We start from the raw sequence: 127,026 nt of genomic DNA on the forward strand, positions 1-127,026 counted from the left end.
TGCTTGGTTTTGATTACTGGAAATGACTATAAAATAAGCATTGATATATTTTTATTTTGCATCTGCTGTCTTTTAAGCCTGTACACGGTTTTGATATTTATTTCCAGCACATTAAAAAAAGAGATAATCTATGTTTAACTGTATGCCTTGAAATAGTGAAATTTGTTTTCTCTTGTATGTGTACATGTAGTAAGACTTTCAAATGCTTGCAAATAATTTAAGTACACTGAAACTTGATTCACCTCTCTTTCACTTCAATGTCCCTTGTGATTTCAGAACAACAAACTCATTTAAATTTTACAGTTTAGGAAGGAATCTCAGTCATCCGCCATTTGAGCTGGTGTCTCTGGTGAGAACTGAGTAACTGTGCCAAAATAACACACCATGAAAGACATTTCAGACTATGTTACTCAAGAAGCTGTCACAATAGGCTGGTGCAGGGGACTCTCTCCTGATTTACATCCATTTCCCCAGTCAAATTACTCTTGGAAGGCTGCACAAAGATGGAGCTTGTCACGTTGTGAAGGGGGACATACCAAATAGAATTCTTAGTTCTCAGTTTAGCATAAATTTGAAATAACAAACCCAATCAGGGCTTGGTAATGTTGTTTAACTTCCCCATTTATAGAGCAATGACACTGAGCCAACCCGACCTAAGCATTGGAAAGTATCAAGGGACATTGCTCAATGGAATCAGCCAGGGGTTCTTAAGTTTTTGAATATGATCCCATGCTATAATCATATGGGATCTTGCAGATAAGTCGGGGCCAAGGCCACCTGATTTCAGATACATTTTAAGCAAGAGCAACAGGACTATTGTGGCAGAGTAGAGAAAGAGCCCTCTTAAAAGCTACAGCGTTTAAAGTGTAAGGCTTCATTATACCTGACTCAAGGAGAGTCTGATATGTTATTCTTGTACAGCTGTCAGCAGTGTTAGAGTGCATGAATAAGCTATAGGCTACAAGAGTTTTCTGGTTACCACCAGACAGCTAGACAGACTGTTAGCATAAGATGCTTTGTTTCTCAACAAAGCTGGTGCCTAAGTGAGAAAGATTTCTCACTTAGTTAGGCACCAGATACTCTGACCATTTCTCTTTATAGACAAATCAATTAAAATAATATAGCATAACAACAGTTTATTGATATGGGAAAGAAAATAATGAGCTAGAAAGGAATATCGTATAAGTTATAAATGTGAAAAAGCAAAACAAAATAGTCTTAGCCACACAAAAAAACTGTTGCGCGTTTTATCAGAAACACAAACCACATCGTCTAGATACCAAGCTTTCATACTGTGAACTATCAGGAGACTAGGTCTCAAGTATAATGGAGTTCATTCTTCCCTGACTGAAAGAGACAGAAATGCCAACCAGGACAGATGAATGACTGATGACTCATTTCCATATAGATGGTTGAAAATGCTCACACTGATCTGCCGTCATTGCTGTCCATGATTAAAATGTGTGTATGATCTTGTGTGGAAGAGTCAAAGGATTAAAAGAAATTAAAACGAAAGTGTGCAGGGGATATTTTATTTATCTACTTATCTGTTCATTTTATACTTTGTGTTGGTGTTTTTTTTCCACAAAAGTACATGGTTGTCTACCCCTTTTCAGATTTATGATTGGTATGTTACATTTCACCGTTATGAAAAAGGGAGAAAAGTGCTTCCGTGAACATAGAGTTGGATTTAAACCACTCCAGCAGAGCAACACTTGCAGGTTCATCCTTTTATATGTTGTTTTGCAAAACCTCACATTTACATTTCTGACCACACATATATAAAACATTCATTTAATATACACAGATATTCAAGAAATGAGAACTTCTGTTTGATGGAGAACAGAGGAGAGCCTTATTTCTTGAAATTTAGTGTCATACAAAGTCATACAAATTTTGTGTTCCTAAAAATGCTCTGCTGAGTCCTCATTAAATGTTGCAAAAGCTAAATCCAATGAGCCTGCTCACTAGGTTGTAGCCTTTTCATTTTTTCCAAACCTCACAAAATGTTACCACAGCTCTAATAGCCTACATAAGCCAGTTAATTAACTATATCTCTGTCTTTTCACACTGTTTGAGTAAAGTCAATGCTCCCACTCTTTGGAGCTACATGTTTAAGGAGCATGTCGACTCTTCTCTCTTATGTTGTCATGGCACCCACAGTTCCCAGCAGTACTTACAATAGGTTAATTACACACTAGCCCCATAGTCTCTTCAAGCTGAAAATGTTTTTAGCTGCTGTAGGTGCCTCTGTTTAGGTGCCACTCCCCAGTATGTATCTGTGCATATATGAAATGCATACATAATGGGAATCTACAGACTTAATTGGGAGACGATTGTTTAACACCAGTTGCAGTTCCCCCAGTCACCCGTTAGACTGACTTCTGGAGAAACACCACCATTTGGATTTTTCAAAACAAGATCACAATGATAGCCAAATAATGTCTTGCAAGCCTATCAGTTCTCTCCAACAACAAGCACAGTGAATGGTAATCTAACATCAGTCTTCCTCCTCTAGCTGCTAAATTTATTTCAGTCTCCCATCTCTCAGTAGAGCTAAAGAGACATGTAACAAGTCTTGTGTCTGTCCCGAATGGAGTGAGTTGCTGTTGCGGGGAGAGAGAGAGGTTCACTGAGAGAAAAATGTCTGAGCTGTTTGTTAATTGGTAGGAATATTTAGCAGGCTTCTGCGCAAACATATGACATCCCCACCTGTTCGTTTGCCAGCCTCTCTGTCTTGTGTTAGAACATGGAACTGACAGTGCTGTCGAAGCGTTTGGCATCTTGCTTGACAGCAGATAACAACTTGAAACAGTTTCCTTGTCAAAATCTGCATTACAGTACAACACCCTACCAACAAATCTGTTTTCTTTGAAAATATATTTTCTTACCACAAATTTGCAAAAATGTAACAGAAGCCAACTTGTTTTCTTTTTGGCAATTTATTGATTTCTCCTCTTCAAGTGTATGTTAAGAAAAAATGGTTCTTGAGAGCAGGGATGAAATACTTTAACAGAAATACATTGTTACCACCCCTCGGTTTTGATTGCATGTTAGACATTTCTACACGTCACACTGACACCTGAGTGAGATTGCTGGAACAGCATCGTCTCCAGTGCTGAATGGTTGCCTGGCTTTCAATTTTAACAGCATACCTCATCCGCTCCCGCTCCTCCCTGCTACTCTCGCTGGTGGGCGCATCTAGGTTCTGGGGGAAACGTTTTCCTTGGATGCCGGGGTGGATAATGGTGTGCCAGAGGGCAGCTGTCTGGGGTGGTCCCGTCCTTTTGGGCAGGGGGGTTCCTCCACTGTGTGGAGATGTGGTCTTTGGTCATGTGGGGCTTGTGGTGTGCTCGAGGCCCTGGCCCGTCGCCTCTGGTTCCCTGGCTACTTCGCTCCATGGCTGTTGGGGTTCTACCTGGGGCCTTCCTCCTGCTGTCCGCGTGGCTCTTCCTTGCCTTGTGGGGGTTACTGGTTGCCCGGGTCCGATGGCTTTTCCTGTCTGCTCCCAATCTCTGTAGTGGGGTGTGATTGTGGCCCCCTTACCCCATACACAATTCATGTAAAGCATATAATTGACACAGGTGCACACAGATGCACACATGCACAAGCGCCACTTCACCTGTTCCTTAACCAGCACAAACAAAAAAGTACATAACCACAGATACTTAAACCCTTGACCTAAAAAGTTGCACAAGAACTTATTCATTCATTGCTAAATATAACACATTATCACACAGTGGCCTCAGCTGTGTGGTACAGATTGTGACATATGGTATACACCATCTGAATCCTGCACACTCTAAACTACTTAGAGACATTGCCAAATATAGGCAGTAGAATATGGGCTCGCAATGTATTCTCAACCCCATGAGACTCTTGAATACCAACAACCTTTTTTTCCTTTCCCATAAGAGCACAGAATGTGAAGCATTATAAACTTTCCAAGGCACATACAAGATTTTTTTTCTTCTTCTTTGCTGAAAAGATTGGACTCCGCTCCTTAACGACCATGCCATCTGGAGGCAGGGAAGTGTTGTAGCCACTGACATCGATCATCTTTTTATGCTTTAGTTACACAGGTGGTAGAAGAAGAAAAAAAAGAACACCATCTGTATGCAGGTGTGACGCTTTGAAAATAAAAAGCATCCTCAAGTAAAAAAAGTCATAAAAACATTTGTCCTGACTCTTCAAAAAGCTTTCTTTAAATAGGAGCTTTTAATGTGAGACAAACCTATGAGGGTAGAGAACTTGTGCCGCATGCATTCCCAACTTGTTTTTTTTTAGTACGTTTCACCTACAGTTTACATTGAAAACCGACATGTAACAGAAACAATACCCCTTTGATATTTTTTCTTTATGGTCAGTATCTAAAGTGAATAATGCCTTATGTGTTGTAGCATGAGATTTTTCTCTTCATAGAAGCAAAATTCACATAACCACAGAGCGCTTCTATATTGCAGACATCAAATCAATGCTGCCATCAAGTGGTCACCTATTGCTATTACAAATATTTATTATTTTTGTCACGTGGTCTTGGCCACAAGATAAGATAGTCCTTTATTAGTCCCACAGTAGGGAAATTCACAATGTTATTGTATCAAGGACAGTGAGATAGAAAAATATAATTACGTAATTGGCATATACATAATTTTATGTTTGTGAATGTGCAGAGATTGTGTTGTACTAGTTATGGAAATATATATAAAATAAGAAACCATATACAATACTGAATGAATCACTTTAGCAGCCAGTATATACACAAACAGAATAAATAAGGATTGATCATCATGCATCATTACCATCATCACTTTTTTTATTATTAATACAAAATACGACAAGGTAACTTCTTTTTTGTTTTTTTTATCAATTTTTTGGCACTCCAAGAGAAACCTATGATGTACAATGAAAACATGTGAAGTGGAAGTGAAATTTATTTATATAGCACTTTTCAGCAACAAGGCGATCCAAAGTGCTTTACAACACAGAAACAACAATCAGGTACAGAAATACAGAAATAAAAACATCAAAAAATCAAACACAGAAATACAGATACAGAACATCAATCAGGTAATTTTAGCTAACAGTAAGATTGGTATAACTATAACAGAGCAAAAGTAAATTTAGCTAATAGTAGGATTGGTATAACTATAACAGGTCATTTGAGTAAACTAACAAAAGCTAACAAACATGGATAAACTTTCCTCTAAGAGGAGATGTACCAGTGAGTTGTACGTGCCTTAAAACACCCAGATTTGAAGTAATGTCATTTTTGGTTGCAGAGGGAGAAAAAGAAGCAAATGAATATATAACTGCATCTGGTAGTTGTGAGTAACAATGTGACTGCTAAATGGCCATCAGAGTAGTTACGTCTGGCCACTAGATGTCGCTGCTTACTATTAACTGAACAGACCACAGAGAGTACACCTGCATCTTTAGTAACACCTCAGTGCAATAAAACTGCAGAATGTGGAACCAGAGTTAAAATTACTACAGTTCTGCTCTTTGTTGTTTATAAGTGCATCCTCCATGATGCAATCATTAAACCTGCGCAAGATGCACAGCTTCATACAGTAGTTCATTTCATGATTAACTGCATTTAAACAAAACTTACATAGAAGTGTATTCTCTTGAGTAATTTCTCATTTTTGATCTTTAAAAATCAGTTGTTGTACTCGAATGTGCTTTGGTCACTGAGATTTGTTTATCGACCTGTATTTATCATTGAAACATTTTTAGAATATGCATTGGTTAAGTCATGACATGCATCTACATAACATATAAGAACAACATAGGCCTTCTGGTATACACCTGTTTGGAGGTTATGTTGGCATCCTTGGATTGTTTCTCAGCATAGAGTTTTGTCATATTCACCTGAAGACCTTTGCTAACAGTGACCATCAAACACAATTTGCTTAAAAGTACCAACAAATAATTTAATATAAAACGTATATATATATATATATGTATACATATATGTAACGTTAAAAAGTATGAATGATGATGTGCAATTAAGAATACTGAGGATTTTATACAATAAGACACATCTGAAGGTCATACACATATCTTGTAGTTGTGGAGAACTGTCATTGAACCACAGAGAATAAAAGAAAGGTCTGGAAATTAGTCTATCTGGAGACCACAATACTTCCACTTGCTTCATTTTGTTTCCAACTGGCCAATACCTGGATACTAAAGCCTCGAGCCAGAGGGAAAAATGCTGAGCTCCTTGTAGTCCTCTTTTAGACAATGTAGTATGCTTTGAAGGTGAAGCCTCTCAGACTCAGAGAGGTCACACAGTTTCTGGAGGCAAATTTGATGCCACACAGAGGCCAGCTCAGAGTTTTTTTTTCATCTTCCCCTGCTAGGATTTTCATTTAGGTGTATCAATAGGCTATTACATGTGTATTTATGCTCTGATAAATTCCACTGTTTGCTTTTTTCACTTAAAATTAAGAAGAAAAGTTTTGCTTTTGATAATGCTTCACTTTTGTGGACTAACGCCATCACTATCAATATTTAACTCAAGATCCCAACCATTCTGCATTTTCTGAACACTTTCAACCCTTAAAGATTCAGCATAACACACCCATGCCTTGGCCTTGTTTGTTGTATGTTTCATTTAAACCAATATCTAGAAGTGAAAAATAGGCCTTTGTCAGAAGTCATCAAAATGTGTCCTGGGCTTGCTCAGTCATTTCGGCAGGCAATTTCAGTTGTCTAACATCAATTTTGTGATACCATAACAATACTTTCTATGAGAGTTATACAAATTATCGAGTGCATAAACATTCCTTGAAATTCATTACTTAGGTGTAAAGCTCTTTTTGTGAATATATAGAAACAAAGGAACCATGAATACAATTCATGTTTTCAGTACTGTCAAATCTTTCTGCAACATTTTATAATGCAACTTTTAATTGGACTTTCACAATCTGTATGTCAAAGTTATTAAGGAGAACATATTTTCTGTTCAAAATTAAAGTTGATACGATTCAAGTAAACTTCAGTGTTTTAAGTAGCAATAAGATTTAAATTGAAACAATCATATAAGTCGTTTCTTCATACTTTTAAATATGGCAAACGGTAGCGTTCTGTAAAGTAATGCCTCTAAAAGTGGCAGAATGGAAATATGATTCAATAAAGTTTTTGTATACGATTAGACATTCTAAAAAAATTCCTTTGAGAAGCCAAAAATTCCTTAGAGGGAAGAAGAGGGCTTGCTAGATAGTGGAGGAACATGGTTCATGTGTTTATGACACGTGTTCAAGACCAACATATGACAACCAGCTTTTTATTTTCAGTAAATAAAACAACAACACTTGATTAAAACACCTTTGTCACTTCCTAGTTTTATTCAGTATAGAACATTAGTTGGTCAGGTATAAAAAAGGCTCATAATTAAGGCTAAAATACATTATTTGGACCACATGACCCTTGCTCTCATGAATGCCATTTTGGTGTTAGACATGGCTTCATTTTAAAACAATATGTGAAGAAAGTTTGTCATTTTCTAGTTGAGTATAACTTCACTTCGTTAGGGGTTAAAAAATTATTATGGTTCGGACCAAAGGACATTCTTTTGACAATGTACCTTTCATGGACGTAATTTTTACAATTCACATTGAGATGCTCACACGACCACGGGAGATTGTATATTATTCTAAAGTAATTATAGGTAATTTTGGCCAGCATGAAAAAATATCCCATGGGGACATATTTGAGTGGGGGACAGTCTCAATTAGTAAACCAATATATACAATATAATATATACAATATAAACAAACTGGCCCTGTTTGGTTCTTATATTTTTCACTTGAACAGATTCCCAGTCAGCAGTCAGAAAATTTCCTCAGACATTGCTGGTAATGTGTGCTGTGCTTTAAGACACTATGGAATATTTTCCATTGTGGCCTACACAGCACATCAGCAGTAAAATAGCTCAGTTACAGCCCTGCTCTTATTGTTTACACCAAAGTTTAACCACAAATGTGCGTGATGTTGGATGCTTTGAAGCCAGGCCTGTTTACATTGCATAATTATGTCAATACTGACAGTTAAAAGGATTTCAGTTGTCTCCATTCTCTCATAGAAGACTCATCAGAGATTCACAGATGGTCTGTTTGGTGGTGGAAATGTGTCCCATCACCATGGGTGATATAAACTACAATTTTTTTTGTTTTAGCATGCTCTAAAACAAAACATAAATTGAGCTTGTGCAAGAGAAGACAAAATAAGCTCTTTTCGGGTTGCACAACCTTGTGTGGTAAGTAAAGGCCCTATTTTGACTCGAAGTGTTGAGAAATGTCCCCAACAGGTGGAGTCAAATTTAGGCAGTTCGGGGAGTATGTGGCTTTGTCTATGCTTCTTTTTTCCTTTGAATTCAAATGCAGCATGTGTGTACATATTTACATGTTTGCATGTACAGTATGTGGAATCAATTCACTGTAAGATGGACAGAGCCACCGTGACGTTACCCATTGCTTTGTGTATTATCGCGTTTAAGCTTTGGGTTCAGCATTTGGCCTTCATGGTCTCGGATTTCTGGAACCAAAAATTACCATATTTATAATGAGGTGAAGACAAAAGAATGTATCCTTGACAAACATTATTCACCATCTTCAACATCTCAGAGGTGGAATTGAACACAGTTTTAATGGTACAATGTTTTCTCAATAACCCTCCTTACTGCAGCTGTAACAATATATCGGTTTCAAGCTTCATGTAAGACACACTACAGTTAGGAAGTTCTGTTTGTGAAAATATCAAAGTACCTAGAAAAATATAAAATATTTGGATCACCGATATTGATCTACTGTAGGTAAATGTCAATTGGGTTGAACATCACTACAGCAAATAGTAGCTGTTGCACTTCCATAGGAGTACAGGCAACCATGTGAACTCTGGTGAAAACTCAATGATTCGAAGATTAAGTAGGTTTTAAAAGGAAAAATAGAATAATAAATAGAATTTAATTAGATAAAGACTGAAAAAAAATTATATTTCCAGCATCATGGGAAAGAACTGTGAATCAGGAATCTCATTAATTCTTCATGTGCATTTTCAGGATCTTTTTCTCTTTTTTTTCTTTACTTTTGTTTAAGAGTCATTGTTAAAGAGTCTTTGAGTTAATGGTTGAAATGAGTAAAAATGGAAAAATAAGAAGAACTCTACTTGTTCTTCCGACCGCTCAATTTACAATTTCCAGAGCTATTGAGAGTGTCCGTTATTTCAATTCGTACACTATCCCAGATCTCAACCCATCTTAACATGCAGTACATTCAAATAGTATCTGATGAAAAATGTTTTATTATATTCTTAAATTAGTTACTTAATACTTAATAAGTTTTTCAGGATCATTTTAAACAAAAAACACACTTCCTCTTCATGCCTGTTGCTCTGAAATGACACATGGAACAGGTGAGGTGATCACTAATGATATTTAGATGTTTATGGTTGCCAGCCAGATGATATCCAATTAGGAACCCGACAATGACTCCAGTCCAGAAGGAAAACACTGGTGTCACAGGTCATGTTTTTGGCCCAAGGCAAGGGTGGAGTGAATTAGACCCGTGAAAATAATATCATGGGTCAGTTCATGACATTTCTCTGGACGCCAAGGGAAGAAAGTTTTTTTTTAATATATTCAACATTTTATTGTATTATCCTTCTTAAATACACTGCATTTTCTCTTAATTTTTCCCCACAACAAATGTCGCTGTCCTACCCTCTCACCCCCCAGCCAGTCGAGGCAGTTCACCCGTCAGTTACTCTTGAAGTCTCTTCCTGTTGAAAGGAGAGTGATCCTCTCCACTATCACCCACGAGGAGTGAGGCCAAGGTAAGGTATTGATTGATTGATTGATTGATTGATTGAGAGTAAAGAAAGGGAAGATATTTTATACAAAGTAAAGACAAATGAGAGATGGCACATAGAAAAAGAGCCAACTATAAAAGAATGAAATGTTAAACTGAACCTCTAACCTTCTTATTGGCTGATGACCACTCCTGCTCCTGAGCTACAGCCACCCGACCATATCCTTTTACTCATCTCTTGTTAATTGTTTTGAAAGCACTAAATCTAATCTAAATCAGTACTATTCTCAACAGATATTGACCATCCCGGCAGCACAATTTCATACCCACCCATTATAACCATTATAACGACCCACAAAAAAAAGGGCATATTTTGTCACATGAATGTCATGAAGCAAACGGTACCAACCACAGCACCGTTATACATATATATTTTTTTCATTTTGTGAGCACAGTTTTATGATTCAATTTGAGCACAATGGAGCATGGCATAGAATATAAATCAACCTACTTTTTTTCAGGAAAAAGAATCAGATGAAATAAGCTTTTGCATTCTTGTTTTAAAGGATTTGATTAAAGAAAAGAAACTGCTTTCATGCACAATGCTACTAATTTGCCATGCTCTGACATGTCAGTTCTGCTGAGCCTCAATCTCCTCACACATGGCCAAAGTTTCTTTTTTTTCCAAAATGTGGACAAAAATAGGAAAAAAAAAGCCTGGTTCTTTTCTAATGTGCAAAATGTCCACTTTACATCCTGGGTGGTAGAAATGAAGAAGGATGTCTTGCAATTCACCACTCCAGTTTCCTTTCAAATGTGATCCCATTTACTCAGTGAGAAGAGCTCTGATGGTTAGATGTTGGGCAATAGTTCCAGCTTTTTGACAGTTATGTGGTGATTGTGGTTCCTCTCCCTCTGCTCTCTTTCTCTGTCTATAGCTGCCTCTCACTGTGGCCTCGCTGACTTGAAAGTTCCTGCAGATTAAGGAGCAGAAGAAGAAGAAAACACACAGTACTAAATGTGAATGCATTTTTTTACTTTACTCTAGTGCTATTTTTGTATTTTTGATTATGCCACTATGCAGTCAATGTATCATATGAAAACATGAGTTCAGATGAATGAAAATCTTGGCAGCAGTTGAATCTCAAATCGACAGATTATCATCTGTGACAGATACTTTTTAACAGTAAGTGAATAAGTTAGTTTCACATACTTCTGTCTGTGTGTTGGCCTGTGTGTTTAAGTGAACCAGTTCCAGATTAATTGACCATTGACTATGTGAATTATGGAAATCCTACAATTCTGCATTTCATATAAAAAAAATATACATCATACATTTTAACACAGAAATCCTACAATCTATAAACCACTCGAACTGGCACTTCCAATATGTGAAACCTTGTGTTCCGGTATCAGTAATGTATGTCATGATGTGACCTCACACAGCTTCCTTGCGATTAATAAAAAAAAATCATTATACTTTGTGTTTGTTCTGCTGCAGTTATGGTGGCACAACATCTAAAAGTTGCAGTGGTGTTCCACAATGGTAGTATTGTGAGTGCCACAATTTAAATTCCTTGATCTGTGCCCATCTGTGTTTCTGGTGTCTCACAGGCAGACTGTCTCTGTCATTTGTTCCAGTACATCCCTGTTAAGTCTCTGCAACTCTCTGGGAACACGGACCACAGTAACTCCTCGGGGGATTGAAGTTCTTAATGCTGCTTTGAGTATAGTTTAGTTTGTTAGGAGCCAAAGAGCATAAGAGAGAAGAAGATTTGCATAGACAGAAACAGACCCAGAAACACAGGGGAGGGGAGTATTGAATGGTAAGGAAAGGGGAAACCGTGAGGTAGAAAAATAAATTCAATGGAAACACATTTACAAAATGATCCAATGAGTCTTCTGAACAAACAACGTTTTAGAAAAATATGCGGAGGAAATGGTTGATTTACCAATAGGGATCCCTTTGTTCTTCTGTCACAAATGCACCTCCTTCATGCATATTGTATTGAATTAACATTCTGTGGTGTGTACGGTATTGTTCTGTATAGTTCAACCATATTGCTATGTCACAACTAATACGTTTAATCAACTAGTTATGCAAAGAAGACATATTCCCTAGAAATAACCTTATGGACGTGGGCGGATTGCTCTTAAATGTAAGTACAAACAGTGAGTCTTTTTTAATCCGACCCATTCATAACATGGGTCCACAGTGAAAACAGTTTTACAAAAGATTAACAATCAGCTCAAAAAAATTGTACAATTACTTTTTTTAGTTCACGACAGAAACAGTTTACTTTTCGTATATAGGGTGATGCTCTGCATCCTGCATCATTTTTGTACTTCCTGTTCACTTTAGAGCAACAAGCTTGCTCTGTTTTAAGTGAAACCAAAATCCTTTACTGCATCTAATCAAATTATTTTTATGACTGAATCTTACTAACCTTGGGGGAAAATGTCATGTTTGTTAAAGACATGTTAAAGAGGAGGGGCTATAGCGTTGTCTTAAACAGTGTTTCAGTCATCAACTGTTTGATTATCCCCTACTTTCCTCATATCTATTTTTATTTTTTTCACATGATTAAGTATTTTTGCAAAAGAAAATTCATGAGGCTCCACCTTGCATTTCATTGGTACATGTTAAACAATTTGATTGGACAGCTGCACTTCTGACAGTTCATTCAGTGCCTGCCACTCTTCCTACAGAAAATTTCCCCTAAACAGCCATAAGGTGGATTTACACAGCAGGGTTCATTAAATGTGATACCAGAGAGACTCTGATGAGATCATAAAGTCACCTCATTGGATTTGTTTTATTGGCTTCTGAACCATGATTTTTGCATCTGTTTTTTACATGTAAACAAAGGCCACCAGCAAAGCATGTAAGCCCGTGGTGACATGTTGCTTTGTCAGTGCAGGATGAACAAGGGCAACAACACTAAAAATCAGGTTTTTCAGATCTTTTTTACGAGATCTGAGTGTTACTATGTTTCATTTAAGTCTATTTGTAACTGAGTTTTTCTTTGTATGTGACAGGGATTTCTTGTTTCAGTGTAAGTTAACAAATAATGATCAAATATGGGAAGTTGCATTATGTGATATATTGTTTTTGGGATGGTATAGAAATTGTAAGTTAAAAAGATGTAGTGTTTCCAACATATATATTCATTCTATTCCAGACCATATGAATCCAAGGTTTTTCATGCTTTGTCTCATTATCTTCATTATAATTGTTAATCAAAAGCCATTTTGTATTTCAAACATCTATCACATTCCAAATTAATGTTGTGTGCTCAGGGACTGTCCAGAGAGTTATAAGGAACAGAATATGTGATGGTATGGGGTTGTTTCAGGGCCCCTGGGAAAGGTTATTTGCACTTCAGCATTAACACAGAAAAGTTTCCTGAGATTTTAGAGCAACATATTCTGCCTAGCGGAGCTTTTAGATCCAAGGACTCAGGTCAGCTAGTCCAGTCCAGATTTCAGACTAAACATGGAGAAGCAGCCTTTAGCTGTTATGCTGCAAACAAGTGGAACAAACTTATGAGGTTTGGTTCAATAGTTTGTGTTTCATTCAGCAACAAACAGATTAACTGTACTAATTGCACCTAAAACCTCTTTGGTAGAGGTAAAAACAAAACAATTGTCAAAAATACTGCATGATAAAGCTGTGGCGAAGAGCAGAATTGTACATGTGCAAAAAGTACATGTGAGCCTGTACACTTTTTTATGTTGCTAACATGTAATGAACTTTAGATGTAATGCAACTTCAGCTTTATCTGTGTCAATCATCTAAGTTTCAGTTAAAAGAATTTAAAAAAAAAAACAATGTAAAATAAAAAATTGATCATGCAAATTGATCAAGAAATACAAATTATTATAAAACTTAGGCTACTTTGACTAATTGAATTAAGGCTGCATGGTGGTGTTGTGGTCCGGTTTCCAGTATAAATCACAGCTGGGGCTTTTCTGTGTGGAATTTGCATGTGTGGCGGCGCATCCAGCTACCAAGTGAGGTGGGTTCAAATTAAAACCAACAACGCCGCCCTGGGAGTATCCCTTATTTAAAAGGCGATTAGAAACTAATGGAGCATCGCGTTAGTTCTGGCAGACCACATAGTCAACGCGCCCTTTGCCTATTGGCTGACAACGACCCAACCCTTATGGCTCCGCAACCAGCTGTGCTCAATTGGGTAATCAGCTGATGCTCGCAATTGGATGCTGGCATTTGGGGCACTTCATTTAAACTAGGTTTGCTGTCACTGCTTTTTTTTGCTCTCTGCTTACAGCCTTCCACAGCAGCTCCCCGCGTAGGGGCAAAAAGTTTGCTTCTGCTTACAAGACGTAGCTCCGATTAGCATACGCGCCGATGCGAGTATTTTTATTGTGCTGCTTACCCTGTCGTCCGGCATGGATCCCCGCTGCCGGCGGAGTCACAGAGGCCGCGGTCAGAGTCAAGGTATGCCGCGGCGGGCTCCTGTACGTGGCAGGGCTTGCCACGGTTAGACACGCGGCTTATTTTACACCGATTCACATGATTTTGCGTGACTATTGGTCCGTGGATCCTCGCGGTGATGCTCTAAGGTGGAGCGCGCGCCTCAGGCGCTACACGCTGTGATTGGTATGTCTGCATTACAGTCTGATGGGTGCGGCGCCACCTGTCGTGTCGGGGTGTGAGTGCTTGTGCCTGTGGATACAGTGGGAGGTGATGTGAGTCAGAGGATTAACAACTATTGCCTTTCCTCGGTCAATGTTGGAAACATTGTTTGGACTAGTTCCTCCTCTCAGTTGCTAGCTACAGCATTGCTCGTTTATCCACCAGCAAACAAGTCTATTTTATTTTTATTTTTTCCCACTGTATTGAATGCAAAGCTGCCAGGTAAAGTGAAGTGAGTGCTTTTTATAATAAAATCAGAGATTCATTGACAAGTTTTCAGGGTTTCACTGTGAACTCAGTGGAGGGAGAATCAATTCTGTGCATGGAGAATGCCAAGTCAGAGCTGTTCTGCTGCTGAATGACCACGGTGTCATGAACTGACTCCCATGCTCAATGGATGAATACAAAGCATTTTGTGAATGAAGCCCAACAGTGGCTGTGGTCGAATTGATCTCATCATGTAGATCCACTGTGATTATTATTGCTCATGTATGTTCTGCTTGTATTAAAGCTGCAGTAGGCAAGTTTTCAAAATTCCGAGTCTAAAGTCGGAAAATTCGAACTGATACAACTTTCAGGTCCCTCCCCCAACCTCTAACAAGCTCCGAATCGCCCCCCAAACCCCTCCCCCTCTGTGGACGAGTTTGTGCACGCGAGTTCACACCAGCGCGAGCGCACACAAGCTGTGGCAGACTCACGCTCAGCAGCGTGTGCACAAGCTGTGATTGACAGGTAGGATTCCTCCACCCTAACTTGATTGGTTAAAAACAGCCGGGAGCGCTCGATTTTTGTAAGCATGATTACAGGCTTCAGAGGGAGCTACAGATTTCGATATTTTTCCGAAACAGCCTATTTAATATTCTACTTCCAGAATCCCATGACAGTTCAAGCTAATATAAAAAAAAAAAAAAAAAAAAAGTTGCCGACCGCCGTTTTAAGTCGGCTCATCGTTGATAGGCCCTGAAAAGGTTTTGATCCTAAAGAGAGAACGTCAGGATGCTACCCTGTTTGATATAGAAATGCACTTCGTCGTATAACAACCTCCAGAGACCTACAGTGAAACTTTCACTTACTAGCTGCATTTTTTGCTTAACAAAAGCAACAGTAAGAGGCTGATTAGCTAGGCTATCGTTAAACAATGGAGCCTAAGTGTACTTGGCTGACTGAACTACCTTTGAATATTTATTCAACTGGTAAATGAGCTCTGGGAATTATACATTTTAAACAGTGGAGGTCTCTACAGACGCTCATATAGAGCGATTTAAAGAGACTTGTCCAGTAATACACAGCTATTGCCTCTAACGGGAATCCTTTATTTAAACGCTCTATAACTGACAATAAGAGAGCTAGTCTTATGCTCTAAGCCAGTCCTCTAAGCTACAAATAACACCATATCATAAGGATACATACTGCTCTCCTGAGCACTGCTGTGTGAGCTGCGATGCTCGTATACTAAGAGAATCATACGTACTGGCCAACTTGGCTTTATGCTTCCCGTCCAAACAATCCCTGCCATCCTCACTCGTTTCTTGGGGCCATTTAGGGGACAATTTCAAGCACAATGCGTCCAACAGTTTTGTGTTTAAAGGCTTGAACATAAACACAAGATGGCACTTGAGATCAGTGATGCACTCGATGATTTAAAGGATCTGACATCTGTAGCAGTTCTACAGTAGCCTAGCAAGCCAGACCCGTACAGCAAAAAGCTGTACAGGGGTCTAGTGACGCTGAATAGCAGTGTGGGCGGGATAAACGGCTGTCTGTCAAGTTTAACACCACGCAATAGGATGGCGCAACAACCAATCAGAGCGATGAAGAAGTTTTATGTAGTCAACGCGACGGAATGTATATCGTGGTTTGTAGTCTATGGCCTGAAAAGCTGAATACTCTTAAGCCCCATACACACACGTCGCTGCTATTTACTCGCTACTCGCTCACTCGCCTACTCGCCACTCGCTTGGGTGCTTTTGCTGACTTGGTGTGTAGAAGTTGGATGGCCACTGTTTGGAGAACACTGGGGGAACGTCACCTGTCAATAATCTGTATTCTGCATTTTAATTGGCTACTCGCTTTTACTCGCTTTTACTCGCTTACTCGCGTCGCTCGAAGTTGAAATATGTTCATCTCGGAATCCGCCCACATCGCATCGCTTGTACTCGCTTGTACTCTCCTCGCCTCCTCGCCTCCTCGCCTCGCGTGAACACATAGACATTCTATTGACTTCACTCGCTGAGCGAGTAAATAGCAGCGACGTGTGTGTATGGGGCTTAAAGCTATAAACTCTGTAAATATATAACTTTAGCAACATTTGAAACATTTTCAGGCGAGAAAGTAGTCATTTAGACCCCCAAGGTGTTGCAAATCTGACAAAATACCAGCTATTTACAATTTTGTTCCCACGAATTTGTCGCTACTAAAGCTAGCCGCAGTGAGCAACGCACTTCCGGTTTGCCGTTCGGCCCGCCGTCTTCGGTACATCATGCTCGCAATTGACTGGGGATTGCTCTCAGATGTAAGTTACTTCGTTTCCCTATAAATCTAAAGAGAGCTAGCTAATGGAAGGCAATATAGCTGTTATATAAGCCTGTTCGCCGGGCGCAGCATTGTTTACCTCTCTCTGGGACTTATTTTTTTATTTTTATTTTTTTTACCTCTCTCTGGAACTACACACTGAAACGTCGCACCTCTGTCGTCACTAGGTAGCCCGGCCTCTGAACCCGCTCCTCACGATTTGATTGGCTCGATTAAGTTTTGATTTGGAACCTCGCAAGACGACCACAAGTGACTAGACTAGCCCCGGAGCAAATTCCATTTGCGGCCGCTAGGGGCGTCTAGATTTCTAGGCTAGTTCTACAGCATATGTGTGATGCTTTGTGGACAAGCGTCCGGCCACTTCCTGTAACACCAGCCTGTTTGTGATTGGCTCTTGCACAGCAAATGGCATGCTAATTTGCACGACATCAAAACATTTCAACCATCGTCCCCACGGGTGATGTCACAACTAATCCCTTCAGGAGGAGCGTGTCCTTTTTCCTTCTGTTGAGAAGCAGCCTGTAAAAGCTCATTTCAGCTGTGAACTGATAAAAGAGCAAACTGTCCAGTTAAGTACTGGTGCAGGATGAACCTCTGAGAAACATATGTTGCAGGAAACACTGGAGGCTTTTCTTTCTTCCCTTTAGTTTCTTGCTTGCAAATACTGAGTGTTGCTTTCTGGCTATTCGTATACGACTTATGCATGTGATGTGCTCGTGTTAGGAAGCACTTGCCTCTTCTCATTTTGTGTCATTTTGGAGGCTGCTGGTCTTCTTGGGAGTTTGAAAATAAACAGAATCCTGTTTCTCTGCTTATTGTGCAGCTGTGCCTCTGTTTAAATAAAACAAGAGCCACTGGTAGGGCTTAACTTTGCATGAAAGATGCTGATTAAGATCGAAAATAAATTTGGGATGAAGTCAAATCATTAAAACCGCTCCCGGAATTGATGGCACGAACAGCAATGACAGAGGTCATTTGTGTTAGGCTTTATGGCTTTTAATTGTGTGGATAGCAAATATGCAAGCTCACGGTGACTTTAACTTCCTAGGTGGTCAGGTGAAGTGTGTTAAGGCTCTGCTGCTTGGATGTTGCTTTGCTTGGCTCTCGTTTTGCTGTCTTGGATCGGATCTTGCTCTGCTCTGCTTGGATGTTGCTCTGCTCTGCTTGAATGTGCTCTGCTTGCTTGGATCCTGTTCTGCTTGCTTGGATCTTGCTCTGCTCTGCTTGGATCTTGCTGCTTTGCTTGGATCTTGCTCTGCTTTGCCCTGCCGCAAAGCGCTGTCGCTGCTGTGGAGACCGAATATATTTTTATGGTGTACCTAAGTGGTTGAGTTCAATGCCTGCCCCAAATAAATACTCGCATCATATTTCAGTCTGTGTAATGTGGGCCTACGGCAGTTCCACCTTTTAACAACAAGCCTAGTCGCGGTTTAATAATTATTTTGTAATACTACTACTACTAATCATAATGGTGACACACGTTGGTAGCTAATAAATCGTTGGGGGGGGTAGGATACCCTGGTTCCAACTTATCAATTGGCTGGCTGCGTTCCGGTATGGTCTGTTGGGGGGTTTGTTGCCTTTACAGCAAATGGAAGGCACTCCACCTGAGGATGCTGCTGTTCCCTGTCTTGGCTTCCATGGAGCTCATGGAAAAGTCGGGAACTTCCTCCGAACAGAGCCATACCGCCAAACATAAATTGTATGCATTCAGAATAAGCTTCTGAAATTCATATCTGTTTCTCGTCTCATTTTGACGAGAGTGGTTCTGACAGAAATGGAGCATCGCGTTAGTTCTGGCAGACCACGTAGTCAACGCGCCCTTTGCCTATTGGCTGACGCCGACCCAACCCTTATGGCTCCGCAACCAGCTGTGCTCAATTGGGTAATCAGCTGATGCTCGCAATTGGATGCTGGCATTTGGGGCACTTCATTTAAACTAGGTTTGCTGTCACTGCTTTTTTTTGCTCTCTGCTTGCACCCACCACCTCCCCTGCTCCACCGACTTCTCATTGCAAACAATGTCATACTGTTGTTCATTGTTGCTTGCTCTGTTCTAGGGGGTTTGTTGCCTTTACAGCAAATGGAAGGCACTCCACCTGAGGATGCTGCTGTTCCCTGTCTTGGCTTCCATGGAGCTCATGGAAAAGTCGGGAACTTCCTCCGAACAGAGCCATACCGCCAAACATAAATTGTATGCATTCAGAATAAGCTTCTGAAATTCATATCTGTTTCTCGTCTCATTTTGACGAGAGTGGTTCTGACAGAAGTACAATTACCACCTCAAAATTTAAAAAGGCACTCAGGTTTGTTTAACTTATAACAGGAGACATTTTCCATCCAAAAATTAATTTTATTTCCCAGATGCTTTTAAAAAGACAAGTTAAAAACGAGTAATCAAAATCAAAACTGCTAAAAATATAGAACCAAGCCTTACCAGTGGGAGGTTAAGGGATAGAAGGCATCTCAAAGCACCCCACAGCACACATGCATCACACCCACAAGCACACAAGATCCGATTTATTGGTCATGCATACACACGAAATGTGTCCTCTGCTTTTAACCCATCCAGGTTGGCACCTGTTGACACACACATGCACAGGGTCACACACTCAGAGACAGATGCCAACCTGGAGCGGTGGGCAGCCATTCACAGCACCCAGGGAGCATGGGGGTATGGTGCCTTGCTCAAAGGCACCTCAGACAAGGAGGTGGACTGACACCCCTCCAGCTGGAAGTTCCACCAATCTTTTTTGAGTGGTGAGAGTGGGAATCAAACCTGCTAACCTTCCGGTTATTGGACGAGTGACTCTAACCACTGAGCCACAGCCAACACAGCTGTGCAACCCAAAATCCGAGGTGTAAAACATACAGCACACTGGAAGGAGATGTCGCCACCAGAAAAGCCCCGACACCACCACTGAAAGCTCAGCCTCTTAAACAAGAAAACACTTTGTAAAAGAATGAGGATAACAGGGGGCCCTTCACGCTGCTGGTCAACACTAAATACTGCGGTGAACAGCTAAGGAAAGGCCTCGCACCAACAATGAAACACAAGCAAATTAAAAGAAATGTAAACAAAATAACACATCAACTACTTTAAGCGAAATTACATAAAAACCCAGACAACCTAGACAACTGAGTTCCAGGGAAGATTACATTTCTCTTTCCAAAGGATTAAAAATCAAATCATTCCCCGCCCTCACACAATGCAAGTATGCTCACGCCACAGTGCCTGTCACTGCTGCGGTAACAGTGTCCGACCCGTCAGCCGTGTAACCAGGAAGTTTTGCACTCTGTCCAAGTGTACCCGCACAGAGTCAGATTGTGGTGACAAGCTAAAATTATGAAGTCAGAAGGTGGTCATATAACAGGGATTAATGCACGAAGGGATGAATGAATACGGTAGGCCAAAACAGCAGCATTCCTGTAGCCTAGATCACAGCTGCAGCAGCGCAAGCAATGGTCCCGTCCCAGCTGCCAAGGACCTCAAAACAGGCCCAGGAACCCTGGTATGAATAAAACCGCAGGTCAGAAAATGATCAGATTTGGACATTTTCAATTATATACCAATCAGGCAGTGACCCCCAACACCAACACAGGAGGCAGCATGACGCTCATCCAACTACCTGCGATATAAACCTGAGGCAAAGCACCTGCTTAATACCAATACGTTAGAGATTGATGACAGGTAAGGAGCAAACCTACCGGGAATGATCCAGAAGAGAACAGGCGGAAGATCTACCGCAAGCTGATATGAGGGTAATTAAATGCCCACAATACACAAATATTACAGAGCGATTGAAATAACAAAACATCATGAACACTCATACCTGCAAGAGTAATGGAAGTCAGAGAACAGGGCGTGCCCTCAACACCGGAGGAGAGCTCAAAGCATGACAGATACGTAAACTGCCATCTAGCGTTTATATACTGCAAGCAGAGACCTGATTGGTCAGAAATTGCAGCAATCCCATTATATTTCCAGCCACACATGCATGAGCTCTTTATGGGTAAAGTCCAGAAACGTGCATGTGAGATTAATGGGTGATTCTAAAGTGACTGTAAGTGTCCATCCATCCATTTTCTATATCCTCTTAATCGGTCGATCGGGTCGCGGGGGGGCTGGAGCCTATCCCAGCGGTCATTGGGTGAGAGGCGGGTAAGTGTGAGCGTGCATGGTTATTCTTGTTTTACCCTGTGATGGACTGGCAACCTGTGGTGCACTCTGCCTCTCACCTGATGGCAGCTGGAATAGGCCCCTGCCCCCTTGTGACCTAGTATAAATTTGGTATGGAAATGGTTGAATGGATGGAAGAATGGATGGAAAGTGAGTGAATGACTTATGAAATGATGACAGAGAAAAAAACTCACTTTTTTCTCACATATGCACCAACTCATTTGCATCATTGGCAGTTTGCACACATGTTAATCCATAAACGTCAATGCACATCACATTTTATTTGTGCAGAGCAGCAGGTCAGATATCAAACATCAGGTGATACGGTTAAACCTGCAGCTCCTGCCCCGGATCCACCTCTCTCCTCTCAGTCCTGCATGCCTGGAGGCAGAAAGGGCGGCTCAGAGCCGACTTGTGCCGTTCCAGAGATTCACACCGGCAATTTGAGCTGTCAGCGTGCTCATGAATCACCTGGATAAGGCGGCATTACTCTAGAAGATTTATTAGAAACACATAGGTGAAGGTTTCATTCTAAAGCAAGTCGAGCAGTGCCTGAGGGGTTGAGGTGCTAGGTGGATAAAATGTGGGAAAAAGAAAGATGTTAGAAAACTGTCTACTAAGATTATGAGGCCACAGCGTACAGCTGGTTGAACGGCAAGATTCAGTTGAGTTGATAAGGGTATCCTGACATAGTTTCTTAAAAGCCTCTGAAAACGTAATTCTCATCTTTAATTAGCCAATTTAAAGCTAAAGTACCACAGAAATACTACTAATCTCTTTTTTCTATAAATTAGGGTATTACCCTAGAGAGTGATTAGTGTTGCATTCCTTTGTAATAAATGTTATGACCTTAAAAATGTGGTTTAATATTTGATAATTGTCCTGTGCTATCTTACTTATGAAATATATAATTACACAAATATTTATCAATGTGCAGTTTTGTTCACCTAATGGAAAAATAAAACTGCCAAAAAGTAAACATAGAGGATGGAAATTGATAGACAATTATTTTTTTATTGCATTAGACTGTGCATATTTGATACATATAAAAAACAAATTGGCACAATTGTTTTAAGTAATCTTTTCCAGTAGAAATATAATCCTTATATGCTTTGCTCAAATGAACTATGGTCGTGTTTTTTTCACTGCTTTATCACATTTTTAAAGGTGATTAGTCCAGTGATGCCAAGAATTTTGGTTCCTTCCTTCCTACTTCTCCTTTGGCCTACATCATCTGTGGCTGTTGTTTCTCTTTATAAATGCCAGCTGGCTACAAGAAAAGCTGTGAGGAAAAAACTGAGACACAGCCATAATCTAATCTGATTTTAAACTGAAAAGAGAGAGAAAGCGATAAAACAATGGCTCACCAACCAGCTGCAGCATTGCACAAAAATGAAAATCTCTTTAACAGAAGTCAGAGTGACAGCTTTGAACCTCAGAACTAGTCTGAGCAGTTCCTGATCACTCCCAAAGGAATTCTTGTTAAGGGAGAGTGTTAATGAGTTTAATTCAGTTCTGTCTGTCAAATGTCCTTTCCAGTGAAAAATCCCGTTGCAACTACCTGTCAACCATCTGACAGCACAACCTTTCACAGTCCTTTCTCTGTCTCACACCTTTAATTAACTTACCTCATAGTTCCAAAATATAACTTGTTACATTTGTGGCTGCCACCAACAGTCGCTTAGTTGAATAAGCCTCAAAATGGATTTGGTGTCTTGAGCTGGGATCTGTTTTAGTTTGCAGTCTCTGCTTTGTAGATGTTATTCTCATTATCTACATTTAGGAATAACATCTGTTTTGTTGCCACACAGTTGTGTCTCTATGCTTGTGAATGGTATGTAGCCTACTGTGATACCAAGACAGCTTTACACATGTCAACATGCAAATCTCTTTGCTCTTATTAGTAGCACTCAATGTATTTGTGCACATATTACTGTTGTATTAAGAACTATCAATTGTCAACAGAAATTGCATCAAACTAGAATAATTAAACAGGTAATGTGTAAACTGAGAAGATAATTAGCTGTCAAATTATAAACAAGCGAATAATGCCAGGAACACACATAGGAACACATAAACACTCATATACATAAACAGTAACTCCAATAGCCTTTGGTCAATGTACATAGCCGTATGACATGTAATAGAGATACAGAGAGACAGGCCTGTCTGCTCTCTCTGTCTGGTAACACTGGCCCCTCATTATTTAGCAGGAGGCTGTAGGATCTGACCCCTGTGGCTCAATTCAATTGAATTAGACACATGTTGGACCCTGAAGACCAGAGGGACGTAATTTCCTGACGGCTTCATGGCCCTGGCAAATTTTAGGCATGACACAAAGAAATATTAAGAAGCAGATACTAAAGAAACAGTAAATAAATTTAAAAAAAAGCTAAATTAAATTCAGTAAAATAAGTTAAACAAAAAACAAACAGAGGAAAAAATAAGAATGTGAGAGATGGAAGGAAAGTATTAAATGTAAAGGTGACATCATGTGCTGAACCTAGAAATGTTTTACTGGTGCACCAGTGACACCAGTGACCGTGTCATGGTATCTAACCTCAGGCCTTTTCTTCCCCAGTCAGTCCTCAGCTCACCAACCTGACAGAAGCAACAAGTATTCTATTCCTCTTTCACAACACGCTGTTGGTTTGTGGACAACAAGGAAAACTCTGGATCATGTTTATTCAACTCAGCATTTTACATGGTAAGGGCTGCATAACTCTGCAGAGTCAGCCGTGTTTCCTCGAACTGCTGGAAAATGGCAAATATAATTAGAAGGTAATATAACTTCAACCAAATTGTTAGTCAGAGGAAATGGTGTTGATATATGTGATTGGCAAGTGACAAAATATTGATACTGAGTTAATTCAGTGAAAGAGTTGCTGACAACACATTTGTTTTACCAAAATATCTAGTTGCCGTTCAGAATCCATTTGTGCTTTTCAATTTTAATGGTTATACTCAGGCATTCTTGCATGTTATATTTAAGCTTAGATAGATGGGTGGATGGATCAACAATTTATACAATGAACAATGGATATAGCACTCGTAACTTTTATTAAAGGTCGACAAAAGAAGTTCCTGATAGCTGTAGTATCATGCAAGTGACAATGAATATTTGAGCAAATCTTTGAAATGTTTGGGGGAATGATGGGGGGAATAATTACCAATTTAACACATTCCCATGAGAAAAACAAAAAAAAACTAGATTATGTAATGGGGTTTGGCAAGATAAATGGAATCTATGTATAGAGTGCTTTTCTAGTAGTTGACTACTCAAGAGAAGAAACAAATTTACACGAGATCCAGGGAAACCATGAGTTGAACCGCTGATCTTCCAACTGGCAAACAACTGCTTTTCCCCAGAGTTACAAGCACCCTACAGGCTATGTATGGATTACATAAAGAGTGTAATAGTCATGGTGATCTCTAATCAGAGGGCAAGTTGCAGTCATTCTTCCATGACAAGCAATCATTGACCATGTTTTTCTTCTAAAAGCAGAAACAGTTCATTTATCAGTCATTTTAGTTAAATATTAAGAACTTATTTTGGAAAAATGTCTCCAACTCCCATTGTCATCTATCTCAAAATAGAAGGCAAAGACCACCTTAAGTAAAAACATATCCTCCCTACCCAGCTGAGTCCATCTGGAGTTGTGTCTGACTTAGAACATTTACAGCTGGGCATTTGTAGACAGAGTAGACACCTATTAGCAGATACCTGGTGCAATAGCAGTCAAAGCTTAGTTGCAATAGTAACACCCACGGCTTGGTAGGAATTTCTCACTGCAACAATCTATTGCAATTTTTTCTCTTAGTACCTTAGTTCATGTAAGTCTGGTTGAAAGACTTGATGTCTGACACTGTTAGTTTGAGAAGCAACATTTTTAGCTAATTTTACTTCTCATTTAAGGACGGTAATATTACTTTTGTAACAAAGACAAACCTTGTATCAGAAGATATACATAATTGCATATTTCTCTTTGACAGTTTTAGTTTGGCGTAAAGAAAATACTTAATGTTAAGTAAAAACAGAGACATGACTTCTGGAGAGAGAAACTGGTCAGATTTAAACTCGCTAGCAAATCTGAGGTAAAATTTTTGAAAACGACAGAAAAGAAGCAATTAATCAGACAGGTTTTCATTGACTGGTTTTAAGCGAATAAAAAAAGTTTCATAGTGTCTCCAGAAGGTAGTAAGTATGAGCTACAATACTTGTAACAGTAATCCAATAGAAGAAGTAGTTGTTAGAATGGAAACAGACAATGAGGATTAAAAATAACAACAAATGTGAATGACATTCACAAAAGGAAAATGGACAGGGCTCTTCTTCAATTACTTTCATATCCAGGAATATCAGGGATATTATATCATATCTGGGAAGATGCTGTTCAGTCATGTGAGTTTATTGTTTGCTGGCTCAGAACAAATACAGTGAGACTGAGCTGGAGAACAGTGGAGAAGAGCAAGACACCAGACTACATGTCCATTAAGTACAACCATATTAAGTATTGTAAGTAAAGTAGCTCATACTTAGCAGTGATTTTAACAATATATAAACAATATGTTTTACAATAAAAGCAGTTTACATTGGTATTTACAGTAGTTTATATTGCTTACTAAGCTACTAATGAAGATGCTACATCAAAATCCCCTTTGTCAATCTTTTTGCAACATTTGGATGCAGGCACTTCTCTGTTAACCCACCGTAATCTTACTCGATAGATCTTTTGCTCACTCACATTTAACTTAATATCTCATTTGCATTCAGGACCATCAGTATTCATAATTTCCTCAAAAATAATTACTAAAGCCAAGCATGAAAACATGAAAGTGGCATCACTTTGTCACCCTGAGTCTCTCCTTTTTGACATTTCTACACATTTCATATCAGACATCAGAGAGACAAGAGAGAGAGACATGAGGCATGCCAGAGACTCAACTCAGAGTGACATTTCAAAGATGGCCTGCAGCGATCTGCCAGTCAATTCATCAGTGTCAGCGCCATGACGCTCTCTTCAAAGTATCTGAAAAAAGAGACTCACCAATCATGTCAACATGCTGCCGCACCATCATCAGTTTAGAAAGAAAATAATTCAATTGAGAACATCACTCTCTTTATACAATGATCTTTTTTAGAATTTCAACAAAAAAATCTATATAGTTGTTTTTTCTATTTTCATTCTTAAAACACATTTTGATTGAAATTTTGTACAGCAGTGTTATGTGCTTTGTAGCTCCTGTTCTATATTTCATTTATAGATTTTATTATGTTACCACACATTTTGGATTTTTTTTTTTTTTTAAATTGGACTACTCTTCATCACTGTACATGTGCCAGTGTTAACCAAACCACACATTTTCAGCTGTTGTTCTCTGGCCAAATGAGAAATGAATCACCAAATCAACCATAAACAACAGCATGTAAAGTTAGTGCTGTAAAATTCAAACAACTTTAAAAACCTACTTCATCTGATTTACAGTTAAACGGTGACTTAAATTAAATCACCACATTCTCACCTGCAACGTTAGTGCTCTGTGACAGCAATGCAGCAATAAAATCCCTTGCCTGCCTGCAGGACTGATTGTTAACCTTGTCAAAAAAAAGACTGACAGGTGTGAGATTAATGATTGGAAGTGGGTTCAGGTTTTTCAGAAAGGTGTGTGGGATTTCATTGTTTAACAGCTTTCAGTGCTACCGCTCAGACAAATCTGTCAATTGGTAGTAGCTAGTACAGGGCTGTAGAGAGTGTGGGTATTTTTGTTGTAGTAATATGCTTGATTTGAGTTTGTTTTATGTCTAATATAAGTAGATCAAACACTTGAAGGGAAAATTCCAGGAAAAACTCCACCATATTTTCTCAACTTTTCTAGTTTAAATTAGTCCCAGGGGAAGTAAAGGAATTGGTTTACCCTAGCCCCTAAACTGAGTACAACAAATGTCAGCTGCAGTTTCGCTACATCGTGGGAAAAGTGTTTGGTTTTGCCATCAACAAGGTCAGGTTGTTAAGTCACTAAAGATAAACATAGAAATTAACCATTTAACTACTAACAAAAAGTTTATAGAAAAATAGAAGAATGAACTATTTTGATAAATATTTTGATCAATGGCACGTTCAACATAACACATTATTCTGCATACGCAGTTAAATGCAGTGGTGGGAAACCTTAGTACCATTATGTGGACAACATGAGCTCATTTCAGTGGATGGTTGACAGTTGTGTTTTTTTTAATCAGAGTTCACAGACATTCATCCATCAATCCAGCCATCCATCAATTTTCAATACCTGCTTGATGCAATCCAAGGTCATGGGGTTCTGAAGCCTATTCAAGCTTGCACTGGGCAAGAGGAAGCGTACACACTGGATGGGTTGCCTAGCCATCACAGGGCCACAGAGAAACAACCATGCACACTCACTCCTAGGGCCGATTTAGAATCACCAATTAACCTAACATGTTTGTTAGCACTGGGAGGTTAAAGCTTTGGTTAAAGCCTTTCAAAAATAAGACTTGAGTCATCATCGCTCTGCTTCTTCTGAGATAGATGGAACATTTCAAGCAGCCCTATCAGCTGCTTAAAGTGATCCGAGTTAGGTTTCAGTTTCAGTTTTGGCTTTATTTGGTTTTTTATTTTTTTGATTTGGACTGAGATTCTGATGATATACTGCAATGCCCAATGGTTTTCAAAGGTTGCATTTTGAAGCTTTAAGGTGTCACACATTTATTGTAGATCATATCAGTCATGAGACATTCATGCTGAAAACAAATAAAACCATAGTAAAGCCTCTCAAGAACAATGATTTGAAAGAGTAAAGCATTCCTCCAACTCTAACTGAATCATTATCACTGTCACGACCACTTTTACTTTTCACATTCTGTTCCAGTGGAGTAAAAAAGTGAACTGGTCATTAGACCTTTTCATAAAGAGATTACACGAGAAAAATGCCCTTATTATGCTAGAATTTTTATGCTATATATTTATGTTAACGTGCTTTTGCCCACCTATGTTTATACATGCTGACCAAACGGAGGCCGTGTCGCTGCATGTCACTGTGCTTTCCTGCCATCAGGTGACAGCAGCATCAGTGTCCAGAGAGCCACCTTCCACTGTACTGACTTTTAATGACACATACATCAATTCTGAGCCGCTCTCAATCATAAATTAATAGATGCTGTCCCATGGTGAGAAGCCCACTTGCATCAGTTTAGAACACATGTAGTACCCCCAAGTGCATCACATTTAGACATGCATGGTTTGCTTAGCTAGTAGTCTAACATTTCCAAGATGCATTTTCTGAAGTTTTCTGCAGTTAAATATGTTTTAACCCTGTAATCATGATATTTTCCTTTTCTTTTAATATATAGTGAAGAAGTACTGTAGTAGAGGAATTCAAAATGGATATCAGGAGTCTAAATAAAGACAGTCCCATGCTTGGGAGTTGGTTTGTTTACCCCCCTTGTCCCATCTAAACCCCAGGTGAGGTATATGTTACTTGTTAATAACTAAGCACTGACGAAAAATGTATTTCTGTCAGTTTACTATCTGCAGAGCTGATGCCTCACCCAATGCTGGAGATGAAACTGCTGGAGATCAGTTCTTTGTGTGTTATAAAGTGACAGTTATAGGGAAAACCCTCAGTCAAAGAATAACACAAAGGGCTGTAGACCAAGCAGCAGTATGGGATGATTTGGAAATGAGAATGTGTTGTCCTTTCAGTTTTCCTTAGAAGTGCATCAACATGAATGCCCATTGTACCTCAATAGCTTACAAATAAATTAGCAAGCGGCAGCAAAGGTACAGCTGCCCAGCTTTGAACTGATAGAGTAAAAATGTTATTATTGGTATCTACAACATCAGCAGCAAGAATGTTTATTGTGTAGTAAAGAACCAACATTATTTTTGAAGGGTAAAACTGAATCTAGCAAGTAAATAATTAGTCATTAATAAGCGTATATTCACCAGCAGTATCGTTAGGATTATTTCAAGAGTCAGTCAGTGGGTCTACATGGTGAGATTAATTTGATTATAGCTATAGTTGGCTTATGCTCCTTATTTGAGCAAGGGTAATTATTCTTGGATATATGGCGCTGAATGAATCGGATCAGAGGCACAAAGCGTGTCATACTCCGATACGATAGGTGGCGCTGTACCCATTTCAACTATTACTAATAGGGCCACTTCCTGTTGACCGCTTCACCACCAACAACAACAACAAACTCAGGTATTCAGAAAATGGCGAACGAAGAGCAACATGAAGCTACGTCCCTCTACATTTCGTCTGTGATGAGCTGCTCATTGCACAAACACGATGCTCAACGGCGCATTCTCCATCGCGTTGTTTGTTTTTTTCCGACGGCGGCGACAACAACAGTAATATCGTCCCTTCCAACTTCCAGTTCACGACCCCGGGAAAAAATCTCGAGCATGCACAGAACACAAAGTCTAATTCACCACGTGCTTCACCATCTTCAAGCACGTTTAGTGTGACTCTCAACCGAGTTATCTCAGGGTCTTAATCCGATCATGAGTAATCCGATCCAATCCAATTCCTTGTCCGATTAAGGTGTCTACATGAACTTAATAACTCAGTCTTATTGTAATTTAGCCAATAATCCGATCCTTTCAGTGCCATGTAACCCCATTGAGTGAGACTTCTGGACTGGAAATTTTAATTAAAGGACTCATAAAGAAGCCCATCTTTATACAAGTGCATTCTCTGTAAAATATATAAAGAACAGCAGCAGAAAAAAGAAGAAACATTTACTGTAAATGAAAAGTATGTTATTGTCTATGAACTTTATATTCACCTTGTGTATCATGAAAGATTTTTGCTCTTATAAAGCAGAAGGTTAACGAGAATTTTATTGTCTCCCTTTAAACTGCTCTCAGTTTTGACATGTTGCAATCTTTTATTATCTCTCTCGCTTTGTATGTACTGAAGAATGTGACTCCGACTGTTCAGTCCTGGCTTAGTTAATTGCTGTGAGTGAATAAGTCATAGATAGTAGCAGTAGGCCCTTGGGGCATGGATCATTTTCGTTCCTCGGTCTCTTTGTCCCACTCAGGTTTGGCTTTTCACCAGCTGAACTCCTTTTCAAGGGAAAACAATTGGCTTAGCATACCACTGTACTCTGTCAACAGCTGTAGCACTAACCTACTGATTTTGTAATTAAAATAGATTTGGTCAAATCATAACTGTGTTTGCACTTCATGCACAGACAGATTCAATGATCAGAGGACAAACTGTCATTTCAGTTACTCTAGCATATGAGACAAATAAGTTCCAAAACAAAGGGAAAACAAAAGCTGTCAATATTGCAGCGTACACAATGTTAAGCATAAATGTTAAATTTATTTATTCATTTTTTTCACTACAATTATCAGACGCATTTGTTGATTTTAACTGATTAGGAATTATAAAAGCAAACGAGCATTTTCTTTTTTACTTTTACTGTATGATCAGGGATCATACAGTAAAAAAAAATTTTAAATAATAATCACACAAAATGAACCGCCAGATTTGTTTTTCACTGCCTCCCTTTAGGGCTCTTGCAGTGAGGTGAAAAAGAGTTCAAATGGTCAGACTGAAAATGAATGACCAGAGTCTTTTTTTTTCTTCTCTTGTCTCTCAGGGCTTCCGTAGCCTACGCCTCTAACCCTGACGTAACATCATCCATCCACACGTGTCACTGATGCATATTTGAAGTGGAGTATGGCCCAAGTGGCTCTTTGTTTGATGTTTTCTCATGTTCTTCACCTCTTCAAATGTTGACACAAGCAACCAATGTGATAAACTGCAATGCTGTAAAAAGGTATTTGAGAGACGCCTTTCGTGACACAGCACAAAGTCAGCTCATAATTTATTTTGTGGGTACTTCTTTCAAACATTTCATAGTCATAGTGTTTTTTAGGATAACATTACTTTAACTTCTCGTGTGTTTGCATGCAACATCTATCTTCCAAGATCTTCAGAAATATAAATTGTTACTTCTACCCCTTTGTCACTAAATCAGCCGTGTCTATTCAGTAAACCATGCAGACTTGCAGTGTTCCTCCTGGCTCGCCTCGGGCAGATGCAGCAAATCACTATAGACAAAAAGGGGTTCAGGCTGATGGGATTCTCACAAAGATCAAACTTGTGGTTATTAACTCCTGACTATACTAAATATAATCCTCCCGTCCGTGAGCATCTCTCCAATGTCTTATAGCCTCATAGTATGCAATGGCTTAAAGTCAAGTTGTACTTATGATTTCTTTATTCTTTAAAATATTTTTGTCTTATATTATTTTACACATTATATATTTTTCTTCTGATCATAAGTTTCGATTTTTTCAATTGTGTGATCGTTCCTGCTTTCACAGGGATTGTGAAATTCTGACAGAAGACACAAATTGGGGTAATGTATGTTTGTAACAAAATACTTTGAATGTTACTCAACATACTTTGAATGTTACTCAACATATTTTGAATGTTGCTCATACAGGTATTCAACAGGTCATTTATTCGTAATCTAAGCAATGTCTGGCGTGGTTCGGTCTTTGTAAATCCTACACTTTTTTGCCCCAGGCATTTTTCCTCTGTGATGACTATCAAGTTGTTTATGGTAAACAAAGCTGAAAGGGACTGCATCTGGCAGCAGTGCATTTGTTTGACGATGCTGATTAGATGTCAAATTAAAAAAGACGAAACAAAAGAGCACACAAGAGCATCTACGTAAAAAGAAAAATGTGTGATTTTCTCTTTGTAGTCTGTATTTGAATTGTGCTTCATTTTTTCTCTTCATGATTAAAACAAAATGGGTAAACCCTCGTCTTTCCTGCTTCACTACCAGTTTTGGACACTGCCTCAGGAGAAAACCTAAAACAGTGACAGTCCTAACTCTGTATAGAACACCATTGTTTTGTTGCACAGTGTAGTCTTTCTTGCATTTTGCCTTCTTTATTTTTCAAATTACGTATCCAAATTTCAAAGCAATCCTTACCAGATGAGCATTTACTGTTGAGAGGCCACGCATAAATATAAAGATCGTGGCTGATTTCAATTGTGTTCTGTCATTTCTTGTTTAGTTTGGTTTGTAGTTTGACAGAGGTAGGGGGCAAAAAAAAAGTTTGCACAACATAAAAGGCATCTTATTGTTTTCTCTGCTGCATGCACGTCAGTGCATCAGTGCAAAGTGTTATAAACAGAGATGGATGTTCATGTTGGGAACAAAATGATTCTCATATCCACTTAGTGTAGCGCAGCTGTTGACAACACTGATGATTGGAGTTACTAAAGAGGATAGTTTTTATGGCATTTTTAGTGTGCATAAATCTCCTTTCTGTAGCTTGATGAAACAGGTTCCTTAGGTGAAGCCCTTAGGGAGGAAAGGAGGGAAAAGAAGGCAAGAAAGCAATAAATTGCCAGAATATGAATAGTTTACAAATGCTAATATGTAAATTATATTTTTGACAATTTGTTATTTCAACACAAGAAAGGACTGCAAGAATTTTGAAAGTTTATGTTCTTCTGTGTAAAATAGAAGTAAAAGAATAAGATAAAAAAGCTAAAGGCTAAATTCCGAGTTTGTACCATCACAATTTTAAATTTCAAATTTGCAATTTTCGTTCATTGAAATTTTTAATTTTCTTGAAGCATCACATAAAAATGATCAAAAAGGTTGGCAGCAATGCTCTTGCATTCCAAAAGCCTACCTTTTTTGCCTCTGGGTACTCAGAGAACGAATTAAGTGAAAGGAACCATTACGATACCACTTATGGTAGAGCGTGTGACGACAGCACAAACTGCTTTCTCCATCCTCCATGTTTATAGGAGACTTGAAGTAAGTTTACCTGCTGTTGTTGGTATGCAGCCATGAATGTGGTCTCCACGCAGCCTTTTGTATAATGGGCCTCCCTCCCTCCCACCCCAACCCCCATCACACTCACAGACTCAACTAGGTGAGCCAAAATATCAGTGGCTTGTCAGGTAATTAAAGGAGATGATGATCTTTGTGACCTCACCACACCCAACACTTAGCCTGGCATGTTTTCTGCATATAGCAGCCCTGCCCAACCATGTATACATGACAATAGAAGGGGTCACAAAGCCAGCATAGAAGGCCAATCACAGTCAAAGGAATAAAAGAAAGGAAAGAAAGAAAGAAAGAAAGTAAGTAATGTTTTTTTGGGTGAATTGTTTAGTTGGGAAAAGCTTTGATATAAGCTTTAACAGGTTTCAGTTGTTGCAGTTACTACCACCAGGGGGCTCTGTTTTCTCTCCCTTTTTTTAGCTTGGGGGCACTGCAGCAGAGCTCAGGCTTTTAGGTAAAATGTGTGCGGCGTTATGAAGCAACACATTTTCCTCTTGAAGATTCATAATTGAATTAAGAAACTATCTTTCTATGAGTCTGCATTAAATCGACGCATAAAAAAAATGGTGATGGTGAAAAGAAGAAATGTAACATAACAAATAACACATTTCTAATCGGAAAAAAAAAGGCATATTATGTTTCTGGTTCGATAATTACTTTTGTATATTTATGTCTGTAGAACTGTGTTCTTTAACAGAACACAACTGATCTGAATCCCAAAATAGATAAATGTTTTTTTCATTTTTGATATTAGATATAATATACAAATGATATATTTTGATGAAACCCCTCCCTGCAGTCCATATTAAATGGAAAAGTGTTTTTGCTTTTTAGCCAACCGATTGTATCAAATATCAGATACTGGAAACTCGAGCGTTTAGCGGATCCTGATAATAACTTTCACAAGCAATTTCTTAGCAACACTGTGGGTAGAGTCATTGATCAACTTTTCCAATGAATGTGGTTTTAATAACATCTGACTCAGCAATAAACTGAAGCATCTTTCTCTGCAGATCAAAGCAGACTTTTTTATTTCAGTAACATGCAGTCCCATTAATCTTTGATAAATGCTGTCACTGTCTTGTGCCTCAAATTTTACATGAGATACAGTAAAGCAGGCGTTACTGATGTTGGAATGGATTAAAGAGTTTTTTCCCCATATGTTTGATTTGCCACTGCTGTAGTAAACTGTGCTGAGTACAAAAGCCCTTTAAGACAACAAAACATTTTTTGTATTGAGGGTATTTCGAAGCTGTAACCGCTGATTTTCCATTGCATGTGAGACTGATTTTTATCACAAGAGAACTGTCATTTGTTTCCACAGAAAATCGTCCAGTTTTCAATGAATGGTTGCCTATGTGTATTATGTCTATTATGGCTTTCAGCTTTTAATCATTTAAATCTGAGTGGCAGCTGAGGATATGGACATGAATTTAGTCCTAATATAAATTATACTGAAGTTGAAGTGTGAAAACCTAAAAAGCTACAACCACAAAAGATAAATTACAAAAAAATGTGTAACTAATAACTTCATTTTAGCTTATTCAAAACTTTTTTACACACGCTCTGCTTACATTAGTCTTGGATGAGTAACTTTAAGGGTTTTCTAGGAGTACATTTATCTTCTTTACGCTGTCAGAGATGTAGTATTTGTTCTGCTACATTTACCACCGTACAAAATTTAGGAGTGTATTAAGCTAAGAACTTAAATATAACAACTAGAGATCCATGTACGATAAAAGCTATAAAACAGAAACTGATCCCTGCAACATTTGTTGTTCCACGGGAAACATATTTAATAAAAGCATGCATGCAGTTACCAAGCAGAAATTCTTGCATGCAGCTAGAACATGGGTTCTCTGCCCCCTCAGGCTCTCTTAAGGCATGTTACACACTTTGCCTGTTCGTAATCCCCAGTGACAGCGCTGGTGCTCAGGGCCAGACCTGTAACTCCGACTGCAGCCCCTAACAAACAGGCCCTTTAAACACAGAAAACCCTCAAGCTCCAGTTCAGGTTGTGTCTCTACCCCATGTATCTCTTCATATACATATCAGTGTGCTCCACTATTTTAACATGCTAAAAAGATTTTGTGTCCAGCAGCCAGTTGTAAGATCGCTCCCCACTGCTTTCTTTTATCAACAACACAGTGCCACACAGTTCACTTTGATCCAACATATAAACACTGGGGTCCTGTCAACAGAGTAATCCAACCTGACATAAGTTATTCAGTGTTTCGATGAGATTAATTTAGAACACCTGTAAATCATGTGTTTCTGTTTTGCCTTGGGCAGAATTCAAACTTTGAATTTAGCAGTTTCTTTTCCGTTTAAAAAAATCAGAACAAAACTTCTCATTAAGCCTAAATCCTCTTGTGAAGATGTCACAGTCACTTTAGAAATTATCCTCAATATCGTTTAATTTTACACTGTGGTTTTACATTATTGTTGTCAAATGTCTGTTGTCATTCAGAATAAAAGTATGGAATGTGTGTCCTCTGGGCCGTCAACTTGTCAAGGCACATGGATTTCTTTCTCCCTCTCTCCCTCTGCATGTGCACCATGGTTAACCCCCTGCAGACCTGAGGGTGAGTTTTTGACTCGGCATCGCATGAGAACACTGCAGCTTTTCCACCCTGATTAAAGCCACTGCCAGAGTGAGTCAGAGCCAGGAGTAGTCTCTGTGCCTACACCCTTTCTCTCTGCCCTGAAAACTATTTTTCCTTCTTTCAAGAAACATCTAAAAGGGGTTAAGATACACTATCAGCTGGGCTGTCCAGTCAGGTTCACTCAGCAGGAATCTGAGGAACTGTTTTCAAAGTGTTTCACAAGGAACTCAGGAACACCGGAGGCAGAACAGAGGAATTCTTAATGTCACAAATGAATATGCAAATATCACTGCATGTCATAACACATGCTTTAGTCATACTCTGATCTAACAGCAGCCAGGATGCCAAGCAGCTATTGCTGTAACAGTGATGCTTAACGAATACTTCCTCCATTGCTGACATGTGAGATATAGAAACTTTGAGCCAGGAACCATACCAATGTGGGATTTACAAATGTTTTTTTTAGGCACCCTAAAGGAATAAATTCATAAAGAGTAAGAAACAAAGATAAAAGGCGAGCAGAAAAAATAAGAAAAAGCAAAGAAAAAGACAAAAAATTTGCCTTGAATACTTTGTCACTTTAAGACGGGCTTTGTCACAAGTGAATCCCAACTGGACTTGCTCATTCCCTTTCCAATCAAAATGAAAGGAGGCCTTGCTGTTACAATTCCTCTGAGATTACAACCCTTCTGTTGAAAAGCAAAGATGTATCATAAATTTGCAGGAGAACTGTATTGTATCTAATTGTGCAACACTGACAGGTCTGAGCACCGTGTTCTGAGGACACACCTGCAGTAACTCTCGGTCTGAGGTTGCTAACAGTGCTGAAGCACAGAATGACTAACTCAATCCACTGTTGTGTTTGGCTTATTGCCGGATATAACATTTACTCCAAATTCAGTTTCACATGGGGTTCTATCATTTTCATTGAACTGCTACAAAGCAATAGATTAGCTTTTTTTGTGTGACATTGATCGATTTTATTTGAATGATTTTCATTCATTTTAACTCAACGTCTTTGTTGAATAGTTTGGTAATGGCACCTTCAAATGAGAGCATTGATATGGTTAATTAGCATTGGTTTACTCAGTAAATTGTCGCTGTCCATCTTCCAATAGCATTTGATTTTTTCAGACTGCTCTTTAACTTCCCTTCCATAAGTCTTACATGATCAAAAAAAAAGATAAACAACTTAAGCGCTGAAAGCAATATTAATTACATAGAAATGCTTCTTTAGTACGGGGGGAAAAATATATGAGTTCTGAAGAGAGTGTCTTCAAATGTATCCACAGTAAGTGATCTAACCTGCAATAATACTATGTTAATACAACTACTGTCATTGTGAGTAAGGGTTTGTGTTTATTTTTCAGTTAGAGAAAGATTGCTGTCATAGTTAGTAAAAACTCTTCAGCCCAGTGTCACAGCAAGAAGTGAAATAGTTCTGACCTAATCCACCTAATATATTGATCCTTGTTGCCTGCCATGATTTTAGCTGTTTTTTCAAGCTACTGAACATAAAAATAACACACTCAAGGAAATATGTACAAATACAAACTGTTGCGAGACATTTAACATGCTTCATATTCTGCATTTGAAGGTGGGAGGGGTTGGCAGATGGAGCCTCACGTGTAATTCTCAAGCCAAACAGCCAAGTTTAAGTCTTGTCCCAACCACAGAAGTTTTGAAGTAGCTCCACTATGTTATTTTTGGATTCAGTGGCAGTTTCCTTGCATTTTCAGAAAGTTTCATCGCAGAATCTGTCAAGGTTTGGTAACGGAGGACCCAGGTACAGACACGGACAAGAGCCAGAAGTGAACTTAAAGGATTTATTTTAAATATAAACAAGAAGCACAGCAAAGCTGGAACACTGAAAAAACTAAACATTAAACTAAGAAAATAACAAAACCAGACTGAAATACTTGAGGACAAGGACAGCCGAGGAAAACCATGGAACGTAGGACGGGACAGCTTGACGGAGTAGATAGGATCTGACACGTGTGGTGGAACTAGAAAGACTTATATACACTGGGGAGGTTGATTACTGACAGAACGCAGGTGTGGGTGAAGAGGGCAGAAAGTGGACTGAGGAGAGAGAGAGAGATGGCACAGGGGGCGAGGGAGAGCACACTAACTAACACAAACAATGAAGAAGGATTAATTAAACAAAACTAAATACTAAGAGAAACCGAACTAAGAACTAAGACTGATCTAATACAGAAAACACTAAGAGCACTGAAAAAATAGAACCAATAACTAAGTACAAAAACATCACTAAAAACCCAGATCCTGACAGAATCATGCATTGCAAACTACTTAGTTGAAGTGGGCATTACAATATGGTTGATCAAGGTTAAGTAATACAAACTATGTTTAAGGACAGGCATTGAAAACTACATGGTCAAGTTTAGAAATACATCATCTCTTGCATTCAAAGAGACCTTTTCTTTTCTATTGTCATGTGCACATGCTTACTATGATGATCAACAGCTTTTGGTTCTTTTGTTTTGGTTCGTGCCTTCTTACTATGGCGGCGCTGCCCCATAAAGCAGCATGCTGTGAGGTCAGGTGCCAAGCTCTACAAAAAATGTGCATCAGGCATGTTTGCAATACTTGGTTCAGAGCAAATAAACAACAATGTGTAGTATTGTGTAGTGAACCCAAGAATGTGTCACCACATTAATTTGAAAAAAAAAAACGAAATTAATCGTTCTGTTAATTTTTACGGGTTGGATGTGATTCCTCGTATATATGTGATTTCATTTTTCATATATATATATTGTGGCATTAAGAGAAAAAATGCGTAAGTGGGACCTTTGAGACCGGAACTGTTGCTGTCCGGGTGGTCTGAGGGGTGAACTTCCGCCCACTCGTCAGACGCAATTTGGACGACACAGGCATCACTCCGTGTCTTCATTTATCGTTCACTTTGTCTGTTTTCACAGGTCAGTACTTGACAAAGGTTGATGGTTTTAAGTTGTTTATGCTTTTATATATGTGTACAGTGAGTTAAGAATGAGTTGACGGGTAATTTGCGTATGTTTATGAATGTTTAAGAAAGTAGAAAACCCGCCACTTTTACTGACGGTTGTCCGGTGTCTTTGACCCTTCCTTTGTCTTGCAGGCAGTCAAGTAGCTTTACACTGCTCGTAACCATTACACTCACACACAGTCCCACACCTGTAAATAAGAAACACACCCAACGGGTATTTTGCACATGGTTATATTTAGTAGATGTTAATTGAAGAATAAGAGTTTAAAGATGTTTATGAAAGGTTTGGACAGATGAAAATGTTAATATTCCTCCGTGAGCTAATTTGTACAGTAAGTGTATGTATCACATCCATTAACACAGCAGGCGTAAGCTGCATGATAGCCACAGTAAAATGATACTGTCATTGGTACTATAGACATATAGTATATATTGTGCCTTTGGTACAGTCAGGTTACAGTGTAACCATCTATCAGTCTGATTGAATTTTGTGCTTATTAAGTTATTGGATGCATGTGATCAGTAGAGATATATGCCACTTACTTGAAACGGATGAGAATGTCACAACTGCAGTGTTAAAACTATATTTTGTATTTGTGAAAATTAAAGAGACGCAATTTGGACGACACAGGCATCACTCCGTGTCTTCATTTATCGTTCACTTTGTCTGTTTTCACAGACAACTCTATTTGCAACGAGGTTCCATATTCGGGACCCGTAACAATAATCAGGTGGAAATGTGGGGGATGTTTTCCATTGCTGTACAAAATAACTTAGTGGTCATTAATAGAAAACGAAACCTAAAGACCTAAATAAAATTAGCTGCTTTGGGCATAAATACGAGAAAAATGGAGAGTTATTCTGGAGTTATTTTCAATTTGATTTTTCTTTTCTTTTCAATGTAAACAAGCATGAGACATGTTTATTCCCCATAAGCGGAAACAGATGACCATTCATGTGATCAGTCTAAAACTTTGCAAATAGTGTTTCCCTCCTCTCTAACGCACATCAACTGTCCTTCGGAATGGGCAAAAATTGTCTGAACATTTAAAAATGTCATTTTAATCACAACTTAAAAAATGGACAGGAAGAAAATACATTGACTGAAACAATCCAAGAGAACAACTATGCAACTACTCGTCTCTATCCAGACAGAAGTATCAAAGTATTGTAATTCTTAAGAGCATCTTGGTGAAACATTGAGGGGTTAGTGTAAAACAAAGGAAGTGAGCACATCTTCAGACTGTCTGTGTTGCAATAAGCACAGTTGTAATGACATGATCCATTCAAAACCCAAACACATGCACAGTAACTTGCTCTCACATTCACAAACATACACACATACTCTCACATGTGGATGGAAGTAATTAGAGAAGAACAAAGCTTAGAAATTAAAGTGGGGAGGAAATGTTGAAAACACAAGTTTGGTAAATGACCTCATAAACACCCAGGCCCATCTCTCTTACTTTTTTTTTTTTCCATTTCTCCCTCTGTCATTGTTTTACAGTGATTTCAGTTTGTTTTTCCTCTGTTTTGTTATGAGATGTAAATGAAGAACATCAAAAGGCTTGCCCTCCCTCCCCTCCATCCCACCCTTCTCTCTTTCTCCCACTGTCAGTCCTGCTTGGCTGCTTACTCTCTTCATCTGGTCCTCATATGGGCTTCATTCCCCCCTACTGCAATCCAGCCCAAAACTATTTCCTCTTTCAATTTCCAGGGGAAGTTGTTAAATGGTTTCTGAACCAAACAAGCCCCCCCCTCCCTCCCATTTTTTTTCCCCCTTCACGGCTACTTTTCATACTTTTTGTCTCGTTTAAAGTACAGCGATAAGCTGGCAAGCAAAAAGCTTGAAAAGAACACATAAACATTTCCACAATGAAATAGTTACTAATATGATTAAACTTTCCATTAAGGATTCCATCCATCTACAGGAATACATTTAAAAAGGGATGTTAAAGTGGAAATAGAACTCTTAAGTAGTTTGAGTATCCTGTGTTACACTCGAGCCCGCTATCTCTCTCAGACACACACATGCATACACATGGCCTCTTTGTCCTGAGTATGCAGTCAGGCGGGAAGGAGAGCTGTAGCCACAGGGCCAGAGAAGCATGCTCATCTGAAGGACAAACGCTAACCAGGCAGACTTTCCCTATCCCTCCGTTCCTCTCCCTCCTGCCCCACTCTCCGCCTGCTCTATGCCCTCTAACCTTGCTACCAGTACAGAGAACAGAGAAAGAGGAGATCTATAAATCCACCCCACCACTACCACCACCCCACTTCTCTCCAGTTCCCCTATTTGTCGGTGGCAGCAACGAGGCTAGGCTGGAGGTGGTGTGTAGCAGGTCTTCAGAGTAAGCTGTGATGACAGGTGTCACTGAGTCTCATGGGCAGACCTGTGACGAGTGTCCTGCTCACTTACAATCCTCACTTTGGCGCTTTTCACAAGTCACGAACTGATGAGTGCCAAAAGAGGGTACCAGGATTCATTCGGCCGATTTGTGCTCCCTTAGAGCTGGTGTATGTGTCAGGCACAAGCATGAGCGTGCACAGATGGAAGAATATGGAGACCCAGGAATCTGAAGCACTCCATCCCTGCACAAGAAAACTTAGATATGGTATACATGTGCTCAAATCCACACACTTGCCCTCCCTCAAGCATGGCAGTACACACACGCCGGCTGCCAAGCCAGTTTAGTGTAGTCCGGGAGAGCTGCTCTGTCTCAGGGCAGGGACAATGCAAACAAAGCCTGTAGCTCCTCCATGCAGTGGATAAATTAGATGTGCCGTAGGAGCAGAGAGAAGAAACTCACAGGCATGTCTGTCTTGTTTAATATGATTTACAAAAAGGTTTTGTCGGGTGCAGAGAGGTTGTTCACACTCCACAAAGTATGGTCCAATGATAAATGATGACCAAACAACTTTAATTAAGGTTGTTTGTGTTTCTTAATATACATGGCCTGGTGTTGGCTTTCCAAAAAGACATACAATTGGTTCTGTGAACCAAATTAATTGTTTTAAAAAAAAAAAAAAAAACATTGACTTGTTCCTGCTGCTTAAAGTGCCAGACATTGCCTGTTATGTCAGTTTGTGTTGTTGTCATGTGAGATCACAGGGTTTTCATGCCTTTTTTCACACTTAGCATGTGATGTGGAGCAAGGGGAAGGGTGGAGGAAGGCTGACAAATTCAGAAATAACAATCAGTTCACGGCCAAATTAATCTTAAAGATCAGGATTGACGACAAAGAATGGTGCTGTTTAGGCAAAGTAAACATTATGGCAGCGATAAGTATCAAACAATCCAAGTGGCTTGAAACATACAAGGTGTTCTGAGCATTCGAAAAATCTAAAGCCCAGCTGTTAGGAGCTTGCTTTTTTCTCCCTTAAAAGCCCCACTGATGTGATCACAACATGACAAGCCAGGCAGGATGGCAGTATGGCATGGGAGGAGCAGGCCATTCATCAGATCACTTCTAGCAGGGCATTTCCATTTCATCGGGACCCCAGCAGGGATACACATACTCATGAAGAACCTCTTTTGTATCTGGAACAGGGCCTGCCCTGTTTTCCTTTATCCTGGAGCCTTGGTTTAAGGAGGTTAATGAGCATAGACCTGGTACCTCTATTCTCCAGGAGGGCGGCTGCCACTCACCAACCAACCATCTGTGAAAATCCATGTATTTACCGAAGGCCAGGCCTACAGTCAGTCAGTATACACACCACTCCTACCTACCTCTCCTACCCCTCTGTGCTACTTCTCCCTGCTGTGGCACACAAACGGTCAAAGCCCAGTTCCACCTTTTCACACTGTGCCACGCTCAAAGGGAGGCTGGCAGGGGTAGTAGAAAAAAGCTGTGTTTGTTTAAACGTGCCTTTAAAGAGCAAGTGGGGGAACTTGTTAAATGAGGGGCCAGAATGGCCCCACTGCACACCGGGACATGAGGCAGTGAAGCTGCAGCGTTGAAGCTGCTCCTGCAGGCCCCTTAGGTATCATTGTCACTCAGGCGCCTCCTAAAGCCTCTTAAAACGAAACCAAAGCTCTTTAACCACTCTGTGTGTCCCAGTGATGAGGTGAAATAAATGCCAACTCCTATCATTTTTATCACTAGAATTATTATTCAGTGACATTGAATTATTGTGACCTCTTTGATCAAGGATTTTTTTTAAAAAACTCTGATTTATTTCAGCAAATTTATTTGCTATTATTATCTTATTTTATTTATTTATTTGTATTTTTTTTGGTTATTGCCATAAATATCACTGCAATTTCAAAACGTCTGAGAAAAACACTTATCAAGCATTTATATTCTAATTTATTACAGAATTCTTTATTTGTTTCATTGTGTTTATGGCAGTGGCCCTGCTGGCTTCAGGAGTGAACTGAACTGAGAATGCTGTGGCCTTTTAAATCTGAATTTGTGTAACTCTTTTTTTGAATAACTGACAGCGAGCTAATACAGCCAGTGACATTTTCACCATTCACTGAATACAATTAATTCACATCTGTCCAAACTGCCATGCAAGTATATACAGCAATGTTTTACATATCTAAGTAAAGGGCTATTTTTCCTCTTTTAAATCAGAAATGTCTAATTTTTTTATTTTCTTCTTCTTTCATTTTTCTTTTTTTTTGTGTGTTTTTAATGTATCTGCATGACCCTAATTGCTATTGTTTGGTCCCTGCCAAAAGTGTCAAAAACATCTAACTCTCTTTGACAGATTCACTGAAGATATTCATTTCGATTGACTTCCTTCACTAAAAAAAAGCTCATCTTTGTTTTGATGCAACCTATGAGAGTAAACATGTGTTTAGTTATTTTGCATGTCTAATAACAGAGGGTTTTCACGGTTGATTTTGTGCAGCACTGCAGGAAAATGCAGGCCTGTCCCATTTGTCACACCTGGACTCTGTCACAGACTTGTCATTGCTTTGATCTGGCTGCTAAAATGTCTTAGAAGAATCTCAAAATTAGGTTAATTTGCTCTAATAAGGAGTGTATTTTTTATGTCATTAATAAAGCTGTTACATGGAGACATCCAGAGTCCATTGTCTCAAATTAATGACGGTCTGGACTGAGATGTGCCATATTTCACTGTGAGAACAACAAATGTGTTTGTGTGTCATAGCAATTTTGAGGTGAATTGTATCTGCTATGAATTTCTCAAAAGTGTATTTGTGAAATAAGAAAAATTATTGGCAACATTGCAGATCTGTTTATTTGTTTTAATGATTTACTTTTGAAGTGTAACGTCTCAGTAAATATAATTTTGTGCCGTCTGTTGTCTAACCCTCTCCCTGCAAGCCCATGACGCTCAAGGAGAGTATTTGCATTTATGCAGATTAAATTAATCTGTTGATCTCCATGTCTGTCTAATGAAGAAGGCACCGTGGTGTTTGGATACGAATGTCTGTGTGCATGAAGAGGATGGGTTAATTAGGGAAGCTGCGCCTGGGCTTCCCTAAAAGGTCACACGTTGCCAAAGGCTTGAATACATTCCCCACTGTTGACATGCTACAAAGTGACAAGTGCAATGACAGATTTTTTTTTCTTCCTTATTCAATTTTTTTAACTGCAAAAAGAAGACATGATGCAGGAAGTTTACGGGTTCACTGGGTTAATGTTCTATACTTTCTTTGTTCTAATTGTCTTACTCATTAATACATAGCCCATGGAGAGTTTAACTAATTTCATTACTTTAATTCATAAATGTTCCACTTATTTGAACATACAAGCATAACCTTTAAAAGATTTCAAGCTTTTTAAAATAATAACACGGCCACATGTCCCATGAATGCACTGCAATGTTGTCCCAGTCAAGACAAGTGTCGAAAACAAGACGCTCTTTATTCAAAGCGCACTGGATTCATCACAAGACTGAAACATGGCTGTGAAAACATTTTCTTTGCTTCATATTTTCTTTATCTGTCTCTTCCTACTTTGGCTGCTTTGTCTGATGGTTATTGCTTCCCTGTCTCATCAAATTATTCAAATACAGCCTACCTGACAAGGCAGAGCTACCGGCTGATATGCGCGCACAGTCCACACAAATTAGTGTGGCTTCATTTTCACAACATGAAACAGTAAAGTAACGAAATATCCAACTGACTCAACTGATTAAAGTAAGGAATATAACATAGTACAGCTTGCGTGATCTTAAATTATTGCTAAAATCTCAAAATTTCTTAATCTCTCTATCAGCCTATTTTAGACCACATGCAGGTTGATCCCTCCAATCATGTGGCTATTTACATTTAAAACCTTTTTCATGGTTTAATATTTATAGACTTGAGATTGTGCTCCAACTGATAGAGATAGACATTTAAAAATAGCCATTCATCTTTCCCTGAAAGGAGTTATTTGGTGTTATTTTGGTTTTCTGGCCCACTGAATGCAGCTCTGTTGACAAGTGATCTAATACAGTTCTCATTTACGCTCATTGTCTGCAGTGCTCAGAAAACTTACTTTAGTTTACAAAACACACAGAGATATGGGACATGAGGGGATTCTGCTGTTCAAGGATTTCTTTCTCTATTGTTGGGTTTCTCCTGAGAAAATACACGCCTTTTTCGATGATGTTCTTTTTTTTTGGTCATTAAAGTTTTTTTATTTTGTTTCGATGATGTTCTTTACTGTACTCACAGATGATCAGATTTCAGAAAATGATCATATATTTTATTTTATTAAATTTATTCCAATTATTGTGCTCAGTTCCATAATAAAGAACAAGGAGCCCAGAGAAAGTGTTTGCAGCCTTATTGCTGGAGCTGAAAGTTTAGCCTTCTAAAGAAGGAATGCAAAAGTGTATAGGTTGGTAGGCAAAGAAAAGGTTTTGAAATATAAAGTTAATAGATACTTTACCTGCACTTTATATTTGAGATGATGAAGCAGAATTATGACTCACCTCAGTGTTGGTTTGGTTTCTATCAATCAGTTCCTGTACAATAATTTGGGCTTTTTAAACAAACTTCCAGTCATCTTTTGAGAGCTCCTAATCTGCTTCCAAGGCTCAAATAGACGCGAATGGGCTGGTATTAACAGATTTCATACCTGCCATTGTGGTGCACCATGAATTGGAATGAGCCAAACCCCACTCTGGGTCTACCTAACCAAACTACTGTGTCTGAATAATATTAAAACAGAGGTTTGTGCTGACATTGAAAATGACACAAAACAAACAAACGCAGTATTACTGACACAACGGCTCCAAAAGATAAACATGTATGACTGAATAAATGGATTACATGTTCCCCTTGACAAAATAGCTTTCTGCACCTCTGGGATTTTGGAGTTTGCCAAGTGTTGACTGCCACACCTGCTCAAGTGAATAGATTTGGAGCAAAGGAGGGAGGGTGCTGACTGATCTTTAGCGTTTTACAATTAAAAGCAGAGATATTTTCAGATTTGCTATCTATTTACTTCGTTTAGTTTCTTAAAAGAATGTTCAGTATGCTATGAACATAGTCAAATTTTTGTGGGAAGTTTGAGGAAACTACATACCAATCCATGAGGCATGCACTAGCTGTTTTATTTAATTTAAGTATTCAGTCCTTTTAAGTTTGTTGATGTTAGATTGTTTAGCTCACTATGATTAAAGTAACACAGAATCACAAGACCACCGTGCATTCTCTGTGTTTATCAAGATTATTTGAAACTATATAGTTCCTTGTAAATCTGCATTGGCTTCTTTGAGGTGGTGGAGCAGAAATATCAGTTATGAGCTGGCATGTCCATGTGAGATGATGTGAGCAGGGCGCGCTGCAACATGCCTCAGTTACACATACAGTATGTAAAGAACTGTGGGAATTTGACACAGGATGCAGCCTACTGCAGCGAATACATTCTTTGTAGTTCGGAGAACTTCAACTTTGAGTGTCAGGTTGTTGAAAAAATAAACCTGAAGCTGAAAATTGTCCAGCCTGCCAAGGTGCAGAGTTATCTTTCCTTCTCTGTGACAGTTGTGAGATATAACCTGTCATATGCATATGTTATACATAAAACAACTCATCAGACTAAATCAACTTTCCTCTCAATGCCCTCACATACACCCATACACACTCCGAGTCTGCTGGATGATGCCCCCCTCCACACTGTCTCTTTGAAGTTGGGACCTGGCAGTAAATTCTTGGGCTCTTTTATGCTCATTCCTATTTCGATTAGTGGGGTTAACAAGCCACTGCAGCTCAGGCTAATGAGAATGTACCACAGAGAGGGGTCATCAGAGGTGGGGTGGGGTTGGTGGTGGTAGGGCGGGGCAAGAATGGATGAGTCAGACTCCTTTCTACAGAATATAATGAGATGGATGTGAGTCCTAAACATGCGAGTTACACTGACATCTCAAAGAATAAGTCAACAAAATTTTGAAATTTAAAAGACAACAAATTGAAAACTCATAATGGACTTATCTCTTCCATATCAAGCACATCATTGCTTTTCATAGTTGATGAGTTTGTACTTACCTTGGTTGAGTCAAGTCACACACACGCAGCCCTCCCCCTCACTAACATGGGGGCCTTGTGTGTCCAATCCTGCTGGGGACAGATGGGCAGACAGAGAGGGGGGCCTCATTAAGGCAGGATGTACCAGGATGCAGTAAAACCTCTACTTTCCTCTACTCTCATTCCCCCTCTTTTCTTCCCTGTGCTCATTCACAGCACACAGCGCTTTTGGAGATCACAACCAGATGGAAAGGAGATAAAGTTGACTACTTTGGTGACACAGCCTTCTTATGGTTGTTGCTATGACGCATCATAGTGACCTCCAATTTCCTGTTCAGTTAGGCTGGATATACGAATGACTCTCAAATGTGAGACAGTATAACTGGGAGAAAAACAGTATTCACACCATTAGTATCTGTTAATACATTGTTCTAGAAAAACTCTCAAATGGAAATAGATTACTTTAACTGACTGCATGTATTATAACTGACTCACAGCTGACTGTGCAGAGTCAGTTATGATCAAAAAGTATTAGTGCAGCAATGTTATACAGAGGCAGAATTTGAATTTTTGATTTTAGAGGGGTGATGATGATGGAGGTAGAGAGGGTCTTTAGCTTTATAATACACCTACTCCAAAGCACAGTAAAGCACAAATGTGTTTTGCAGTTTCATATTGTCATCTTCATGATATGGATGTCCTAAAAATATGATGCAACTGACCAAAATTGTGACTCATCTCACTTGTGAAAAAGTCAAGAATGAAGGCGCTCTGGACTTGGTGGGCTGCTCTAACAGTGCTCTGGCATAGGCCCTAGAGTCCAAAACAATGTGAATATGTTGTTTTCTTTTAGGTTCCCAGTTTTGACCTAGTCTGAAAGAAAACGTGTAATAGGTGGGGTTGTCACCATATTCAAAATGTCCCATTACAGTAAAGGCCCAAAAAGTATGAGTTGGTAATGTTTTTCATTGACTGTTATTTTGTAGACGGAAGCATTCAGGTGACATGATGACATGATTTGAATCTGTAACAATGTATTCTTGAATAAGTCTAACCATACATTTTGTTTCGTTGTTTTGTTTTTTTTATTTAAATCCAAACACATTTGTATTAATATCTAAATCTGACCATAACCTAGTTACCATAACCACAACTTAGTTGGAAAATATTGGGTTAGATAAGACTCAGACTTGGATGTCTTGTATTAAAGTTCATGGTGTAATTCCATTGTCCTTGCTTTCCTACCTCCTTCTATGTGTTTTGGAAAATTTGATATGCAACGTCATATTTGTGACAAATTCATGCAATGCAAAAAAATACGGAAGTTACACTTTGCAAAGGAAAACTTTGAGTCTTGAACGTATAGTCATTATAGAGTTTTTGATAATGCTCGACAGTTTCACATAAGGCAAAATGTATACATCTACAATTTTGTAAGGCATACATAGGCATTTAATGAATGTGGAGCCCAGACAGGTTTTTGAATCCTCATTCATCCTCATTGACATCGTTCCAGCTTGTTGCTGTAAGTGGTCACTAAATACTTTAACCATTTTTGGTATTTCAATGAAAATTTGAAATTCTTAAGGTTTCTTGTTTATTGCAGCTACTTCAAGCATATGAAGTAAAGACAGATTTGAATCACCAACATCAACAATGTATGAAAATGTCTGTACCATCACTGATCGCATGTAGACCTGGATATTATCTATGAAAACAGTGTAATGGAAATTACTCTGGCCCCAGGGGGTCCTTTTATGCACATAAATGTTTTGAGAGGGTCAAACACTGACAGACCAGTCAGAGTCTTTCTCATGACTGTACCACAGAGGTTAAATGTCCTGACCAGGAGGTCAAGCCATCATTTAACAAACACAACCAACCCCATCCTGTGCAGGTCACATGTTGGCATGGAGATTGGCTGTGATGGCTGGCCAAGTGAGCAGACAAATGAGGAAATGATGGGATATGGGGGGGCTGTTTGTCTTGTCTCCATCCCTCCCCTGCTGTGTCTGTGGTTGTCTGTGGTGTTGTCCTAATCAGGCCAGTCGGCGCTGACACAGAGCAGACTGCACTGCAGTACTCCATGGCCCTCAGTCTCAAAGTATCCCAGTTCCTGTCAGTCTTGTGAAGCAGAGCAGGGAAAAAAATCCTTTCCCAAAACCTGACATAGGTATCGAAATGTGATATGATATAGGTATGTCTTTTACTCCATTTTTTTAAGTCCTCATTTCCTGTTCCTTATCCTGTCTTCTCCCAATTACTGCCTTTTTCTTTCCCACCCCCCACCCGCCATAAAAAAAGAATATTCTAAGTGTGAGACAGATGTTCCCTTTAGGTGGATTTACAGACATGAAGCTTCCAAGCTTGTTGCTCGCAGCTATGGAATGAACATTGATCTATCAAGAGAGAAAGATTACGTGGATGTGAGAGGAGGGTAAATCTTTCGTTCTTCAATATGTGGGTTTAATTTAATCAACCAACACCGTGGGGCAAATAATGGGGACGAGTGGAGGGGTAAGCAGGGGCAGAGACAATGGACATCATGGTAATAATGATAATTTAATTAAAAGGTTACTCACCTACTCAGTCACTCAAGGGAGGAGATGAACACTGCTGCAAGAGATGCATCTTCGAGTCATTGAGACCTATCACAGTATAGCCTAATTGCGGCCTCTGTCTCTTGATGTGTGTGTGTGTGAGTATAATGACAACAAGGGGATCGGAGCCTCAAACGCCTTCCAGGGCTCCACTCCTAATTGGTTAATTAATCCTCACAGAGCTCGTCTGCAGAGCTAGGGGCACCCAGAGTAGAAAAGGAGGGAGAGAGGTAAGGATAGAAAGCTGGAGGGATATGGGGGACTGAGTGAGACGGAAAGGAAAGCAAGTTTGACAATGACATAAGTAGTGTGAGAGCAAAGATTATCCCTCAAAGCACCACATGTTTCTCACTAGGTTTTAAGCATTCTGTTCCTTTGAAGAAATATCTGTTTAGTTCCACATTTTGACAGAGTGGATCATTTTAGGTTTTGATCATGATGGTATAGTATAAACTTTTTTATTTATATTTTTGCTCATAAATTCCTTTACCCTCCTTAACTCCATGCTTAAACCCTCTTTGGTCTCATTTTTGTCTTTAGTCTCCTCCTCTTTCTGTTATGCAGAGATGGGTTACAGCAGGCCAGAGGGAAGGGCAGCCATGTATAGTGATTGTCTGGGTGATACTCACTGAAAGAGACAAGTATGTAATTTGCCCTTAGATGCAGCATAACACATACTCTGTTCTTGCATAATATGGTGGCTACACAAGGTAAAATAAGGAGTGTAAAAAGTCTAAATGGGTTTGGACTGTATTAAATATAATTCATGCACAAAAGAAAGTGGGAATATTTCAGTTTTGCAAAAGTTCCTAAGTGAGAAGAACTGTACTGTTGTAGCAAGTCGCTGTTTATTTTGACCGTTTCCTTCAGGCAAAGTTATATTTTCAGTGTTGCTTCTCTGTTCTTTAGTGTTTTTTTTTGCATTTGTCTTTTTATAAACAACATTGCATGAAAACTATTGCAGAATTTCATAAAACTCAAAGCAGAAGCAGAACACGGAAAAGAATCAAAAGAAAATGTAGGTGTCGATCCAATTTTTTTTTCTTGAAATGTCATGGCAATGATTTGGTGGATACTCTCTGAGTGGCCCTTTAGCATGTATTTATTTATAAAAACTTTAGTTTGTGATCTTCTTGGCACAAAAAAGATACACATTCTCATTTTTTCTTTAGCCAGCAGTCACTTGTACTACAGAGGTTTAGGGAGAACATCTGGGTTTAGCAAAGCGTACCAAAAAGCGCTGCCAACCATATTTATCAGGATTGCATGATTTTCAAAGTGTGATAACTCATGTTTTGAGTGTCATTGCACTTGTGCTAATTCCTCGAAAAACAACATACTGCTGATTTTTGTGTTTACGACTTGAGCTTTCGAAAATGACTTCATATTCACAGACACTGGAGTCAACACACACGGTACAGGCTCACACACATACACACTCAGAGAAAGCAGTGTTAGTTTGGATGTACCAGGAATGTGCAGCCTGCACACAATCTGTCTTTGACACATACACACATACACAAACACATAGTGATGCACACTGGGGGATGTAATTAGTGTGCAGTCTTCTATTTGTGAACAGGTTCAGTGATTACAGGTAAAAAAAAAATTGATTTCTGAGAGAGCGTGTACACACTCTTTTATTCCGACTCGCACTTCAGTTAAAACAAACAACACGTAATGAGACAGTTGCTACACATAAAGCAGTGTAAATACAATACTGTGCTGTGAACCATTTACCATAGACAAGCACCACAACCCATACAGTAACTGCAATACTTGAAAAGACAAAACTTTATCACAAACATGCAGTTTAAGTAATTTAATCACAAGCTTCCATCTTATAAAACAATGTCTTTGTATGAAACGGACTAAGTAACTTGGCATGGTGCTCACTAGAGAATCCCTAAATTGTTCAGGAACACTTTTATTTGAAGTCCTTACCCAGATCTTCTGCTATCCAGGTTGTGAGTATGACACATAAATCCTGCCAGCCTCGGCACGCTCATCACTGACACGCCGCTGCACCATAAATCAACCATCAACCGACTAACCACCAATGATACTGTTTTCAATTTTACGCTGTGATATAAAGTCTTTGTCTTGGGCTTTAGTTACATAGAAAAACTTACTTTACTCACAAGCTTTGTTTATTTATTCTACTTAAAATCAAGATACTCATTTACATGCAAGGCCTCTTTCTTATGCAATCAGACTTTTCCCCCTTAAAAGTAGGTCAGTAATACCAGTTCTACCTAGCCTGGCTGACGCGTCCACATCTCGATGAGATGGTGGTCTGGGAACTAGGTGTGCATTTTCTCGTATTTGAGGCGTGGTTTATGAATGTCTAGAGCCGTTTATTGGGCGCTACGAATGTCTATCAAATGGCGTCTGGTTGTTCCCATGCTGCTTTGCGCACGATTCATAGCCAATTGTATCAGTTATACCAGATGACGACAGAAATTCGACGAGGAAGAAGAAGAAAAAAAAGTAAAATAAGAGTAAACTTGCGCTCTAAGCTACTTAAAACACTTTCCAAGGCTGCATCGAACGGTAACGTTGTGTCCGCTGCCATGTTGTATTAACACTCTACAAGCTTCGGTGTAGCGCATAGACGACGTCATCGTCTTGCTGCCCCCCCCCCCGTTCTGTGATTGGTTCCCAAACTCTGGCAAAAATAAGGGCGGTGGTTTCCAGGCTGCCTTTGCAGTGAGAATGAAATCGCGCGCAAAGCAGCATGGGAATTCCCAGGCTAAGTTCTACCAGCATTTTGAAGAATTATTTTTTTCACTACAACAACTTTTTTTTCTTTTTCTCATAGTGTCTGTGTCATAATGACAATGAATTCTGTGGGATACTATTTGCCGTATTTTAACTCCTATTTTATTTTCTCCTATTTTAGGATCTGTTTCCATCTTGCCAGACCATAGTCCTCTGATTCATTGCTCAGAAAAATCATTGAATTTTTATTAAGAATCTGAACGCTCTTGCCTGTTTACCAGAAAAACAAAACAAAATTAGGTATTACTGTTGCCTTGCTACTTTGTGTAGTAATGAGGGGTATAAAAACAGTTGCATTACTACTTTACCATGATCATCAAAATTCTATTTTGACCAAGTATCACTCCTTCTCAGTCCACTCCCATAAATCCAGTTTGCACAGCAAGCTATTTTCTGCTTCACAAACTGACATATCCTTAGAAGCTCAGTAACACCTACAGCACTCATGTTGTCAGAAGTACATGTGCAGGGCTGCTTTAAAGAAATTAACTGTCGGCATTTTACAATTATCCACTGTAATTGAACTGACATCGACTGATTATGTGAGGAAATCATATTAAGCTATGATTTTAGAGATATTTCTGGGCAACTTCTTTCAGTTACATGGAATTACACAATACAGGGCAATTTGTATTCATCTGATAACATTTTCAATACAGAGAGTTGTTGCTCCAACGCCCTTGATCTTATCTCTTATTTGACTCTTGTTCAAAGATTCAACCCCAGCACCAGTTCCACAGTCTAGGCAGGTAGTGTCCAATGTAACTATTTTTGTCTGTGGTAGCTGAGATCTAAAATCTTCAGTGAGCTCAAGCCATAGTGGTGCACCAGAAAACATGGCCCAAGTCAAATCAATTGTTCGTCTTGGACGTGTCCGGCCTGAGGCAAAGACAAGCACAGCACCAAGCAGATTGTATATGACATTGCAGAGCTCCAAATGAACCCAAAATGGACACACACTGACCACCCAGGCAAAAACTTTGTGTGTGTGTAGTGTCAGTCACCAAGTAGTAGATGATATGTACAGACACACTTAGGCACATATGTTTCACGTAGACATGTCGAACATTATTTGTTTGTTTTGTTTGTATTCTTTCCTCTTACAGTCATTCTCCCTTAAGCCCTCCCTAGTTCAGGTCAGGGATGTTAAAATAAAACACATGTAGACCATATAAATACCAGAAAATAAAAGCAAGCAGAATGACCAGTTGTCATGTTGCTACTTTGGGAGAAACTGGAGAATCACATATTCCAGTGATTTTTACAAAAGCAAAAGGCTAAAATGTGAATCTTGTCAAAATGCTCCACTTTCATGAGTGTTGGTGAGCATGTGTGTATGTGTGTTACAGAGATTAATGTTGGTGTTCCACTTATGTGTGTCTGAGGGTGTCGCCTTGTTTCTTCAGACATCAAAGAACAAGGCGAGGAGTGTCAGAAGTCATTTGGCCACGATAGAGCCACACGGCACGCTGCCATTCACTTCGAATCAGCTCACACACTGAGAGATCCAGCTCAGCCTGCAGGGCATTGCCACTACTTCACTCTCACACACATACACACACACGCACACACCTACACTACCTCATCCTGCCTCTCAGACACACCAAACACAAGGTTCCTAACACGCCTCATCATCCAGCCCCTGGCCACCCCTCTTGACCTGCCCAGAAACACATATCCCTAAAAGAAATGTACATAGTGACACCTAAAAAACTATATACCCATGCTGACACACGTGGATGTCAGGAAACACACATTCAATACACATGCGCATGCACCAGACAAGCACTGTCGCTCCAATTTATTGTCCTTCTGTCCTCCACCATCTCTGAGATTTATTTCCTTCCCCACTGACTTTGCTGTCTCCCTCCTTCTGCTCTTCTCTCATCTCCTTCCCCCCTCCCATTCAGAGATTTCAGAGAAAATAACTGAGGGCCAGATTAGAGGTTGGCTGCCTCTTTGCATTACCAGCAAAGATAAATATTCCCAGGATGACTCCCATTGCCTGAGGGATGTTTATGTGTGTACATGCTGCTCTCCCTCCCAAACTACACGCACACACACACCGACCAACACACAAACATTTGCACACACTGACACATGTATAAGAGCACATGTGCAATTTCATACATGCAATCTGGGGTGTTTCTGCTTTGCTCAGAGTGACAGAGTATATTGAGCAGAGGAAGACCACCAGCATCTGTCTGCCTGTTGCTGGCTGCAACTCACCTGTGTAGTTGTGTGTGTGTGTGTGTCTACATGAGGCAGGTGATGAATGCCAACAGCTGCTTTGTGATGGCACTATCACTGGCTGAAGAACAAGATCCTAAAGGCAGTTTCCTAATTTTACCAATAACAATGTGATTTGGTTGAATGGCAGTCAAGTAAAAATTTCAAAGATAATGATTTTATTTTTCTGACTTCTCAGAAGTTGTTTCTCTTTTTAACTTTATCAGTTAAAAGATTTTCATGACATCGTAAAGTGTAAAAGGTTAAAAGTATGTGTAATCCACCATATATGTATCTATTTCTATATATACTGTATATAGATATAGATATATATAGAGAGAGTTAATAGCTTAAAAGACATCATTACTAAGAGACCTAGCTGAGCTGAGAGAGAAGGATTGTAATAGGATATCAAATATAAACAGGTGTTCTGATAAAGAATGTTTATTTCTGTCTAAAATCAGTTTATCTTTTCAAAAATCTCAACCACAGAGGGTGTTTCTGTATAACTCAGTGCTAATAAGATGCTATATGCATATAATGTTTTAGATAGTTTAATTAAATTTTACTTCTGAAACACAGGTATTAATGCTGCATTATGTGCCCCCCCATTCTAACAAAGAAAATATGTAATAGCTACGTTTTTCAACATATTCACAATGTAGAAGAAGTGTCATTAAAGAAAGAAAAATGGTCATATAGTAATGTTTTTTTTTGCCTGTTGTTTTGTTTAGGGTAATGTTCAGACAGCCTATCTCCAATTTGCAGTGTATCATCACTATCTAATCCTGTTCACTTTATAAGCAGGTTCCATGATATGCATGATGTAAATATGTTCAAATTTGAAAAGCAAAACAAAGGCATGTAGTTTATCTTGAGACCTGAAACTATAGGAATCCATTTTTGAACATATGGAACAGTTACAACTTTTGAGCCTTTAACGTGAAACAGTCATGTTTTGTGCTGTAGGCCAACACAGGCCTGTCTATTACACATTCTGGTGTAAGACTGTGTTGTACTTTTGCATTTATGTTAGTGCTTGAAACAGCAGTGGCATTAGAGTTCGCCTTGTAAGAGTCTCCCTAGACATTACATGTTCACGAGTAAACTTGGAATTCCTCAATAGCTTATTTACTTTGCTTACTATCCCACCTGCTCAGAACACTTAGAGAGGTGAGGTCCAGAAAAGAGTGAATCTAAAGGCTTTTTCTTGAGAAAATGTGAAGGCTGTATTTAATTTCTGATACTGCCAGTTATATAAACTCATTGTATTTTACTTTAAAATGGCTTAAATTATTAATAAAACTGGATGAGAGCATATTACTTTTGTAAAATCTTCTAGAAATAAATATTAGATACTTTATCATACTGCATGACATGCCAGCTCTGAGTTACAGCAGTACTTTAACAGATAAGTCAAATTCAATGTGAAACTTTAAGTTAAATCCTACTCTGGTCTCTTTCGTGTCACCACCAAAACACCATGATGTGGAAGCATAATTCATACTTTGGTATCTTTTTTACCTCAGTAGGGCATCTCCTAAGGAAATTTAACCTCACAATCCAGACTGTCTTTGCTGTTTTGCCCAAAATGAACCAACATCTTTGTCATGGCATCTCCTCAGAGCAGTAATTACATGGAAGAGGAAGAGTTGGCAGGACTCCGTTGTGACCCAGTGCGGGAGACCAAGAAGATTTCAACCATACTTTGACTTTTCAAAGCACTGGTGGGATCTCATCACAGGTCAACAAGGACATGTGTGGCTCCACAGGCGGCAGACTATGCTACAATGTCTCTGTGTATCTTCCTCTTTTTCTTAGACATTTTTTCACTTATAGAAATAGTTATCAAAGCAGCAAAGTCTTGATTATAAACAAGTGTGAGGGAAGAAAAAAATAGCCTGATGTTGTGAGAAGCTTTTAGATCTTTTAAGCTGTCTTTTTTGATCAGTTGGTGGCGTGAGTGCTGCTACTGTTTAGCAGAGTAGAACAGAGAATGATGAGACATGTCAGAACAAGACGGATATTTTCAAGCTGCACATTTTTGTCCTGCTGGAGACTTCGGTCTGTCTGTTTGGACAAAGAACTGAACACACACATGCACAAACAGAGGCACCCTCGTGCATGTGTACATTCAGACTTAAACACACTTATACTCACTCATGTAATCATACACTCATGCTTCTATTTATTCTCATTGATGCATGTACAAATGAAGAGAAATGCACCACACATACATAGGGATTTGCTATTAAGGACAACAATAAAATTTTACAAAATACAACTCCTTTTTTTCAGGAGTGGACATGCTAGCAACTTAACTCCAAGGTGCTTAGAGATATTCAAAAACACCCAAGAGCTACGTCTCAGACTCTAACAGCCATATAGCCAAATAGTCATATTAAATGTTAAGAATCATGATAGTACAGTTACAAAAAGATTGAACAAGTTTGACAGGTTTCTTTAAGGGTTGCCAAGAGAAGGCCATAGAAGAATGGAGATGTATGACAATAATGCACAGCTCAATGTTTGGCAAAAGCCCAACACAGCATATCTGCACAAGCACCATATACCAACTGTGAAGCACAGTGGTGGAAAGATGATCATTTGGGCTTGTTTTGTGGGCACTGGGCCTCGGCACCGTGAAGTCATCGGATCAACCATCTGTTTACGAAATTATTCGAGAGTCAAATGTGAGGCCATTTGCCCAACAACAAAAGCTTGACCATATTTGAGCTATACAACAGGACAACAATCTCAAATACACCAGTAAATCTACGACAGAATGGCCTACAAAAACATTAATGAAGTTGATTGTATGGTTTAGTCAAAGTCCAGACTTTGACCATTTTAAATGCTGTGGTAAGACCCTAAAATAATTAAGCTGCAAACCCAAATGAACTGAAGCAACATTGTAAAAAAGAAATGGGTCAAAATTTCTCCCTAAAGATGTGACAGAATGATAACTTCATACAGAAAACAAGAACTTTAAGTTACTGCTGTTCAAAGTGATTTAGTACTTATTTTTCAGACACTGTTTCAGTCATTTAGCTGATTAAAATAGATTGTGACACAGTATATGTCATATGTTGCTGCTCATCTGAGATCGTATTTGTCTCGTTTTAAGACCTTGTAAGAACCAGATAATTATTTTCTATCATGTCATGATCTATAAAACCTTAGGATTTGTATGTAGGGGGTCACAAAAACTACAGCAAGTAGGAATTTTACTTTTATTTTCAGTCATTGTTCACCATGTGTATAGATTTAGGAATGACAAACAAGGTGGTTGGACTGAAAAAAACATGGTCCTGGCTTGGTTAGTGATGACTTTCACCCTGTTTGCAAACTACACAAATGTGAGACAGGCATGAATTAAATGGAATAAAAGAAATATACTTCAACGGAAACACATTAACTTGACAGTCACGCTCATAACACTCATTCAGAAACATACTCACAAACACCCACATTGTGCATCTCCTGATATCTCCAGACCCATTTCGCAACAAATGTGTCACCAACATCCCATTCTTATTTCCCCTGTTATGAAACTCCTTATCGATCTTTGTGTAATTAGTATAATGTAATATCTAGATACATACTAACTTCAACCTTTATTTCTTAAGGAATGAAGAGCACTGCATCAGTTAAGAGAATGCCTTGATAAGTTAGATACCCCTGTTTCTCACCAAACAATCAGATAGTATACAGCAGCAGTTCTCTGAGTGTAAACATGCTGAGATATGAGCTTTATCGCCCTCATATCACTGACATCTGGGATCCCTCAGCTCTCTCTCCATCTCCCCTGTGCTGTTCACGTTCTCTTTTTGTTGCTTTGACATGCCACTTTATCCAGCAGTGGTTGCATCAGCAGATTTGTTGTCCATGGCCGTCATGCTGCTTTAGCTTCTTCTCTTTTAAAAAAAAAAAAAAATCCTGAATAGGCAGGTGCATGTTAGTATACACACAAACACACTTTTATGATGTGCTCACTCACTGCTACTTAGTCTCAACCACACAAAAATAAATACATTCATGTAAGTAAGGCAGAAAGGGACTGAAAGCTTTTAGTTTGAGTTGAAGGGATGTGTCAGTATCTAACAGTGTTAAAAAAAAACACAGCTCACTAGAGCTAACATTTGGGATTGTATTCAAATGTCGGTTTACCTGATTTAACCACGCCACACTTTCCAAAAATACAGTCAAGATATTGGTGTCAGGTCATTATCATTTCCGCTGAAATCATATTCAAACTTGTAACATTTGTCACTGCATTTTTTCTAAGTCTGCTTAATCGTTAATAGAGAAACATAATTATTAAGACAAGCGTTCTGAATTGAGATGTATAAGACTTATTGTTACATTCTTTCTTCACTATGCTGTCTGAATCTAAATGAAACCACTAGAGAGAAAATAGTTTTGCTGTGTCACTTTCATAGTCTCGCTGCTTTTCTCGCTGTGTTGTTTAAATAAGAAATACACCAACCTGACAATGGATACTGACACCTTTCATCACAACCTTCTCTCTTTATGCAACAACAGCATCGTGGCCGGATGCCATGGGTAGGTACTGTAAACATCACTGCCTTTCGCTCCCTCCCTCCAACACAATAGCGTCCAACATAATTGAAGCATGCAAGTTTGTGGCTGCCATATGCCAAACATGAGCTGGATAAATTGCTGGAAAGGAAGGAATGAGTAAAGTAGAAAATGGTTGTTCTGATTAAATCATCGGAGTGATTCTCTGAAATTTTGTAAGATAAACCATTTTATGATGCTTTGTTTTATTCTTTGGTGTATATTAAATTGGCTAACCCTGCTTTATTTGTCATTCAGTAAGATTAAGCTCTTTGTCAAACTACTTTTCATGTAAGTGTTACAAGTTACTTAAATATTTCCTTTCCCTGTTGGCGATGAGTGCATCTCCTTCTCTGTACACTATCCTGCACCCAGCAAACAAGTCTGGACAGCTTTGTATCTCATCCCTCTTTGGATAAACACAGGCAGGAAATGAATGTGGTTTTACAATGATTCACTCCATACTGGAAGCATTTGTTGTCAAAGAAATCCATTCAAAGCAGCTTTGGCTTCACATGTTTACTATTTTCTCTTGCTTTGAAAGATATGTATCTTTTCATTTGGCTGTTTCCTACCTCTAAAATGCACCTTACTGGGGACATTTAGAGTTTTGCTCACTATCTTGGGTAGTCATGTCTGCTGCTTATTATTTTTTCAGTGAGCACTCTTAACTACCGTTTGCTGTAGTGAAAATGCTGCAAAAACAACCTCTCCCTCTCTGTCCCTCTTTCATGTTGTTCTGATCATTTTTTATACTATTATTTGTCTTTCTGACTTAATTTTTCCACAGTATACCATATTTCTATATCTCTTTTCTGTTCTGCTATTAATGGAAAGTCAAAATGCCTCAGGCCAAAGCCTAAGCCATGAAGTACAGCTGGTTAGGGACTGTCGACCAGAGTAATGAGCTTTACCTTTAGCTGAACCATAAAGGCTGGTTCCTGCCCATGGGCATTACTGCTCTGAAGTGAGGACAACACACATGCACATATGTACTTGACATCCCATCCCATCCATCCCCTGGTCGTAATAAATATTACTTTCTAGCTTTAACATGTTTCCTCTCATTATGTACAGTTCAAGACGAAGAGATTTGTCGTTGCTATTGTCACCTGTTTGAGACAGAACGCCCACAGAGTTTGCTCTGTGGTCAAAAATAGTTTTAAGGTTTTCAAATTATTAAATGAACTTGCTCTGATTGAAACAGCAACTTTACTTGTCATGCGCTTAACGTTCTACAGCTTAAAGGTGACTTTTTAGCTTGTATTTTCAAACTTTATGCTGAATGTGGAATTGTCAAAAATGTTGAACTGTCTCCATGAAAATTTGAGCTGCTCCGTGGCTTTTACTGCATATGTGTGCATCCTTTTATTGCCAATATTCATAAAAATCTATGCAAATAGTTTCTTGCTTATCTGTACGCTTTTTATGTTTATGTTCATATTTTTAACATTGTCATCGAATTATTATGTTAGTTAAGGTTCAACTAATTGAAGCATGTTTCAGCTCATTTTGGTTTAATATTTGGTTTTACAGTTTTCGGTTTTTCTCTTTTCTTCCGTTTTCACTGCTTTCATCATTCTTGTTTGCATCTGTTATAGTTTTCTTCAACAAAGCACCAGAAATAGTCAGCAACTAGTCAGTGAACAAGTAATTACTATGGCGAATAACTGACAGCTGTTCTTTCACACAACTCGAACTGAATGCTTCTGGGGTTTTTTCTCTCTTTGTGTATGTAAATGATCACCTGGCACTGACTTTAAAAACTTTATAAAGCGATATCAGGTCAAAATACTAAGCATGTTTATGAATTCTTTTGTAAGTTCGACCAAAACCGGAATTTTAAAGTGAACGTAAACGTGTTAATCCGACAAAAATTGTAGAAGATCAAATTTCCCAAAACCAAGCCAACTCACACAAAGAATGTCATTGGGGGACAAAATTACTCCTGCAGCTCATCTTTACTCAAATGGGCCAAGATTCTGCACTCATGCTCCAAAGTTCCATCAAGTTTAAGTGTTCTTTAATACAGCCAAATTCCAAATAAAGCTGCTTTTCACATATTTTCTGCTTCTTTTTGTCAGATGGCTAAATATGTCAGAAATTGTGATTGAAATATCAGCGCATTAAGATTTTGTGTCAATTCATGGCTCGTGGCTCAATTCAACTGGATGTAACCGCGGTGACTGACATATGTAGGCTCCGCATGTCCAGTCAGACTGATGATGATTATATTTGGCGATGTTGTAACCAGTGGCCGATAACAACCAATTTTATTTCTTTTAAGGAGAAATGATAGGTTTGCCGATTGATTAAAAAACACACACACATTGCAGAAGAGTATACAAAGCCACAGAAAGTATAGTTTTGAAAATGTATAATATGCCACATTGAAATTTATACTAAACCACTAGAAAATAGTGGACTATTTCTTTGAAGGTGGAAAACAAAAAACACTGTCACATGACCGTGATAAACAATTCAACAAATCTAACAGTTCACTTCATATGACCAGCACCACGTTGATAAAATCCCTCTTTGCAAGAGTCAGATTTTAAGTTATCAGACTGCCCCGTCTGATGTCATATATGCATTCAACAAAAGGTGTTGTCTCATTGGGTCTTGTGATTGCTCTTCTAAGAAGTTCCACATAATTTGCACAGAAAGTGCATGACACCATGAGAAGAAAAATATAAAAAGTGAAGAAAACAAAAATTAGGAATACTAAGGATTTATTTTGTTATGGTTCAGTCAGTATTTTCATCATTTGATAGAAGGAAAATGGTTTCTGTCTTATATAATCTGTCTCGGCTTCAACAAAGACTTGCACTCCTAGCATTAAAAAAATAAAAACAAGATTAGTTTTCAAGATACAAAGACAAAATAATTTTTTCATTCAACAAATGCCTATTGAATCGTTTGAAATGAATAAAGAGATTTCATCCAGAAAAAGTCAGACCTCACAATCGCTTGGTGCTATTTTTGCCTCCCTTCATATCAATGCATGCAGCCACCTGCCGACACCCACACCTGTTACGGTGTTTACTGCTCGGAAGCAGGGGACTGCTCAGTCTGCACTTCGGTCTGCTCGGTCTACACAGCCCGCAGTGATACGAAGGTAGAGAGAAAATAGCACCAAGCTATTGTGAGGTCTGACTTTTTCTGGATGAACGATTTTGTGATGAAAATGTGTTACTCTTTGGAACGCATATTGTTTTGAGAAGCAAGACGCTTAATTTTTTAAACCCCAGCCAACTAGCCGGACTACCTTCGTCAACGCCAAAACGAGGCTGGACCTCGGCTCACAGGACGCAGCAGGGGGTAAGTCAAATTTAATAAATTATATTGCTAATATGGGATGTCATACAGCTTCATGTCAAAAGAGACGAACTATCCCTTTAAGGAATTTAAAGTGTTCGTCATACTTTATTATAGATAGCCATAAAAGGCACATATTGCATCAAATTGCCAAGTCTTAACATATGTATATCCATTCAACATTTCTCTTAATCTGCAGGAGAGTTCAATGGTGTCCTGCTGGGGACAGAGGCTATGCATGCTGGCCGTACCTCCTCACGCCATATCCTGATCCAGGAACAAGGGCGGAGAGGGCATTCCACCATGCACATGCTAAAACAAGGGCACGGATAGAAATCACCTTTGGCCAAATTAAAAACAGGTTCATTACTTAAAGTTTTCAGGCACCATGGCTGACTTCCAACAGAGCCATCTTAAATTAATAGTATACTTCATATTTTATACATTTTGTCTTGTGGACAACTTTTTAGGCTTAGGTTTTTTCTTCCTTGAGTCCCTGCAGGTTCCAGTGCCTGAAAGGACTCAGTTTCTCCTGACACAGTGAGGGACCTGTACAGGGACACATATTTCGATTGATCCTTATTGTTGTGACCTTTGAGTTAGAACTTCTTTTCATAATTTATCATTGACACAGTAGCAGTTTGAGTTAGAGCAACTGTAAGAAGGCTAAATGGACAGAGATGATTTATAACTTTCCACACATTTAGGTCATGGCACCCCACTGTGAATATAAATGCATAAATAAATTTCTAACACTTTGCATGAACCGTACAATAATGACAAGTTTGAGTTCAAGTTGTGTTGAATTGTTTAATCATTACATGTTTCTCAAGCTGTGGAGAGAAAACAGAATTAAATACAGTTCACACCACAAAATTCTCCTTTATCTGAATTTATACTAACATGCCACTCCAGATTCATAATCTCTAGCTTGATCTTTTTTATTTTCAGTTTGGTTTGGCTACTTACCACTCTGAAATATGTTCCTGTACTTTGTTTTCTCCTGCTGCCAGGTACGCTTTTGGCTGTTAAGATTGCTCCTGTTGAGATGTAACAGTGAAAAAATAATATGTGGGTCACACACTCACGATAATATAGTCACAAAGTATGATGATGCGTGTCGATTATTGGGTTATTAATAAACTGAGCAGGGCCAGTATGTGTGTGCTGTACATCTCATACAGAGACAATTCAGCATGCTTTATGTAAACACATTATAACACCAAGAGGAGAGCATAAATACATGAGGACAGTGAAATAAACGTGTAACAATTGACAATGGCATGAAACTTACGCATTTAGTCTGTCTGCAGTTGTTTGCCATGCCGTTTCCCTCGCTTTATTGATCACAGCTGTGTTACCATTTCTGGTGATGACACTTTTAAAATCCTCATACAGCTCCATCAGCATTATTTGTTCAGCTGCCGAAGAAATAATAGCTCTTGTCTTGCTCTCCTTTTCTGCCATCTCTGTTTTTCCACCATCCACTCGCCAGGGCTTCTTAGCCAGGCTATGTAAGCCTCGCTTGGATGAGCCTCGCTGAGATGCAGCTAAAATGTCTTCGTGGAACGACTTGAGGCTTAATTGGGAGATGGTTAGTTTAAGCGAGGCTTTCCTGATACAGCCTGGCTTTGTTACTTTCGTGGAACACCCTTCAGCATAGTCCAGACAAGCCATCCTCTTGTTTAAAGAACACTGTAATGGTAGCAGGTGGTTTCTGAGATTCTCTCTTTCATGTTTCATGAATGGGATTCAATTATTACTGTTACATTATCCTCATTTTCAGCCAAGCACACACAGATTCAGTTTATTGGCCTTGGGAATCAGCCATGTGTGGGCCAAAGATGATGAAAAACTCAAAAACCCTGACACACAGACAGATCAATAATCCCCGCTAAACCATAATCCCATTAACAGCAACAACAATGAGCGGCAAAACAACTGACATTCAAGCCCTAACTGTTTTCTGTTGATCCACAAAAACTTTTTGGGATGAAAAAAACCTGAGTAACCAATGAGGCATGCAACATCTTGTTTTCCTACCCCATGAATTTTTATTCAGGTAAACGGGTAAAGAGCACCATGAGTAAAGTACAGTAAATTCTGTGTTTACAGGCCTATTTGTTGTCAGAACAGCTTGTTCTCATTACTGCACTCAGACCTAGGTGAACAAGACTTACTTGTGCATTTGATCAGAGGGGGAGATGCCAGATGCTTTACATTAGATGAGCTGCAGCAGCAACCATCCTGTGTAATTTATCTGTTTTTGTGTCAGAATAAATAAGGAAGAACTCAAGGCTTTTCCTAGTGGTGGACTCTGTGCTTGTTAGAGAATATCAAAGCCTCATCTACAGCTAATCCTCTTTCAGTTAGCTCAGAGTACTAAGACGTAGTGGTTTGGGAAAAATTTGGTCTTGATTTTGTAGCCAAAGTTGCCAGGGTCCAGCAAAGAGACGCATGTTCCCTGAGAAACCAAGACATCTGTTGTCAGTGAGAAGAGAGCCCTGGGAGAAGAGCAGGGATTGTGGGGTCTCAACAATACTGTCCACACCGGCAGTGGCTACAATGCTGTGTAATTGATAAAAACACTATGCATGAGCAAGTGAAGGAGGGGTGTCTGGGTGGCAAGCCAAAGAGGAAGGAAGACAGGCCACCTCGTTCCCACAGGATAAGGGGGAAAAAAAAGGAAAGCGGCAACTAAAATACAGAAAAGGACAGGGGTAATGGCTGTTACTCCTCAACCCCCCTCTCACCCTCCTTTCCTTCCCTCTGGAGCCCTTCCAGACCCAGACTCCAGACTAGCTTCATCCTTGTAATTTAGATTAATTTCTTCCATATTTTCCTCAGGGATTAGGCTGTAACCCCTCCCCCCCAACCACACCCCCAACCTAAAACACAAACACAAATGCATACATGCACACACACACACACTCACACACACACACACACACACACTCAGCTCACCCCCTGCCATAGTTTCTTAATGCTCTCATTATTGAACCACGTTCCCCTCACGTACATCCCCATCCCCACCCCCAAGCTTCACACACACAAACACCAAGAAAAGTAACAACTCCAAATCCAATGAATAGTCTAATGTCATGAAATGATTCCACGGATTATGTGGCTAAAAGAGTTCTGTTATTTTCAGCTTTATTGGTGCAACACTATCAACACTACAGACAGCTTAGCAGTTATTATTACTGTTTTCATACACTGCCCCCATATGTATTTTTAAGCAATGTACAAAGCTACTTTTGAAAAGGCAGTAATTACTGGTCTGAGAGGCTTGTGAAACTACAATGAGGAGGATTTTCCATTTAAGATTGTTTTAACCCTATTTCCCTCATAAGACCATCTGTATTAAAAATAAAAGCTGTGAATAATCATTGGATAATGAAACAGCTTTTTGAATACCACAGCAGTCATTTTTCTTAATGAAGATGCTGTTTGTACGGTGGATAGTATCCTCCTCGCACAATCAAATTTTCCAAGCTTTGTGATTGTTGTTACATACCACACAGTGGTTAAATACCAACTGATCAAACTCTAACTCAAGTGAGGGTTTAATACCACGGAGTCATGAAACCAAGAACTTCAGCACAACATGTAACCGAGTACAGCAAATGCATTTAAGAAATTAATCATGTTGCTCCCATTTCTTGTATTTGATTATCAATGTAATGTTAGTTCGTTTCTCCCTTGTCAAAAAAATTGTCATTATCAATTTCTCTGCATTACGTTACATGTTTTAAGTTAACAACACCTGACGGCCTAGATAAAAACCTGTATATATTGATACAAAGTATCAATACAAAGATAACAAAAAATAAATTAAAAAAAATTAAAAATTCCTAATCTTCCCCAAATCCTGTAAGGCTTTTTGTTCCTAAGGGGACCATCAAATAAGTACTGTTTCAATGTGAATGGCAATGTACAAAACTGTTACTATGCACACAGACAGTTTAAATGTTTATAAAAACAGACAAGAACACAACAATTCTTTGAAGTGATGATGCACAGGAACATTTTGTGTATGGCAAGCATATGGTCACAAATATCATTCAAGCTACTATAACTACTTTTTCTGAACTGATATTCACATTCTTACTGTGAGATCAGGGCACCTCTTCACTCAGAATTCTTAGGTTCAGAAAAGTTTTTCATTCAAAATTCCAAAGTCTTCCAAAGAATAATCTTAACTCATTTCACAGTACTTTAATAGCTATACTAATAGCAAGCTTCAGTGCAGTAAGTATTAAAACCTTTATTTTGTTTGCACCAGTAATGTTGCTATCCTCTCTTCATTCTTGCCTTTTTCATTATTCATGTATCTCTTTGTAACTTGATCTTATCCAGACGCCCGTACGTGATTATAAAGACCAAAACACTGACTTTTAAAAAATCTAATCTACTTCCTGTCTTTACAAAGTTGGAAGCAACTTGAATTCAACTTTTGATTTACATATGAGAATCCACTACTGTCATCCGTCTGACTTGTCGTTTATGACATGGGATGTTAAGCCTATGGTTTAACTCATAAAGTGGTTTCAGTGGTTGGGAACTGCAAGCAAGCGATTAGTCTGACTGCAAACAAGCCTTAATGTACAACAGATTTCAAAGACATTTGCTGATGGGAAGTGGTTGACTTAATGGAAAAGGGTGAAAGTTACATACTGAGTATCTGGGAACATTTTGAGCAAATTTTTGTTCACAATGGTCAGGCCATGTGTAAAAGTGGATACAATGTTCACATTATTGTATGAAACTAACTTTCTCTTTAAATCTCTTTTTATAGAGCTAATGAGAGAAAAGTCACCCTAAGCTCTTATTTTGAAAGCAATTTAAAATAGAAGAACAGAAACAAAGATCCACACTTGAGATTAAAACAAAATAGATCAAATATCAAGTTTGTTTTCATTTTGGGATAATTTTTCTATTTCCCCTCAGCTTAGTCATGTGATGCCATGACCTATATGAAAAGGTCATGCAGTCAGAGCTGGCCTGAACTACAACTACAGTTCAGTGAATCTGGAGTCGACAACTTGCCCTGGGCATCCTAATGAGACGTAAAGATAACATCAGCATGTCTTTTTTTAATTGGAGACTATATCTCCAATTAAAAAGAGTATCCAAGATTCCTTCTTTCCATAAAAGAAGAGGAAGATCTGTAGGTAGTGAGTAAGTTCAACAAGTCTACGCTTGCCTCCATTTCTCAGCTACATTAGGTGTGTCATAGGTGAATTACTCACACTGTCTCCAGGTTTAGACTAATGTGTTTGACCAGTTACCATGTTGCCAAAGTTTAGGAAAACACACATTAAAGAATGACACATGGTGCGCTACAGTCTGACAGTTTTCTAGTGGCACGGCTCATAATACCACAACCGTTAATTACACACCTCTGCCACTCATCTCACCAGCCAGAACTCTGCAAGCTTGCTCAGTGATAATTAACTGCAAAAGAGGATGAAAGTGAATGGGACTTGTGTGTCTGCCAAAACAAAAACCCTGTGATGTGACTGAGTGACAACATGGACAGATAGAAGAAGGAACCGAGTGAATAGTCATCAATCAAATCCTCTGTCACAGGGAAGTGTCGCCACAACCGTGTTCAGCCAGTCATCAGAGAGTCATCGGATTTCAAAAGAAGAGGATTCACATATATCTCTCCTCCCCCTGCAATTATCTGTTCTTTCAGGGCTATGCATACAAGCTAACACGAGTAACTGAAGGCCGTTAAAGCCAACTGCTGTGAAAGCAGTGAGCCACCAGTTCAGGTTGACAGGTCTGGTTAGACAGGTTCTGAGGGGAGAGGCTGATACTTGTTTAAATGCAAGGTATCTGCTGCTGTTGCCTCTCTATCCTGTAGCTTGGTCTCTGTAAAATGCTGGTTTCACCTACTGACCTCCAAAGCAGTACTTATTGCTAATGTAGAACATATAAAAAGAGATGATATGATAAATTACTCGAAATGAAACTGCTGCAGCTGTTTTACTTAAAACTGTGTTTGGTTTTAATTCAGTAATGGGTTTCAATCTGCTCTGGTTTGATGTCACTAATACCCAGACGCTTATTAAGCTGCTGAAACACATAATCAGACAGTCCACATGAATCAGCAAGGACTGGCTGGGCAGGTGATGATTAGCCAACCTTGCACCACATATAACTTCCACTCACAGTTTGCTCTCACCAACATCAAAAGAATTGCCATCTGCAGTGATAAACCTATAGTTTTGAACGATAAGAGATAAAGATAAAGATAAAGATAAGAGAGAGAGCATCAGCTACTATAGGAATTTCACAAGACATCTATCAGTACTGTAGTTCAGGCAAAGATTACCAATACTTGATAAGTGCCTCAAAATATTGAAAAAATAGCATTTGGAGCTTTTTGGTTTTCATAAACATGATATTTGTGGATGGAATGTCATCAGATACCCTTGAGTTGCTCAGTTGGCAACATCCTGACACAAACGAGTAACTCTTGTGGAGCATGCCTAAATGGCTTTAAGTCATAGGTCATGCCATGTTACACCATCAGCAACACACATCAGCAGTCTTATCTTGTTGGATCTGTAAGAAATATTTACATTTATTTTGATCATTATGATCAAATTTACAATTATAAGGAGTTATGCTCTTACTTTAAACACCATTAGAAATGGAGGCTGATAAGGGAGCACCACCTGCCCCTGAAAAAGGAAGCTGAGAGAAATTACCGTTGTGCACCATCCCACTCAGCAAATGTCAACTGTTTTCCAAGTTCAAACATAAACAAGCCTTTTTCCTGCTCTCTGCTGCACATCTTTCTTCATCACATGATGTACTTTAGAGGTCTGTGCCTTCACCGAGCCACACGGCCTATTTGTGAAGCTAAGTGAGAGCACATAATGATGACTACTGTTCTTATTAGTTTGGCTGGGGGTTTTCTTTGCTGTCTATTAATAGGGAAAATCTCCTAACACATGACTTAACCATCCTCTGTGAAATATTGCTGAAAAATGAGGCTATAGAAAAACAAAACAAAAATAAAATGTGTGTTTGTGTGGCCTCGGTGACAGCACTCACACATCGGATCAGCCTGAGGCTCTTATTTTTATTTGTATTTTTCCCGGAACTTTAAAACACGTTTTTAACATGTTTTCAAAAGAGAAAATCATGCCCAATTCCTAACCTCTACTTGATAAAAAAAACACTAACCCATTTATAAAAGTTTAAGACATCATCACTGAAAGTTAAACCATATACCAGAATGATACCATTATTTACACAAGCCCATTAAATTACAACATAAATTAGAAAATATTTACATCCAGGACAAGACACTGGATAAAATTCTATGTTTGGAATTTAATGTCTAATGAAAAGCATTTAAAAGAAAGAAATATGTACATTTACACACATCCTCACAACATGCAAACATTTGGACAGGATTGAGTGTGCTGGTATGCTACTGGTGTTACCTTGAGGTTTTGAATACGAGGGATCGTGAATACCTATATCATAAAAATGCTATATTCCCACTGCCATGTTTAAAAGACAGACTAACAATGAAAGCATGGCTTTGCCTGTAATCCACACAAACACTGCGGAGGCTTTTATGATAGCAATTTTAAAGTCTCTGGTTTCATAGCGCAACCTGAAAAACAATCGTCCAACACAATACTCAAAACATCTCCCATGAACAAATCACAACAACACTGGAGCCATTCTGAAGTGGATGTACAAATCAAGCACAAAAAAATACAGAAAATGAAGTGTACTTTCTTCTCTCTTGCATACACATATAAAAATTGTCCTTTGCAGGTCCATTGAGACACAGGAAATCAGTGGATTTGCCTCCAGACAGAGGAGGATGGGGGGAAAGCTGAGAGGAATTCACAGCCACAGCAACTCATCTTGAAATGATGTCCTCTTGAGAGAGAGACAGAGAAAAAACAACAGAATGCACTGTTTTTTTCCCTCTTTTTTGTCAACAAAGCAAAAGTCCGATGTTTGTAGCATCAGTCCACTGGCAAATGGAATGAACTGCATAGTGGTCAGTGTTTGTTAATATTTCACAATACAGGCTCCCATGAAGACCAGTCCACAGCATTCACAATTAGGAGCCAACACTGCCTAATTTGCAGCTGTTAAAAATCCACAACTTTTTAGAAATATAAATTTACAGTGTGAGCACACATACACACGCACGCACAAATTCATTTCTTAAAATTACAATACTAAATATCAATTTTATTTAAAAAAGGTCCAAAAAAGGGAAGACGGGGCAGCAAGATTATTGGACTCAGGGACTCTGAGGTTCATAGGGATTATCCTTTTTGAGCGCTCATTTCCTGTGCTTTTCCATTTTGTCGGCAGACTTGCTCCCACTATCTGAGGATCCCTGGGTGTCGCTACCAGAGCTCAGGTACATCTTGTCCACTTGTTTGAGCGCCTCATTCAGGTAGTTCTGAAGCGAGGTCATTGCGGCACAGATGGCTGGAGAGCCGAAGCCGTGAGTGATGAGGCTGAAGTGAGTCAGGCAGCCCTGGATTCCAGGCTCCAAAATTGGCCCAGGCCTCGAGTTTCCCAAAGGTGACCGGTCCTGAGTGAGCAGGTCTGTGAACTCCTTGCAAATTTGCCTGACGGCAGAAAACCAAAATGAGAACAGATGGCAACTTGCAACATCTCACTTTCATTCATTTGTATAAATACATGCAAATTAGACACGAACCATAACGTCGAGATACTTACTTGGCAGCAAGGAGCATGTTTTTGCGAGAGTTAATCTCATTGCGCTCAACATGTGGCCTGCCCAGGTATTCAGCTATTGCCTTTGCAGGGAACTCAGTCTCACAGACGTAACCAAAGTCTCTTGCTAAATGAACAGCTTCACCTAAGAGACAAAGAAAAAAAACTAGATGTAAGAGAAAAACAGAAAATCCAAAACATTTTCAGTCTCAGCGAGAAGCATGACATAATCAACAACAACAATAAAAACAAGAAGAAGAAGAAGAAGAAGAAGAAGAATAGGAAGAAGAAGAATAGGAAGAAGAAGAATAGGAAGAAGAAATTCTCATCTACCACCAAATTACATGTTTTTTGACACACCTGGAAGTTTATCTTGGTCTAGTAGAAATATGTTAAAGGAGCGCAACTTCTCAACACCACTTTGAATTTCCCTTGGGATTAATAAAGTATCTATCTATCTATCTATCTATCTATCTATCTATCTATTTATATGAGGGAAGCACCTCATATGTTATAAACACATGTCCAAAGCAATAAGTTTGTCCTTGCTACCACCACAATGAGCAGGGTATTACGCCCCGGCCCAGGCAGTGGTAACAACACCAACTCTTCGGCTCTGTGCTCAGGGAATTGATAAGCACTTGATTTTCATGACCACAAAATAAACCATGTTTTTCTATACCATTCCATGTTGCTGTTGTTCCATGTTGAGCCTAAACTTGGAATGGCCAACGAGTGCAGCATGAAGAGCCAAAGAAAAATATTGCAAGTCAGTAACTGCCTGGTTAAGTTTAGGGCTGTTAAAAGTCTAAATAATGAGACGACTAAAAAAAAAAAGTATGTCCCACACAGAAACAGGACCAGAATAATCCAAACTCTGAATTGTTGTGCCACTCAACCTCCAAATGTGAACCACAAAAGCAGAAATGGAAAACTATCAAGCTCAGCAAAAATTATTTAATTCCACTTTTAACCTTATGTACAGTAACAAGCCACTAGATGGGAAGCTGTTAAACTGGAGAATAATCAGTTGTGCTAAGTCTTCTTGCTTAGGAGAAAATGAGCAAATGAGATGAATATATTTCATTTCTGAGTTTAGTTTGACCTGCATGGTAATCATAGGCTATTGTGGATAAATGCAGACAGAGCGTGCCCAAGGCACCTACAGCTCCACTTATTGATAGACATACAGATCACTTTAGGATGCAGGCAGCAATGTACAAGCTTTAAGGTCAGTTGGGCCTCCTGGCGAGCTGAGCACAAGATAACAGGACAAAATTCAGTTTTGAAGGTCTCTAAATAACAAAGGCCTCTAGTTATTGTCTTGCACAGAACAATTAGCGCATTTATAACAAAGATTAGAATAGTATTAGGCTTGTAGGGAGCAAGAGAGGAAAAAACATTCTGATTCAGTCGGCGGCATGTAGATGGGATGAAAGTGATTCTGCGATCACAACGAAGCATCACTGCCTGGTTAAGTAAAGACCATGGGTGTCATAATCATCCTGAGTAAAGCTCAAAGGAAAAAGGGAACCTGGATAACTAAAAGTGGGTTCATGAGGCTAATGGATATTTATACATGACACAGAGATTTAACGGAACAAATATTATGTAAATTTGTGGCTTTAAGCCCAACTTTACCTGGTTGCACTTAAGCTGCGATAATGCAAACAGCATGAAAAACTTTCATACACTCACTTAAAAGGAAAAAGAGATAATAGTAAATATCCTATTGGTTCGTCTGCTCTTATGGAAAAACCAAATATTGAGTTGGAAATTATTACTCTTCAAAGGAGGAGGAAAAGCACAGGCATGTTTTCAGCTACATTTGATGTTTGCATGATTACACAAATAAATCCCATGCAGTATTTCATTAGACTTGGCGGAGAGGTGAGGAGTGAGAAAAAGAGTAACTATCAATGTTTGATGTAAATCCGCATCACTGTTTTTAGAAAAACAAAATGGGGTTTGAGTGCGGTTCTAGTCCTTTAAGTCTTTTGCGAAGGCTCAAGAAAAAGACATTGTACTGAAATACCCGTTCAGCTGCTCTTATTCTCGTAAATAATAATAAAGGGAACAAAAGGTCAACGAATGTGCTGCTTCTGTCTGGCAAGTCAAAAAAGTTTCTCAAACCATAAAAACTTTATGAGTGAAGTTTGGACAGTGTTTTAAGATGAAGTGTACTTAAAGGACACACGCTTCAATCATAAGACTGATTCTTCCACATTCTCGCACTATTTGAACAGCATTCCAGTCAGTGCATCAGCAATTATAGCTGTAAAGTTAATACATGCTACTGAGTGATATTCCATACCTTCAACTAGTGAGGTAAGTAGAGTGACGTTGGCTGCCTTTCTTCTTCCGGCAGGCAGGTTAAGTCCAATTTTGTCCAGCTTTTCTCTCAGTGAACGACCTCCATTCTTTGACTTGGCTCTGTGAGACAAGACCAAAACATTGATTGAGTCCACAGTCGTGAAGTCGACCGCATATCATCCCAAAGTACAAGTTTTCACACACAGAGTTGAGGTTTGTAGAAAGGTCTCACAAGACAATTAATACAATGATATGGTATTTGCTTCTATCTTCATTTATCATAGAGATTTTTTTTCATAACTTTCACTTTAAAAGAATTTAACTCATAAATGAAAAGGAATAAACTAAATAAATTCATGTTATTTAATTAATGTGAATATTAGAAATACGGTACAAACTGTCCTGTCAGAGAAGGCCTTAGACTCCCTCCTGCATAAAGTCTCCCTCAGCACTTAATGATTACAAACTAATGACACACAAACCTCTCTCTTGACCTAAAAAACATAAACACAACTGAGATCACTCGTACATGCATTTGCAGAAGCTCTTTAACTTCTCACTTGCTGTGGTCGATTAATTTTTTGCATGACTGGCGAGCAAACTCTCCCTCTGCGTGGTGGGTGAGAGACGGAGCATCTTTAGGGCGGCCCGCGTGTCTGAGTACCCCCACCCCGATCTCTCCCCCGTTCCCTCTACTAACGAACCCCCTCCCATTGCTATGTGACCTACTTAAAAATGACTGTGTTTGTGTAAGTGGGTGCATGTGTGCATGTCAGCATTAACAAAGGCACATGGGAAGTGGCGAACATGCACTCCAAGTACAAAACGCTTCGGTCAGGGGTGGTAAGTACAAATTGAAACCTCCCAGTCCCTCAACAGACTGCCACACGAACATATGCGCCATAAGGTCAACTGTTCTGACACAGATAAACCTACGGACGTTGCAAACCCGGACAAACATATATATACATACACAAACACAGTCTTCAGATCTGTATTAACAGGGTTGATGTGACAAGTCCTCAAAGGAGGCACTGAAGCAAAATTGCAGACCACACAAAAAAAAAGACTAAATAAATTAAAAAAATCATGACCCAGAACAAGCCAAGCTGTGATTTTAAAAGTTTTCTCCACGGGCTGCTGAGCTTCAGTCCACATATTGCTACGGCTACAATGCCACAGTTTAATTATCATTCATATCTAAGACATTTTAATAATCTTATTAACAGCTTGCAGATAACAGAAATAAAAGAAATTATCAATATGAATGCGCATCAGAACTGCTGTGTTTCTGTGTTATGTTTTACAAACTACAGGGAAGAGGGGAGAATACCCTTAAATCCAGCCAAGCTGTCATGTTGAATGAGTCTGAGGCCTGACCTGCGTAAAACACCTCCTAGGAGCGATGCGTTGAGGCACTCTGGGGGTGACAAACGTCTCTGGACTTCCGCCACGGTAACCTTGTACTTGGATGTGGAGCTCAGCAGGGAAAGACGGCCTGGTACAGAGCAGAACACCTCTGTGGGATTTGATACCATGCCCAACAGGGACTCTTTCTGGAAGGGAAGGCCCAGCGCATTGCCCTTGGGTAGTGTGACAGGGCCTGGAAGGAAAAGGGGGAAAAAAAACAACTGTTGGCTTAAAATCAAAATACAGCAAAACAGAAGAATGAATCAATTGTTGTGGAACCACAGTGAATGTTTATGCACTTTTTTCAGTGAATGTACATAAGCTCTAATCTTCATAATCCTTACTGAGAAGCGGCAACATGTGCTTTTATGCTTGTAATCACAAGAAAGAGTGTGTGTGCAGCTTTGCACGACCGAGGAAACCAGTGTCTGCTGGAGGTGCGTTTATGAAAAACAACTTCTGGGACCTTTTGAAATTTCATGGGGTTTTCGAAACATTGGATGCCTGATGGTCAGCCCTCATTGCAAACACCGTCCACAAACAGGTATGCACATACAAACTGCCCCTCATCTAAGCCACACATATACACACCTGAACTCTGTAAATGATTTGGTCTCACTGAGTCCGGCTAATCTAAACTGGATGATGTCATGGTAAATGAACGAAAGTTGGAATGAATTACAGTTTACAGTTTTTTTTTTTTCCATCAACCACAAAATTCACTGACAGTCATCGGACAAACAAAAAACAATACAGAACACTACAATACAAAACACAGCTATCTTCATCCTCACCAGCAAGAATGCCCCCCTGATAATAAGTCCTCTGTAAGCGATCAAGGTTCCTGCCACCTCGAAGTCCTAATACTGAGACAGAAATCACAGAGTCACATGAGTGCTTTAATTCTCCTTTAGAGCACATGGCTGGGAATGACATGCCATTGTTTACAAGAGGAAAACGTAGATTTCCCATAGCGTGCCCTTGAGCATGGGAACAATGTAATGAGCCACCAATGATTTCCGCAATCTAGTTACATTAGTATACCGTGCAAATAGCTTTCTCTTTGTAATTAACATTGATAACATTGCTACAGGTTTTACTAGTGGGCTAATATTCACTGATGCAAAATATATATCTTTCTATCTATCTATCTATCTATCTATCTATCTATTTCAAATAAATCTGAAATTTATGCAGGTTAAACTTTTACTCAGTGTCTGTGAAACGGAGCCCTGATGACAAAACAACATAGGAATACGTTTCACCTTCACAACAATTCGTGTCTCAACAAATTACAAAACTATCCTTCACATGCAAGCCTAATACCACACCCACCAAAATCTGGTTATACAGAGCCAAACACAGCTTTGAGATCAACTCATTATTTCCTGTTAACGTGAACAGAAAAGAGCTGCAATTGCAAGCTTAGCCAGCCTAAAGATGATCCAAAGCTTTCCTCTTCTCTTGCAGTCAACACTGGGGCTGTGAGATTGCTCAATTTTCCTGTCATGTCAGCTACAGCCAGTCGAATTTGAAAGGGGATCAGTTCTTTCCCACTGGGCATCCATTCAAGCACCTTCACCAACAGAAAAGGCGAAGGATCACATCGTGCTTAGATAAGTGCATCTTGTGGCTATATGAGGATTATCATTGTGTGCAGTGTGAGTACAAACAGTAGACTCCTCCAATGCTTTGCTCTCACACTGAGTGCCCTGACATGCCACTGAAAGTATGACATTTCCAAGTATGTAGAGACTGAAAAAAAAAAAGAAAGAATCTTTGCAGTAAATTTCCAGTTCCTGTTAGTAATTACTGCATCTTTGGCTGTTCAAAGCACATGTAGCCCAGGCAGCATTTTCTAACAGAACTGGCGCTGGTTTTCTTTATTTTTTTCCCTCTTTTTCTAACAGTCATAAACATCGCAAAACTCACCTTTTTTGATGACTGTCTGATCTGCCATAATAATACTGTGGTCATCTATATGCTGACAAAAAAAGAAAAAAAAGTAGGTGTTAAATAAATGTGCAACGAAACACAAAAGAACAAACTCAGTTTAGCACATATCAACAACTGTCTTCAGTAGCTTTCTTCTGTTCCTTGAAAAATAAAAATGAATAAACAAGAACATGCGTGGCATAAAATAATCTAATGTATGGTCAAATTGAATAGATGGAAACAGAACCCATCGTAAATGTCCACCAGATGTTAAATAAGAATTCAGTAGTCCAGTGAGTTTTAGTTATTTTCAATATCATAAACGATCAAGTGCCTTTTCAATGTTGCTTTTTAATATTTTCCTAAAGCTGTAAAAATGGTATCTCACTGATTCAGCTACATCTGCCCTTAAAGTGTAGTTGAAGTCATTTTAAACGTCACATTGACTCACTTGAACGTCGTCTAATCCGTGGCCCATGTCAGGCATCCCCATATTGTCTCCAAGAGCCGACGTGTCCAGGCTATGCACGTGTGACGGTAGCAGCTCCGGCCGGCGGAAACCTTCCCTCCTCACCCCGGACGAACCTCCCTCCAGGCCCAAGATCTGACTCGCCAGTCCGCTCCTCCCGTGAGCTCCGAGTCCCTCCTGGCCCTGCCGGCCGGGCCAAGGCTGCTGTTGGTTCGACGACGGCGACTGGTGTATGGAGTTAATGTTAAAAGGGTCACCGAGGTGCGAGTAAGGGTCACTGGACTGCGGGTAGGAGATAGGCTGGTAGGGAGGCGGAAAGTACGGGGGCTGGAAGTCCGAACTGGGCGGGTGTGAGAGGGTAGGCGACGGGCTGTAGAGGTGCTGACTGACCGCTGGCAGGTGAGGCAGCCGCGGGTTCCCATTGGTGTTGCCATCGTGCCTTTCCTGCAGGACGAAAGAGAAAAGTCAGCTAAGAGGTATGCAGGTGGTGGCATTTGTTGCTCAAGGGGATTTAGCGGGAGGTATTTGGTAAAATGATGTCCAGCAAAAATTATTGGATTAGAAGAGAGACAATTTAGACTGTGGTTTTTTTCCCCCTCCTTTTTAAAGTCAGTTTAAAACGTTCATTTGGCCCCATTAATGATAAATGAATTGTGATTTTTTTTTTTTTTTGCTTCATAAGACTGTCATTTATCATATTTAGATATATGATTTATCATGATATTTTGTTCCTATAATTATTATTAATATTTAAAAAAAAATTGTTTCTCCTTTAATCCTGTAGTAAAATTCAAACTTAGGCTAAACATTTTTGTTTGACTTTTCTTTTTCTTTTTTTCCCTCACAGCACATATACCCACATGGTGACTGTTTTAAGGAGTTTTGTTGTCTCTTCCCTTCATTTCTTGCCTCGGCAAGGCAGAGTCATTCCTGTTTTCTTAAAAAGCAAACTTTTCTTCTTCGATGCCACTCTACTCCCCGTTTATCTAACCGAAACTCACCTCACAGTCGTCCTCATATTTTACGTTGTCTGCTAATTTCCACAACATTCTGCCTGAGGAAGGTAAAAAAAAAAAAAAAAAAAGTTTCTCCGGTGCGAAAGGGAGGAATAGAAAAAGAAGAAACGTCGCCTTGAGTTAATCCAGGAGTGACAAAATGAGGAGGCTCCTGGTGATCATGAACCCGCTTGTTCTTCAGCTGCAGCGAGGAGACAAAGTTGGGAGGTGAGGGCTGAAGGGCAAACTGGCCGATCGACTGGCTGTCTATCCCACAACAGACAGCCTACGAGTTTCCACAGGTACTGCGAGAGAATATGATCGTTTTCAAGCAGTGTCCCCCCCCTCTCCGGTCAATGCGCTCTGGAGTTGTGCTGTGAAAGTGGGCGAAACTGCCGCATAAGAAACTTGACTCCCTCTTATGGACATAACAGCGATGTTCAGTCTTATTGGTCCAAAAAAAAAAAGATCACTGTACTATATCTGCACAGCCACGCGGAGTGGGCGTCACCCTGCGCGAGGATGTCACTGACAGGAAAAATGAAAATATTGCTGATTGGCGGGACGAAGCTCCAATAGGAATTCTGTCCGTCTGTACGGCATCTTTGTCTGTGGAGAGTCATACAAGTCTCCCTTTCTCGTGCCACGGTGAGAGAAAAGCCTCTCACCACCAAACTAATTAGTTTTACAACATTTAGTTTTATCTCGTCAAACTCCATGGTTTGTTTTTTTTTTTTTTTTTTTTTTTTTTACTGCGGTTCCGTCTCAGGGTTGTGCTGTTTGTGAGCCGTAATCGGTGGTTACTGTTAGAAAACGGGAATTACGGGAACAGCTCGTTAAAGTTGTCGCTGAATGCAACAACAACAAAAAAAATCTAGTTTCTATTTATTTATTTCTTTGGTTTTTATTTCTATTTTTTTACAGGTTGCTATAAGTTCATGGAAGCTTCAGGGGCTCTGTTTAATACATCCAGTCACAGTGATTTTTAATAATATTCTACCATAAAACACAAGCGTTTATTGTTTTATTCAGGTTAATTTAAAAAAAATCGTTTTTATTCTTTAAAAATGTGGCTTTATTATTACTATTATTATTATTATTATTATTGTTAGTATTACCAGTGGGGGTATTCGTTTGATAAGGACTACAGAAAATATTGTGTGTTTTGGCGCTGACCAGCTGATGGAGGGGGTTTAATTATTTTTAATACTTTTTAATCAAGATAATGCAAGCCTCTAGTTTAACTGCATTTTAGGAATTCAAGAAAGCCAATGACATCTTAATGTTGGCGTTTCACAGTAGTGGTTAAGTGCTTGCTTCAAACCGCAATAAGCCGGAGGGCTTAGCAGCACGACTCTCTCAAAAACCTCTAAAGCTCAAAGAATCTCAACAAACAACTCTGTCGTAGGCCTAACTTCATTTACATTTTGGTGAAGATTTACAACGTCCAAAACAAGGTTTCTTTGAAGCTCTCATATTAATCAAATCCCCCCCAAAAAAAAAACAAAAAAAAAAAAAAGAAGAAGAAGCCAAATCAAACAGAATATGTTTTTGTTTTTTTTGATGATTTATGTATCTGTGTTGGTGCTGAACTCTTTTCTATTTGGAACCAGTTCCTTTCACCAAGCACGGTGAGCAATTTACTAATTAGTTTTGTATCATCTGATGTCAAACAAACGTTAGATTTGAATCTATAAGCTTATAATGAGCAGACTTTTGTCTTTTTAGGATAACAGTCTGTGGCGTTCATCCAGCCAAGCTGTGATGATCGGCTGCGCATGGGAACCAGAGGATGTGGACGGGCTGCGGATTATCTTTCCCTGCGTGTTGGTCCTCGTCCTGTTGTGATGCGGAGCAGAAGTGAAGTGGGTGATGATTAAATATCATCCTGCGATGGAGCAGGCCGAAAGAAAGTTAGTTACGCTTGGCCTGACTGTAACGTTTTGAACAGTCCTAACGCACAGCTTGTCATTTTAATGACAGTCGGCTGCAGTGACGACAGACTCAGCTGATGTCAGGTGTAAAGATTAAATGGATCTCAAGAAAAAAAAAAACTCACACAAGTCAAGGAGAGAGCGATCAGCTTGGTGATTCGTCAAATAGTTTGCTAAACAGAGGCTAATACAGTGTCAAATACATAAATATCGAAGGAGAACAACCTAAAAGCCTGCGTTAAAGTTGGATTCATGGTCTGCACCAAAGAAGGTCAGAGTAAGGTTGGCTCAATGTTAGGTTATACAGGCTAAACATGCCCCAATATAGAGCATGTTTTCGTTTATCACAGCAGTAATCAGTCTATCTCCTTTTATATATATTTCAAAGGTTGAATAAAAACAATACAATAAGATAAATAGGCCTGTACAATATTGAGCAAAACTGGCCTACATACAGTCATTACGTTACTGGTGGGGCAGGTCACACAACTTACTTTTCAATTTCATTAATAGCTAATCAGCTCTGCCGCTTTATAACTCAAAAGCTTCAAATTATATTCCTGAAAGTTCCGGAGATTTGGAAGTGTTGGCCTTCCTGACATGAACCGCGGCTTATTCAACAGCTCCCACGGCGCTACGCGACTGCAAACAGGTGACCGTGGTGGAGAGAAATAAAACAACCATAGCCTCAGCAGCGAAGGCGACAAACATGAAGCAGGTTTGTTTGAATGAACTCAGCCGTATGAAGAAAGCACGCGAGCCAACTCACCCTCCAGTCTATCCTCTCCAGCACAGACATCTGAAAGGCTCCAGTCGCAGCACTTCCACTGAGGCGCAGCGAATGAGTGAAACCATGCGAGTTTTACATTGCAGACTTCACCTGACGACTGCGCAGTGCGCGTGCGCCGTCCGGTGCGATACACCTGAGAGGGACAAAACAAATCGAATCCAGCACCTCTGCGAGGACGAGCCTTTTCAGTTCTGTGTAAAACCACACGCACTTTGAAGTGTGTTGAGAGAAAAGAAGAGTGCGGATGAATAAACAGGATTTCTTATAAATGATGAACAGAATAGGCTGCATGACTCACATGATTGCACCTTTACGCAGTTACAGGTCATTCCATGATAATGCAATCGATGATTTGAGAAAAAAAGAAAGAAAATAGGCTAAGCTTATTTTGTTTTGTTTTGCTTAGTTTAAAGGTGAAAAGGCGACGTGGGGAAATTTCAAGATGAGGTAATTCCTCCCCCATCGCCCCAGGCTGACCAAAAGAATCTGCTTTCAAAAGCCACTGAAGCTTTTTGAGGCCGAAAATGGCTCCTGTTATCTGATCTCCCCAAAACTTCAGCTTAAACTAATTAACACATCAAAGAGTTTTGCAATGTGGTTGAGAATGTAGCCTACAAATCTTGTCCAGAGAAAAGAATCGTACACCTATCTGATCCGCAGCCCCACACCTGCCATAAAGCAAAGGCCTATAGTCGAGCACTGACATCTCCAGCATTAAGCATAATAAGAAGCACTAAGACACAATAACGGAAACAACTTACCGTGTAATTGATGTTTCTTGAGATGATTAATTTGAGTCCAAGATATATCAAATGATCAGGACTTAATAGCTAAAGTCTAGCTGTATGGACTGTTTGCGTTTCCTGAAACAATCTGTACCTCCAACACTTAGGTAGACATTTTGCCATGATTTAAAAACAGTCTAATACTCCTAATATCACCAGGTCACATTAAGTCAAAGCAAGGCTGTGTGTAAAATAAATGAACAAAACAAAGATTTTTTTTAAAAAAGGAAGAAAAAAATGTATGAAATGGAATTTAAGAAAAAAGCAACTTACTATTTTGTGGTGCAGATATAGATTTATAGAGACCTATAAATCAATAAATGACAGTATGCCACACAATGCTGATGCACGAATAAAACACAATGCTGTGTTCATGTAAAATTATAGCAACAATGGTTGGATCAGCTGTGATGTAACTTTCATTTGATGACAAGCAGACTGACCCCGTTTTTGTATGTTCAGTTGTTTCATACTGCGGCCGCGGTTAGAGTATAAAGTCACAGGGTGATAAGCAGGCCTCTGCCGCCACCTTGTGGTCACATTCTCTCATTACAACACTACTGGTGTCACTTCAGAAGGGACGAGTGTAAACTTGGGTTCCAGTTGAACTTATCTGGTAAACAGTAGCTAAGGACATCTGTCGAAGCACTTCATGTCAAAATAGGGCTGAAGTAGCCTTTGACGGTGAGTGTGTGCACCAAATGCATTCTTCCGACCATGTACACAAGTTTTTATAGCAATGTGACCTATAGCCTACGTGAGGTGGAAACGGAGATTGATAACGATTATTATTAAACTTTTTTTTTCTTCTGAGTTTGATTCTCAATTTTCACATTGGCTATATTTACAAAAATATAGACCTACTTTAAAGAAGAAATGAACATCTAGAGATAATTCTGATTTCTATCCCAAGGTTGTCTCATAGGCTTTGACGCGGCTGTTTAACAGAACTGTAAATATAATAAATCAGAGTCCCCCTCCTGATTAACTCCAACCTTACAGGCTGTGCGTCATCGAGCCTCCGCCGTAGAGCTGATGTGCGCGCTGATGTGACTTTTGACCACTGGTTTCCAATGATCGTGGTAACAGAACGGATATCATCAAATTAACCGAATTTCTTTTTCTTATCTTCTTTGAAGAGTGTGTCAGTTTTATAAACGGCAAACGTGTGTTTCTTCTTTAACGTTGCTGGTATTACCATGGTTATTTAGTTGTGGTGTAAAGGATGCCTTAATGACAAATCAGGAGCGTATCTGCATCTATAATTTGCTATACAATGGAATGGAAATCAGGTTTGCTCACGTGCTTTTAGTAACTCAATTTTTTTCGAAGTTTAGAAGAGAAATATACTTACACGCCGCTTTATAAAACTGACGAAGAGTGCGCACATCTGCCTTTGCGCGTAATTTAATAATCTGGCCCTGAATGTTCCTCATAGTAATTCAATTCAATTCAATTCAAAAATACTTTATTTATCCCAGAGGGAAATTAAATGTTGATGTAGCTCAATTAAATCAAGGAGTTATTATAGATGCTGATGGCTGTGGGCAGGAATGATTTCCTGTAGCGGTCCGTTTTGCATCCAAACTGAAGAAGCCTTTGACTGAAGAGACTCTGTTTTCCGATAACAGTCTCATGGAGAGGATGTTCAGGGTTGTCCATTATTCTCTTGATTTTATGCAAAATCCTTCTTTGCATTATTGTCTCCACAGTCGTCCCCAGAACAGAACCAGCCTTCCTTATCAGGTTGTTGAGTCTTTTTAGGTCCCTGGTTCTGATGCTGCTGCCCCAACAGATGACGCAAGAGGAAATGACGCTCTCAACAACAGACTTGTAGAAGATCTGCAACATCTTGTTGCAAACCTTGAAGGACCTTAGCTTCCTCAAGAAGTACAGTCTGCTCTGTCCTTTCTTGTAGATGGCTTCACTGTTGTGTCTCCAGTCCAGTCTGTTGTCCAGATGAACACCAAGGTATTTATATTCCTCAACCACCTCCACTTCTTCTCCCATGATGGAAACAGGGTTTGATCTGACACTGTTTCTCCTGAAATCTACAATCATCTCCTTTGTTTTGTTAACATTCAAGATGAGATGATTGTTCCCACACCATGCCACAAAGCGGTCCACCAGCTCTCTGTACTCAGCTTCTTGTCCATCTCTGATACACCCGACAACTGCAGAGTCATCTGAATATTTCTGTAGAAGACAGGAGTCTGACTTGTACTGGAAGTCTGAAGTGTACAGAGTGAAAAGGAATGGTGAGAGTACAGTCCCCTGTGGTGCTCCTGTGCTGCCGATCACCTGGTTAGACACACAATTCTTCAGTCTGACAAACTGTGGTCTGTTTGTCAGGTAGTCATTAATCCAGGTGATTGTTGAGGCCTCCACCTGAGTCTTCTGGAGTTTCAGACGAAGCAGATCAGGCTGGATTGTGTTAAATCCACTGGAGACATCAAAGAACATGATCCTCACAGTGCTGCCTGCTTTGTCCAGATGACAGTGAGTTTGTTGAAGCAGGTGTATGATAGCATCTTCAACTCAAACTTCATGGCGATAAGCAAACTGCAGGGGGTCCTGATATGTGCTGGTTTGCTCACAGGTGGGTCAACAGGAGTCTCTCCAGGACCTTCATGATGTGGGATGTCAGGGCAACAGGTCTGTAGTCATTGATGTCTGAAGGATAAGTTTTCTTTGGTACCGGAACCAGACAGGATGTCTTCCACAACAGTGGTACCTTCTCTTGGGTCAAGCTAAGGTTGAAAAGGTGTTGCAGAATCCCACAGAGCTGCTCTGCACAGTCCTTCAGGACTCGGGGGCTAGCCTTGTTCCGGTTCAGTCTCTCCAACTGCCTCTTCACCTGACTTCTAGAAACAGAAAAGTGGGAGGGGGAGGCAAAGGGGACAGCAGCATCTCCTGATTGGGTTGAAGACAAACTAGTGGAAGCAGAAGAATCCATGACTGAGGTGGAGGTGGAGATGTTACAGGAAAGCTGTGGGTCAGAGGAGGGTGGGATGTCTCTTTGGCTGGGAACAGGAGGGGAGGATGGTGAGCTTGTTCCTGAACTGAACCTGTTGAAGAATGTGTTCAGCTCATTTGCTCTGTCCAGACTTCCATCCATCCGATCCTACCTCTGTTTGAGGCCTGTGATCTTCTTCATTCCTGACCACACATCTCTGATATTGTTCCTCTGCAGTTTACTCTCAAGCTTCTTTCTATACACCTCCTTGCTCTCTCTGATCTTGACTTTGAGCTGCTTCTGTATACTCCTCAGTAACTCCCTGTCTCGCTCCCTAAAGGCTCTTTTTTTCTTGTTCAATAGTTCCTTTAGCTCACTGGTGATCCAGGGTTTGTTATTAGGGAAGCATCTCACTGTTCTGGTCGGGATGGTGTTGTCCACACAGAAGTTTATATAGTCAGTCACACACTCAGTCATGGCATTAATGTCCTCTCCATGTGGCTTACAAAGAGAAATCCAATCGGTTGCATCAAAACAACCCTGTAAGGCTTCTTCAGCTTCTTGTGACCACTTTCTAACAGTCCTTTTTGTGACAGGTAGTCTCTGGACAAGGGGTTTATATGCTGAACAGAGAAAAACAAGGTTGTGATCTGATTTACCCAGGGGAGGTCTTGATTTGGAAATGTATGAATCCTTGACATTTGTGTAAAACAAATCCAATGTCTTGTTTTCTCTGGTAGAGCAGCTGACAAACTGTTGAAAAGTTGGCAGTGTAGCAGAGAGTGAGGCATGATTAAAATCATCAGATATTGCCACAAAAGAATTGGGGTGTTGTGTCTGTATCTGAGCAACAACGGAACTGATGACATCACATGCAGTGTCGTCAACAGCTGAGGGTGGAATGTAAACAGCCACCAAAACAACACTGGTGAACTCTCTTGGCAAATAATATGGACGAAAACTTACTGCCAATAGTTCAATGTCAGGACTGCAGAGACGACTCTTCACAGTAACATGTCCTGGGTGACACCATCTGTTGTTGACAAGCACTGCCAATCCACCCCCTTTCCTTTTCCTGCTACTATTTAAATCTCGATCTGCTCCTACAGTCAGGAAGCCCGGCAGAGAGACGCTGGAGTCGGGGATATGATCCTGCAGCCATGTCTCAGTAAAACACATAATGCTACATTCCCGATATTCTTGCTGAGTCCTTGTCAAGGCTAGAAGTTCATCCAACTTGTTAGCTAACGATCTTACATTGCCCATGATGACGGATGGCAGAGATGGTTTGAACTTCTTCTTTCTTTCTCTCCTCTTTGCTCCTTTCTTTGAGGCCCTGTCAGCGATAATTCATCTTGGCTGCACAGGCCGATCTGTCTGCTTGTTTTTCCAAACGTCTTTAAGTATAGAGTGGCGGCATCTGCTCTTTTGGAGACTTTAAATGTTGGAAAAATAAAGCCCACCATGTAATTCTTCAGAACTTCGTGCCCTCCTGATCTTTACGGTTGTCTTTTCATTTTAAAGATCTTGTAATAACTTATATGAAAGTAATCTTACCAAATGATCCATCCATTTTCTATACCCGCTTAATACAATTCAGGGTCGCGGGGCTGGAGTTTATCCCAGCTGTCATTGGCTGAGAGGCCGGGTGCACCTTGCACAGGTCGCCAGTCCATCACGGGGCCACACAGGGACAGAAGACACAAACAGGCATCCACGCTCACGCTCACACTCACTCCTAAGGACAATTTGAGTCACCAATTAACCTGGCATGCATGTTTTTCGACGGTGGGAGGAACCCGGAAGGAGAACATATAAACTCCACACAGAAAGGCCACAACCGTGATTCGAACCAGGAGCCCTTGTTGTGATGCGACGGTGCTTACCCACCACACCTCCATGCAGCCCCTCATCTAATCATGCCCAATGAATTTAATAAGGTGGGGGCAAAACAAGAGCAAATGATCGATGTGGGATATACTGTGCCCCCTGCAGGCTCTGAATACATATGCATTTCATAGCATTGTGTAAGCAAGTTTCATGCAAACAGGACATGTAAGTAACAGCTGTGCATTTCACTGGCAATGGAATCTTCCCAATACATGGAAGTGAGGAAAAAAGTTGGAAAAGCCTGAATGTTACTGGACACATTTTTATTGAGACATTTGTTTGTTACATGCAGTGGATAAAAATACTTTAAGTCACCTTTAAATCTGTGAGCGCTCGAAGAAGAGTGTGTTCAGTGTCTAACACTGTTACTTTAACATCAAAGGTCTTCCACAAAGGCCAGGAGAATCAAAAGGAGGCTCAATGCTTATGGGGGGACAAAAAAAAAAGAAATTCCAACTTGTGACGCTTGAGACCGAATACGAACGTTGAGCTAAAATTAAGTTTGTCCGGTCATTGTCCGATCAGATAGACGTTTGTTTAGTCATGCACACCAGGAGTTGGGACACTTTAAAATGTCTGCATGTCGCTAAAAAAGCTTTTTCAAACCGCACTTGAGAAAAATACACAAGACTAAAATAAGCTTAAGTCCTTTGTTTACTGGGTTAAATATATTCTACAAAAAATAAAACAAATAGAGAAAAAAAAAAGGGGGGGTTTAGTCATTGTCAGGTGCTGCACTCTGGCCACTAGGGGGCAGCGGAGTGACAGAGATTATGAAGCCACCTTGCGTCAACTCTCAAGGCAGCTGTGACTGAGAATATAGACAGTAGGGACGATACATGAGGGAGGCCTCAAGCTACAAAACAAGAAGTATGAAACGCTCAGGGAGCTGTTAACAAATGTTCACAACATGTAAACACTGAGCTAATGGGAATAGAAGAGGCAAGCTGGGAATGAGTCCACTCACTGGTGTCTTTATTAAAGGTCAGGTGGGGGGTCATTTGTGTATGTGTGTGTGTAAGTGTGTGTTAGAAAAGGGTGGTGGATCTTTAATGGATTCATATTTTCTTAAGTAAGCGAAAAATTAGGGGTTTTTTTCCCCAATGAGTGACAGCTACTAGAAATGATACGGGGTGTGGGTGACCCAGTTGGATGTCTGGTCTTTGGTGCGTTTAGCAGAGCTGTGTGTGGTGAAGAGGGACTTAAAAGCCTCAGACTTTCCCTCCATGTCCTGGATGGACCTCTTGGTGGCGGAGGCTGTTGAAGACTGGGCGTCTTTAGAGGAGGTGGAGGATCCAGAGGGTCCAGCCACATCTAGATGGTAAATGCCACACAACCGGAATACCAGGAGGATGAAGATGAAGACAAAGAAGCATTTTAACATAGTACAAATTTGAAGAAAAGACAGTAAGACAAGAGGGTAATAATATGACTTAAAATTAAGGCTTTTTGCTCCCCTTTTCAAAAAGTTAATTCTCATACAGTATATATTGTGTATATCTTATAGAAAGATTTCTGAGCAGCAACGTCGGAGAGGTGCATCTGCAAGTAGGGGGCAGCAAAGCAGCATTGATTCTAGTCTGTTTGGCAGAGACCAGATCCTAGATGACAAGGCAGTAAACTGAATCAAGCGCCAAAAGCAATGGATGGAAATTGCTCAATAATCTAAGCGGATCGCAGTCGTGGACATAGTGGCCTGTTGTGGACATAAGCCAATAAAATGGTGAACTCGAGCCCCATAAGTCCCTTAAGCATAAATCAAAATCAAATCAAATCAAATTTATTTGTATAGCACATTTCATGTACAAACAGTTCAAAGTGCTTTACATCAAATAAAAGCATTGCAGTAGGGAGTGCAAGAAGCATTAAGGGTGTTTACAGTTCCTACTTGTCGTCTCAAAAGGCAAAACTCTGATCCTGTTTCTTTAAACTTCATCTCTTGTAACAACACTGAAAACGTACTTTTCCATCTTAGGGTTTGCATATATGCAGACTTTCCCTTCTATAAACATATGTATAGCAGGCCAAGAAATAATTCACTTAGAATTGTCCAACCATTCATTGTCAAGTGTCAGAATCTGATTATTTCTGAACGATGTCTGATTTCTGCTAACGATGTAATCGGCTCCAGTCATTGACCCGCAACAAACTCATTGTCACTTGGGCCTTGTTCAGTATGTTTACGGCACCTGAAACTACTGTAAAAATTTGGCAAGTTCTAAGGCCTACCATGCATGATTATTTTCACTTATTGACCCAAATGAATCTGAAAAAGCAACAGCTGCTGGTAGTGTCAAATAAAGAGAGTAGAAACACACAACAAACATAAAAATCCAGCTAAGTTCATTCAGAAATACTGTTAGTGTACATTTTCCCTTAGAGGAATACTCAGCAATCAAATTACTCAAAAGTAAAATCTTATCAAGCAGCATTTACAAAAAGGAAAATGTTCGTTTATGACAGAAGTTTCTTACGGTTTGTGACTCCCGAGCCGGGTTTTGGCCCCGGATGCTCACGCATCCACTAATGCTTACAAGCAAGATACCTTTCTAATTCATTGAAGACAAAAAAGGCTGAATAAGCCTTCACAGCTTAATAAAAAGGTAAAGTCTAACCGGTGTAAAAAAAAAAGCTTAGCTTTTCTTTAGTTTGATTCTGCCTGTGAGTGAAGCTTTTTAAATTAATCCTGCAGTACAGTGTTTGTCTTCATGAAGATCCTGTGAACTACGAGCACATTTGAACCTAAACAGCTTCTTAACCCTTAGGCTTTTCTGGAAAACTTAAAACTGTCCACTGAAGCTTTTTATTTCTCATACTCTGTAAAAACAAGAAACATAACAAAAAAACTACATGAGAGGTTAAACTCTCAGCTGTTGATGTAAATGACAGACTTTGCCCTGATGTTCAGGGTTTTTTTCTTAATTAAAAGAACGCGTCTTGAAAATGTTAATGAAGCGTGTGCGTTCACTCCAGGCGTTAAAGGTAAAATGATGCATAGGTCACTCCTGATCTTAATGGTTTAAAGGGATATTTCTTTTGTCATTAATAGCGATTTGAGTGAGTGCTGTATCGTGGACTTTTACATCCCTTTTGCGTCGGATGATTATTTACTTTGTCCCGTTTTTTCTTAATCAAAGAACTCCCATCTTAGAAACATTGTCCCATGTCTGGACTGGAGAACGGGCCTTCTTAAGTGGAGAAAATGTAGAGTCAAAGTCAATAATCATATGATTCGTTTACTTCACGGAATCGCAATAAATAAAACGGGATATCCCTTTAAACAGCCTGTCTCTCAGAATGACAACCTGCAGTTTGAAAGTTTTATTTATTCTGGCACAAGGAGCAGTTAACAGTTCCAAGAGGTTTGGTCCGAGTATAAACTCTATTTCTGAGAGCTAAGTGTGTTTATCTACCTGACTGGCTGCTTTCATCCCCGTTTTGTAGTGAGCTCCTCCCAGCTACATCCACTGGTGGAGACTGTGTGTCTTCTGTTGGGAGGGATATAAGAATCAGGCAACACAGAGAATATCATTCAGTGCAACTGGTGACAAACTGGTGCACATTGCACACTGCAAGCATCTACAACATCAACTTTGTAAAAGAATACAGGTAAAGGGTGGATGGATGAATAGATATTATGAAATCAGTTGCTTAAATAACCAAATGAGTTAAATAAAACAAGGAAGTGAAAAGAAAAGTCATCTGACAAGGCTAGAATCAAAAAGAGAAATGAAAACAGGAAGAATGCTCTTATTTTTGTTCCATTGGAACGTTCTGATTCGAGTTAGTGGCTGTTTCTTAGTTAATGTCACGTTCATTTGTGGGAACTTTACAGAAAACCAGACCAGGTTATTTATGAGACATAGAAAAGAAAAGAAAAACTAGGATTATAACTAGGGCTCGCGATAAATGTCAGGTCGATTACGGTGATCAGCTGTGAGCCTATTTACTCGATCAAACATGGCGGAAATGTGTGCGACAACAGCCAATCAGAGTCGACCTTTTCCAGCTCCACTTCCGTTTGTAAGTTGCCGGGGAAGTAGAAGTCAGGGAAGCAGAACGACCGAACATGTAGGAGCTAAATAGGTGTAAGCCATGACTTAGAGTTATCCTCTGAAGATGAGGTCATTGTTGAGAGGAAAAGTTACTCAATGCCGGTTGTGTGGCGGTGGTTTGGGTTTCTCCAAAGTGACGTGGAGCAAATTAAGGTATGTCGGCGCAGTCTACACAGTCTGCACAGCCTGCCAGTTTGGCACAAAGTAGACCTAGCACTAGAAGTTCAGCCACACGACCAAAACCGCAATCCATTGTGTTTTTTTTTTTTGGGGGGGGGAGTTAACGGCCATTGTGCTGTACAAGCAGCATTCAAAGAGGAGCAAAACGATTACACACGCGATTGCTTTTTGTCTAGTAAAAGACATGATGCCTTCAAACACGGTAGAGAAAGATGGATTTAAGCATTTAATCAAAGGAAAATATCTTTCTCAAACTGCATTCGTCACAGCTATATGACGAATGCTGAGGAAAGCTCGTATACCTCCAAAAACACTCAGGGCTGTAAACTAGTTCACTGTGTTATTTCATATTTTTCTACATTCGTTGTTGAGCTAAAAGTGTTTTTATATTTTTCTGTATTCATCTTATTTAATTTGCTGTTATTTACTTAGAATTCTAATAAAAATGTTGAACTAATCTCTAGTTTCTTTAGCTTTCAGTCCATATGCTTTAAAACGAACAGCAGGAAAAGCATGCTTGACTCGCCACTGCAAACCACTATAAGCTGAAATAATAATTTAACATGGAGATCAATCATGGATGTTGGGAAATGTGGCTTTCCGCTGGACCCACCTATGCCATCCACCCGAGGTGGTCCACCTCGCTCGAAGAAGACTGCTTCTTCTAAGAAAAACAAATAAACGATATGCTTTTGTGAAAGAAAACTTTCACGTTTTCAATATTTTTTGAAAAGAGCAGATGGACTGTTTCACAAATCAAATGCACAATATTCAGTGAACGTGACTATTCTTTAGTTAATTCATAGGGCGATGGAGTTTGTATGCAAGTGGCTTTCCACAAGCGGCAGATATTATTTTCCTCTGAGGATTTACTAAAGTTTAATGTGAAATAAATTTTGAAATGAACCCAGCTACTACACCGCAGCATATGCAAAGCATTATCCAAACGAAGAGGTGCATTTTCTGGCATTCTGCTAGCTGCTTAGTTTTGCTTATGTAAATAATAAAGTCATTTATCAATCTGCTCCACTCAGGCTTTATACAAACCCTTTGATTCTGATGGTGTAGACACAGTTTCAGCTGCCTTGTTCTTCTTTGATTTCTGAAAAGGGAAATGCAATATTTGGATTACAAAAAAATTTTTAAAAAATTGCTCAAAAGTCTGAAAAATGCTTTCAAGGATATTCAAACCTGAGAACCAATCGTTTTGGATGCACTGAATCCCCACCTTAGTTTTTGCCTTGACCCTCTTCTCGCCCATCTTCTCCCTCAGCTTCTCCACTTCTTCCTTTGTGCCATTGAGCACAACAAGGTCGTCATATTTAAAAAGATCCCCACACTGGAAAGCACATAGAAAAATGTATACAAACAAATAAATCAATAAAAGAAAATACAAGGCACAGTTTCTGTTTAATTACTGATTCATGTTCAGTATTGTGTTATCTTGTGTTTCATATCTCTCCACTGCCTGAATGGATTAATGCTACCAGGATGTCATTCTAATATAGAGAAGTTTGTGTTGTAAATGTGAGGTTTGTCTGGCACCCAGACGCTAAATCAATATTATGTGAGCGTGTTGGAAAAAAGTACATATGTGATTAAAATAGATACAACTAAAAAGGAAACTGAATTTATTGATCATCTGCCTTCAAGGATACATTTCACAAGTACAAGTTTGTTTCTATTTCTCTGAAACGATTGAATCTTGTTTTGACATGTTCCAGGTGATCACAAGATAAAGTCACGTGGTCCTGTTTTGTCTTGCAAAACAATGCTTTGTTTACCCTGACTAATGGAAGTTTGTAAAATTGTTTTTGAGGTATTTGTGGCAGAAATTTGGACGACTGGAAAAGGCAAATAGAAAAAAAACAGGTCAAAGTATTTCCATATTCCCTGAAAGCATTTGTATCACCAAAAGAGACTCAGAGGCAAATTCAGGCAAATCACAAATCAACAAACAGAATGACAGGGGCTATTCTTATAAGCCATTAGTATTAAACAAAATCTAAAGTTGACTTGTTATAGCCACATTTTATATGATATTTCATCATCTTTAATAAATTACTAACTAACTGAAGAACACCACAAGTAAAATCACTGCCGAACAAAAAACGGAAAACACACCCATATGAAAACAAACATTAAACCCGAGCAACTAGCAGGGGATCTATTGTGTGGTTATAATACAGGCTCAGTGGGTGTGAACTCCGGCCATGTGCTCTGTCCAACACAGCAGAGATAATCGCAGAAGCTGACCAAGCAGTAAACAAACTCTGTGGGAGCTGCTCTGAAGTCAGTAACTCTTCTGCTGCTATTACCACAAATGACGCAAGCCAATGGTGAGCCGTGCTTCTTATCATCATTTCATGGAACAAGTCAACAAGAATCAGTTGAGCGGCAACAGGAAGGAAGTCAGAGGAGAGCATGCAGGGTAGAAGAGATGCTGTCGATGACTCTATATATACCTCTGACTGGGCATATGAACTGGAATTCAACAAACTTCAAGTGAATAGCGTAAAGAAACCTCTGGGGAAAAGATTTGTGGTGAAACAATGGAAGAAAGAGAACAAAAAGGAAAGCTTTAACGCACCAGTGGGTAGGAAACTGTATGTGGGAGGAGAGTGGAAAAAACCTTATGGAGAGTGTGTGCATGTTGTCGAAGGGTTTTCCTTTGTGTCAGGTGGGTGATTGGGTGTTACTGCTGGTAACCAGGCACAAATGGATCCTGTCTCGTGGGGGTGTGGGGGGAGCGACTTAATCAGTTATGAGTATATCTAGAGAAGAACACGCCCTCAGTGCAAGACGCTTTGCCTCACTCTGACACAGCCTGAAGCACAGAGAGCTCAGCCTTCCCAACAGGACACAACAAAACAATCCGGACAGCTGAAATATTGTGGATATTTTGCTGCTGCGGTTACTGTTATTACTGACAATGGAGCTAATGGAAATTACTTCTGCTCACCGCAGGACTCCAAATGGACTTTAGCAATATAGCTGAGAGGAGCTGTTTAGGTTACAAAGATCCATACAGATGCTTATGTGTAAAGCTTCACTTTTTCACAGAGACTTCAGATTGAACTGCTCCAAAGGTAAATGCTATGTTGACATTGCATACTCTAATCTACATGTTTGTATAGGCTCCAGTGTTGCGTAGACATGAGCTTTAGATGTTTGACCTTGACAGCAGCATCACAGTGTTAGGAAAGTGAAATGATAATTATCTTACAAAACAAACTTTAGGATTGTACACTGCATCAACAAAATCTCAATTTAAAAAAAAAAAAAAATCTGAGAAAAACAAGCACAAAGCTAATCTTTTCTATGCAGCCTCAGACAGTATCAGAGGCAGAAAAGAGCAGGGTTGTTTGGGAGAAGCATCTCAATAGAAGGGCTATAAATGTACACATTTCCATGGCAGGCCCCCTCTGGACATCTGTATCTTTGATACTGCTCTCAACAGGGGGACTGAAGTGAGGATGTTTCACTGATACATCAAGAATAGGCTTCAGAGATTTACAAAGTCTCTCTGCTCTCCTGAGGGCACAATGGAGCATAAAATCTAGATTTTCACTTTGTTTAATAACAAGACACATGCAATACATTTCGTAAAATGCAAACTGTGCTCCTGTTAACAACTGAATCTTAGGTAAAGACTACATGAAAATACAAACTGCAGGATTTCAAACTATCGCCAGGGTTCTGTAATAAATTAAAAAAGAAATGGAGCTCGTCACACAGTCAAAAAAATGTCATTAGTAGATCTATTGAGGTTTCTGTAAAATCGCAAATGCACTCAGTAACTGAACTATATCACCACTCAGATATCAACATGTAAACATATTTGTCCGACTTTCATTTATTGTGAAATTATTTATAATCCTTTTGTAGAATCATTTCAATAAGCTAAACTGAGGAACAGAAATATCACGAGGGAAGGAGCACAAAATAAATGATTTGTGTTATTACAGATCGATCAGCAAACCTCTGACGGCCACACCTGATGTACTTTATTCATACAGCCCTTTACAGACAATCCTTACGGTGTACCAAAGTGCTTTACAGCAGGTAATAAATAAAGAGAGGAATAAGTAAAAACAAATAAAAACAATAAAAGAACAGTGAAAGCAATAAAATATAACAAAATCAATTAAAATAAAATAAGATAAAAGTGCCATCATCTACATATACACATATATATATATATATTATAACCACTGAAATCGCTTAGTACAAATGGGTCCACATGGCCCTCCCTGTTGTAAAGCTAAAAGTGTTGTGATTTGAATGATGCAAAGCATGTCAGAATAGCGTTACCACAGCGTGCACAATCAATGCTAAAGGCTATCAAAACAGAAATTACTGTCAACTCACCTATAAAGTCTACCAGTAATCCACTGATCGATATTTTCTCGACAAAAAGCCTCTATTCGCCCAAAGGTGTCCCGGTGATGCAGTTGACTGATGTTTAACCACAGAAAAATGTTTGGCAAAGACATTCCAGCAGAACTCTTTTCCAAATAGCTGGCAGGTCCAGGCAGGTCCTTGTTTGTATGTAACAAGTAGGCTTCATAGAAGTCACATTGTCCCATTATACTAGCGTTTACCACAGAGTCAACTACATGAGAAAAGCACAGAAGACAGCCAATGTGCCACATCTCTGATAATGGTTATTAATAGACTATGTTTGGTACACGAGACTACTAAAAAGGGGCTTCATCAATTAGATATAACCTACATATTTAACCCTAATAACTTTTCTCAAGGATCTGGGAGCCTTCTGAAAATAACCAAACTGGGTGTCTCTCTTGCAGGAGCTTTATCTGTGGTGGTGCTGACATACTACAGAGAAACAAAGCTATTATGTGCCAGCTTGAAGGCACGAAATACAGCTTTCTGTTTTGTCTGGGGATAAGTATTATTATTTGTTCATTAATTTATTTGAGGACCACGATGTCAACCGAACGAAAACCCCAACAGTCTTCAAGTTGCAGACCCTTCTCCAATGAATGTAAAGCTTTTCTGCCCAGCATGGACAAAGGAGTAGAATGGCGCCAGCGAGACTGTCAGGTATGACTTTTTTGGCAGGTTATGGTACATGTATTTCTGAGCAACGTAATGAATAGAAATTTCTGGATCCCTTGTCACCAGGTCCAAAGAGCAGTGCAATGCTCTATAGTCATTGTTTTACACATACATAGCATGTAGGACGACTGGGTATCAGATAATGACAACTGTACAAAATTAAATAAAACTAAATCAAGCAGAAAAAGGATAAATCGAGCTGAACTAGTAATTTACCATATGGACTGGCTGACACTAAGTACAAGTGAGTGCAAATTGTTAAAAAAAAAAAAAAAAAAAAAAAAAAAAAAACAAATAAATGTTGCAAGTCTAATACTTTATAACTGGTTATAACAGTTTTAATATTATCTTTTTTATGTCTACAGGTGGAAAGCTATATTCTAAATAGCAACTTGGAGTGTTCAAATTTGATCCGAGATCTACACTTTATCACCAGACCTCTAAGCAATGAGGAGGAAGACTACCCTTTAGCTTTCATTGTGACTGTTCACAAAGAGCTGGCGCTTTTTGTGCGCATGCTGAGAGCCATTTACATGCCACAAAATGTGTACTGTATTCACGTGGATGCCAAGGCGTCAGTGGAGTACCAGGTGGCCGTGCAAAGGCTAGTCAGTTGCTTTGAAAATATAATCCTCTCCAGCCGAAGTGAGACAGTGACCTATGCTGGGTTTTCACGCCTGCAAGCTGATCTGAACTGCATGAAAGATCTAGTAAAGTCTAATATAGGCTGGAAGAAGGTTGTGAATTTGTGTGGGCAGGATTTCCCCATTAAGAGCAACCTGGAACTGGTGCAGTATATGCAGAGCAAAGAATGGAAGGACAGAAACATGACGCCTGGTGTCAAACAACCAGTGTCTATGAGGCACAGAACACAACTCCAGCATCAGGAGATCCCAGGGTCTCATGTGGCTCTAAAGGGGCCGGGGCGGAAAAAAGGTCCTCCTCCACACAATCTGCAGATTTATTTTGGAACAGCCTACTATGCTCTCACAAAGCCTTTTGTAGACTTTGTTATGGAAAGCCCTATAGCCCACGACCTCTTGGAGTGGTCCAAAGACACATTCAGTCCAGACGAGCACTACTTTGTGACACTCAACCACGTCAAAGGTAACATTTGCTTTCTTTAAACACAGAACCAAGTCAATTTCCCACTGCTGTCTTTATCCAAGTTCTGCTGCACAATTCTAAAGTATGGATGTTGTTATAAACTTAATTAAGCAAGCACATTAAACGGCACATTTTTTGTTCTGTCCGACTCAACTTTTACAGTAAATACCAGAATTTCCAAACAACATATTTCAATCTTGCACTGTGGTGAGGTGAGGTGAGGACGACGTTACAGCATCGGATACTGTACACCAAAATTTTATCCGTCAGTCCAGAATTGGTCTGAACTACGGTGGTGAGGGCCACAAATGCATGGACTAAAGCTTTGCAAGACAATTATCTTATAACTGCCTTGTAAGATAATGCCACACCTTCCTTTTCTGCAGGGATGCAGTAGCAGAGACTACTGGGAAATGATCAACTGGTTATCTAAATGTTTGCAAAATAGTACTGGGCAGAGAAAGAGAAAGACACATTTATTAATATCTCCATTTGGAAATTGACGGCAAATAGGTGCTATGAAAAGTGAAGAAAACAACTTTTGTTCACCGAATGTAATGAACTCCATATCCTGTACATACTGCAGAGGATATGGGTTAACTGGTCCAAAGTCCACTCGTATTGATCTGGGACCTAAAACTGTGTTAAGATTATTACATTTACAAGTAAGTATCAACACCATTTAAAAATTGACAAGCTGCCTTTAGTTAAACTTAAAGAGTTAGTTCAGAATGCATTTGATTAGAATCGGGCATTAAAAGATCAGAGTTTTTTTTCCTAACTAGTGAAGTAAATGCATCATAGTGACAGCAGCACAGACAGTCACACACCTCTGCGTCTTTGTTGTGAAAGTAAAAGTGTGTACAGCTCAACTTTGTTTCTAAAAGATACACGTTTACCATCCGTGACATCTCACACAAAGGCTGTGAAACTGACAGCAACACCTGGCAGATAGAAACTGACAGAGACTGACTGATTTTCATGCTGTGCAGGACTGTTTAAAAACACTAAACCAGCCTGTCCCAGAAAGCAGTGCTAAACAAAAAGTGTGGTCCACCACAGCCTGTACGACACAGTGTAATCCCATCATGTTGAAGCAGGTTACATGCTTTTTTTTTCCCCTGTAAGGACATAGCAGTAATTGGATGGAACTACAATTTGGTGTGTATCTGCTTTGCCAGTGGCACACAGACGGTATACATACTGATACTGGCTGTGGAAAGGATTTAATTCCCTTGTTTGACTAGGTGTACCAGTGTCGAAAATATACACATGTAGATACTTATCAAGACAAAATAATGGTATTTCACATGTGTGGGGTGGTGCCTTTGTTTACATTTGCAAAAGTAAAACAAATGCACCTCATCTTGTGTGGACATAAAAATAAACTACTAATAAACTGCTAGATTGAGCTCAGAAAGATAAAAAAGTTAAGAACCTATAACCTGGTGCAGAGAGTGAAAATCTTAGTCCGGCCACCTGAAGTGCTTCATTTTTAGATTTTTAATGACAAAACGAGATAGAAGGCCTGTAGCCTGGTACAGTTTGAGGAAAATGTAAAGGATGCTCATGGTAAATGAGTTATTATGATTACAAAGTTAAAAACGTAACTGGACAAGCTCCACAGCAATGGGACTTACTTTGTGTTTATGCATTTAGCAGATGCTTTTATCCAAAGCGACTTACAAATGAGGATATAACATTACAGCTAACATCAAAGTTAACATAAGCTACATAGAAGGAAACCACGAGTCAGACTGTCAGAAGTGACAGAGGTGGCAGTGTACAGATTGCAGGCATCGAGGGAAGTACAGCAAGAGAAAGTGCAGTAGAGGGGGTAGGGAAGTACAGGGTTTAAGGGTTTAACACTTTAAGTGTTCACTAACAGTTTCTATCTAATTGGATAAATGACTTTAAGGGCAAGGACTAACTAATTATTTTGGAAACTTTTCCATTCATTAATTCCTCCTTTTAAATAAAGAGCCGTACTGTAGCCACTTTATCAAGCTTTTCTATGGGAGGCATTCAGGACTGTTTTCCAGCCGCTACTGGGCGAGGGGTAAGGTACACAATGAGCAGGTTTAGCTCCAAACAGAACCAAGTAAATCTGCGTATTTCAGTTAGGTTACGTTGTAATTATTGATTTTGTCTGGTTACATGTTTGAAGAAGCTCCAGGCAGCAACATTGATGGAGGCTGGGCAGGAGCTATCCGGGCAATCAAATGGAGGGATCAGGAGGGAATAACACATAATGGTTGCAAAGGTACGGCATTGTAGAATATGTACATCAATTGACAATTGTGTTTAATTAATGTGCGACAGCTTATTCATCTTGGTCAGCTTTGCAGTGCTTTGGTAATTGCGGATACTTTGGAAACTGCTATTCAGCACAAAAGAAAATGATTGTTCCTAATTATTCTTTGCTGACAAATATCTGACCAAATCCCCAAACAAGTATGAATTTTATTTTCTTTTTATCTACATGACTCGCCAGATGAACATTTTTTGCTCATTATTCTTTGCCTTGAGCTGTTTCCACTAATATGCTGCAGCCCACGCATTTTCTACACTGGCTCCATGAAATCAAATGTCTGCATCAGACGGATCTGCTGTTGAGCAGTTTATTGCTTCAGCACCCAACTGCTAGGAAACAAGAAACACACCCCTGTGCAGCCGAACGCTCTCTTGCTTTCCTTTTCGCCTTTATCTTTCCATGTATTGGTATAGGCCATTCTGATGATGATGAGGTCTGAGGCCTAGTCTGCCAGACTAAATGTATGGCAAATAAAGCAGCGTAATATTCCATTAAGTCCTACTTCTTGTGTGCTTTACCACTGCATCACCTTGACTACTGTTTTCAGTAGTGAGAACATGTCTTATAGAGAATATCTCTTGCTGAGACATGGCAACGGCAGACAATGTCGAGACTTTATTCTCCTGAAACTGTCCAGAGTTATGCGAGATGGCAAATCTGATTAGGTTTGGTTCTTGATTACAGATAAGATTATAAGACCAATTACTGCCATGGCAACCCAAGCTTCACTCATGAAAAAATAATGAAAGGACCGTGAGGAGGATTTGTTTGGTACATTATAGATGTGATTACTTATATGAGCTTTAACAGGTGTAAGATTAAAAAAAAGATTTGTGTACAACTAAAACCATATTAACTTATTCACCCAGATGCAAACTAAATAATCTGCCAACACTCAAAGCATCACAAAAACATTCACGTCAAAAAATAAATAAATAAAATCAAAGAACTAACTTAGACTTTGTCTCAAAGTACATGTTCTAAATTGTTGTTTTTTTTCAATTCCCAGGGCATTATGTACGTGACATCTGTATCTACGGAGTGAAAGATCTGCCATGGATCATCAACAGGAACAGCATGTTTGCCAATAAGTTTGAGAGTAATACCTTTCCCGAGGCACTTGATTGTCTGGAGCAGTGGCACAGGAGCAAAGTGCTGATCCAGACAACTGTTCCCATAGAACCGACGTGGCTGCTAGCCACGCAGAGCAACTCAAGCAGCAGCAGCAATTTCAGCAGCCATGCTGGAGCATGACATCACTGGAACAAGGGAAAACGCAGCTAAGCACAGCAGGATGACTGCACTGTGCATTTCCAGATTCTTTCGTGCGACTATGGTTTACAGATGTAGTTATCTGTTTATGAAACTACTATCACTGTTATTTATTGAGACATTCGCCATTAAGACACATCACACAAAGTATTGAATAAACAACAAATTAGATGATGAATTTGATACTATAATGCAGAGTTTGTGAGATGTATTTGTCGATGAATCTACGATCTAACTTTATTATTGAAAAAATAAAAGAGTAGCTAATGTTAACAACAAAGACAATTTCACAAAAACTTCTACTTCCCTCCATCTGACATTGCACAAGTCACCATTTCATCTTCATTTCTACATTTTCATTCCAAATGATCACTCCCAAAATTTAACTTTTTAATGAGGCTCAGATGATATCTAGTAAATAAAGTTTAACTAGGTTCATTTTAGGCAAGAAATAATCCTCTCGGTGGGAAATGTGTATTGGACAAGGCAAAGACCTATACATTTCCAACACAAACACAAACAGAAATAATAAAATGTATGCATCTCTCTCGAATACACACACACACACACACACACACACACACACACACACACACAGCTCTAGATTGCATTCAGACCACTTCTAGCACTGCAACACAATGCACTGGGTAAGTGTGGGCACATTTTAGGGTACATGTAGAAATTAACATACAATCCAGAGTCTACTATTATAGACTATTAGATGCAAAGAAAATTTATAAATTTATAGAAAACGGACAAAAGCTGTTTCCGTTCTAATGTTCATCCAAACTAACAACCTATATGCACCGAGCCCTTAAAACCTGTTAAGACAAATGCTTGTTCTGTACTGTGTCATGTTTTATTTCTAAACCATCAAGCAGGTATGAACTAAGTGTAACAACAGCTTGGATATCTGATGTCCTGCATATGCAGGAGCACTCAGACACCTGGATACACCTACTCTATGAAAATGAATGGGTAGGTGTGTCCAAATTATTGACTGGTACTGCTAACAATCTCATGTGTTCTCAGAAAACGCAAACAACTGTCAATACACGTTTATGCACAGCAGAATGCAAGATAAAAAATATACTAGTAAAAGTCTGCATACAGTCTCATTTCCGACACGACACCCCCCCCCTCCCCCCCCCCCCCCCCCCCCCCCCCGGAGAGGCCCCATAACCCATTTCTTCCCGTGGTTTAGGCATCATTTCTGAAGAACTAGAGCAACGGATCCGTGGTTTCAAGATGCTTTCATTTCCACAGAAACAGCAAAAGAGACTGCATAATATCTCTAAATAGACTGTGTATGGGAAATTATGACCGTAGCTTTAAAGCTTCGAACTAACAGGTCAGAACCGCAAATAGGCTGGAGGAGTGCTTGTGTGAGATTTTCATGAGGCTCCAACTGGGTCAGATTGGGCTGGAGGGAAGAACATTAGATTCAAATTTGGATAATATATCTTCCAACTTTAATCAACACTAAAACAATACAGTCATGTGTGCACCAGCAAATGTATGTATTGGAGTAGGCTATCTGCTTGTTTGTAGCTCTATTTGCTCAGTCCCATGTATTTGCTCAGTTTTAGGAGCAAAGCTTTAAATTAGCTTTCTCGTTCTGCCTCTCTTGGCTAGCTCTTCCATTATCATGACAGCAATCAATCTCTCGCAATTGTTTTAAGGTTACTTTTAGTAGAGCTCATTTAGATTTCACTAAAAGTGCAAGAATAATGCTGCTATATCAAGTTTCTCCAAGATTTTTGGATAGTTACAACAATTAATTAAGCTCTTCGGAGTTCTGAGATTTCAAACTCTCCCATGCCTCCCATGGGAGTGTTAAACAACATTCAGACTTATTTTCGGCCTTAAATTCCATCTAAGCAACAGCTGTGCATCTGGAAACATGCCACTCTCAGACCATTATGTTTTTATCTAAATCAATATCAGCTTGTTTACATAGTAACATTTTTGTTATGCAACGAGAACAAGAAGAATCCACGTGTTGCACGTGAGAAGACCGTGACAAAGAGTTGTGTAGAAGATAACAGGTATATGAAAAAAAAAAATTAACAAATTAAAGGACCAAAAAGGATAATCGCTCACCTTGTGGCAGATATCTGTCTTGACCTCCTTCAGGGCCCTGTCTGAAAACACACAGCCGCAGGTCTGCAAGTAACAGAACCTGAAAAGAAAATATAGGGATGTAACATATATGCAGAGTGTCTTCTTTTTCTAATCTTTCTAGTGTGCAGGGACACTTCCAGATCAAAGACTCCAAAAGCTTTTCAAAAATGAACATGAACAATGGCCAGTACAAAAAAAAAAAAAACAACAACAAAAAAAAAAACATTCAGGCCATTGACAGTGTTTCCACTAATCACAGTCATAATTCAGCTCATTCTCAACTGGCTGAAGATATCCCTTGATTCTCTGAAAAGACGTTTGTTCTAGCAGTCTAGAGTTTCACCCCAGTCTATCTCTAAGAAATTATGTAAAATGAGTGTCTGAGGCAGCTCAAAGAAAGTATGTAAACTCCTGGAAAACAGCATGGACCTGGTGGAAAGCAAGTTGTATGTAATACAAAGTTGGCTGTACATCACAGACAATATATACAGCGCTTTACATAAGTATCTGCTGCCGGCCAAACTGAAGAAGACTCTTGTCTAGCCTGTCTGTATCTTTCACATGCTCACTATCAGTGTGTGTTCTCCCTCAGCCGAGAGGTCTATATTTCTGTTTATCCTATCATTTGTACATCTTCAGAAAGCAGTGGAAGTTTTGATAAATAAATAAAGAATCACCAAAGTCTAATATGTTTCTGACCAGTCTGCTTCCACAAATGGGTAACAAGAACAAGTAGCTTAAAGGTAGGGTAGGAGATCCTGGATTTTGAGTCCAGCGAAGCTGCATTTTGAAAATACACAGGTAAAAAGTCCCAACCCTTTTCTTCACTTTCCCCCCGAAGGCACGCCTCTAGAGTACATGAACGCGCACGAGCACGAAGGTGCACGAGCGCTGTTCTGACAGCAAGCATCGATCGTTGCCGTATTTAGTATTTAGTATTTAGTTTATGCTAACTATACGTTTAATAATGCTAGGTGCTAGCCAAGCTGGCTCTAGTTTAGCTTCCTGCCAAGCTTCGTTCACGGAGCAGGGTACGCGCACAGGGGGAAGGAGGGGGAAGGAGGGGGAGGGAGGAGCAGATTGCAGTTTGATAGACGGTATCAGTATCCAATCATTGTGAATGGACCGTTCACAATGATTGGATACTGTTTTTTCCTAGATTGTACGTTCTAGAGGCCACTAAAACTTTTCATATTTGTGTCAAAACTTTTAATTAATTGGTTGCAATGGGGGTGTGAAGAGTATTTCAAGCAATATGTAAAAAAATGTTCCAGAAAAAGATCCCCTACCCCGCCTTTAATCTTTCATTTTTCCTTGTAACCAGGGTGAAAGTTTCGACACCAGAGCCTTTTAGAAAATGTCAGACTTTTGCAGTGCTCTGAAAAAAAAAAGATGCAGGATGCACTGCTTTTTCTCAAGCCAGTCCCATAAGCAATTTACTCATCTAGGACAACTGATGCTCACAAAGAAAGTAGTATATAAACACAGTTGAGATGAGCACATTTAATGGAATAATGCCATTACGGCGTGCTTGAAGCCACCAAATTTGAGGATTTTAAAGCTAAAACATTTCTCCAGAGGGACATGCCCCATAACCTGCTGCCTGCGCACATTACAAAAAATGAATAAAGTGTAAGAATTTGAGAGGCTACTGGGATTAAAAAAAGAAGAAGAATGCTTTGGACATTGAACTGATTTTGGATTAGTTATGAGATTAGTGAATAGACCTGCTGAGTAAACTGTGAACAGTACACTGAATTTAATATCTTGATGATCAGAGTTAGTTAATTATATTTACTCATCTCTATAATCAGTTCTTAGGTTTACTGCTTTTGATTAATGTTGTTTACCTGTGCTTGCCATTCATCTCCAAACCTACAACAGGGCAAATGAACATGCCACAGTGAATGTCTTCATATCTGTCTCCTTTCGTAGTTCTTCTCTCTCCCTCCCATTCAGGGTTATCAGTCAAGTTGAGCTCCTTTATATCCTGCAGAAACAAATGGACATACGTTGGAATACGTTTCCTGTTTTGAACTAAATACATATATACACAAAAATGTATCCAGACACAATTGCATGGGCTCCAGTCTCTCCAAATGGAAATGCATATGACAGCACTTAAACGAAGGTACCTTGATCCCACGGATGTGTGTTACAGCCTCAGCATTGGGTCTCTCAGCAGACTTATCCAGAAGGTATTCAATAATGGCATCTTTGTTGTAAAGCCTGAAACAAAATTTGGACAGGGCTTTCAGGATTTCAGAGTACCGTTTTCAGTAATGGGTCGTAAGGCTGCACAACATACTGTTCCAGTATATATACAAGCGTGTGCATTTGATCAGGGTGAGCACTATAAAGTGAGGCATATAAACTGAAATACTTTTTTGACACATAATACAAAATAAAAACTCAAACAACTGTCATTTTTCAAGATAAATCTAAAGAAGTCTGTCTGATTTAGTATAATCCCCTTCTGTTAAAGGGTTTTAGTTTAGAACAACTCTATTTCTAAAATGAAGAGTGTGCTCTTATGGCAAGTAGGCTCTGCACTTCCACAGGTACATGAGGTCATGAGTGTCCAGGTGGAGTTCTGCAAGACTAGACATGGATTCATTGGGCCTCATGCAAGAACCGTTCGTACGCACAGATTTGTTCTTAAGTCGTGCGTACGAGGGATTTAAGAGAATTTGCGCATTCACCATTCTTTTCGTATTTTACGTTTTCTTTCAGGTACGAACAGAATTACGAGTGATCCAGACCTGTCGTAGGAGTTTCGTAAAAACGTCCGCTGTTATTCCAATCAAGTTTGCTTGACTAATGGATTGTATATTTCATTACTTTGAAGCAAACATAAATAAATATATACATTACACCCCATAATGATGCTGACATGATTCTGTTTGACTTAAATTATGCACTAATTTAAGGTTAATTTGACTCTGTATATAACAAGGTCAATGGGAAGCATAACCAGCAGCTGACTTGCTACTTTTGGATGCCTTAGCGCGTCAGGCTCTTGGAAGAGACCGTGTGGAGACAGACGAATGGCTGACATCGCGATTTAGATTCCCAAGGACTGTGCTGCTACAAATATGCAGCTTGCTGCCACAACTCCAGAGAGAAACACGCTGATCAAACCCAATTCCACCACACGTCCAGGTCCTCACCACCCTTGGATTTTTGACCACTGGAACCTTTCAGAGGGAGATTGGAGACAGATCGGGTGTGTCTCAGTCCTCTGTGAGTCGTGCGCTCCCCTTGATCATCAAAACTCTCATCAGTTTATCACCCATGGTACATCAAATTCCCACACACCGCTGTCCAACATGTACAAATTAAGAGGGACTTTCATGCCTTGGCTGGACTGCCAAACATAATCGGAGCAATAGACTGCACACATATACGCATCAAAGCACCCGTGCTGTTGTGGAGCGCACTGAGCTGAAGGCCAGGTGGGTGTGTCTCGATACAGCGAGGGGCAAACTGCTCTATAGCCCAGAGTAGGCATGCCAGATTTGCACAATATTGCCATGAACGAGGGTCTCCACTTGAACCAGCCCAGGCAGACCAGAAGGTGTGGTACCAGAAGACCCCCCTCATGGACCGCCCCATCAAAGAGCCATCATGATGAGGCAACAACTGATTGCACAGCTTTAGTTGCAGTCATCGAGCGCCTGGCCATGGCGAGACGTTTTTTTTTTTTTTTCAAGCCATTTTCATATCAAACCATTTCTTTTTTATTTCGGTGACATTACAAACTACAGGTGACACAGAATTAACAGAACTTGTAATTGCTTCCCATTTCTTCGCTTTAGCAGGTCCACTGCTGACACAGCTAAAAATGACAGATTTTCCTTTTTGGGTCTCTGAAAGCAGAACTTCAATCTCAGAGCCCCTAAAGTTGACTTTTTATAACCAAACATCTGGTAATAAACACTATATCTTTCTTTTATTTTGTAATACTGAATATACCTGAAAAAAACAAAACATGACAATGAAAAGTTTTCTCAACTACCGTGCAGCCATTGATTGATTGATTGGGTTTACTTTCTAATTAGTTTCTTAGTACTAGCATAAGTTCTTTCTGCCTCACAGTGTGCTTATTTTGTCTGAATGACGATAAAATTGAGACAAAAACATGTCGTACCTGCCCAGCTCACAAGAAACGATGGGGCGTCTGAGTTTCTCCTGGCTCAAGGCACAGTACTTCCACTTGGCAGCTAGTTCGGCATTCTTGTCAACCTGGAAATGTCAGACCGTAATGTATCACGACATGACGTAGATTAATTGAGTACAGTATTCGCTTAAACTATAACCTGTAAAAAATAACACGACTTTGTTTTGAAAGCTGAAACAAATTCCGCCATCGTTTAACGTAAAGGTAGATTTAAATAGCTGTAACTGTCAATTAACTTCGTTTGAAGTCAATTTTCATAAGCTAGTAATAATATGTTTAGCCTGTTAGCGTTAGCAACCGACTGTTTTCGACAGGGTCCAGAGCACGGATCAATTTCAACAGAAAGGGGGTGAAAATAAAGGTAACACACCTTCTCTACTTTTTTCGGACCTTTTACCAACTCATGTCTTTTGGGAATCGTTCCACCATCACATCCCATCGTGAAAATAGATTGAGTTCAGTTAACTCGGTTAGCCTGTATGGACAAAACTCGTCACAGGCAGGAAGTTCTCAGGTTATAAACAAACAAGGAGACATCTGCAAAGCTCGCGGGATGTGCACTTAAGCTGGTGTCGCCCTCTAGTGGCCGAATACAATTTACAGCTCTTCAGTTGTATGTTGCAGCTTCGGCCACAGCATGGGGGTGTTATTCCAAGAATCAGATCTCTTTGAACGCAAGTGGAGGTTCCCCATTGACCATGAAAATATTACATATTTATATATACTTTAGGGGAGAAATATGTGGAATGGACAAGTGCACATCATTCCAACTAAGAAACTATGATTTTTATTGTTGCATTTTTTTTCTTGTGTACAGTAAGATGATAATAAGTGTGTATACAAAACAATACATATATTTTTGCCCTTTTTTCTAAGCATCAGATTTCACCAATATTTTTATCAGTGAAAGTTGTCATAAAAAACTATCTTGCCAACATATTTAGCCGTCTTCAGTTCTTTACAACATGTGGATATAACCAAAGAAAAAACAACTACCCACAGATTACTTCACTCCTTTATTCCCCATCCATCTATTAGACATTTTCAGTCAGCCATTAAACCTAGAACTAGTAAGTGACATTAGTCTGGCTTTCAGGCCCTTTGTCAGAGTGGTTTGAAGATGAAAGTTTCCTTGGAAGATAGTTCAATGAGTGCTAATGAGATCTGTTTCCTGTGCCTTGCAGACTGCAGATTAGTTTACTATCGATGGTGCTGTCCAAGAGCGACCATTAGTTTGGGGAATACCTCAGTGGAGACATCTCTGGCGGCATGACTAATAATTTGTGTTTAAGAGAAGATAGAATAAAATGCAATGCTGGGCTTCATTTTGGCTGGGAAAATATGTTTCAATGTATTTATGCTCTAACTCATACAGGCTGACAAATGTACTCAACAAAATAAGGCAAAATGAACTAATATAAACACAGTTACGTCTCTCCATTTTGCCCTTTGGTTCGATTAGTTCTTCCTGTAATTTATAAATTGTGTTACGTGTCTTATTGAATTTCCCCCCTTTCTCACATAGAGCTAAATGTTTAGTATGGATTTTCATTAGAGGCAATGGAGTGAAAGCTCTGTTAGCAAACTATCTTTGAGACAGCACAGCACCCCAGGCTGATAGAACAAAGCAACAAAGCAACTCCCCAGGAGTGCACAATGGCTGCTGGACAAAAGAGGAGTAGAACAATGATCTTCTTCTAAACCTGTTTTGTGTGTTATGCTCTTTTCAAAACTGCAGAACCAGTTTCCTGTGCTGATGCCTTTAATCGTTAAATCATTAAAATGAAATGCAAAGTGACAATAATCTTTGTGGAAATAATATGAAGATGCAAATAGCCTCAACCAAATTCTTTGTAAACTTTTTTTCCCCTTTTCTTAACATGCAAAAACTTAAACACAAATGCCAGTATTCTAAATATGTCAACTGATGCTACATCTTCAGTGTAACAGAAATATGTGTGTCGTCATGGCTGAATCTTTATCAAGGTATACCCTAATGACAACAATGTGAGAATGGTAATGGGTCAGTTTGGGTTTAGCACATAACTACTTCATGTTGTGGACACATCGTAGATTACAGGCTAATTCTTAAATGTGACCCTGATCAGTTAAGCACTTTAAAATGAGGCCATTTTTGGTTGAATATACTTTTATCTGATAAAATCATTCCAATATATTGAAAGTGCAGCGACAAATCAAAATATTCACTGTAATTTAACTTTTACAGCGACTGCAATTCATCCATGCTGGCATGTCCTCCCGATAATTATTACATCTTCTGTACTGTCCTTGGATTGAATTTGCACAGTTGAAATGCAGCTTCCCTTTCCCCAAATCTCCACCCTGACAAATTCTGGTGCTATCCAGTAAACTATCCGTGGTAGAGAGGTCAGTCAGAGGGGGAGATTTTTCCAAAGCTGACCCAAAGAAAACCCCAACCACCAAGCACCCATCCAATCTCATGTTTATACTTCCATGATGAGTCCAACCTGCCCAATCAGACTAACAGTGACTGGCCTTGAACTGAAACCGGATACATCTTAGCCATCCCAGCCATCCAAAGCAGCCTGTGGAGACTAAAGCTGCATTAATTGCATGGACCAGCCACATTATTGCACCGAGTCCAATGCATTTAGTGTATCTAATTGGAGAGGAATTGCTGTGTTTACATTGGCACTAGTTGATAGAGCTGGACCCTTAGCCCTGCAGCCAAACAAGCTAAAGCTCTCTGAGGGAGAAAACCAATACTACCTCGTCCCTGAAATCTTTCAGGCAGGAAATTATTTGAACAAAGTAGAAGGCTATTTACTCAGATTTATCATGAGGGGGGTAAGGATGGGATTTTTTTTGGTGATTTGGAAAACTGAATTTATTTATTTATTCTGCCAGCTTTCCAGGGATCTGCTCAGAATTTCTAAAATTTTGTTTAATTGGCTTTAATTTTTCAGGATTTAAAAAATAGAATGAAATACAAACCAGTGACAATATTAATCAATTACAAAAATTTGTGTAGATTCATTTTTTGTAGATTATCTGCCATGCATTTAAGAACTAAACCTGCCTGCACTTGAAACATTACCGCTCTAAATTTTCTCAGTTGCATAAATTCATTTTAGTGTTTTATTATTAGAATTATCCATTCTAGGAGCACAACATTCAGCAACACAAAGTCTTTGGGTAAAGCAACACCCTACCGTGTGCAGGAAGTCAGTAGGCTGATTTCAAACAGAACCTGATAGACACTGTTCCCAACTCTAGTCTGACCTCGTTGACTCGTTGGCCTTCCATTTCCAATCACCAGTCACTAGAGACCAACATATTGACCTGAATTTAGCTTAATTTTGAGTCAACACCCACATATTACCATGCAAACAGGCTGGTTTCTCAGATTTATAGGTGACATTTATAGGTGGAGTACTCATAAGTAATCAGTGTTATACCTGCTGCAGACTGTAGGGGGACTTTAGCACAAAAACAGAGAGGAATTCTGATGGGTGAGCTAAGTAACTGCCAACAGCTCTAAATTCAAACCTCGAACATTTTAAAGTAGTTTGAGCGAACGCTTTATATAGTAAACCTAACACCGCATCACTTGTGCAACAGATAGTTATTTGGTATTTCGCAGCAGAAATTCGCATACATGGTGGCTGCCAAATATATCCTGCCACTGATCAGCTGAGGATGTCAGGAGTAGTGTCAGACTTTTTAGATAGCTTAATGCTGGACAAGATTTAAATGTTTTTAACCAACTCCTAGTTGATTTTTGGGGATTAGACCAGCAGAACTGCCAGTCACAGATGATCAGCTCAGCGGCAGGATACATTGCCTACCCATTGTTCATGCAATGAAACACAGTAACACAGATGTCATTTGGTGTAGTACTGACTGCTGCTTAGCTTCTACTAGCAGTAAGACATTCACTGCTAATATGTACTTCACACAACCTATGTCAAACAAACAAACAAACACTTAATATCCCTTTCAGAGTGGCGCCAACTCTAGTTACTAAATTATTCAATTAGGAACAAACAGGGTAAATTTATAAACCCTAAATTATATCAATGAAAACATTACAGATATATAAGATGCCATCATTTTTTAATTAAACCTTTAATTTGATTGATTAATTAATAGTTTAGCTTTTGAAATCATGTCAAACTGACATATTTGAAAGTATGGTTGATTATATGCTTTTACACCGCAAACAAATTGAAGCAGTCTCCTTAACATGACCATGTTTTTCTAATTGTCAGTTAAGTCCATGAAGTGGACTGACTCTGAGGTCTGGAACCAGGCAAAGAAGACCCATGAATGTCTAAAACTGAACCCCCAATTCTACCTTCACCGCAACATTTCCCCTCAATAAAAAGCCTGCTATGTGAAGGAATATTTTATTTTGTTATTTTAAGTTGAACAGCAAACGCTGAAGCCCTCACTGAACCCTAACACCATGTATCAAGCTATACAAAAGTTCATGTACAAAACATAATGAGAAATCCAAAACCCTGGAAAAAGTACACTACATCCAACATGAAGACTGAAATGGGTTACCACACACACCAGTTGACCACAATTATTTTCTCATTCCTTCTTCTGTTTATATTGAAACTCACATAGCTAAAATTATGTCAGTTGGAAACAATGCCCGTAGCTAATTTTTCTATCTTCTAGGTCTGTGCCTCACTGGTGTTATTAACCCACTTACGTTTTAGCCACAATTTGTTATCAATGCATGATTGCTTTGTAAATCACCTCATGTAACCTGGCATTAAGTGCAAAATAGGGAAATTGAGCAGTAGGTTTGTTTTTATTGTCATTGCTTATATGATCAGAATAAAATGAGAAATTTAAGGGATTATTATTTTAGGCAATTCTAACTGAAATTTGGAAACACAGAAGATGAGTCAGCAGCAAGGCAATGAAGTTGGTCTGCATTGCTCAACTTGAAGTGTTTAAAAAGAAAAGAAAACATTCCTAATGTTGCCATGACTTCTCCAAAAAGACGGCTGTAGATCAGAAGTCCTTTTTGCACCAACCTGTTGTGCAACGTTTTTTAACTCACTGGCTGCACCAAAGTGCACAGCTCAACATTTCATCCACCGCAAACTTCATGTGGCACTGGGACCTTTGAGAGACCATCCAGGCCGAGACAGAGACCCACGCACCAGCACACACTCACAAACACCTGGACGGATTTTCAGCATCAGCCAGTTTTGTGATTATCTTTTCCACTGTGGAAAACCACTCTGAACACCCACAGACCCGCAGACACAAACCCACTAACAGATAAATAGATCCATACACGCACGCAAAAAAATACATACATCCAAAGTCTGTATTACAGACAACCATACAACAGGCTCACATACACATGGTGCAGAGTCCAACTTTGGCGGAGGAAAGTTTGCATACATCAATGGAGGGTATATGAATGGAACAATTACTTGTGCTCTGGCAGCACACTCAGTCACAACTCATTACCTTGACAGGGCACCCGAAATGTTCTGACAGCATCCTGGCTGTGAATGGTGTTGCCTGGGGAGATGGGGACATACCTGTGGCTGCCTCTTGTACTCTGTGGGCACGTGGTGAAGACTAGGCACACGTAGCAGCTGAAGCCTGGCAGCAACGGTAGCTTTGAGGCTGAATGTCCATGCCAGCTGCTCCCTCTCCATACATGTCTTTAACAATAACAAAATTCAATCACTTTTTTTTAACAATATTTCACTCTCACTTTTACCGCCTCGTGCCTCTGCCCACACGCACTCAGGTTACCGTCAAGTGGGGAAACAGTGGGTGATTCTACTGCTGCTGTGGAATGATGAGCTCAGTGCTAACTTTGAATACGTACCAAAAATCAATTTGAACAATTATTTTGAGTTTATTAATAAGATTTTCTGGTTTGAATCCAATGAATCCTTAGGTTTTACTAAAAGTTAGATGAGAAGAAATATAGCGCTGTCTAACCAGTAAATACAACAAATATCAGCTAGCTTTGCTGAGAATAATGACGGAAGATAAACATTTTCATTCAGTCAATAAAGGTGTAATGAATTGCTTTTTTTTCCATCTAAATGAGAAAAAGGTCATTCCCGTCTGCAACTACAACCCAGTCTTGCAAAATGGGAAACAGCCACGCAAATTTGATCAATTGATGCATGTCTACAGACACGATTTTTGCTATTTTTCTTGTGCAACTGCTCACAAAAATAGGCAGAGTAACACAGTCAGTGGGTCTACATGATGAGATTAATTCGATTATAGCTATAGTTGGGTTATGCTCCTTATTTGAGCAAGGGTAATTATCCTTGGATATATGGTGGTGAATGAATCGAATCATAGGCAGAAAGCATGTCATACTCCGATACGATAGGTGGCGCTGTACCCATTTCAACTATTGCTAATAGAGCCTCTTCCGGTTGACCACCAACGACAAACTCAGACATTCGAGGAAGATGACGAACGAAGAGCAACATGAAGCTACGTCCCTCTACATTTCGTCTGTGATGAGCTGCTCATTGCACAAACGTGATGCACAACGGCGCATTCTCCATCGCGTTGTTTGTTTCTTTCCGACGGCGGCGACAACAACTGTAATATCGTCTCCTTTGACTTACGGTTCATGAGCCCGGGAAAAAATCTCGAGCATGCGCAGAACGCAAAGTCTAATTCACCACGTGCTTCACCGTCTACAAGCACGTTTATTTTGACTTTCAACTGAGTTATCTCTGGGTCTTAATCCGATCGCGAGTAACCCGATCCGATCCAATTTCTTGTCAGATTAAGGTGTCTTCATGAATTTAATAACTCAGTCTTATTGTAATTTAGCCCTTAAAGGTGGGGTAGGGGATCAATTTCTGGAACATCTTTTTGCATATTGCTATAAATATTCTTCACACCCCCATTGCAACCAATTAATTAAAAGTTTTGACACAAATATGAAAAGTTTTAGTGGCTTCTAGAACGTACAATCTAGGAAAAACAGTATCCAATCATTGTGAACAATGATTGGATTCTGATGTGTCCATCAAACTGCAATCTGCTCCTCCCTCCCCCTGTGCGCGTACCCTGCTCCGTGAACGAATTACGTGTCCAGAAGCTTGGCAGGAAGCTAAACTAGAGCCAGCTTGGCTAGCACCTAGCATTATTAAACGTATAGTTATCATATACTAAATACTAAATACTAAATACGGCAATGATCGATGCTTGCTGTCAGAACAGCGCTCGTGCACCTTCGTGCTCGTGCGCGTTCATGAAGAGGCGTGCCTTCGGGGGGAAAGTGAAGAAAAGGGTTGGGACTTTTTACCTGTGTATTTTCAAAATGCAGCTTCGCTGGACTCAAAATCCAGGATCTCCTACCCTACCTTTAATCAGATTTTTACAGTGCCATGTAACCCCACTGAGTGTCAAGGCCAAATAGCCTTGAAGTAACTTTACTTTTTAATTGTCGCTTTTGCAGCTAGTCTGTGATTCCATGTAATTTCCCCTCGCTGTTTAGTTGATGTTTCAAACATTACAGGCTACCTGGTTAAGGTAAATTATTAAGTGTCAAATGGTTAACGTTAGGAAAAGATGCCTTTTATTTTAGAATGACTCTGTAATCATATCTAGATGTCTAAAGTTCAGCCCATTCATCCAAATACACAAAACGCACTGGACACATGACTCACAAACCCTGCTGAAATTCTGCTACTGCATACTGCTGTGGATCACTGGGCTTTGTAATATTTGAATCTAGGAGCCAACTCTACCTTGTAAGCGAGCAATACAATCACCATTGAGAGGTCAGAGAGGTAGTAGGGAATTAAATCAAGGGGCTTTCATTTTGAAAGTTCAAATTCTTTAAGAGTGTTTTGTTCGATTACTTCAAGAACAGACTATAATTACACAGAATCAAATCTGATTAAAATAATTTAACTTAACCCTCGGGAATATGTATCACTAACTCCACTGACAAATGACATCAAAATAGCCCTAAATAAAATAAGCTTACAGTTTACTCAAGTTTTCCAGGACTGTTTCCTGTGATAGACTTTTCAGTCTAGGCTCCCAGGCATGCCCATCATGCCTACCACACCCACCAACACTGACCTTTGAGGACAAATATACAAATATTTCCAGCACAATGATTGGCAGGATCGAAATTAGCAAATGATACCATAATGACTTTTGTGAAAAATGTATTGACACAACTTTTTATGAGATGTTGATGCTGTTAAATAGGAATCTATTGCAACCAGGAATGTTCAAGAGCCAGAGCTTAGTGGCCATCAGAGGTATATTAAGCCACTTCCACTTCCATTTGGCTTAACTTTTGAGTGGAGTGACTATCTCTGTCTCTTTTCATATATATATGGGTTTAGGCAACAAAAAGGTTTGGGTACAAAACCTACTTGGTCAGGAAACAGTAAAGGTTTGGCTTAAGCTCTCTTACAGTGTTAACACTTTCCATTGTAAAACAACTCTAAAACGGGCCTTGTGTGTTTCATTCTGATGCCAGTCTGACTTAGTAGTGTGATGTGTGGGTGTTTACTATCTTGGTGGAGGTAACAGGAGATTTAGTTTATTTCTAACTATATCTCCAGAAAGAATTTTTTTTCTAAGCTAAGACTGCTTGCAGCAAAAGAGAAAATTCTCCAAAATGTTGACATATTTCTGAAATATTAGATTATCACATTTTCTGTCGTCACTTTTGTTTTTTTCTGTGAAAACAAATGTTCTTACTGTTTAAAAATGCAAGATGTGTCATTTTGGCGTATCCATGTGTCTACTTCAGAACAACAATCATTTTTTCAATGATGTGCTGAAAATGATCCATCTGCAGAGTTTTTATTCTCTCTGAGGGGTCTTTGGAAGAACACATGTTTTCAATAAGGGTCTTTGCGTCTGGCCTTGCATAAATGTTTTGCAGCGTTCCTTCTGTGAACTGGGGCCTGTCTTTACAGTGGAGGCTAATCAGCTGTAAATTCTGTTTTAAAAAGGAAAGGAAGGGCACGGAAGGAGTTAATCTCTGAGGCCCATTGCACTCTCTGTCGCTCCCTTTATTCTGTCCACCTTGAAAAGTCTGCCTCATAAGCATTCGCAGACACTACATACACACTACCTCCAGAAAGTGAAAGGAGCAGATGATGTCAAAGAGAGAGGAGAGAGTAGAAAAGCTAAAGGCTTTGACAAATGATCTAATAAACGAGTAGGGAGATTACAGGCTTGGTGCCCACAGGGAGAGGAAGTGGGACAGTAAATATTTCTTTAAAAGCTGTCAATAAATTTGCAGTGTTGAGTTGAGAGGAGTGTCCTTAGCCTGAGCCATGGAGATTTTACTCCTGAGGTGGGTGGGTGTTTATCTGTGAGACCTGCTGGTTGATAACCTAATGGCTAGGTTCCGAAGCCAAATAATGGTTTGAGAAAAACTGCCAGTCTGAGACCAACAAGTGCAACATTTCCACCAATATAATCTTGTTTGACAGGCATAAGATACAGTGGTAAAAACTCCATGTGAACACGGTGAAAGATATAAGCAGCGTGGATAAGTAATAAAAACGTTTAAAAAAAGATAATATCATAAATATAGCATTTAAATCAAGCTTATATGCTACTTCAGAGGTTAAACTAAAACTTTTCTGAAACATTTACTGCCTAAAGTGTATTGTTTAAGATATTAAGAAAATAAGGATAATAAGGAAATAAGAAAATCTATCTGTTTTGGATAAGAATTTGACACTGATAATGTCCAACTTCTTACAACTAAATAAGCTATAGCCTATCAGCCAATAAAAACATAAATAAAGACTGACTATCACCGCTTGCTCTTCCAGTTGTTAGGAGTCTGTCAGAGTAAAAAATTCACAGACTAACTTTCCCACACCTTTCAACCATGCTTGTTACTCAGCAGCCCAATTAAAGCTGATTTAAGGGTTCACCTGCATGCCTGTTGGCAAATATTCCCCACAGGGTGGCGCTTCCATTTGATTGATGGGTTGATGAGATAATGACAGACAGCTACAGGTCTTGCCTGCAGTTGTCTGTTTTTAGACTTCAACACTTATTTTCTAATTATCTGGATAAGTCAGAACTTCCACAAACTAGTACAACTCCCTGATAGTAAGATTGATGTAACAAAAGATGCAACTGTAACTGAAATCGTAAGTAATTTAATACTTTTGAATTGTAATAAAAACTATTTTTACTTTTTGTAAGTCTAATTTGCCTCCATCAGCTTATAGAATGTCAAGGTCTTCTCACACTTACAAACAGATGAACCCCAACCCCCCAGTAACTTAATCCAATATGTTAAAATATCCCCCATACTGCATACAAACCTTCTTTACAATTCATGTGGATCGACACCATCAGGGACGGTGGATGTAGCCGTGCTGATGAACCCCCTAACTGCATGTGGCTGTAACTCTTTTAATGACTAAATATCTGAGTTTTGAACATAAACAGTCTATAAACCGTTTAATTTATTAGTCAGGATCCAACGTTTGTCGGCTTTGAAAATTTCATTTGCTTTAATTTTAGAACTTTCAGTGGCTTTTCCATGTGGTCAATCTTATGTATGAATTAACAGCATGTGACACAGCTAAGCACAAAGCGTAGAGAATTTCAGTGTCACTAATGGCAGATCAAGTTTATGAGCTCCACATTTTTGAACAAGACTACTTTTGGGGTTGTATGTGTCTGCCACCGTGCAAGCTAACATAAAAAACACGCACTGGAACTGTGACTGACTTCCAGTGTCCCTCTCAGTAATTCTATGGGTGCTTTAGGGACTGAGAAGCCACATAGTATGCTAAGCACCTACTTGCACCAGCATTTAGTTGGTACTAACTTCACTTTGATTTGATGGTAAACTCCACCTGCAAGTAAATGCATCTGTGGAAATGTGGGATTTAGTAATATTTGTAAATGAACCGATATTTCAGCTGGTGGATGATCCACTGTTTCTGCTGAGCCACAACAACCCCAAAGCTACTTTTTAGTCAGCACAGCTCTACAACTATTTGTTCAGGTTTGGGGACCAAAACTACTTGATTAGGTTTGTGGAAGCAGGATGATTTCACTTTCACTACATGTGCTCTACAAAACAGGACTTCAGCACACAGGATAATCATTAGGACGAATGGTGGTCAGATCCTGAGCCACGTGTAGACGTGTGCCTGGGTAAGACAATGACTCCCTACATTGCCCCAATATGAAAAAAGCACTGCAAGTATAGGATAAGAATAGGTGTGTAGGTGTGATTGAGAAATACACCGTAGAGCACTTTGCAGATCAAAGTTAAGGTTTAATAGGTGATATGTGTGAAGACTGTTTATATGACATTTTTGGAGCAAAAACAGGCTGCCCATTTTGTTTGGTTTGCTTTGAGCACTCATCAGATTGAACACTTGAAAGGTTAAAAGAGACAGTGTAGGTGTGGACCATTTACACGACTTTGTTGAAAATAAGTTGACCACGCTAAAGCAGAGGGCTTGCAATGATGGCTTTTTTTATCGTCACAATCGTAATATAGTGTGCTTGTGGGTTTTTTTGTTTGTTTTTTAGGTGGGTGAAGTGTCCATGTCACTTATTGTGTTCAATTTTGTATTGTGTTGACTAAGGACAACATATCCCAGTAATCATAAATGTGATTGAAAATTTAAATAACTGTTCTATCACGTGTTATTGCTTTGTATTTCTACCATAGGAAATTTTCAGACCTCCCAGTAATCAGACATAACACAGTGATGTAATTCCCTTCCACTCCCTCTCCCACTAATGTGTTCCCTTGGCAAAATATCTTAATTAGTGGTCACGCTGTGAAAATAAGAGCCAGCTCTGTTTTGTGCCGGCCATGATGGACAGTGTGAAATACTTTTGTTAGGACAAGAAACGTTAGAGAAATATTGTCTTTTTGTTAGCATCACATTGTCATCATTACTAGCTGAATATGCGTGTTCTCTCCGTCTTACTCACACAATCACACACACACACACATCCATGCACAAGCTAGCCGCAACAGTGGTCCCTGAAGATATGGGAGGAGTGTGAGGACATTGATACTTTCATTAGCACCTTCTTACCCTCGGAAAAGATCCTCTTGAGTTTATGTTTGGTAAGCAGAGAGAACATCCTCCCGTAGCTCCTGTTCTCCACTTCCTAGCTGGTTTCCCGTCCTATGGATAATGTTTCACTCATCCTCCAACACACTTTGTTGTTGCTGCTGCCAAACTGTGGTGGCCAGAGGTTCATGACCTCAAAGGTGACTTGAAACAAAAAGTTTAAGGCTTAATGAGGTGTTAAGGTATTGATAAGCAAGTAAATGACAATATTTATAATACATTTTAGATAACAATTAAATCATTTTAATACTGATGTATATTGAAAGCAATTTTCACTTTCAAAAGATTAAGTAAAGTTACAGTAGAATGTAAAAGTAGCTGTCACCTCTAAGCTTACTGACATCTGTTTTGTACATTAATTACAGTAAAAGTCAGTAGTTTACAAATTGTAACAGATGAAATGCCAATTATGCGTTCTTACTTTATAACTATAGATGGTAAAAGTAACTTCATTCTATAGATTACTTTTTATTTTTTAGAAAAATTAAAGTGTATTTCAAAGATTGACTTACAATACAATTCTAGAAGTTTGGTTTAACTCCAAATAAAGCAATTTGTGATTGTGTCCAAAAGGGAGTCTCAAGACAGCAAAGTCTAATAAATGACATTCGTAATCATTCTTTAATCCTTCATGTTTTTTTGGAACTTTTCTATGCCATAGACCAAGGTCCAAACCCCTCTGACATTTATGCAGCTGCCCTTGAAGCAAAGGCAGCAGCTACCAAACAGACTTCACTTCCAATCATCATCACAACCTCAAAGTTCTCAGAAAACAAGCAGCCTTCTCCCGGTCTCCAGTTTCTCCTGGAAGAATCCACCATCCTCACCAGTATTCCACCGGATTCTCATTTACTCTGACCTACAGTATCTTCCTCCTCTTTAAGAATGCGCGTCACCCTAACTTTAACTAAAAGTGATGGAGAAAATAATTGCTCTTTTTTTTTCAGCCATTATCTTTTGTTGATGGGCAATCAACTTTGGGAAATTTACTTTCTAGGGATGGAGAGAGGTGAAAAAGGAGTCTTGCTGTGCTTGCCAATAAAGAGCTCCAGGGCCTCCTGTTCTGATCTGCTGTGATGCCTGTGTGCTGAGTTTGGCTTGGCTTGAGTCTCTGCACTTGATGGTTTATTCATATTCAGCGGTGCAGGACGCTTTGCCATGAGGTTCGTCTCACACTCAATATGTCTGCAAGGAAGTGACAGATAAGAAGTCTGAATCCAACCCCTTTGCTGCGTGTTTGGAATGTTGTGCCAGAATAATGTGCATTTTCTAAGTCAGCCAACAATGGGATCTTCTATATTTCTCCTCAGAAATGCAGATTTTTTTTTTTACAACATCTTGCCCTAGTGTGATGTTTTATGTTCTGTTATTTTTTTTTGTTTGATCTTGTTTGTTTTATTCTCTTCATTCCCATCCTTTGTATATTCTTCTATAGCACAGCTATTTCAACACCGAATCCATGAATTCCTGTGGCTTTTCGAAGCTCCTACAAACTGGGAAAATAATTCTTAGAAATTTTAGCTCATGTTCATCTCACATCAAAGCACATTGGAGGCAATACTGGAGCAAATTCACAGAGAAAAGTAGTCTCTGTATATATTACCATCTTCCACACAGCCACTGCCTACTCCCACAAATACATACTGTAGTTTTACGATGAGAATGCAAAAAAGTTTACACCAGACAAAAAAAAGTGTCTCATCTCTGCTCAGTCATTGTCTCCATGGCTCGTATTCATCAATTAACAAGCCACTTGAAATTCAAAAACAAACAACATCAACTTCCTCTGAAAAGTCCAGTCAAAACAAGCAGCAAAGGCAGGCTTGTCTATGCTGCCCTCATAATCAAAGCCATATGTTGCCTCAACTTTTTCTCTCTTTTTCTTCCTATACCCCTCTCTCCAATCTCTCAGTCCCCTTCTCATCCCCCCGCATTCTCTTTTCCTGTCAGAGATTGTGTAGACGGCAGTTGTGATTTTGGACTGTTGTCAGTTTTCTGTCTTTTTGTTTCTTTCTCAAGCTTTTCTCTCTCTCCCCTTTTTCTGTCTTGAGAATCAGCATCTTGTCAAACAGGGACGAACCCACAGTGAACCTCCCCAGCACTCACAATCATTCAAGGTGAAGAATTAGACCCACATGGCAGATGTCGCCAAAGAAGTGCCTTTTGCAGAATAACTTCCAGTCGATCTGCCGACCCATTTGATGTCATAGCGATTTTGAAATACATGCCACGGCCTGCTTGTCTGAGTAAGAGTTCTAGACTTCTTACTGTTTACTTAAGCATGAGCCATGTCCCCTTAGTTATAACCCTTCTAAAGAGAGCAAACTCGTGGCTGTCAACACACCATTCTCAGTTTGTCAGGGCCAGAGCCAGAGCCAGGCACAGAGTGAACTCTAATTTACTTTTCCACCTCAGTACAGAGAGAAAACACCCTTTCAGGGAGATGCTAAACATTTCAGGCAGTTCTGTTCTGCTAACTGCTCTTTTGGGGGAAAACCTCTGGAGCTTGTCCTTGTACTACCATTGCTTTCAGGTGGCTATCTCATCCAACCTCTTTAATCTGAGAAGCAAATAGCCCCTAGTGTTGTCTTTAGAGCTCCTGCACAACTCTAGACAACTCAATGGGTCCTTGGAGAGGGGCAACAAAAGCACAAGTTGGTGTGTTTGAAGTCTGCCTTGTGATTGGCACTAATGACTGGCTTTTTAGCCCTTTGCACTTTATTTTTTACTATGTTGTAATGCCTTATAGAACCAGCTGCAATTTACTCTGCTGTGGTACAGCAATAACCGCTTTGCCACTGATGGTCCAACAAAATCAGAAGTTTCCTAATTGCGCGCTTATTTTCAGTAGCAAATCACAACCATTATTCAAAGTCAGTTTTAAAAAAAGAAAAAAACCAGTATGACTTTTAAAACTACTTATTGTAAACTAGTAGTTTGCAAGAATTCTATACACTTTGTAAACTACTTTTGTAATATTTTGCACATTTTCTTCAAACTATTATCTCAGTTTTGTTGAAAAATGAGAACAATGTATCTTTAATAATCATAAAAAGTACAGAATCATTAAAAGTTACAAAAAGGCAACATCCTGTTATTTGTGCAGATGGACAATAATTGTACTTGTTTGGCATCAGAATAGTTGGATATTTCTTTCATGCCAACATGTGTCACAGATCAGGCCATACTCATCACCTAGTAAGACTGAAAAAAGTTGATATTTTAAGGCCTAAACTGAACTAGTTAGATTTTAATGTCTAAACTTAACCAGGTGCTATAGCCATGTAATCCTAACCAAAAATGGAATGAATGCGAAAGTAAACAATGAGAGAAAACTCATGATAAATGGATAAATCAGTTTTTTACTTTTTACAGTTAAAATATATGTTTAAAAAAGTATGTAAACTGGGAGGTAAGTGCCTTTAAAATGCCACAATACTGAATTCAGTTCCTTAAACATGTGAAAATCTGATTTTTTTTCATAAATAAATACAATTAAAAAAAAAAAAAAAAAAAAAAAATACGTATATCTTAAATAGGACAGAATTGTGTTTATTCATCTATAATTTTTTCCTGGCTCTTATCAGGGTGGATGAAATGCCTGATTTCCTGCCTATAAAGCTGCAACAGTTCAGTTCACTTGGATTGGATTGATGGAGGAAAGGGTAACAGATTTTTAGAGGGGACACTTTCGCAAAGGAAAAGGGTCTCATTGCGAGAGATCAGCTTGTGTAAACATTCAGGTTAATGAAGCTCAGTGGGCCTAATCCTCAGCCCTCTTTCTCACTCTCCCTCACCCTGGCCTCAAACCTTGTCACCCCTCCTCTAGATCCCTCCAACCCCCCTCTATTTTCCACTATAATCCCTAGCAGGGGCAGGCACTGTCAATCAAAAGGACCTCAGGGAGGAAAGGCAAAGGAAGTCGTGTGCGTGTATTTGTATGTGCGTGTGTGTCGGACTATGCGTTTATGTTTGCCCAAAGTCCGTGTTTGCATGTGTTAACATTGGGGAGTTCACGTGTGCTTGCATACACAAACTACAAATGTCATGTACCTATGCAGATGCATGTGAATACTTGGTGCTTTGACTTTGTAGTTGGTTTGGGGATTTCCAGTGAGGGAGCTGAACTGCTTCAAACCATATGACTAAATCGGTTGAAGTATGGGTCCAAATCCTGGACTCGGCCGTAATCAGCAACATGTGAACAACATATTAGGATGGGGGAAAGAAGAACAGAGGGAATAGAGATGAAATACAAAAAAAAACTAGGATGCCGGTCTATGCTCTACAAACTTTAAAGTCACATTGTGTTGTCCGACAGACAGAGTTTTTACATGTTGTAACATTATTACATTGTAATATTAGAAAAATGTATGTTTACTTAAAGGATAAGACCGTTTTTTTGACATTGGGCCCTTGATTTCACATTATAACATGATGTTCTACTCACCCCTGCTTGTTGTTGAACATTTGGAGCTGTTCCGAAGATATTTGCGAGGCGTCTGGCTGCTCTCTTGAGATATTCGGCCATCAAACGGTTTCCTATGGGCAAGCTTATACAGGTACAAACTATGCTGTTTATAATTTATTAATTACTCTACACCAGCACTGATAACGTGGAGGTGCGTCGCTTACTTAAAAAAATCCGGGTTACTAATTTTGAATTTTAGCCGAATGAATAAATAGGCAGCAGGTCTGTGGGCTGCCTGTGGCAGTAGCACGACGATGACGTCAGTAACACCCACTTTACGACAAAAAAATCAAAATTACAATAACCCGGATTTTTTTAAGTAAGCGACGCACCTCCACGTTATCAGTTCTAGTGTAGAGTAATTAATAAATTATAAACAGCATAGTTTGTGCCTGTATAAGCTTGCCCATAGGAAACCGTTTCATGGCCGAATATCTCAAGAGAGCAGCCAGACGCCTCGCGAATATCTTCGGAACAGCTCCAAATGACCAACAACAAGCAGGGGTGAGTAGAACATCATGCTATAATGTGAAATCAAGGGCCCAATGTCAAAAAACCGGTCTTATCCTTTAATGTGTGCTAATTCTGCTTCTTCTTGGGAAGGTAACATTTAGGATCCAGGTTGAAGGATCTGATAAACAATCAATCCAAACTTAGTAAGTCTGTCAAGCTTTGGATATTTATGCAAGTAAAGAGATTGCAGGGTTGAGTTTTGCTTTTGTTTTAACCATTCCCAAGTAAAAAAAGGAGTGAGCAAAAGTGAAAGCAGTACTTTAAACAATTTGTTTGAATTCTAAATTAAGCTGCAATTCTTAGCATGTGTGACGGACTTGCTTACACCTGCAGTGGTAAGTGAGCATCACTTCCTCAGCCAAGATTTTGCATATCTCCAACTGAATTAGTTTGTTTGCTTGCAGGTTAAATTACAATAGTCACCCTTAGAAGTAGCCCATTCACGTCTAATGTTTCCAGGCGGTTTAAAAGCTGGTCCATCTTTTGGATGCTGTGCATCAACATTATCAGCTCAGTTCTCCTCTTAAGCCCTATTCGGACGGGACTAGTTCAACGGGGGGACGTATGGTAATGTTGGTTAACCAGACGACGCCAGGGAGAAGAAATTACCAATTCGGACGGGACAAGAAATCCCTGTACTATTCATCTAACATGGGAGGAGTTGTTGGTTACGCACAACCGTCACATCCTGGATGCCATGCACGTCTTCATTTCACTTCCGTAAACCCCATCTGTAAACAGACATGGCGCCGACCATGCGTGCTTGCAAGCAGCGCTTCATCCAGAACCTCCATGTTTGCAAACAGACACACCTAATTGTTTCTTTCTTTAAAAGGATGTGACGACATATTCCGTACTTATTACCGAAGGTCGCATTCGCATGGGATTAGTATTACCTATGGTAGATACTCCGGACCGTTTCACAGGAGGTAGAATTCTCGGCAAAGTTTACCGACATACTCCGCTATCTTTACTGACATGGCGCGTTTGGATGGGACTAGATTTCCCGGTTATTATTACTTTAACCCAGGTCCCCCCATTAAACTAGTCCCGTCCGAATAGGGCTTTAACAAGAACCCCTGTGAAATTACCCAAGATAGTTCTGTGTTTACAAAAAAATACATGGAGTTTAAGGCATCTTATCTTAAAAAACAATGCTTATTAATGTCTTCCAGTAACTGCTTCTTAAAATCTGTCAGTAAGTCTATTAACAAAGTTGATTGTCAAAGTCAAGAAATATAAGACTGCTTATAACAAATCAAGGACCAAATTTAGAAAAAAAAAATCTTTCAAGTGGCAAGTCTGCTCCTTTTGACAGACATAGCATCTGCAGGTAATGGAAAGCGGAACTAAGATTCTGTTTATATGGATGTAGAAGGAAGGGTCAAAGTTGATGCCCCCCTGAGTTCACAGTGCACATGGTCACAAAGCCATGTTAAATTGTATTTGTAATGCACTGCTTTCAAGATAGAATACACTACCTAGTGATGATGTTGTCATGAGGCTTTCAGACAGAGCACAACAACGGCTCTCCTGTGCCATGAAATAATTCACAAATTCATTCATTTGCTAAGTCTGCGTCATCCAAGACTTTCCTTTGCCCAGACATGTGCACATGGGGCTTTTTTTCACGGCAAATAACCTACGATTAAGTTTGAAGAACACCCAACATCTAGTGGACATAAGAACAAATGTATGTAAATAGTATAAATTACATCTATAATATTTGTGTCTTGTTTTAAAAAGATTGTATTTTAGTCCCAACAGTGAATATTTTCTAAGGTTCAGCAAGTAATGTTGATTTCTAATCCCAACCAAGTGACTTTATTGGTTGAGCCCAACCAGGAAGTGTGGACATTTGATCAGAACTTGTTGCATTTACATGTAGTTAAGACAACCAACAAAATGGCATATGTGAGGGTGACAGTGGTATTTTTAAAAGAATGTATTTCATCCCCAACCATGATCACTGTTATATGATAAAATCACTTTTAACACTAACCAGATGACTGCCTAAACCTGACCAGGATGAGACAAAAGGGATTTTGTAAAGTGTTGTGTTATAAACCAAATGTAACTCAGAAGTGAAAAGCCTCTTTTCATATAATATATCCGTCCATCCATCTATTTTCTAAACCCACTTAATCTAATTCAGGGTCTCGGGAGGCTGGAGCCTATCCCTGCTGCCATCGGGTGAGAAGCTGGGTATGTATACCCAGCTTCTCGCCCGATGCTATAGCATAAAGCGGTCACATGGCGCCCTGACCCCTTTTTTTCCCCGGTATTCAGTATTGAGGGCTATATGACGCAACATCGCTGACCAGTATACAGACCTTGGGGCCTGTTCAGCACACGTTGCCTTTAATATGGAAGGGCCTTCACTCAGCTGATTCCACAACACTGACCTGCCATTTCATAACATACAATCATACAGCCATATCAATATCTGAGGCACTGGAGTTTCCTCAAGGCACAGAAAACCTGATTAAACACCTTCTTCACGGCTCCCACTCCATATTGCAAACCAGCTTTTTAGTGACCACTACATCATGAAACAGATACAGTGTGTGAGTGCAAGATTATTGATTAAGTCTGTGTAAGAGTGGATTCATGGAATTTTAACTTACTTGAACAACTCCCACTACCATCTTCACAGCAACAACACCAACACCAGGCAAAGTCAAAGTCTGAACTTCAAACATTGTGTGTAACATGCTATTGTGCTGTTACCTACAATAACCTTTTGTGGATCTGCTTGATAAGTTGTGTGCAAGACTTCTGGGCAATTTCTGAAATCCATAGATAGCGTGACTAATCATAGCCATATTA

At 39.4% G+C, this 127,026-nt stretch overlaps 3 protein-coding genes across 5 annotated transcripts; 1 reads left to right on the forward strand and 2 right to left on the reverse strand.

The window, feature by feature from the left end:
• Window positions 1–68,572: 68,572 nt before the first annotated feature.
• Window positions 68,573–78,850, reverse strand: tfap2c (transcription factor AP-2 gamma (activating enhancer binding protein 2 gamma)). Of its 2 annotated transcripts, XM_075461522.1 has the most exons (8): window positions 78,447–78,850; window positions 77,428–77,889; window positions 76,974–77,025; window positions 75,836–75,907; window positions 75,012–75,234; window positions 73,633–73,751; window positions 71,322–71,463; window positions 68,573–71,209 (listed from the first exon to the last, which is right to left on the reverse strand). In XM_075461522.1, the coding sequence occupies exons 1-8, from the start codon at window positions 78,492–78,494 to the stop codon at window positions 70,915–70,917; spliced, it is 1,413 nt and encodes a 470-aa protein (XP_075317637.1). In that variant the 5' UTR covers window positions 78,495–78,850; the 3' UTR covers window positions 68,573–70,914. The 2 variants fall into 2 exon arrangements, with proteins under 2 accessions (XP_075317637.1, XP_075317638.1); XM_075461523.1 differs by lacking the exon at window positions 75,836–75,907 and having other exon boundaries at window positions 68,575–71,209; window positions 78,447–78,849.
• Window positions 78,851–87,041: 8,191 nt separating this feature from the next.
• Window positions 87,042–107,637, reverse strand: rtf2 (replication termination factor 2). 2 transcript variants are annotated; one of them, XM_075461525.1, is made up of 10 exons: window positions 107,480–107,637; window positions 107,080–107,174; window positions 105,065–105,158; window positions 104,780–104,919; window positions 102,909–102,987; window positions 92,259–92,369; window positions 92,078–92,132; window positions 91,644–91,694; window positions 90,209–90,283; window positions 87,042–88,109 (listed from the first exon to the last, which is right to left on the reverse strand). In XM_075461525.1, exons 1-10 carry the CDS (start codon window positions 107,546–107,548, stop codon window positions 87,913–87,915), a joined length of 966 nt encoding a protein of 321 aa, XP_075317640.1. In that variant the 5' UTR covers window positions 107,549–107,637; the 3' UTR covers window positions 87,042–87,912. The 2 variants fall into 2 exon arrangements, with proteins under 2 accessions (XP_075317640.1, XP_075317641.1); XM_075461526.1 differs by lacking the exon at window positions 91,644–91,694.
• gcnt7 (glucosaminyl (N-acetyl) transferase family member 7) lies at window positions 93,422–101,934 on the forward strand. Its single transcript, XM_075461524.1, has 5 exons — window positions 93,422–94,119; window positions 95,842–96,097; window positions 96,478–97,219; window positions 99,387–99,482; window positions 100,543–101,934. Exons 2-5 carry the CDS (start codon window positions 95,891–95,893, stop codon window positions 100,785–100,787), a joined length of 1,290 nt encoding a protein of 429 aa, XP_075317639.1. The 5' UTR covers window positions 93,422–94,119; window positions 95,842–95,890; the 3' UTR covers window positions 100,788–101,934.
• Window positions 107,638–127,026: the final 19,389 nt, after the last annotated feature.

Source organism: Odontesthes bonariensis, chromosome 3, assembly GCF_027942865.1.
Source record: "Odontesthes bonariensis isolate fOdoBon6 chromosome 3, fOdoBon6.hap1, whole genome shotgun sequence".
Classification (NCBI taxonomy): Eukaryota; Metazoa; Chordata; class Actinopteri; order Atheriniformes; family Atherinopsidae; genus Odontesthes; species Odontesthes bonariensis.

Bases quoted from the DNA above. Each gene is read 5' to 3' on its own strand.
- gcnt7 (XM_075461524.1), top strand. From the start codon at position 95,891: ATGTGCCAGCTTGAAGGCACGAAATACAGCTTTCTGTTTTGTCTGGGG. The intron at 96,098-96,477 runs GTATGACTTTTT...TTATGTCTACAG, and splicing joins GGCGCCAGCGAGACTGTCAG to GTGGAAAGCTATATTCTAAA. The intron at 97,220-99,386 runs GTAACATTTGCT...ACATGTTTGAAG, and splicing joins GACACTCAACCACGTCAAAG to AAGCTCCAGGCAGCAACATT.
- tfap2c (XM_075461522.1), bottom strand. From the start codon at position 78,494: ATGTTGTGGAAATTAGCAGACAACGTAAAATATGAGGACGACTGTGAG. The intron at 75,235-75,835 runs GTGAGGATGAAG...TTTTCCTTCCAG, and splicing joins TCAGGGGGGCATTCTTGCTG to GCCCTGTCACACTACCCAAG. The intron at 71,210-71,321 runs GTAAGTATCTCG...TTCTGCCGTCAG, and splicing joins AACATGCTCCTTGCTGCCAA to GCAAATTTGCAAGGAGTTCA.
- rtf2 (XM_075461525.1), bottom strand. From the start codon at position 107,548: ATGGGATGTGATGGTGGAACGATTCCCAAAAGACATGAGTTGGTAAAA. The intron at 107,175-107,479 runs GTGTGTTACCTT...TGACATTTCCAG, and splicing joins GTCCGAAAAAAGTAGAGAAG to GTTGACAAGAATGCCGAACT. The intron at 90,284-91,643 runs GTGGGTCCAGCG...CCCTCCCAACAG, and splicing joins ACCTCGGGTGGATGGCATAG to AAGACACACAGTCTCCACCA.